Raw genomic sequence first — 144,179 nt, forward strand, 5'->3', positions numbered from 1 at the left:
TTTGTTTGTGTACTTCTACTTTTTAATGTAGTTTTTAAAATATGTCATTTTACTTTTAATTAAATAACACACCTCTAAAACTACTGCACTGATTGATCGATTGGCAGAGAACAAATGTGGTAAACTCACAAGAAAGACAGAAGATGGACAAGACAGACACCAGTGATGCAGACACAGCTGAAAGAGAAATGCCGTAACAAGTTGTTTAATGCCTGCGCTCACTGTCTGAATTCAGAATCTGCATTTACGATTTCTCTCATTATCATAATTGACATTATAACAAGAGATTGTTTTTGTGCCACATTTGTGTAGATAATAATCAATAACAAAAGATTTTTCCTGTACAGTGTGTATTTACTCATTTGTATTACATTATTTTATAATTTCATTACAGCATATAAATAAACAATATAAATAAAGACTGGACATATTAAAAAAGTCACACAGCTGAGTGGAAATACTGTATAATAAACGTGTGCGTGTGTGTGTGTGTGTGTGTGTGTGTGTGTGTGTGTGTGTGTGTGTGTGTGTGTGTGTGTATCTTCTAAGGAAGGCTCTGTTTGTATGATTAAAGTAAATCATAGTCAATCAAAAGAAAAGTAAATATATCTTTAAAAAATATTTATGTTTCTTCTTGTGGTTTCACCTTAGAAAAACTTGAAGCTCTTCAAAATAATTAGACAGAAGTAAAAGGAAATGACTAAAAGCAGCACACCATATCATTATACAGTATACAGTATAAAAATGCAAAGACAAATAGAATGTATCCAAAAAAATCTAGATAGTAACTACCAACCCGATTATTTTTATGTACAATATATACTTAAAAAACCTGTACAAATAACCTCATAAATCATAAAAAGCAGTATTTTTGGTCATGGCTTGAGCACAAAAGTATTACATGGCTGAGAGAATCCATTTGTAAACCTGCATTACAGACCCTATCTCAGTCTGAAGCCAGCATAGCCAGATAATCTCTCTCTCTCTCTCTCTCTCTCTCTCTCTCTCTCTCTCTCTCTCTCTCTCTCTCTCAGGCTAAACATGCTCCTGAGATAACAGTGATCCACTTCCCATCTGCTTACTAGACCTGACTAGTCCATCCTGATACACTACATTTGATGGTGTCCTTTTTAATTAAAAAACCACTTGCTCCTGCTGAGGACGGTTCCATATAAACAACTATGAGGTCCATGAGGTGAATTTGAGGAGTAAAACTCAATTCCCATGAAGATGCATTTGACTTGCAATAATATAAACAGTTTGCCACAATGGTGTAGAACAACAGTTGGCATGAACAGTTTTAATTGAATAGCATTGATTAGCAGCACTGAAATAGTCAGCAAGTCAAAATTTTCAAAGTTGATGTGTTGGAAGCAGGAAAAATGGGCAAGTGTAAGGAATTGAATTTGAGAAGTGCCAAATTGTGATGGCTAGACGACTGGGTCAGAGTATCTCCAAAACTGCAGTTGTTGTGGGGTATTCCCAGTGTGATTGCTGAAGAAGTTGATGTTGTAATCCTCAAAAGGTCAGGACTGTTTTGGCAGCAAAAGGGGGACAACAGAATATTAGGCAAGTGGTCATAATGTTATTTAGTCATAAAACAATTCTGACTTGAAAGTGTACTGCACAAAACATAAGTTCCAAATCATGTGATTAAGTAAAATTAGGTGCAATTTATTAATTTTATAACTTTTTTGAAATATACTTGACAAAAAACCAACAGACATCAACCTTTTTACTGAGCATTACACAGTTTCATAAAATACGTGTTCAAAAAAGGTTGTGGTTTAAAATCCCACATAAACAAAGTGATTCTTTATTTATCAGATTCTACCATGTTTGCCCCAAGCCTGATCTTGTAGAATAGCACGGCTTACTTGTTTGGATAAATTGATTTTTACAAAGAATGAAACTCTTTCCAGATTTTAATCTTCCTTCCTATATAGTGATCAGCCCTGCTCTGCCCTCTAGTGGATAATTCAGGTACTCTTTATGAAGCAGTAAACAGGTCTTACCTGTAAATACTTCTAATGAAATGTAATGCTTCTTAAATTACAAGGTAATGTCCTTTTCTAAAGAGAGAATGTAGTGGGTGGGAGATAAAAAAATGCCATGGGGTAAATTAATTTTTTACAAAAGGAAATACCAAGCATTACCTCATCTCAGTTTTCAGCAATGCAAATAATAACAGGTGTTTGTACACAAGGAAACAGATGTTGGTAAAGTGAACACACATGATAACATACACTAGTCAGTTAAACACATCAAGCGTTTTAAATATATAAAAATAATAATATTACATTTATAATAATATTACATTTAATAAATGTTACCATAGAGGTGGAACTTTGTCTTTTAAGGAACCAAAACTCAATGCATTGCAACGTTCATTGCACTGTTCAGCTATAAAGTGCATTACATTAGTATTCAAACCCTTTTTCCACTTTTCCACATGTCGTAATATAAAAATTTAGGACTGAATGTAATTGTAGGTCAAGAATCTACACAAAATAGCTCATAATAAGGGTTTGGGCAATATAATCACATAACTAGCTTAAAAAAGTCCACACCTGACCAATTACCATGTCATAAGTATAATGAGATCCATGTCCAGGTGAAAGCATACTGTTTGGAAGTTGTTGTGCTATATGGATCATTGTGTAATGTATCACATTGTGAGCACACAGCAAAGACCCTTCACTTTGCATCCTTCTCACTATGAAATCTGCAGTGGCTCTGCAGAGCCAGATCATGTAATAACTGTCCTTGACATTGCTAAGAGTAGATAATATGCTAAGAGTAGTTGGACCACAGTACTTTCTGGATGCAATTTTAATACAAATAAATGCCATGGATAAATCCAGTGCTAGAACTAGTATGATAACCTCCATATATACATTTTCATCTGAACTTATAAAAGAATAAAATAAGAGAATGGATTTTTTTGTAAGAGTTCAATGCATACAGAAGAGTGGCAGACTGTTCTACTTTGAACTGCTTGATCATACACTTTTTTTTGTAAACGGAAGAAAACAATGGATGTGATGGACCATCATCATACTTCACACTAGTGTAGAGTGGCCTTAAATGTATTGCTTTTTAAAATGAATACTTGGCAATTAAAGGTAATAAGAAATGTAAAAAAAATAAAATAAATAAATAAATAAATATAACATTGCATAACAATGACTTTACATTGACGTGCCAGTCAAAGTCAGTGACCAGGTAAGGATACCCTTGGGCAATGAAGCAACTGGAGTTCAACGGTAACACAAAGCTACCGCCACCGTGCTTCTTTGTACATACTTGCTAGATTAACAATGCGATACATGTGATTCACACAGCTTTGAGTCAAGGTTCTAGCCATAGTTGGAAATAGTAAATCGCTCAGGATTTCTGTATCATAATAATGCTGTGCCTCCAGGTTTTCTTATCTGTCTTTGTTATATGTTTGGGGAGTGGTAGCTCAGTGGTTAAGGTGCTGGGTTACTGATCAGAAGGTCAGGGGTTTAAGCCCTGGCATCGCCAAGCTGCCACTTTTGGGCCCTAGAGCAAGGCCCTTAACCCTCTGTGCTCTAGGGGCGCTGTATCATGGCAGAACCTGTGCTCTGACCCCAGATTCCGAGCAAGCTGGGATATGCGAAGAACAAATTTCACTGTGCTGTAATGTATATGTGACTAATGAAGGCATTCTATCTCTACTACTTTTTTCGAGTTTCTCTGGTTGAGGCCGTACCATACAAAATAATGCTTTACTTTTTAAAGTTTATTGATGCTGACAGGTAATTTGATTTCTGCCTGTGGCACTCAGGTGGGTAAAGGTTTTTTAAATGGCGATAAGAAGGCACTGAGAAAGAGTAGGAGGGAGAGAGGGACGGGTAGCAGGAAAGAGAGTGAGTTCTTAGAGATCACAGACATGCTTTAACTACTCTGATGTATCTCTTTGTATTTGTAGCCTCTATAATCATTTTAGAAGATTTTAAGTGCCTTTGACTATTCCAGGTATTTCAGTTCAGGTCTAAGACATAACAATCCATGATAGTATCACATGCATTCACGTATTTCTTTATCATTTTCTAGGGAATACATATTCGAATTATGGATATCACGTATTTGTGTTTGTCTTTGTGGAGTCTATAGGGGAGAGCTGTTTTCGGTGTTAGAGGAGTGGTGGGTTTCAAGCTTCTTGAAAATACTATTAATTTCCCTTACACTATAAAACTTTTGCAAATGAACATACTGGCAGCGAGGTTACCAACCACTATCTGTATTTTCAGCCTTTACAGCAATGATGTTGCCACACACTTTATCATCACATTATTGTGCAGTATTACAGTGTTTTTCTACAGACTTACACGTTATTGTTACAGCAGAATAATATATTTACTGTTTTTTTTTTTTTTTTTACACTGTGTGCATCTGATTTTATTAAAGAATACAGGGTCAGCCATGATACAGTGCCCTTAGAGCACAGACGGTCAAGGGCCTTGCTCAAGGGCCCCAAGAATAGCCGCTTGGCAATACCAGGGCTTGAACCGCTAACCTTTTAATCATTAACTACGAGCCTTAACTACTGTGCTACCAGCTCAACCTATTATATATCATCAATAAATAAAAAATATTATAATTTAGATCATTTTCACAACAGTAAAAAGAAAGAACTGGGTAACAACATATACTGAGTGTCAAATAATCCCCTCTTCACTTCGTTTGTAGCAGTGCATAGCATGCTAGCCACAACGAAGCGTATGCTCTTTGCGTGCATTGTTTTTGCTTGATGTTCCATGTGCTTCTGTTTTATTCACGCTGTGTTTTGATTCATTCATATCATGTCTTCACCCCACCCTGTCATTTGTGTGCCCCGTTTCCGTGTTGATTAGAATGTTTGTATAAATACCCCTTTGTCTTCACTTCCCCTTCGCAAAGTAACTTGTTTATTTGTCTATCTGTTTTGACCCTTGCCTGTTGCACGAGCATGACTTTGCCTAATGTTTCAGATTATATGCTTGTATATTAAACACATTTACCTGCACCTGCATCCGCTCTCACTGGTTTTCTCTGCACGAACACACACACACACACACACACACACACACACACACACACACACACACACACACACACACACACACAGTACACGGTGTATTTACATGACACAAAGTTTTAAAACCTTCATATTCATATGGTACATTTTTGCAGTATAAGATGAAATATCAGAGTTACCGGGTGATGAGTTGAGAACAGTAAAAACTTCTGCTCGGGACTTAAAAGTTTATAAAAGTAAATTTTTTCCAAGTTCAAACTATCTGAAAAAAAACAAGTATAAACATGAATTCAAAAAAAGGCTGACTTTCCATATCAATGCTCAGACGAATATTCTAATAAACCCCCTTTTCTCTTGCTTCAAGGTCTTTTCATCCTTGTTACAGACAAACAATTGTTAGATTGTTTAGACGAAAATGATTACGTCATTGTCCATTAATCCTTCTTACATAGAAAAGCTCACCAAAGGTCACAAATATGTTTATATGTTCGCACTGATGAATCAGGTTTGGTGGCAGTACATGCAAAAACTTAAATCTTATAAATATTAAATCTTATAAATAAAATCATATAAATCAGAAAATCATCTATTCACAATAGTTTCTTACTGAACATCCTGTCAACACTTGTTTACAGGTGTAAACCTGTATACTGTACTGATGAGATATCCTGTTCCTAATAGTCTTTTGACAAGAGATTTATATAATTAGTTTTTATTTAGTGAAATAAACAAATCCAGATTATCCAGACATCCATTTAAAGGTCTTGTGTGATGTCTTTTGTAAAAAGTGTGATACTAAAATATATAATTGACTAGAATATAAAGTTGTAGCTAAGATTTGTTCATCGTGTTTACTATTAAAACATTTTTAGTTCCTTGAAATAGTCCAGTTACTTCAGTTGAATCGTAATATGTCGCAATACAGGATAACAATATACTTAAGACTTAAAACCCAGTGTTTTTCTTGATCATTTTCTAAGGAATACACACGTGTGGATCAACATGCTGTTAACCCTTCATTGCTTCCTGTATGATCATACACATTCTCCCGATAAGCTGAGGCATAGGTTATAAAACTCTAAAATCACATTGGTTGTGGTTTATTGTTTTTTTTAACAACTGCACAATAATTTGTGCAACATGACCCCTTCACCTGGGCGACTTTTCCTTTTTTTTGTCCTCTATTTTTCAATTCATCTAAAAAATTTAAAGAACTGGATACAAGACTCATATTAAATGTATTCATACTAAACAAACGAGGGAATACCTTGTCAATGCAGTATGGCAAAGAACAACAGCAACAACACCAACACACCGTGGGTGTAAATGCGTTGTTGATGAGAGAAGTCAGAACAGACATGAAGGCTACAGTTATACAAATAACTTCTCTTTACAACCATATTGAGCAGAAAAGCATCTCAGAATGCACTCTCAAAGAATCTCAAAGTGAATAGTAGGGTGGTAGCTTAGTGGTAAAGGCATTGGACATGAGTTCAAATACCAGCCACACCAAGCTGCCATTCCTGGCCCCCTGAGCAAGGCCCTTAACCCAATAGCTGCTCAGTTATATGAATAAAATTATTGTAAGTCACTCTGGATAAGGGTATCTGCCAAATGCCATAAATATGAATGGAGTACAGTAGCAGAAAAACAAATCAGGTTTCACTCTTCTCTGACAAGAACTGCACTGTGAGGCTGCAGATTGGCACGAAAACTATACAGCTGATGTCTGGAAAAAGGCCAGGATATATTTTTCCATGGCATGTTTAATTTAGCACTTCAAATTTAAATTTGATTACACTACAGAGGGAGACTGTGCACTCTTGTGATTTCCGGTGAAGGTCAAATTGCACATTTGCTGACAATTTTATTAAACTTTGGTCTAAAGAGTGATTGCATTTAAATCTAGTATTTTCAAGGACTCTATGTTGTTGCCGTTTGTACCTCTTTTGCGTTCATAAAGAACTGTACATGAATTTGTGCATGTATTTGCATGAATGATTTTAAATACATTCTTTTGTCAAAGGCTATTTGAAAAGAAATAAAAACCGATGACTTTTGTGTGGACGCTTTGGACAAGCTTCTGACAGGTTAAGCTGGTTTTCTTTTCAAAAGCATCAAATTGCATTGCACAAATATTTAACCTCCTTCTATTTTAAAGCCTTGTATTTTTTCACTAGATTTGTAGAAAATTTGGCATTCTGTTTTTATAATCGTTACTTTATAAATGTAAACCAAAATTGTCATTGATATGCTCTAGACCTTGGATCTATAAATACTTGACCTATTTACCTTTAGACATTTTTGTTTGTTTGTCTGTTTGTTTGCCACTAAAATACGAACTTAAAACTGTTTGCAGAAGACAGACAGTGGTCTCTGGTGTGAATCCAAAACCTGGGAAATTCTCCAGAAGTCAGTAGTGGAAAATGCGCATTTATCTTTTTATCTCAATCAACATCGACTGTTTCTGGCGAAGCCTGGCCCTATCAGGAAGAACGTTTCTTGAGAAATGCTCAGAAAGGGTTGGGGTAAAAAAAAATGCAAATTGCCCCTTATGTTAGCTTCGCATCAAGAAAGCACCCACATTAAATTACAGTATTTAAATACCTGTCAGATGTTCAGAGTCGGAGAGAGATAGAGAGGGAGAGAAAAAGACACACACAGAGAAAGAGAAAGAGAGAGAGAGAGAGCGAGAGAGAGAGAGAGAGAGAGAGAGAGAGAGAGAGAGAGAGAGAGAGAGTGGATTAAAGTTAGAGCTTAGTACTAAGGACGAATTTAAACTTGCTCAATGGCTTTGTGTCCAGTTCTTTTTGAGGATTATCTTCAGTGTCCTGTGTGCCGTGATGTCTTCAGGGATCCCGTGCTCCTGATGTGTTCTCACAGCTTTTGCCGGCTCTGTTTGGAACAGTTCTGGCAACACACTGAGTCTCCCACATGTCCTCTGTGCAGAACGAAGTCGTCAGTAAATTGTCCTCCATGTAATCTGGCTTTAAAGAACCTGTGTGATGCTGTTGTACAGGAGACCAACCAGCCAGCTTCAAGTGGAGCAGAGATCCTCTGTGCATTGCATAACAAGAAGCTTACACACTACTGCCTGGAGGATAAACAGCCTGTGTGCATGGAGTGTCAAAGCTTAAAAATACACCATAAACACTGCTTTCAACTGCTTGATGAAGTGGCAGGAGATCTAAAGGTATGGTGGTGGTCATAGTGTTTTACTTCTGTCACACTACACAAATACTTACATTAATTAAATAACTGGATTTTCTGTATCTGAGTTTTATGTGTAGCTGATGTTTACTAGACCCCCATGATCACAGCAGAAATTAGGATGTAATGAATGTGATGATATTCAAAAATTGCAAATATGTGGCACTTTTTAATGGTAGCATACAAATACTACTTAGCTAACTGAAGTAAATGAACATTGCATTTAATCCCATATAAATATATAGACGTTTAACTTTTAACCTTTTAATACTGTATGATAAAATATTTATTAATTAATAAGAAATAAAAATAAAACCGAGGAGTCTCTAAAGCTCATTTTAAGAACTGTGAACATAAATAACTACTATTTATTCACTTGATTTTCACAAAAATATTGAAACTGTGCTTTTATGAATCAATATATTGGTCGCTACCTATCTGGCAAACCAACTAATAAACGTACTAACTAGCATTGCTACTTTGTTTTGATTTTCATGACATGTAAATCACCATTAAAAAAAAAACGCTTAAGGGGGAAATGGCAGAAGATGTAAAGGTAAAATCCCTGCTTTACTGGATTGTTTACCTGTTTTGTTGTTTTTTTCCCAATTTCTAGTTGGATATGAAAAGAAAACTGGCACTACTGAAAGAGCGCCTGAAACTCTTCAGAAATGCAAAACGTGCCTGCGTTCAAACTGAGCATTATATTAAGGTAAAAAATTGAATTCATTCATCGCTGAAGTACAGAAACAGTGCTACACTCCTGGGCTAAAAAAAAATGCTCCAAATGGCAAAGCATTGAGCTTTTAATGGTTCTAGCATCTAATCACTGATCAGGAAATTAGCAAGAATTAAACAACTAAATAAAGTAACTTACTATGGAAGAGCTTTTTACAGAAACATGAGCCGGGGTGTTGTTCTATTTAATATTAATGAGCTTCATTCATTGAATTTCCCTGTTTCTATTGAACAGTTCAATGAAGCAAAAGTGAACGAGCAAATATTGGTACAGAAAGTTTCAGAAATGCATTTGTTTCATTCTTGCTCAATTTCTGATCAATGGTTTGTTGTTAAGACCACTAAAAGCATGATAATTTTGCCATTTGGAGCCTGGTCTATATTTTGGAGTCTAAATTTAAACATAATGTAAATACTTTATGGAGATACTGCATGTTGTAGTCATGTCTCTCGTCAATATTATTCCAGTGTCAGGCCCACTACACTGAGTCTCTGATCAGGGAGGAGTTTGAGAAGATTCACCAGTTTTTTTGGGATGAAGAAAGTGCAAGAGTGTCTGCTGTGAGGGAAGAAGAGAAGCAGAAAGTTTGTGCAGCCGTGATGAAGCTGACTCAACTCGACAGAGACATTTTAGTTCTCTCGGACAAAGTTACAACTATTGAGCAAGGAATAGGAGCCAATAATATTTCATTCCTGCAGGTGAAAAAGATTCACAAGACATTTTATGGTATTAAAAATGTGTCTTTAATTGAACATAAAGCTGATCATGTCTTATTTTTTGTTCTAGAACCATGAAACTACTCTGAAAAGGTATGTATATTTTATCTCAAGGTACTTTATTTTTATTTTGTCTGTGGTTTTGAGTCTAAGCCTCTAACAGCTCTGACCCATGAATGTTCCTCCAGGACTGAGAGTGAGGAGAATGATCCTGAGATCAACTCTGCATCACTGATTGATGTGGCAAAGCATCTGGGCAACCTGAGGTTCAGAGTCTGGGAGAAGATGCTGAGTATTATCAAATATAGTGAGTTCAGTTGTGCATGTTTGATTTCAGTACATGAAATTGTATATTGATATGGACTTCAGATTGCAGGAAAAGGTTACTTAAATCAGATGTTACATTGATTTGTTTTTCCTTGTCAGTGTAAACACTAAAATGTCATAGTCCAATCTGATCTGTTTTTAAAACCAGTGTAGTCCAATTTCAACCGTTGTGCTCAAATCTGGTGTTTCTAGAATGCCATGTCTAATATCTTCATGATTTCGAGCTGATAAAATACATTCAATCACAATTGAAAATGGCCCAAGCCCAAGCTAATAATGGTCTTAACAACAGATCAATGATCAAAAGATTAGCAAGAATTAAACAAATACACTCCTAAAACCTCTTGTGCCACCATTTACTTGTATGGTTTGGCTACACTGAACTGTTCTTGTACCAAATGTAAAGTCATTATTATGATTCAAATGTTTGACGTCAAATTCAGCATAAGTGGGTTCACAAAATATATCTGCTACTCCTCAATTCACCTCCTCAACAACTCACTCTCTGTGTTTAGTTCTTGTTCATTTCCTGACCAATGATTTCTAGTTAAGATCATTAAAAGCTAAATATTTTGCCAGCTAATGCTTGGCCCTTTTTTCAAACTTTTTAATTTAATTTTCTTTGACCAGGATATTATTTGTTTTTCCCTGAAAACCTAAGAACATTGTCATAGTTGTTCAATGATTCATTCAAGAACCTCCTTTTCTGTAATATTGGATTGGATGTATATTGGATTAAACCCAAAATAAGAATTTACACCCTTCTTTCAACGAGTTCTTTCTAAACCTAATTAATATAATTTTCTTCTATCCTCCAGGTCCAGTTATCCTTGACCCTAACACAGCTCACCCCTGCCTACACCTGACTGATAATTTGACCAGAATGGAACTTCATAACAGCAGTCAAGAGCTTATAGTCAACCCACTGAGATTCACTGACTATTCGAGTGCCCTCGGCTCTAAAGGATTTGATTCAGGTAGACACTGCTGGGACGTCGAGGTGGGAAACAACTCAGCCTGGGCGGTTGGTGTGATCTCCGAGACGGCACATAAGCGCAAAGAAATCTCAAAGCAGGGTTTATGGTATATAGGTTACTACAAGGGGAAATATGGCCAAGGCTTGTCAGATGAGATGTTGACTCCTATCAACCTAAAGGAAAAACTTCAGCGGGTCCGAGTGCTACTGGATTGGGACGAAGGTTGTGTCTCATTCTTCAACCCTGTCAATGATACTCATGTGCATACCTTTTTACACACATTCACTGAGCGTGTGTATCCATACTTCTGTAATGCCTGTCATGATAAAGCTATAAGAATTGTTCCAGTGGAACTGTCGTTTATTGAAGAGTAGGGTGGATATTGAACAATTTGCATAAAAGGAGCTGCACAAGTTAATCATACTGTGATCATACTGCTAGGCTTGGCTAAAGTATTGCTAATTACCTCCCAGTGAATATATTTTTGTGGGGTTTTTTTTTTTTTTTTGGTTTGGGTACATTACATAACAAGTTCTTTTTTTGTACATGTTAACCAACATGCTGTGACAATGTGAATAAAGAGCAATGTAAATACTGTATGCATACTGTGGGTTCCGAATTCAAAACCACTTAATAATTTTTAACCATTTTGACATGTAACGAACAAAACGAACACAATAAAACTAACCACAACATAAACAAAGAAACAAAGAGCAGCTTGGAACGATGTTACAAAAATGATCATGAACAAAAATCATGGAGAGACATACGAGAGACAAGTGGTACATCAAAAGTTTAGTATATATATATATATATATATATATATATATATATATATATATATATATATATATATATATATATATATATATATGTGTGTTACACTATATACAAGTGTTAAGTGCTAAGCAATCCTCCTGAATTAATTAGTTTGCATGGGTTATTCAAATCAAATGATGAGCCACTTCAGTAATCATGATATAATTGCAGAAGGAGCAGCACAGGCCGGAACCTCTTCAGTCTACATCAGGTAATCAAGTGTCTTGATCAGGATGACTAAAAAGGGAAGTGATTATTTCCTCAGTAAACACAGGTCTGTTTAGAAAGTCAGTGAAGCATTTAAAACAAAAGCCACTTTACAGGAACGATTCTATACCTTTTCACAGTTGTGCCTGTTTTACAGTTCTTCTGTTACACTGCTAAACCTTTTTTTATATTATTTTGTTATGAATAAACAATTCAATATGTCAGCCATATGGTCATGGTTTCACAAGTGTGACTAGTGTTTGTCATTTAGTATGTTTAAAAATGTAGGCTGAACTAACATGACCTGAATAATTTATCTAAGGTACATGGTCACCACACAACAATTGAGAGTTATACAGGTCCCTTTTGTTAATATGCAATGAACTTGGATGAATGAACTTGGATGATGTTAGACTGTATTTTCATTTTAAAATCCTCCTTTGGTGAGGTTCCTTTCGCTAAACATTCAGCTGAAAAGTGTTCTTTACTAGTTGCATATTTATGATCTAGTTAATCTCAGAGCAGGTAAATAGGTCTTGAATGTAGTGGCTGGTCAGGATCATCCATGCTAGATAACACTCCAAATGACTGTTTACTCTCTTAATAACATGGACTTATTCTGTTTTTTTTTTACCTAGTTTCTTCTTCTTCTTCTTTCGGCTTCTCCCATTAGGGGTCGCCACAGCAGATCATCCGTCTCCATACCCCCCTGTCTTCTACATCTGCCTCTTTCAAATAACTACCTGCATGTCTTCCTTCATCACATCCATAAATCTCCTTCTTGGCCTTCCTCTTTTCCTCCTTCCAGGTGGCTCCATCCTCAGCATTCTCCTACCGAGAAATCCCCAATGCACTCTTCAACAAGAAGCCACTATAGGTTTTCTGAAATGTACAAAATATAGTTAAACTCATTATGTGGCTTTTGCATTTTTTACATAAATACCCTGAATTAGGATTTTGTATAGTTATAATAAGCAAAACATAATTTTTTTTTTTATCTGATGAATCCGTTAATTGACACGTTATGACAATTGAAAAAAGTTATCTTTTGTACTTTCTGTGCATCTAACATAAATCTTGGGTCCTGAAGTGGCATAACAGCAATTTTTCGGTATTCGTCAGTCACGAGTTACCGACGACTTCCGAGCTATTACTGTAAAAAGTCACAATGCTATTACAGAGAGTATTTCAGAGCCACAAGAGGGCGCTCTTAGTGTAAGGAAAGAAAACACACACACACACACACACACACACACACACACACACACACACACACACACACATATATATATATGTATGTACAGACAGTACAGTATAGACCAAAAGTTTGGACACACCTTCTCATTCAAAGAGTTTTCTTTATTTTCATGAATATGAAAATTGTAGAGTCACACTGAAGGCATCAAAACTATGAATTAACACGTGGAATTATATACATAAAAAAGTGTGAAACAACTGAAAATATGTCATATTGTAGGTTCTTCAAAGTAGCCACCTTTTGCTTAGATTACTGCTTTGCACACTCTTGGCATTCTCTTGATGCCTACTTTGAAGAACCTACAATATGACATATTTTCAGTTCAATTTTTTGTTATGTATATAATTCCACGTGTTAATTCATAGTTTTGATGCCTTCAGTGTGACTCTACAATTTTCATAGTCAAGAAAATAAAGAAAACTCTTTGAATGAGAAGGTGTCCAAACTTTTGGTCTGTACTGTATATATATATATATATATATATATATATATATATATATATATATATATATATATATACACACACACACACACACACACACACACACACACACACACACACACACACACACACATAGAGGGAGTAAATGTTGTAACATTGAACATGTTAGAAGGCAGTAAAACAAATATTACTGTAATAATAAATAATATTTGTGCATTATAAAACTGAAATTCTAGTTACACCAAAATACTGCTTCAGTAACTATTATTAGATTGACACCAGCAGATACCAGCATTTATACTCAACTGATCACTAAATTCATATAAAATTATTATAAACACACCTGTATCTAAGTATATCAGAGTTTCTCAACAGAAATTTGGTAAAAAAAAACAAAAAAAACCAACAACAACAACAAAATAAAACATTTGATAATCCGTTTAGTTTTTATCTGTTATTTATGTTCGTTTTGAATTACAAGGTCATGCATTTGCTTTGGGTTTCACACAAGCAACACACACACACACACACACACACACACACACACACACACACACACACACACACACACACACACAAATGGCTGCTGTTAAAGTAAAGACAGGAAATTAGTCAATGAACTCCTGAACTGTTGTGAATTGATAAGTAAACAAATGAATGAATGAATAAATTTAACTCAGTAAGAGCAAATACACCACAATGCAACAGGTTGCAACTGTGAAAAGTGTCATGAAGCCCTGCTCTCCATGTTGTCTGAAAGCTCACGGCTCAGCTGTAACCTTGCTTTGTCTCTATGGCAGTGGGCCATGCAGGCAGTGGCTAAGAGGCTTTCCTTTCCCAATCCCTCTACAACTGTCACAAGCACTCTGTCACCTGCAAATGAAGCCATTCAGAGGAACCTTAAAAACACAGCGTCCTACTTGTGTCCGTTCGTGTCTTTGTGTTTGAATGAGTGGCAGAGCATGATTTAATTAATGTAATCATAGCACTATTGGTAATTATGGTCACGAGCAATACAAAACAAAATTGGGTTAATTCTTACATAAAGCAAAATCTCCATCATTTTCCCCCTCCGTTTATGTAACGCTCTTAATCCATCCTAATTAGCCAAAGGAAGTCATCAGGGGGATTGAAATACGACAAGATGGAGACAATTATCTTTGTTGCTATACACTCACAGAGGCATACACACATCCATGTGTATTTACAAGATCAACCAATCCCTCTGATGTAAATAGTTTTAGCTGATTAATATTGGATTAAGAGATAAGGCCCGGTGAAATGTACTGTTCTTATAAAATATGAAGTAAAGCTATTTACTTGTTGCTTAATTTTCTATATTTTTTTGTATATTAATTCTGTTATGATTGGCACACTTGATTGTTTTTCTTATGTTTTCCTCATGTTCACATGAGTTTCATCTTTGGTTTCCTTATTCACCATGCAAAAAAACATGCAGGTGCGTGAAAGGTACCCTGAGATGCACTGGTGTCCTATTCTGGGTTGAACTCTTAAACTTAAACTCTTAAACAGATTGTCTCTGTTATACCATGGTCACATACCATGGTTTAATAAACAAAACTGTGTATATGATTATTCATATACACAATGTGGACAAAGAAATTGGGACACCTGACCTTTCCAACCGTATGTGGTTTTCCCCAAACTGTTACGATAAAGTTGAAGGCACACAATTGTAAAAGATGTCTTTGGTTGCAGTAGCATCACATTTTTTTCTTCACTTGAACTAGGAGAGCAAATTGTTACAAGCATGTCAATGCTGCTGTGCACAAAACAAGCTCCATGAAGATATGGTTTAAATTATTTGGAGTGAAAGTTGTTAAGTGGCCTCAGTGGGCCTCAGGCTTTCTCACCTTGCATCAGTACCTGACTTTATTAACACGCTTGTGGCTGAATGAGTACAAATCTCCACAAGCACACTCCAAAATCTAGTGGAACTCGAAATATCTTCTCAGAAGTGAGAAACAGCATATGGGAGTTATAATAACAAATGGGGACAAGCTCACTGCTAAGTGCTGTGCTAGCTCAGATGTTAGGATGTTGGACTTGTGATCAGAAAGTCATGGGTTCAAATTTCAGCACCACTAAGAAACCACTACAGGCTACTCAACTGCTCATTGTATAAATTAGAAAATTGTGAGACACTCTGTGGTTAAGGTTATGGGTTACTAAACTGGAGGTCAGGGGTTTGAGCTTTAGCATGCTACTTTATTGCTAAATTTGCTGTAAGCGATAGGTGACAAATAAAGGCCTTTTTTGATTACAGACTCCTTCCAAATGTTAAATAAATGTTTTTGCTATGTCAATAACTACACATAATATTTATTCCATTAATGCAAGGCGTCATTTTCACTAAAGCAACGTAATGTAATGGGACATGTGCAATAATATTAAATGGTAATTTGTATAATAGCTGACACTTCTGTTAGATCTGCTGTTAAAGGAAATTAATCCACCAGCCAACCAATCAGAGATTATAAATCAACATCATAGTGGTATACATCGACTGTACAGGTAACAGTATTTTTTTTGCCTAGAATACGTCTAGGAAGAAACAATAAATCTTACTTTTTAAACTGGAATGGTGCCAGGCACTTCATGTCTGTGATGGATGGCCAGTGGGAATATTATCTTACTGTTATATGTATTACTGTTTTTTTTTTGTTTTTTTTTTTTTAAGATGTCATTGTGGTAGACATTACATCAAGTGTCAACTACTATCAGTGTTGTTATAGTTATTATTTAAGTATTAAAGTTATATTCACTGATCACTCAAACTGAAAGGGCTCGATGATAAATATTAGTATAAATATTACCAGCCTGAATTGAGGAAACCGGGAGACATCTTGCTAATGTGATACAAAATGTTTGGCTTGGGATTGTGGGTATAAAAATTCAGAAATGAAAAGCTCTGATGGCTCCAGTAAACAAACGTGATGGTTCGCATTTGCCTATTGTGCCTTATATTTGAATGGCTGGGTGATGTGCAGAGGAAGTAAATCTCTGCTGTAATGGGGAGATAGAGGTAGTAGAGGTCCTGGGCTGCACAAGAAAAGCTTTGAAATCCACTGATGTAACTTGAAAAAAGCACAGTTTAAAAATAAGTCCCACGCTATGGCAGCTGTGTACAGTATTTGCCACATATTGTACCAATGTGCATGTTTATACTAACAGTGCATCTGAGTCTTGTGCTGCTGCACAACCTGGCAGTCTCATGGGTTAAATCCCTCACAACCATCACACACTTTGGGATTTGACTTTGTTTGTCTTTGTGGAAGAAACCTGTTTCCATGACCTGCTCACATATTGCACAGCATACACACGCTCACATTTTCAAAAGTGTATGCAACCACAAACCTGCATGTACAGTACCTGAGTCACTCACTCACACACACGTTCATGCATGCACATGCACAAAAAAGATTTGCATTTACTCCTGACACAAACTCCATTACCCAGCATGCACTCTAGTTTCTCCTCCGAACTAGAGCGCGCACACATAAATACACACACACACACACACACACACACACACACACACACACACACACACACACACTCTTAATGCTGCAATCCTCTTTGTGAAAGTGACGTGTTTCTGTCAGAAACAGAGCTAAGAGAAAGAGAGAGAGAGAGAGAGAGAGAGAGAGAGAGAGAGAGAGAGAGAGAGAGAGAGAGAGAGAGAGAGAGAGATACACACACATCGTCCTGCAGCCTAAACAAATTAGGTTTTTTTTTTTTGTCCAAGCCCTATGTTCTGCTTTTCCATTGGTTCCTTGCTGTAACTTGCCACTCTCTGTGGTGAAGTGCCGACTTCACCTCCTCTCGTCCCTGAGGAAAGATTTGTTTAAGAACAGTCTGTCTAAGCCAACAGGAGTCATCAGCAGTAACACCAGACAAGCAGGACGGAAGCTTACTTGCTATAGACTTGTTTAATGTGGGAGGAACCCACAGTTTTAGAGCAAAGCCTAATTGGCTATTTGCATGATGTGTATCAGATGAAACTCAGACTGCTCTCCTGCAAGGAGGACTTCAGCTCCTGACGATCAAACTTTTGATCCATGTGTGTGAGTGTGTGTTAATGTTGCTCCAGCGTGACCACCGGTGAATGTGCACTCAAAAGTGCATTAGTTGTTAGCTGAGTCGTTGGGCATCAGGTCGGCTGGCAAAGGGGCCACAGCAGAAGAAAACACTTTGCTTTTTGCCTCAATGGAGGGACAAAGTTTTGAGCGGTACACCGATGGAGAACATGACAGCTACCAAATCGACTACCGACGCATCGTAGGAGACACTGAGCCGGCCAGGCCATGGCTTTCCCTAAAAGATTCAGAACACCACTTACATGGGCCGTTCATCCACAACACATCACATGGCCATGGGCATGGGCATGAGACAGCGGCCCAGCGCTACAGCGCCACCCGCATCCAGGCTGGGTACGAGCCAGAGAGGTGAGACCATGCTACTTTATTTTTTAAACGAACCCAAACACACGCCTATGTGGTAGAATACCTTGCAACCAAATGTTTACTTCATATTAGAGTAACAAATGGATGCCAGGTTAAAGGTGTTTAGTGGGAAAGACCTTCAAATCAATTCACACACATTTTCAATGGTGGGGCTGTGGAAGCAATCTTTATATTATTATACTGTATCTTTCCTACAGTAATCTTTCACAAGAGAGTTGGAGAAAACAGGTGCAAGTGAGAGATAGGAGAACAAAAATATGGTTAAGTCGCTGACATGTTAACTGATTTTGTTAAATTGTTTCTTGAAGAATCAAACAATCATAGCTTAACAATTTATACAAAAAGCAAGTGCAATACTGTCTTTAAACATTTCTCTGTAAATAATCCTTGATTTTTGGTGACCAAGTTTTTTCTCACTCCTCTGTTTTCCAAATTTCAACTTGCTTATTTTTGTGTCAAATATGTAACAATTTTGGGCTGTTAACATGATTGCATTTTTACTGCAACACTAACAGTGTCCTCTACACACACTCACACACATCACCTATATGTTCCTGTACACTTTAGTAGGTCAGTATTCTCTCAAATATTCCGCATCAATTTAATGTCATTACAAATGTATAATGAAAGATAGGTTGACCACTCAGGCATTATGGTAGCATTAATTACAGTCTTACCAAAGATTCGTTTTGAAAAAGTTGTCAGGGTACACTGGAAAGTGGTGTTGACCCTTTGTAAAAGCTGGCCTTTAAAAAGCACAGTGAATCTGTACCTGGAACTGACGTACTACAATCCTCTTAGCCACTGAGATCTTGGGCCGAGCTGTAGGCTGGGCACGGTGTTACAGATACACTTGATTTAGTCCTACTTTAATCTTACTGAAAGAAAATACGTGTCAAATTTGACTTGAAATCCCTACAAGGATTACTGTAGAGTAGTACCAGAAACACAACTACAGAAACAAGAAATATAATATGTGAACATTAATACTTCCTTGATTTAGTTTTCTTGCATAACTCTGACATACTTCAGCACTATTCAAATGTGACCACTTGTTTTTTAATCTGTCAACAGAGTTAAAATGTGCATGAGGATTACATTAGTATATTCAATCTGTGGTTTAGAGCAAAATCCTTGCTAGCGGCTGCTAAATAAAGGTGCGCACATGCAGCAATGCATTATTTTTACCAATAAAAAGTATTAAATAACATTTTACTCATAAGTAAATGCTTTACAGCGATGCATCACGCACAATGGAACTTTACATAGCAAAGTCTGCGGTTCAATGTTGACTAATTTAGACTTGCTTTCAGCGTGATTAGTTAATCTGCTTCACAACGTTTCTCATTTATAGCAGTGCTAAAGCCACATTTGAGAAGTGTTTCCGAATATTTCTTCCCACATATTGAGTATGCATTGGGTCTTAATTTAGGTTTTGCTGACACAGAAGACAGTCCCACAAAGCATCTGGACAAAAGTGAGTTAAATATACATTGCATGGGTAATTACAGATATTCTACCAAGGGCTTATATCATGATTAGTATGGTTATCTGTGGTATTTCACAGTTATCTGTAAAGAGACTATATCAAAACAGAGTAGAAATGCATGTAAAATGTTCTCATTGTTGCCAGTTAAGTTACTGTAGTGCAGAATTGTGCTCATTTTGAACTATGATGTGGATTAAAGTCTTGATGTGCTGGTTGGAGGTGTGACATTTTTCACACTTGCATTAATTACACATACATAATAATAGTTTAATATTTAGTCAGCATGCAGGATAATGTCTTTACTAGTGATGGGAATACTGGTTCCTTTCTCAGAATAAGCTTTATTGCAAAGTAATAACTAAAAAATGGTATTGCCCAAAAATAAAAATACAAATAAAAAAGGCAGATAATTTGTCTCAGCTCACCATTTTGTCCCCAATATTTTGACACTGACCAATTCCAAACCAGTATTTTTTGTTGTTGTTGTTGTTGTTGTTTTGTAAATATATACTCTGACTGTTTCTTTATCCTAAATATGGCCTATATTTTTACACCGTGTCTTATTCTGCATTTATATGAGCACAGTTAATCTGTATTGTATGTTATAAACTCTATTTAAAATAATTGCTCAAACAGAAATACAGCAAAAGTTTGTTTATTTCTGTAGGTTTGGCTCTACTGCTCAGTATGTACCTCTTTACGATATATGCTGAGTTTATGCGAATTGACTCTTCCGTAAGAGTCGGTTCAAAGAACCGATTCGCCACGCCTCTTCCTATACACGAGGCTGTTGAGCGTAAAGATAAAATGCATAATAATAATGTGCAGCAGGGGAACATTAACCGGGTTATGTTATGCTGTTGTTATTAAGAGGAATGTGTAGCAGACATAATAATAATAATAATAATAATAATAATAATAATAATAATAATACAAATAATAATAAAAATAATAATGAAAGTTTTTTGTCTTTTAAAATAAGTGCATGACGTCACGTTTTCAATTTGCAGTGATATGCATGAAGCATGACAGTGTAGAGATTTGCTGGAGTTTTTTTTTTCGTTCTGCTGCTTCTCTCCGCGTGATTCCGTACCGAATGAACACACACACACACACACACACACACACACACACACACTTCCGTGTCGGAGGGAGACGAAATCGGATGTTTGCAATACGAGCAAGGCCGTGTTAAACAAATTATAGTAATTATAAATATATATAAATTATATATAAAATTATTATTATTATTATTATTATAGTATTAGGATTCAACAGCGCCCACTACAGGCGACGTGACGTCATCGCGGCACCATTCGCTTTTTTTTTCTCTGTTCTTCAAACGTGGAACGAGAGATTCGAAAATTGGAGCCTCGCGCAGATGGAGCACGCGCTGCTGCAGCCATTACACATGCGCGACTGACGAACAGCGGGCTTCACTGTTTCAGGGGGGGATATTTAATTCGTTTTATTTATTATTTCTTTTTTTTATCTTATTAAGGCTTCATAAGCGGCCGTCATGTGAGTAAAACCCGAGAGGAGGGCCTTTATTTTCCCTCTTTTCATCGCCATCTCGGTATAGTTCATCTCAGGAAGCGTGTTTTACACTCTTTAGCTTTGTTCAGGCTGCTGAAATCCTCCACGCCGAATCGCCTTATGTGAGTTTATTAGAGCGGTTTTCATGCTCAGTTTTTGCGTGTGAACAAGGGAAAGAGAAAGCGAACGGTTGTTGTATATTAGAATGTGTATACTAATATACATATAACATCGAGAACAAAGCGCGTAGACGAAAGAAAAAATCCGTGGCTGAATCCCAGACGGCTGTAAGTCAGTACGTAAGACGCTACGTAAAATCCGTCCGTGAGCCGCTACGTAAAATCCGTCCGTGGTTCATTTCTTGCTACGTTACACGCATTGTGCACTTTTGTTGGGGTGTGGAAGCAATACTTTCCACAGCATGTGGTGCGCTTATATAAGGAGATATTTTAGAGATCCGCTGGGGATTCAGCTCATAGTTGCTTAATTGCAATCGTGTGTATTGAGTGATAAGGATACCACTGTGCATTAGTTTATTGTTAAGCCTTTTCTAGTACAAATCTTTCAAACCCACAATAAAATCACAAAACTGGGATCCCAACTCGCATGTCTAGATCAAGGTTTTCTATCAAAACTGACCCAGAATGAGAAGTTGATCTTTGTGTTGTTGTCATATGTGTTTGTGTTTCTACAGCATGGCTGATTATCTGATCAGTGGAGGGACTGGTTATGTACCAGAAGACGGACTCACTGCCCAGCAGCTCTTTTCTATAGGAGACGGCCTTACGTACAAGTAAGTCCTCGCTCGGCGGACGACGCGGTTAAGAAGTTCAGCCTTGACCTAGAACACAACAGATTACCTATCAGAAATTCTTTGAGTGAGAAAAATCCCAAAAATGTCAAGATCCAAGGTTGGGAACTTGAGTTAGATTCCTGCTTAAGTTCTAATTTTATTTGTGACGTATACAACCATACACAGTATGACATGCAAGGAAATGTATTGTAGTATGCAAGTAAAATGGTTTTATTTCTACTGGTCTGTAATATAAAATACTATTTCTGCTAAGTGGTGAAGGCTCTGGGTTACTGATGGGAAGGTCGTGGGTTCAAGCCATGGGATTGCCAAGTTGCCACTCTTGGGGCTCTTGAGCAAGGCCCTTAAAACTTTACCTTGACGTTCAAAGGTAGAATTTCATTTTGCTGTAATGTACATGTGACAAGTATACAGCACTAAAAATGCTATAAATGTGTGTGTGTGCGTAATATATATATATATATATATATATATATATATATATATATATATATATATATATATATATATTACATTCTAGAGCTGAAATGATTCCTCGAGTAATTCGAATACAAAATTGCATCGAGGAAAATTATTTGTTTAGTTTATTTATGCTTTGTTTAGTTCATTCAACTACACACAGAGCACTGTGTTTCTCTACGGACCATTAAAACCGACGCACCACCCACTAAACTCGCCCTGGACAGGTAATCACTATGGAATCCCAATAAAATTAAAAAATGATTTAGGAAAAAAAGAAAAACGGAGGATCGATGAGAAAACAGCAAGGGGCGAGGGGAAGATTCAGGCCAAATAATTCTTCTGATTGTTTACAAAGTTTGGGATAATTTGAAACTAAAACATAAAGAAAACACAATACAGTGTGCTTATCTTTTGAAAAAGATTTTTAATAATTGTATTTGCATTTTGATGTAATATGGGAGTTAAATGCATTAAACCGGGTTTAGTTTTCACAGATATTCTTGTTTCAGCAATAAAAATGTAAATTTTTCTTGAAAGAAAAACGACTTGTTCCTTTACAGAGACCCACCTTATTGTCTTTTTATATGTTTAGTATTCCTCTTTAATAAAGAAAAAGCACATTTTTATCAGATTCATTGATGGAACAACATATACACTATGGTATTTTAGGTGCTTTATACTTGTCACATGTATTTATAATTTTATATACATATATAAAATAAGAATATAAATAAAATAGAATTGACAATGTAATGGCAGAAGGAAAAGGGGTTTACAATGTAATTAAAAAAAAGAATATAAACTAATAAAATATACATAGGGATATGAATAAAATTTAGTTGCATGATATGCAAATATGTCCCAGCATTTGCATCTGTGGAAATTGAGTAACATGATGTACAGGTGCAAAACCTAGGATGAGGTAGTGGCTGTTGTGCACTTGTCTCCAGGCATCAGTCCTTGGTGTTCTTCAGGTTTAGTGCCCAAATCTGTTAGGCATTTAGAGAAGAGAGATGTTTCCCTGACCGCACCTGAGAGATCAGGCTGTCTTACCACACTGTATCCAGCTACAGAACACATTTGTAAAGGCTTCTGAGTAGGTGGAGCTAATGGGGTTGGAGCAGGACAAACTTGAAACACCTGTCTTAAATAACACTTAAATAGAAAATGCATATTGCATTTACTTAATTCCAGTGCTGACTATGACATTAACATTTTGTATTTTTTTTTTTTTGCACATCTAACATGCCTTTCATGTATTTTTCAAAACCCTGAATAAAATCGAGCATCATGCTTTTATCTCGACTGAGGATCAAACCCGGGTTCATGCTTCCTGCAACAGCCTGTGCTGCTGTTCTACTCTGAGTGAGAATTCATCACTCCATATAAACTTTGATATAAGCAGTGAACTCGCACTAGGAGCGTAATATGCCTTCTTAAACTATACAGTCTTAAATTTTTGCCTCACTGTATTTGAAGCCATTTCTATGGAAGACTCACACTGTGCATATAGCTCAGATGAAAGCTTATAAATAAGAGCACAATGCTTATAAGGTTACAGGATCAGTCTGACTTTGAGGCAGTATTTCTTCACGACTGAATGTCACTCGATACAGAAAGATTTTTTTGTCCGTGTGCTTGAGGTCGTGCGTTAACTAGACTGGATCGTTAACAATTTCACATGGTAATGATTCTCTTCTAACCTGACCGTTAAACTCTGACATGTTGAGGAGCAGGCTTGTTCAACAAGAACTCAAGATAGAACTCATGCACATAAAGTATTACTAAGCACATCAGATGATTCTTCAGTCTGGGTCTTACAATTGCTATTTTGAGGCCTCAAACAAATAAAATCAGGTCTAATTGGTTATAATTTGATATAGGTAAATATTAAAGTATTATCATGGGGCTGTGGGAAATATTTCTCTTGCACTTCATAATGTAACCAGGAAGACTGGTGCTCATATGGGTCTGTTTTTAAGACGAATTGAACCACGGCCATTTAAATGAAGTTATACATCCAGTTTGTTTAGCCGAGCAGGCTTCCGTACCATTTGCATTACCTGCATATTAAGACTCAAAACCATGATTCTCTATTCATGGTTTCATGTCTTAACATATACATATGCTGTTTCCAGACAAAACAGGAGAGCACAGTATTCTCAAATGCCTAAATTTGGCAAAACGAATTAAGTTCTCACATGTCCAAAGAATCAAATTAGTTTATTTGGATCATAATTAGTAAATCCAGCATACTCAATTTTTATTTTAAGTGTGTTTGGAGACCCTGCGTTTCACGTTATAGTGCTTCGTTTTTCTCTAAAGCATTTTTTCTGAACTGTTTACTTTTTATCTCATTAAATATGTTGACTTCAGGGTGTTAAAACAGGGTTTAAAATCAGATGTCGTTTTAATTTTAGTTTTTTCTGTTAAATCTCATTACATTCCAGTACCTATTAATAAATCTGCTGTGAAATGAAGCTCCAGTATCTGTGTTGGCTCAGAGTGTGTAAACCGAAGGGATGAAAATCATGATGTAATTAAAAACGAAAGAACATGGAGGTGCCTGTACATGCCAATCAGCTGTGTCTGAGAGGTTTCAGAGTTGAGTTCAAGCAAGAACACTGTTATGAGTTTCACACATTTAGGTTCCATCAGAATCACCAATCACACCTCTGACTGATGATACTCTCCCAAATACACATACTTTATTTTCTCTTGTTGAGAAGACTTTTTAACTATAGATGTACGTAAGAGGGAGGTGATGAGTAGTTTTAAAAAGAAGAGTGTAAATGCCTTTTTATTTATTTATTTATTGTACTATTTTTTTTTTTAAATAGACCACTACTTCTTAGGACATCTGTCAGGGAGATGGCTTTGAGCTCTATAGCAACCTTGAGACTGTATCCATAGAAACAAAGTAACAGAGAGGTGAGATCAAAGAGGGGTGTAAAAAGAAGGAAAGAAGGTCGTTGCTCTTTCTTGTTTTCCTGAACAGCACAGCACCTTTTTTTTTTTTTTTTTTTTTTTTTCTTCTTCAATGATCCCAACTGTGGTGAACTTTATTAGTAAGACATAAGTTTTTGTTTATGTCCACAATCTGGACACCGTCTCTAATGCTCTCTAATGGAGGCCGTATCTCAGACTCTTAACTATAACACTGAAAGAGAATGTAGAAGCGTACTTACACTCCTTTATATATAGTTTGTAATCAGGGCCATGTGGTTACTAATGGCGACCTTTAGCTGCCTCTGTGTCCATCTCATCCTCTTAGAGACTGCTGTGTACTCATGAAAAAGTTCACATTCATTAGGGTTAGAGAAACAGTCACTTGAACTTAACCATTATATACTTCATACAACTTTGGGATGTATCCAGTTTGTCCTAGACCACCAAAGTGTGATATTTACTACCAGTAATAAACCGACCAGGCATAACATTATGACTAGTCAAGTGAATAACACTGATTCTCTCTTCATCATGGTACCTGTGGGTGGGTGGGATATATTATGCAGCAAGTGAACATTTTGTCCCCAAAGTTGACGTGTAAGAAGCAGGAAAAATTGGCAAGCATAAGGATTTGAACTAGTTTGACAAGTGTCAAATTGTGCTAGCTAGACAACTGGCTCATAGAGTTTCCAAAACAAGGAAAACGTGAAAGTGAAGGCAGTGACAGTTGTACATACTGTATGTTTGCCGTGTGATTGATTGATAAGACCTTGGCTTCCATTCAAAAATAAATTACACACACCCTCATATAGCAATGCTTGAGACAGTAGGCCATGTGTAGGCCAGCATGGCTTACATAAAAACAAGTAGGACTGGAATAAAGAGTTCATTGTCCCTTTTATCTTATTACAGAACATTGCAACTGTTGAGAATTTGTTTGTTATTACTGATTGTTAATTTGATTTTGGGTGGTGGCTTGATGAAATACCTGTTTTAAATGTCAGTACCAAACCGAGACCAGTTTGCAAGCAAGGCCTGATTTGAAATAGATTTTTGAGTTCAAGTTCTTAAACATAGGTGCGTTTGCTTATGCTGGCAAACACACACGCACACTGTTTATTTATTCATGTAAAGATAATAGTGCATGTTCCACATGCCTGTCTGTTTGCCATCTCCTCTAATTAACTTCTCCTTGTCTGATGTCTTTGGCTCAGTGATTTCCTCATCCTGCCCGGTTTCATCGACTTCACATCAGACGAAGTGGTGAGTATCTCTGCATGCAAACAGCAGTCAGCGTCAGACATCGATCCTTCCCTAGAGCATGTGTCCTCGTTTAACATGCCACATTTAATAGCGATTTACAGGGCGACATTTTTTTCTAATCAAATTGTGATGCTGAATGGCTCCACCACACGCGCTGAGACGGAGCAGCTGAGTCAGTTGTCGGTGCACTTTTGAAAGCAAATTGAAGTGGAGCGTAAGATAAACATCTGATTAAGGGACAGTCGATAGGGGTGAAGAAGAGCAAATGAGATGTGCAAATGAGAGGCTCAGGTGGAGCCAGCATCCCAGGTGCATAAGGCATGTTCTCACACGCAGGGTAGCTTGTGTGTGTATATGTGTATATTTGTACACAAGGTTGTGTGAGAGGAAAATAACCAAGCTGAGGGAGAGAATGCTTTATATTCGGTACATATTTGGATTTAAATGGATTCACGTTCTTAACGCATATTCAATAAGATTATATAACGTAACACTGGCAGGGTTGGTACTGCTTTTGATTGTTCAGTAATAATTAGATTGACTTACTTGGGAATATACATTTGTTTCTGTGTGTTGTACTCTCTGAAGTGAGGAACTGGAGGGAGCGAAAAGTGTTTTTATTATTATTTTTTGTCTCTCACCACAAGGAAATTAAATGAGTGCATGTTGATATAGATTGTGAAAAACACCTGTGTTTGTGTTTTTGAGCACTTTACAGCTGGCGGTATGCTAGCAACAAGACAAAACTTTGACTCTATGTATATGCAATCTGAAGCAAGATCTCAGCCAAAAATAGAGGTCTATAACACTTTTCCATGGCCAGTGCAATATAATGCAATTATATTATCAGTATATCTTGATGCTTTGCATGTTAAGCTGAAAATGTCATCACACTGAGACAGTGCACTTGTCACAGAAACCCAGAACATGTATTTTTAAAGCCATAAAAAAAAAACAGTTACTAAATAATAAATTGCTTAATACTTCGTCACTTGGCAAAATGTAAGTTAAGAGTTTGAGGCTTTCAAGAAAATGCAAATTGTGCAATTAAGACTTTAGAGAAAGGAAGGCCTACGTTTTACTGCAGATAAATGACTTAAAATAAAATATATAGAAATTACTTTTATTACAATTGTACAATGTTTTTTAGTTTGTTGAAGTTAATGACAGCTCAAGGTTAATAACCAGCTAGTTAATCGCTAGTAAGAACGTTTATATTCAGAACAGGTATTCATATTGCCCCTGTAGGATGCCACCATTTATATAATGTTTTGAATTTATTTAACAGTAATCAGCACTACCAAAATTTGCCATTATTTTGTTTATTTAAATTTTTTAAAAGTTTTAATTTGCACGTACAATTGATCTAAAATCCCTTTGTGACAAACTGAGTACATGCACATTGACACTACTTAGAAAACTACCCCGCTTTAGAATCTTGACATTTCAAGAGGAATGTGTGGTGAAATTATCTGTACTGATAAATATGTCACGTCATACCAATATGTCATTAAAACCTGTTTGAAATCATTGCTATTCAATTGTGTTCCATGCGAAATGTACGGTCAGGGCAGCCACATTCATATGAACATTACACAGAAGAATGTATTAGAAAAATTATGGTGTCAGTGTCTGATGCTCATGTTCGGTTTGATGTCACCAATTAAGGACCTGACCTCGGCCCTGACCCGCAAGATAACGCTGAAGACACCACTTATTTCATCTCCCATGGACACTGTGACTGAGTCGTCCATGGCCATCGCTATGGCTGTGAGTATCCCACATGATCGCAAACAATCACGCTGTTCCAAGTGATAAAACCCACGTGGGTTCATTTTTATGCTCGAAATAAAAAGTGGCCAGTAACTTGCATTACAGTACATTTTAGAAATATCAATTTGTGACTCATTGCTTTATATAGATTGTATTTGATTGTTCTTCTAAATTTACAAACTCTTAAGTTAACAGAAAGTGAAATTGGAAATGTTTTGCTACTTAGTTCACCTTTTTATTGTCAGCAATAAAAATTTCCTTCCTAATGCTTTTCACTGTGAGAGTTATAGCCTTTTAAGAAAGTAGGACTTAGAGATGGTCACTTCAGAATGAATTGCCAGCCAAGATATAATACGGCTTTTGGCCTTGAACTGTTTTCTTATTCGTCTGTTAGCTCATGGGTGGAATCGGCATCATCCATCACAACTGCACACCGGAGTTCCAAGCGAATGAAGTTCGGAAAGTCAAGGTGAATCTCTGACTTTTGATTCCTTTTGAATTGCCTCCCACGCTTCCTGTTGTGGTGTCTAATCATTAAAATGTCGAATGTGATCACGGCAGAAATTCGAGCAGGGCTTTATCACGGATCCGGTAGTGATGAGCCCTCGCCACACGGTCGGCGATGTGTTTGAGGCTAAGGTGCGGCACGGCTTCTCCGGCATTCCTGTAACCGAAACTGGTAAAATGGGCAGCAAGCTGGTGGGAATCGTCACATCACGGGATATTGATTTTCTGTCTGAGAAAGACTACGACAGACCATTGGAGGAGGTTTGTAAATGGATAACAATAATACCAGTAAAGTGCTGTACAAGCACTATATTAATTTTTTTTAGACTACTTTTGTATTGTGAGTTCAGTGTGTTAAAGCTACAATGGATTGTGATGTGAATCTGACAGGCGATGACTAAAAGAGACGATTTAGTGGTTGCACCAGCAGGAGTCACTCTGAAAGAGGCCAATGACATACTGCAGCGCAGCAAGAAAGGTCTGGTTCCTTGTGTTTTCTTTTAAATTGTTTACAGTGGCGGTGTTTGATTTTTGATCCTGATTGATGCTGTTATGTTGTTGATAGGTAAACTGCCCATAGTGAATGACAGTGATCAACTGGTGGCCATAATTGCTCGTACTGACCTGAAGAAGAACAGAGAGTACCCTCTGGCCTCTAAAGACTCGCGTAAACAGTTGCTCTGTGGTGCTGCTATCGGCACTCGCGAGGACGACAAATACAGGCTGGACCTGCTCGTTCAGGCTGGAGTGGACGTAGTGGTGCTGGTACGTCTCTGAGAGGCAGGGTTAGACTTTATAGACTTTTTAATTGATTGTGTTCAAGTTTAACATAATATACATTTAATATATTTTAAAAAGCTGCTATATTTCATTTGTAATCCCATTTTTTTGTATTATATAATATAAATATACTATTATATATTTACCATATATTCATGCCCTATATAATTTTTTTTCATCATATGGCTTGTGTGATAAAAAGCTTTTATCCTTGAATTAGCCTGAAATATTTAACCTGCATTGTATAAATTCTTTCCCTTGTTTTTTTGCAAAGTTGTTCGCTCGATGTCTGATGTCCCTGTGTTTGTTTTTCAGGACTCATCTCAGGGAAACTCCGTGTTTCAGATCAGCATGATCAACTACATTAAACAGAAGTGCCCTGAGCTACAGGTGGTGGGAGGAAATGGTGAGCTAGGTTTTTTGATTGCTTTTCTCTCTTCATTAGAATCTAGTTAAAAATATCTTGTCTGAAGGCTTTAAGATTAAAACAAATTATAATGACTGTCCATGTGCTCCCATTATATTCACAGCAAAGGAAATTATTAAAAAAATGTCATCCAGTTATTTAACTATTGGCCGAATTCTCAATGACATTGTCTTATTATTTGTGGGATGCAAATAATTAAAGCAAATAATAAATTTTTTCAATTCTTTTAATTTGTTTTATTTGGTAAAAGTGGTCGCTCATTGATTATGGCTTGGGTTACCGTTTGGGGTCGGAGTGGAGGGGGGGTTCCCCAGCACTGTTAAGTCCCTTAAGCCTCTCTGTGCTGTATGGCTGACCCTGAACTTTGACCCCAGCTTCCTAACAGTTTGCAAAAAAAGAAAGAAAATGATCCTTGTTTCTCTCTTTTTTTTATTTTTATTTTTATTTATTAGTTCATTCATGTTCCTTTCTCTGTAGTTGTGACAGCTGCACAGGCAAAGAATCTGATCGATGCAGGTGTGGATGCTCTCAGAGTGGGCATGGGTTGTGGATCCATCTGCATCACACAGGAAGGTGTGTGAGATCATCATATACTTGAAGAATGTGTGCGTTAATATATCTATGATCTGTGATAGACCAATTGAAATGAGCTTGTTCCTGCAGTGATGGCGTGCGGCCGACCCCAAGGCACCTCTGTGTATAAAGTGGCAGAGTACGCCCGCCGCTTCGGAGTGCCAGTAATCGCAGACGGTGGCATTCAGACTGTTGGACATGTGGTGAAGGCTCTTGCTTTGGGAGCATCCACAGGTAGCCACTGCAGGCTGATGAGACCTGTACTGTAAGTTCTCTGCTTATGCCATATTTCTGTACTTTGCCACATTTTTTTTTTTACCTGTTCTGCTTTGTTGTAGTGATGATGGGCTCCTTGCTTGCGGCAACCACAGAAGCTCCTGGTGAGTATTTTTTCTCTGATGGCGTAAGACTGAAGAAGTACCGTGGTATGGGCTCTCTGGATGCCATGGAGAAAAACAGCAGCAGCCAAAAACGCTATTTCAGGTATGCGTCTTAATTTGTAGAAAAAAATAATTTGCTTACAATTTAATTCTTAAATTGTTAAATATTTTACATTATACAATAGTGTCGGTTCAATTTTAAAATAGTTAGAGGATAGAAATGCAAAACATTAAATAGCTATTTTTTAAATTTAAGTTGTTTTATTAACGTGTTAACATCAACCGTTTACATGCTTGAAACAATAAAATGCCTGTTTAAATAGCAAATGTAAAAATAAATCAAATTATATACTTTGTATTGGTTAAATTGAGTAATTGATGAAATAGGAACAAATGAGTGAAATGAATAAATGGAAAAAATGTCATTAAATAGTTTACATTTGTTAGACCCTATTTAGTAATGTAGTACACGTCTGTTCCGATTTAAAATGTCATTTTCTGAAGACATGTTCTCCTTGAATGTTCTCGGTATTTCAGCATATTTAAACAAATGTCTGCATTTATGAAACACAAGATATTTATTTGTTTATTTAGCCCCTTCTTTCTTTTAATCTACATTATTAGCAATATGCACACTGTTTCTATGCCTTAGTTTCTTTTTGACTTGATGTAATAAATTAGTCATCCATTCACATTCTGTTCATTACATCCATTTTTTTTTTTTTTTTTTATTTTGTTACTTGATGATCCAAACTGTTATATTGGTACATAATGTAAGTTTGGCATATAATGCAAAATTAATAATGGCACATAATGCAAAAAAAAAAAAGAGAAAAGGCTTTTAATCCTTTGCAGGATTTTATTACAAATATAACCTGTCATTGTAACCTGTTGTACCTTGTGCTGTCCGCACGGCATAGCTGAATGTTTGCCTTTCTGTGATTTGTGTTACAGTGAAGGTGATAAGGTGAAGGTAGCTCAGGGAGTATCAGGCTCGGTTCAAGATAAAGGCTCCATCCATAAATTTGTGCCATACCTCATTGCTGGAATCCAGCATGGCTGCCAAGATATTGGTGCAAAGAGCCTGTCCATCCTACGGTAAGACCACAGCTCATGTAATCTTTTATTTATTTATTTATTTTAGAGCGCTGGATAGGCTAATGGTGGGTTAACCTTGTGGCAATGGGCAGGAAACATTCTTCCTTTATTTTAACCCATTTTCTCTTCATGTATAGTGAGTATGCCATGGTTGATTTCGTTTTATTATTTAATAAAAAAAATAAAGTCCAGATTGATTTTATGAACATAATCCAACTATTCAAATAGGATGCTTTTCATTTCAATTTCTTTATTACTATTCTGACAGTTTATTTAAGCCAAATAAAAAATAACCAAACAAACCACACACACTGCCCCCTAGCTTAGAGAATCATGGTTTTATAGATTTTGCCTCAAATTTTGTATCTAATGCTTATTTTTGTGTTATTTGTAGCTCTATGATGTACTCTGGAGAGCTGAAGTTCGAGAAGAGAACCATGTCTGCTCAGGTGGAGGGTGGCGTTCATGGCCTGCACTCGTAAGTCTCTGCCCACTCTGCTCACTTCCACTAGGTTGCCTGAACAGTCAGTCTTCCCTGTTTCTGTGGCTCTTTCTCTGTGCCCTTTACCCAATGTTGACGTGCTAAGTGACTGCTCCAGCAGCTGCCAGGCAGAGCCTCACAGAGTGCTCAGAACACACAGGTGCTGAGACCGACAAATAGCCTGTATCGCTTGTTTCTCACGCTTTGTGGACCGCTTTCACATACCCAGCGATAAGTCACACCGCTGGCTCCCACTGACACCAAACCTTTTTTTTGTCATGTTTATCTTTGGCTTTGGCAAATGAAACTCAAAACAGTTCTCTGTGTCATGTGTGTGACCTTTTAATATATTCCTTATTATTATTATTATTATTATCAGAATATTTTGACAAAAACACTATCATTGTAATGCAGCTAACCAGAACAGCTTGTCTTTGCTGATGTCTTTACTATCTTATCCTTAACCATTTAAAAATGATTTTATCCCAGGTTAAAAGCCATGTAGCCAGGTTCATGTGGTTGATTGTACCTGCCCCTTCTTTTAGAAACTAAACTAGCATTAATCAAACTATTAAACTAAAATCTAAGCAGCAAATTGTCCAATATTTCACTTTCTCATTTTATGTGTGTAATAAAAAACATAAATTATATAATATATATAATATGTATATATGTATGTGTATATATATATATATATATATATATTTTTTTTTTTTTTCTTTTTATAAACGTGTAGGCATTAAATAATTTTCCATGCACACTTTCCAGCATGTAAACTTTTTGTTCAATGTCTACATCGTTAATAAAATGGATGAGCGTCAGCTTCCTCACCTCAAAGCATCTCAATGTCCTTACAAAAAGACTGTACGTTATTTCTGAGGTTGACAGGTCGGTTTGCAGTTCCAGTTTTGTCTGGGAAAAGCCTTTGCTTAGATGTCAGACACTCCGCAATCCCCTCTTAGTTTATAAAGTCCTCCCCCAAAAAAAACACATTTATCTTTTCCCCTCATATCTTCTTATGGAATGATGTGAAATTCTCTTCTTCTCCTCTCTTTTATGCATTCATCGTAGATATTCTTTTGTGCCATGTAAGTACTCAGTCCTCATGTCTGTGTTTTTAATTTTTTTTAATGTAAATCATGGTGGAGGGGATTGTGAGTTGTAGGATTTTTAGTAAAATCATAAGTTTACTTTTTCTCCTTCGATGATGACACTTTCTCTGCTTAATACCTAGATGCTTCTAACATCCTTTTGCAGTTCAGAAGCCCTGAACACTACACTATATGCAAACTATAAGAAAATAAAAGCATAGTGGGTCGAAAAATGCTACATATGCTGACACGGAGTATGTTCATTTATTGATGATCGTGTTAGCATTTTTGGCCGATCTATACTTTTAATTTTCACATAGAAATGGGGGTGAATGAGGATACTGGGGAAAATATTTGTGATTATTTTCTAGAGGTTAATAGTGTTGTGGTTAAGGTCAATGGTGTTAGGGTTAATGAAGTGGAATCTGGTCTGTCGCTTCACCCAGGTCACATGTTTCTGGAACTCGCAATGCCACTTTAAAGGTTCAGCTGCATTTCTTACTGTTGTAATTTTAGAAATGTAATATTGCTGGGTTTACTATTTTTGCATAAATCTATCGAAGGCATTCATCTTTTGTTATACATTTCTAAATCAAGGCATCTGATTAAAGCAGATTTGAATTAATTCAAACAATTTAAACCCATTTTACCAGGAGGCAGAGCTTCCTTTGCACTGAAGTACACAGATCTCCCAATCATTATATAATCGACATGAAATCCCAAATATAAACATGTTCCAATTCAAAAATTTAATTTTATAGTCAAGAGTAATAAAAATTACAAATGTATCTGCATTATAGGCCGCAACAAAGCGAGTTGTGAGAGGCTCCTTGCTAAACACATAAACAAAGGTGAGTTATAAATAGTCTGATGAAGCTGAAAGAAAATTCCTTCAAACTTTCATCTCTAATGAATAGCAGCAAAAAAACATTTTCTGTTGGTGGCATTCAGAGTGAACTAAGTGGGTTATTCGGTGTGTTTGAATGGGACGCGAAATGCGTAATACACTAAATAAATGCAGCAGTTGTCAACCATTAGTCACTCAGTACATCAGTTTATATAGTGTAAGCAATACAATATTCCAGTGTTCTCTTCATTGGTTGTAATTGGTCATTTCGTTTTCTGCTATAGTTGCAGAACGTGTGTAGATGATCCCCCAAACTTATATGGAAATCATTGTATAAGAGAAGCTTTATCAGATCTAATCAATTCATGGATCTCAATAGTCTGTGTTGCTACTTTTGTCCCCCTTTATCATTGCTCACCCTGATTCAAGACATTAAAAAATAATTTTAAAATGGGATTACTATTCCTGGCTCCACCTACGTGTCTGAAGCACTGACTGAGCTCCAGATCATCTGTAATAAGATCTAACATATAAATACAGCATTCAACAGAAGTCCTAAGAGGGCATACTTTAGAATATATTTTTCTTTTGTGTTTTTTGCGATCACAACAATTTTCTCGCCATATCAAAGGTTTCTTTCGTTATTTTTTGTGATCTCAACGTAACATGTTTTCTTGTTATCTTGATGTGAAAACCTGTTTTATTGTAATCGCAAGAAAATCTTGCGCCTCGTGAACGTTCCTGGTGTGTTGGCGTCTGAAATCTGTCAAAAAAAAGATTTCCTGTAGCAAATATGAACTTTATCTCCAGTTCGAGTGCGTTGCTGATCAAAGTAAAAGCGAATGCAATCATCCATGATGCTGCCTCTACAACAGGGGTGTCCAATCTTCTCCACAAAGGGCTGGGGTGAGTGCAGATTTTCATTCCAAACAATTAAGGGCCACACCTGACAGTCATTGAAAATGAAAATCATGAAATTTAAACAGGTAGAATTTGGTGTGGATCTGCCTGCACCCACACCGGCCCTTTGTGGAAAATATTGAAGACCCCTGCTCTAGAACGTGCCGAATACAACTAAGTACTGATCACAAGGAAACAGTTTTCTCCGTTTTTTTATCTTGACAGAAAACATTGTTTCCTCGTGATCAGTATTATTTTTTCTTTGGATTCGGCCAGAATGCTCTTGCCATAATAAAAGTTGTTTTCTTGCGACCTCGACACAAAAGTTTTCCCGTTATGACTCTTGATCTTGACATAAACATTGTGATAACGGGAACAATTTTGTTGTGTCTAGATCACAAGAAAATGAAGTCATGATCACAAGAAAACCTGAAAGAAAGAAATATCTATAATGCATGGCCTCTTATGACTTCCATAGCCTTCTCTTATTCCTATGAAGAAAATCAGTTTAAATACACGGTTGCCGTCACCCACGATCAGTCAAACTCCAGTCAGATGTATGGTTATGTGTGGAAACCAGCTGATCCAGAGCCACGGTTGAGCTGTGTGGTAGCTGGGTAGCGGTTTTTGACGTGTCGTCCTGTTTGGCCACTTCTGATTGATCAAACGACTTTACAGGCATTTGGTTTTAAAGCTTGTGATGGGAACAATGTTTAAAACTGATATCAGTGAAGAAAAAGTTTAGCCATAGCTAAAATTACAATATAGAAATAAAGTTTGTTTTGCTATTACAGGCAGCAGGACAATGGTGGATGCTTTAATGTTAATGACATTTTATCTCTCACGTAGTTACGAGAAGCGGTTATACTGAGGGTGGCAGCAGAAGCCATACGACCCTAGCTGTGACCAAACACAACTGATTCATCCGAACTCTCCTACATTCCTTCACTCCTTCCTTCCTTCCTCCCGGGCATCCTCCTCTGACGAAACAATGGTGTGTTTTTCCCGACCAGGTGTGCTCAGCAGCAGACCTGCAGGTATCCTGCGCTCTACCTTCGCAACACAGACATGGACATTGCTGTGCACTTTTGTCTTTTTTTTTTTTTTTTTTTTTTTTTCTTTTCATTTTCTCCTCATATGACAATCTGTGTAAATCCTACAGTATTGTACTGAAGTACTTTGTCTTCACAGGATAGTTTAACTTCTACTGCTTTTCAACTTGTGGTCCGTGTAACCAAAATTCTGTCTTCTCTGTGGGCCTACTAGCAATAAGCTTTAATATTGTGTATCTGGCTGGTCACTGAAAGAGTAGTTGGCAGAATGGCATGTAAAAGATAATGAAGTTTGTATATGAAGCCTAAAGTACACGTTTCACAAACTTGATTCAATCTGCTTTTTAGGTTCTTAAGATAGCAGGCTTAGACTATGGAACCAAAAGCTAAGGGATAGCCTTAAGTTCAAATCCGAGCTCTTTTCCACCTGCACGCCTTACAAATGAAAGCGAAGTCTAGAATTACCCTGAGACGCCAGTGATGATCTAAGGCTGGGAAATTTAAGTCTTTTGAATTCAACACACCTACTTTTTGGCCCGATGCAAGATGACATACGGGGACAACAGTACGATAACGATTTTCAGTGGTTGCACTAATGCTAGCGCTGCCATGGAACGGAAACTCTAAAGCGCTAAAACTTTCCAGCGTAGGCGGATTTGGTCCGAGTAGAGCAACACTTGTCATCCGTGTGTTCAAATTTTGTGATATAATGCTACATCACTGCACAGTTTCTCTTTTGAATAATAATGTCAGAAAAAAAGTTAATTGTGTACACTTTCCACTATATGAGTGTAATACCAAAATGTGATCGTGTGTATGCTATACAATGAATATTAGACTTAATTCATTCCCAGGAAAAAAAAAAAAAAGTTTGACTGTCTCACTTCCATTTGTGTGGATGTGTGTTGTCTCTTGTTTGTTTGTTTTTTTTTTTTTTTCTTTTTTCAATGCCCGAGTCATTGTTCGAATTTAGAGTGTATAAAATAGGTTTACTTAACAACAGGTCCTCTTATTTTGTCTGCGATTGCTGGCAAGTCAGGCAGTTCCCCAAATTTGTACAGAGTCTTTTAGAGAAAAGAAAATCTGTTCAAAGAAATCTATTTTATTATAGTCCTTTATTATGTTTAATGTTACTATCTTATTTTTTTGACAATATTCTTCTGTAAAACTGCTCAATACAGCGAGAACCTAAAGATCTCGCGTAGAACAAAATGGGTGACTACAGGACTACGGTTTATCTGAAAACAGAGTGACGTCAAAGCATCTCAAACAGTTAAACGTTTGTGCTACAGCAGTGCAAAGCACAATTAGAGCTACAAAACGGTGCAGTTTTTGGGGTGTATGACCTCTAAGCAGAGTTAATGGATAATGGCTTTGACAGGCTTTTGCTGCTCATGTATTACTGTTGTACAGAAGTACCACCCAAAGCTGTGCACTCAGCCATGATGTGCAAAAGGGTCACATTAATAAAGATGGCTATAATCCAAGAGACTCGCTCATTATTTTTTATTCACATGTTACCACTAGATGGCGCTTTGGGCTCTTAGTGTAATGATTCTGTACAGTGTGCGCTTGGTACAGGGAAAAGTTAGTTTTTCTCATTTGCTTTGGAGCGTTTCTGGAATCATCCTTAATATTTGCAAATCAGTAAGTAAATTCTTAAAGCAATTTGTACAAACAGCACAATACATTTAATTTCTCGCAAAAGTCTGTACTTTTCTTAAAATCTTTAGTTCATCTGTTTAAAGTAAGTATTTGTCAATGAACATCTCATTGCCTTTATAATAAGTCCTTTTGTCATTGTTCACAAACAAGATCGTCAAAATGTTGTGATGTCAGTATGACGGTGCACAGTTTCAGGATTTCTTGATATAAACTACAATGATTAATTGAAAATCCACAAAGTTTCTACTGTATGGCAGATGAATTTCAACAGCACAAATATATTTATGATCATATATTTGATTTATATTGATTTGAAAGAGACCAAACAGGATTCACACTTTTACTGTACTGTAATAGTTTACACTGTTTCTTGTTCGTCCATTTTCAAAAAGACTATTCAGGTGAAACCAATATAATATATTTTGATCAAAATGACAAACTAATAATGTAGGAAACAGCAGGCAATTGTCCAAAATCCGTTAATGAATGTACCAAAGCATTTTTTAAAGGAACAAAAATTGCTTTTATGATGTGCACTAGTGACTAAATGAAGTGTTTTGAGTAGTCCATATCTGAGAAATGCTCTAAAGCAACTGAGGAAAAAAAATAAATAAATACATAATGCATCAGAGAATGTGATGAATCATGACATTTATGGTCTCGAATCCTAAAAGTAAAGATTTGTTTATTAATTTGTACATTCATCCACTTTTTCACTATTCGTTTATCCACAAACAGCCAAGCTTATCATTTTCATAGACCTGTTACTTATATAACCCAGATGCATCGGTGACTTGTGCTACTCTACCCAGTACAGAAAGAATTGGAATGGAAGGTAAAGTGAGGATAAAATTCTCTCATATATGTCTTGTGTAATTCCTGAAACCCTGAAAAACTATCTCCCACCCATACATGCACTGACCGGTGCTGCTATATTAGTATTACAAACTTGACGAACATACTCACTTGAAAAGCTTTTTCTTGCAAGTAATTATGACAAGTAAAGCCACACCTGAGCACACTTCACTCTCAGTGATGCCTCATCTTTTCCACAAATACATAAAGTGCTAAATGTAGACATATTGCTGCTGGAGGAAAAGCCCTTCTGTATTTAATTCAATGACAGTTAAATGTTGCCAAAATATATACTGTATGTACAAATGTATTCTGATTCGTTCCCATTTGTGCAGTAAAGTTGCAAATTAGCTGTTTATATTTGCATGTGCAACGCAATAGGAAGGTACACTGTTGGAGCAAAACCCATACAGCCTTCGAAAAAATTGTTTTTTTTTTTTTTTTTTAAAGGAGAGAGAGAGAGAGAGAAAGCTTTTCTTTTCTGTGCTGAATAATAAATTGCTTGAAATGTTGCTTCCAGAAAAATGAAGAAAACAGACAACTGAAAAAAGGCACAGAAGCTTTTTTCCTCTCATCAAGAAATCCAGATTCTGTGAAATATGGAAATTAAATCCCTCCACCAATTTCCTTTCTCCTCGTACATTTTATGGTGCCATAAAACTGTAACGTGTCCAGGACTAACTCAGATTTTATATTTTCTCTTCACCCATTTTCCTAAAGGTATGCAGCAAAACCACTGCAGTGACATTTTCCAAACAGTCTGCAAACTTGATTTAAGTTATTTAGCTCATACAAACTGAAGTAGATAAGTGTTCCATCTCCAACAGATTCCTCAAAGGATTAGGTCTCATGCACTGACATAGGCTCTAGATGATCTTCAGAGCCACTCCACTTGATCCTGATGTGTCCCATTAACCTACAGTTCGATGGTGTCACTGCAGACACTCAGTGCATCTATCTGTCTGCAGACGTTCATGAATTCGGCTTGCACAGCCAGTTCGTCAGCTTGTGTGCGAATGTGTTGCTGATCATACAAAGACTCTCTGGAAGAAAGTGAGCCCAGAGCCTGGTATTGCTTCTGACTGTGGCGCCCAGAGCCAAAGCCAGTATAAAAAGCTGCCTGACCTCCATGACTTCTAGTTCCTCCACGTAAGGAGCTGAAGTTCGAGGCCTTCCATGCTGCACTGCTTCGTAGTACAGGTGGTGATGGTGCAGAAGGTAAATCCACATCCCCACATGATGCAGTGCGGTACAGGGTGGTTCTGCAGGCATTCCTCTGCATGGCTGGCCATCTGGAGGTCCCCGTGTGCTGAGAGACAGCCTGGACGAGCTAAACAAGCTTCGATGGAACAAAGCCTCGCTGTTCAGAGCCTCATCGATGCTTCGTCCTAAGTCTATTGGAGATGGAGGCCTCAGATCTACTGTTGAATCACAGTCCAGGCTCACAAAAGAAGGCTGAGATAGCAAAAGTCCATTTTTAGGAAGTTGAGCAGAGGCAAGCTGAGGGCTGCGGGGATAGTTAAGGTCCAGGCCTTCTGGTTCTCCGATGGGCAGCTCTACTAGGGTATAAAGTGGCACACTTTCACTCTCATGCTGTGACATGCTTTCATGCAGTGCTTCTCCAGTCTTCTTGGTCCAGCCACTTGACAGAATTTGGGGTTTGGTGATCATCGTGTTTCTAGTGGACGACCTGTTGAACCATGAGCTCCAGTGATTTAGTTTGGGATGAGCTACTCCGCAGCAGAGGAGAGGATGTGTGAGGATGAGAGCTAGAGTGAGACAAACACATGCCTCACATACTCTGCAGCTCAGCTGAAAGACCCACCAGTGCCAGGGCGTGAGCCCTAACGTGCTACCAGTCAGTCCCAGCACATGCAGAATGGCAAAGAGCCGGAGTCCTGCACATGCCAGGAGGAAAAGTGCTGAGAACAGTCCCATTCCGGCTGCTCGCTCCCACACACCTGCCTCACTGAGGGGCCATTGGCTGGCCTGGCAGGCAAGGCGATCGGGGGAGTTCTCCCTCAGCCTGTAGATGTGCTTGGCTTCTATGCGGGCACAGCAGTAAAGCAGCAGGTATGAAGTTGAGAGGAGACATGAGAGAACCAGAAAAGCTGCAGGGGGCAGCAAAGAAATGACAGGGAAGGAAGGGAAAATCCATAATATGCCCACTGTGCCCATAACTGTGGCCATATGAAGCAGCATGAGTGCGGCCAGGCAGCAAATACTCCGCCGCAGTGCATTCTGTGAGAGGAGCTGAGGAGAAAGCAGCAGAAGTAGCATGCCAAAGGCTCCAGTTAAACATGGGTAACCCGCCTCATGGAGGACCCGTGCCCAGGCCACAGGAAGGCGTTCTTTCTGCCCGTAGGGGTCATAAATGAGCCAGAAAGCCCGACTCGAGCCAATAAGCAGCTGGAGGAGATGCAGAAGGGTAAAATTAGCACAGCCAGAAGGCTGACACAGAGGGAGGCACAATAAGCTTAGCGCAGACAACACGGCCACTAGAGAGAACACACAGCCCAGGCCGTATACCTGGAGCTCCCATGCCAGGCCCCATGTTGCCATTGCAGCATTCCAGTCTGAAAATAATGGCACCAAAAAAGGTTGGGTCGTTACTATAGAAGGAGGTGGGGTCATATTCAGAGGAGGGAGCATCGGGGAAGCAGGAGTCAGGGTATTGGAAAGGTTGTCAGGGAGACCAAGGCTCCAGAGAGGGTTCGAGGAGTTGCAGACCCCTGTGGTGTCGATATTGCAGTCAGGTTGGGACGAGGATTCAGCGAAATCTTCATTCCATTCATCAAGTGAAAGCACGCCTGAAAATACAGGAAAGGTATATAATTAGAAACTTTTGCACTTTTCACATCACTATGAATTGTTCGCATAAAAGATTTCTAATATGAGCATTGCACTCATTGCCGAATTAATTCCCACATTTATAAATCATATGTTGGCCGTACCACTTGGGAACCCCATCACGAAATAAAAAAACGGTTCAAATCCAAAAGGAAAATACAAAATAAAATGTCCTAAAACAATTGTCAGCTTCGTGATAAAAACAGGCCCATGAGCTGGAAGGCAAAAAACTTCGGCTTGGTAATTAGCTGGCCTATTTTACAGTGAGGATGTGGAAGTAGGACTGAAAAAAAAAATGGGTCATGCAGTCTTCCACACACAGTGAAGATTAGGAGTCATTGACCTTAGTGCTGCTCTCATTCGTGTAACTATTTAAAAACCAGGATGTGGCACACTAAGCAGGTGCATCGCTTATCTGAGATATTTAACAGGCAAATGCAAATTGACTAGAAACCAGCTTTATCCTAATTGATTGTCCATACTTTGTAAAATGGGGGTCACTGGCTGAAAAAACTAAGTATAATAAATAGTGTAAATAATGTATAATCAATAATGCATATTGACAATTTGCTTATTGATCGAAGGTTCTGCATCAAATGCATTACTTGGTGTTTCAAAGCCAATCTTTTGTTTCAGCATCAGTGTAATTAGAGTGAGTGCTAAGAATCACCTGGAAGAAGAGCGCGTGCTGTCAATCCTGGAGTCGGCCTGGACGTCTCTTCTTTCAAGGAACCCAGACTGTCATTTTTCTCGTATGGACCTTCATGCACTTTGTCCAAGCTGTCTGTCCGACTGGGCATAGAGTCTAATTTCAAAGGCGGCACCAGATTAGAGACTTCGACTAATCTATAGCTTGATATGGAATATAACATTCTATCTGAATTAAATATGAACCAAGAAAAAAATCTACAACAAAATTGTGCTCACAAACATAATGAAATCGTGTTGTTATTGTATCGGTTTATTAAGTCAATTCAAAAAACAGCAATCTGTTTGTTCTAAATAGCAACTGAGATCAAACGGAAATTAAAATGAGTCAAGAGAGAAAAGTGTGTCTTCATGAAGCATGGTCTGCCCCTCCCTCGCTGAGACGAATTTCCCTTGTGCGCTTCTGGAATACTGATTGTACACTGCAGCGCATAAGACCATAACACACCACTACAGTGTACTGACAGCTTATTGACCAAGCAGGCAAATCAGTGTCCTCAATCAATAGATTATTTGTAATTGATATATTTGCCATTTTCTTGCACATTTCCAACTCCAGGAGTTGGTTGTAAAAACACTTATTTTCTATAAGTGTATAGTGTTTCAGATTCTGTGTACTTTTATGCTTGCTTTGTGTCCTTTCTTTATTGTGAGTCATTATATTTAATCATATCTGTTATATTGAATACATTAGAATTTTTACCTTTGGGAGAAATAGTACCAACGTGAGGTGGCCTCCTAGAGAACTCTTCCATCAATTCTCTGGTGTTCTGTAGAGTTGTCAGTGCGTCTGTTTGCTTCTGTTTCAGCCCTGTTTTATCTGATCTTTGAGCAACAGCTATAGACTCCCCGAATACCCAAGTATCACTTAGCCTCATTTCAGTTCTCCTTTGGTCAGGCGATGTTGTATACTCTGGAGCGTTGAATACATTGTTCTGGATCTCTGAGTCGAGATAGGGAGATGAGTCCAGTGCTGTTAATAAAGTGGTTAGTGATGAATGGCTAATGTCATTATGAGTAGCTGACCAAGAGCTCTGTGTGACTGCTGGAGTAGTGGTGTCTGTATTGGCTTTTGATGTCTTCCTGCTCCATGGTAAGATGCCAGCTGGATAGACTTGCTTGTGCTTTTTAACAGGGCTTGGCTGTGTCCATGCTTGCTCTCTTCCATCCCCAGACAGATATGCAGCATGTAGACTGCAAAACAAAGTCAGGCTGAGAATAACTATGAATCTTGTACTGTGAAGGATCATGCTTGCAACCTCTTGAAGAGATCACAGCTTACAGCTGTGTCCTATTGTGCTCCATCTCAGGTCTCCAATACTTCTCTGGCACTAAACCTGATATGAAAAAAAGAAGAAAAGAATGAGCTTAAAGAAAGTATGAAAAAATCTCAATCTACTGTATCTGGAGTGATTAGGCAGTTACAAGCAGGACTAAAGACTATTCTCTGAGCTGAGAAAATAGCAGAAAACTTGTTCAATCAGAACTCATTTATAATCAAGGGCAGCTGTCGGGGTGCTTAAAATGCATGCAATTTTTTTTATTTGGAAGACACAATTTGCTCCCTTTTTTCACCTGCATTGCTCTAGTTCCCACCATGTTCTCAGACAATGCCTAAACCTGCATGTTTTCCCTGCTCCAACACTCATTTCAACTAAGGAACTCACTAGCTAATTTATTAATTAGGTAATTCGATTAATTACCAGAAAAAAAATATAGAAAAAAAGCACAGGACCAAACCTGGGTTGTGTCCTTTTTAAATAGATAAAATTACATTGTGAAATAACGTCTATGGCTGGAGATATAGAATTATTATATAATAGTGCATATAAAAGAATATTCTGTATAGTGAGTATACTCGCTTATTTTTCTATTCTCAGAACAGAGAAACTGCATAGCACATACTCTAGAGATGCTGAATGTAGAGATTCATTTTAAAAAATGCTGCTGTATTCCTTGAAATTACTCTTCACATAGCTGTCTGCTCTGTTCCGTTTATATTCGGGTCAGTTTATATTCCTCCTGGCAACGTTCGCTTGCAGCTTGCCCCAGTTTGCAGTACTGTTTTGTCGTAATAGAGATGTCCTTCAGAGCTCTAAATCACTGGATCAGTCCTGAAGTTCCAACCCGAAGTCCTATCAATCCTCATCAGTCTTTTTTTATAAGCATTGATTTGTCATGTGAATTAGGTTTTCCACTCCATCCCAATCAGGACTATTGATTGATCCTCAACAAGAGATGCACATAAAAGCAAAGCTACCATATCTGGTCCTCTAGATATTGTATCAAAATATCTACATTATAGATATGTCGATATTAAAAATGAAATACCAGGTATCCTATCGGAGAAAAGAAGCTCTGCATTGAGCCATCTGCAGTAGAAACCTCAAACCTGGGTTTCTCCTTATCTCCTTCAAAGTGTCATTTCCCATTTTCTGGTCATCTTCTCTTCATTCAGCACTCATTCTCTGAATGATATATGGTTAGGTTTATATGATCCACATGACCAAGCTCTGGACCTATTTCTCAACAGCTGGATCCAGTGCTATAGATTTTAAACCCAGCAGCAATTAAAGACACATGCGCATTAAAGATTTGTTAAAGTTAAAGGAGAGGGCCTCACCCCAGGAAGGATGGAGATGAAAGGAGTAATCTCTTAGCTGCTGCTGAAAAGCTGTCTCCGTCTCTGTCGGTTCCTGCGCATGTGTGCGAGTTTTAGTGCACTGGCTCGTGCTCTGCTCCCCACACACACTCGCACACACCCCATCCCTGCCTCAGCTTCTCTCTCAGAAACACACACTGCCTGACACACCCCCTATCTGACTGCACTTCCCCCAACGCTCTTACGCTGTACGTGTCTGATCTCTCTCCAATTGTGTTGATCCGAGCTCCACTGTCTGTCTCTCTCTCTGCCAAGAGTGGATTAGCTCCTCTAGGTGTTTGACTTCCTCTCGTCCTACTTCACTGAACAAACTGCAGAATAGAAAGGCAAGACCTCTCGCTGCACAAAAGAGCTCTATCACAAGGGAATTTTCTTTTTCCTACTCATATGCATGCAAATGAAATCTTTCTTCTGTTATTGTTCAATTTGTCAGTTTAAGAAAGCACACAGAGCACAAGATCAGTTATACATTAGGTAAAAAAAAAAATAGATGGGTCACACAGTTGCCTCAAAGGTTCAAGGTGCCAGGATCAAACCTAAATTTGGGTCTGCATGCTCTCCTCAGGTCAATATGGGTTTCCTCTAGGCTCCTCGGTTTCCTCCCTTCTCCCAGTTGGTGGTTATGCTAAATTATTTTGCCCATGTGTATGTGAATATGTGCATGTATGGAGCCCTTTAAAGGAATGGTATCTTCGTTATATGAACAAAGGTATGTGGTTCTATAGGTGGTTCTTCCCCAAACAGTTACCTCAATATTGGAAGCACACGGTTGTATAGAATGTCTTTGGATGTGGTCACATTAAATTTTCTTTGATTTGAACTAGGAAAAACAAACCCCCGTGCACAAAGCCAGTTTCATGAAGATATAGTTTACATGGGTTGGAGTGCAAGATCTTGTGTGGTCTGCTATAAAGCTCTCAACCCTATTGAACACCTTTAGGAAGAATTGGAATGCTGATTGCACCCCAGGCTGCCTCACCTCACCTATATCAAAAGGAGACTTTACTAATGCTCTTGTTGCTGAATGAGCACAATTTTCCAACAGCACACTTCACAATCTAGTGGAACATCTTCCCAGGAGAGTAGAGGTTATTACAACAGCAAATTCGGACTAATGTGAAATGGGATGTTTAAAAAGCACGTAGGAATCTTATGGCCAGGCGTCCACAAACTTTTGTCCAAATAATGGATAATCCTGGTTCTTGCTCAGTGCTCCTGCCCAGGATAGAGTAGATACTGTGTGGCTGTCAGTGTTTTAGCCTCGGCCAATAACAACTAGCACTTGCACTTTTATCACACCCTGTTATTCTTAAGGCATCAGCATAGTGGAGAGATAATCACTGCACATTATGCTCAGAGTTTCCTCCAGGCTTAAACGTATGCAGGCTTATATGAGGAGCTTTCCGAGGTTGAACATTGAAATTATGAATGAAGAAACAGTAGTATAAAAAAAAAGAATCTGCCTTCGTCCCATCTAAACAACTGACCCACTTTTAAATAAAAGGGTTACTGCAGGGGGGTTTTTTTGTCTGGGGGAAAAACCAAGGAACATTTTAAGTTTGATATCTGATCTACACTCCACCACAAATAGATGCAGTCACGGATTTCCCCTTTGCATTGGGGTTTCCATGGCAACTCCACGGCATGAGCTAATGCTTGGTGGAGGCATTATATTTTTGGTTCATCCATGTATTTCTTAGTAAAAAAAAATGAGTTTGAAACGAAATGTTCGATGTCTTTGGAATTGCTATTGTAATCAACAGATGAACTGATTAGAACTTATTCAAAAGGAGTCAAGGTCACAGCAAGGTTAAATGTATGAATTATTTTCTTCAAAAGCTTCATTCTTGTTTGAAGTATATTGGAAAGGTATTTCAGTGATAGGGATTAGTAGTGAGAAGGACTAGCCCTGCTGTGGACAGTTTTACTTGTCTAGTTTTTGTCTCCATCCTGTGTCCTGTTATCGATTTGTTTCCCAAATGCTGGATTTTTGTTTTAAAGCCTTATTCTTTTTAGCCTTTTAGCTTTCGTGTACTTTTTGGTTTTGACTTTGGACTGATTTTCAATTTTGTGTATGTATTCCTGTTGCCTACCTGTGCATTGAAACACACCCAATCCTGGGCATTTTAATGCTCATTGGTTGGCTCTATGGCTCTAAATAGGTCACACATGAAGCACATGCTCTTGCAACATGCCTCATATGTTACATACATTACAGATACACTCTTTTTTTCATAAAATATTTTTTTATGAGTCCCTTAAAGATTCTGGTTTGAACTGAATGCCTAATGATTTTGGAAATGATTCAAAGTCTTTTTATGAAGCTCCACAGTGTCCACAGTCGTTATAAGAGTAATGGATGTGAAGATGGATTTGGTCATTGTATGTGGTCAGACAGAGCAGTCAGGATTTAGATCAATTAAAGACTAAACCTGAGACAAAACAATTTAAAAAATAATAAATAAGACCTACTTTGGAAAGATACAAGAAGCACAAATGTTACCTAACATGAGGAATAAACTTTTTCACATTTCTATTTATTATATACACTATTTTATTGTTTAGTCTACATATACAGTTGGTAAATAAATGTATACATATCTACATTTTCTTAATTAGATATACCAATTTAATAAACAATAAATAAATTGTGGTATTGTATATTAACATATTACAGAATTGTATTTGACCACTGTTATATAATTAGACATGTTATGCATTGCACTGTGGTTCATGGCATCGGTGTATCTGGTTTTCCACTGTTTAAAAGCACAGGAAGACAGCAAATGAGCCAGAACTAAAAGGGGCTTTGGGATAGGGCAATGACGAGCTGGTTAAACATATGACATCACCGTGATCCGCCACCTGACTCCCGGCCAGGCCAATGGCTCCTCTTCTGCTAATCATCTGCATGAGTGACCTTAAGCAAGCGATTAGCAGAGACCTGCTGAAGTGGGATTTTGCAAACAGACCCATGACTGATAACATAAACATGCCCTGTAGTGGTTATTTATCCAGGACATTATGTGCTACCCTGCAGAGACAAAATATAATACCTAAGTTTTGTCTGGAAGAAGACGTTTGGGCATCTGTTCTAAAAATAAATAAATAAAATTAAATAAAAAAACCTGACAGAGTTTAAACCTGCTCAGGTGTACAAATCGACCAAGATTAGAGACATACAGAAAAGACTTGGGTTATTTTAGCCCTTGTATGGTGTTTGGGTTTGTGAAACTGTTAATGGAAGAAAAATTAAAGTCATTTATTTGAACATGATATTCATCTGTCTTGGCTCAATTACTTTGATAAAGGTCATTCTTTTTGTCCCCATGTGCACCTCCTTACACATTTATATTACATCCATGGTGTTTGGGACTAAGCAGCAAATGAGTAATGAGTGTGGAAGCTGTGGGGGTTGGGGGTATTGATGAATGTGCCCAAGACATTTCGAATCCTGACCTTTTCCCTGTCTTTATTGTTCTTATATTTTCTTCTTGTGTGTCTTTTCCCACAACCTCTTTCTTTCTTGTGCATTTAATTAGAAAAGCTTTGTAAACCCCCACACACACACACTTTAAATGGATAAGCAAAGTTACAAACGTTCAAGTATAGAGAACTTTATCTTTTTTTTTTTGTATTTATTCTAATCTTACTGTGTAATGTTTAATTACTTGATGTTTTTATTTGTAAAAACAGTTGTCACAGGAACTTGTAGGAGGGAAGAACTATATACACCTGTATGAACATAATCAATCGATATAACAAAAAATAATCTCATTTCAGAAGGCTTTAGAGCATGAAACAAATGTAGAAGGAGTTCCCTTTTTGGAAGATATCATGAAGGTCACGTCTTCACGATCATTTCCATTTCAGGCAGAATGTTTAGAGATAGAGATGATCATTGACCATCAAACCTTCCTAACACCATCTCATCTGCAGCCTTTTAGAGAAGAATGTGATCGGAATAAACCACTAAAAGAGGCTGCAGACATGATTAATGGCTATTTCAAAAGTACAGGAGGTAAAGTCTTCCAGTTTGAGGACACAATACAGGTGTATATCTACAGCATGCACAGTGAAAATCTTTGCACCCTTCATGTGGTGTGTAAAACTCAGATTCATGTATTCAGTAGGGCTTTGTTATGTTTCACATAAAATGTTTTCCATGACGTCGCACCATTCTGTGTAAACTCTGGAGTCTGTTACGTGTGAAAATCCCAGGAGATCAGCGGTTCCTGAAATTCTCAAACGAGCCCATCTGGTACCAACAAACTCACCACAATTAAATGATCAAATATCCCAATCTTTTCTCTATTCTGATGTTTGATGTGATCATTACTAAAAAATCTTGTCCTGTATCTGCATGATTTTATGCACATCAAATGTATAAGTGTATAAATGACCAGGCGTCCAGTTGTTCTGATTAAAATAATTATTATTTTTATTATTTTTCAATAGGACTGAAATTTAACATCTATTTAATCAAAGCAACTATAAATCGTAAGGTGGAATCTTGATGGTTTGGGGTTGTTTTGGAACAGCAAAGGTTGGAGACTTATTCTGTGTAAAATAAATACTGAACCAACATGGCTACCATTCCATACTTCAACTCATTTCAACAAGCAATTCTGTCTGGACTGTGGCTAAGTGGAACTGACTTCACCATACAACAAACTGCATAAATTATTAAAATATAATTCTCACAGATCTGTACTTGGACTTTTCATATTTATGCAAAATGCAAGTACTTTTGTAATCAAGTAGGAATGTAAAAGGAGGTTTGAAAATTTCTGCAGTAAAGTAATGGATGGATGGATTAAAGGTAGGTAGGTAAGTAGGAAGGTAGGAAGGTATGTAGGTAGGCATCTATCCATCCATCATCCATGAATTGATTCCACTTATTTATGTGGGTTAGTGATGGGTCGTTCATGAAAGTTTTGTTCGTTTTGAAGTGTGACAGAAGAACAAATGGTCTAAAAGAGTGATTTTTAATTTTATGCTGGACACGCATGAGCAAAGCATCGCAAATTCTCTGTAGGTTAAGAACAGGAAACAGAACTCAGTACAGGGAGTCGTCGACATACGGCCTATAAAACTTACGATCATTCGAATTTACGACCACAATCGCTACGACAGTAAGAAACAAAATGGTGTAGAGATGATACAAATGGCATAAAATGAACAAAGAAATTGATGATATATATACACTTTAACAATAATGAAAGAAAATTATGATAAAATACTACTTAAAGATTTTTATAACATCATGTCACAGTACTGTACATATAGCCTACTCTACCAAATCGTGTTACGACCGGTCTGTCGGAACCAATCATGGTCATAAGTCAACGACTACCTGTAGTTCATCTCATAAATCCTCTTGTTCGAGTGTCCTCGAGTTGTCACATTACTCCCATATATATATATATATATATATATATATATATATATATATATATATATATATATATATATATATAAATATAGTCATGTGCAACATTGAGTAACATTAGTGTCTTTTCAAATATACTGAGTTGATAAATTATTATTGTAGTTTATTGTTGATACAATAAATTATTGTAAATAATCTTGTTATAAAAATTATAATAGGAACATTATAGCCAGAATAAATCATAATACTTTGGATTCTTATGTACATGTAAAAGCAAATACGTTTGTACTTTTACTTAAGTGAAAGTTGAAATGAAGCACTTTTACTAAAGTAATATTGTACCTACTCGACGAAATCTCCATTTCGTAGATTTAAATGGAGAGCTATCCAGGCTAATGCAAGTAAATTATGGCGTGCCGCAAGGTTCAGTTCTAGGACCCCTGCTCTTCACAATATACATGCTTCCGTTAGGAAATATTATTAGAAGGCATGGAATTAGCTTCCATTGTTATGCTGATGATACTCAGCTATATATCTCATCTAAACCAGGCGATATAGCTCAATTAACTCGGATAACTGAGTGTGTTAAGGAAATAAGAGATTGGATGACCCATAACTTTCTACTTTTAAATTCCGATAAGACTGAGATTTTGCTCATCGGCCCAAAAACTAGTATACAGAAGCTCCAGCATCTCAACCTGCGTTTAGACGGATGTTCTGTAACCACTAGTTCAACGGTAAAAGACCTGGGAGTTATTTTAGACAGCAACTTGTCTTTCAAATATCATATCAACCAAGTTACAAAAACAGCCTTCTTTCACCTTAGAAATATTTCTAAGTTAAGAAACATGTTGTCTATATCCGATGCAGAGAAGCTCGTCCATGCGTTTATGACCTCCAGAATAGACTACTGTAATGCATTACTAGGTGGATGTCCTGCGTCATTAATAAACAAGCTTCAGTTAGTCCAGAATGCAGCAGCCAGAGTTCTTACAAGGTCAAGAAAATATGATCACATAACCCCGATCTTATCGTCCCTACATTGGCTTCCTGTTAAGTTTCGAATAGACTACAAACTACTGCTACTCACTTATAAAGCACTAAATGGTTTGGCTCCCATGTATCTATCCAGTCTTTTAACTCGCTACAATCCATCATGCTCCCTGAGATCTCAAAACTCTGGGCTTCTAGTAGTTCGTAGAATAGCAAAGTCCACTAAAGGCGGTAGAGCATTTTCACATTTAGCTCCTAAACTCTGGAATAGTCTTCCTGACAGTGTTCGGGGCTCAGACACACTCACCCAGTTTAAGTGTAGATTAAAAACATATCTTTTTAGCAAAGCCTATACATAACACACATCACATATCATAACCTCCAGAACATCTGATCACATCACATTATCAACTTGTGCTGTTAATATTATGAACAGCAGCTACGCTAATTCCTCTCCACTGCTTCTCTTTCTCTCCCCATCCCGAGACACCCTGAGGTTTGGCCAGCTCCAGTCACCTCCCACCATCTTGATGATTACGGACCTTTGAAGGAGTAGATGCCAAACTCGCAAACATCCCGAACCATCTAGAGACGTACCAGTGCCATTTGGATCCCGCTACATGTGTGGAGTTTGACATTGGACCTCCTGGAGTGTTTAAAGGCTCTGGCATGGAGAAGCTGATGCTGGATCTGTGATGATCACAAATGCTGAGCTTATAAAACTAGGAGCTACTAACCATATAGACTGTATAAGACTGCAGAAAGAACATCACTTATAATCTTATACTCCAGTAATCATGTTAGTTCTCACTCTCCAGTGTTCTGTATTGTTGAAAGATTTATGATCAAACTCTTGATGTCACACAAATGAGGATGGGTTCCCCTTTTGAGTCTGGTTCCTCTCAAGGTTTCTTCCTCATAACATCTAAGGGAGTTTTTCCTTGCCACAGTCGCCACGGCTGCTCATCAGGCACAAATACACACCATTCACTTTAACTGTTGATTTCTGTAAAGCTGCTTTGAGACAATGTCTGTTGTGAAAAGCGTTATACAAATAAACCTGACTTGACTTGACTTGACCTACTGTATCTCTACTTTAACTCAAGTACATTTGATGTACTTCGTCCACCACTGCCATTTCACCATGACCAGAGATGGCAAAAGTACACACATCCTTCTCTTAAGTAGAAGTACAGGTACTCATGTTTTAAAATACTCACTACACTTTTTTACTCAAGTAACAGTAAAGAAGTTTGGGCTCTGACATGTACTTAAGTAAAAATAGCCATTACTACTACCTGTTTTAGTGTCACGCTAACTGAACTTCACATCATAATAATATATTAGTATTAAATTCTGCCTTGCTCGTTGTTAGCTTTGTAAACTAGTCTACGTCTGTGGTGGAAATGATTGATGCACCAGTGGCAGATTGAAAAAGCTGTGCAATGAAAAGAAATAGGTTGATGGGCTGAAAACGGAGCGCAATGAGAAGATACTGATCATGTCACCAAATAGATAGAAAGTAACAAGCCTGGTTTGAAAATGTAAGAGCTAAAAAAAAAGTACAGATATTTGTGTACAAAAGTTAATGAGTAAAAGTACTGATACCTTCTTAAGTACAGTAAAGTACTTTGCATCTCTGAACATGACTGATGATCATTTGGAAGTCTGCTTGTGCCTACTGTCTGGACCAGGGGTCACCAACGTGGTCCCTGCGGGCACCAGGTAGCCCACAAGGACCACATAAGTAGCCGGCTGGCCTTTTCTAAAAATAACTGTTTCCTACTTTGTTAAATCATTGTTGATACTTATTATGAGAAATCATTAACATGATCAGTGTCTTCACATAGATGAATATCATTAATTATTATTAATAACATAATAAATGGTAATTTGAGCAAATTTGTTATTTCAGATTAAACTGAAAACTGTGTGTATCAAAGCTGGTAGCCCTTCACATTAATGGTACCCAAGAAGTAGCTTTCAGTTTCAAAAAGGTTGTTGACCCCTGATCTGGACTATGCAACCCTGACTGACTCCATTCAGTGCAGGTCATCAGAGTATCTTCGTAATAATAAATGTATTGAATAAGTGAAAAAGTGTGAGCACCTCTGCTGTACATTATAATGCACAGATGGAATGACATAATGGCATGACCTCCGGGTTCGTGGGCGTGGCTGTGTTGTGGGCGTGGCCTCGGGCTGGAATTGTAAAGCTTTAACATGGCTGCAGTAGTTCGCTGTGAACTTTCCTCCAGACTAAAACCTGGTTTTCTCCAGCCTTATTATAAACATGGTGTCTCCCGGATTTTGTGCACGTCTGCCTCAAACCACAGGTATTTAATAAAGTATAACACAATCTAGCATGTGTGTTTATTATATAGATATAATTTAAATAATGTTAAACCTTGCAGTTCTGCAGTGAGTCATATAACTCGCACATCTGGACTCCGGTCTCTGATCATATAACTCGCACATCTGGACTCAGGCCTCTGATCTCTGAGTTTATCTACAGTGTTATCTTCGCTCTATACACTGACCTCTAATCCTCAGTACTGCTCTGTCATATGGGTGTGTGTGTGTGTGTGTGTGTGTGTGTGTGTGTGTGTGTGTGTGTGTGTATGTAGGCGGAGCACACACACACACTTCCACCATATAGCTAGCATATAACATATCCTCTGTCCTATGTTTGGTGTTTAAATATATATATTTTTTTAACATTACACGCAGGTAAGAATATTTCTGTTGCTTGCATTAAATACAATTTAAATATTAAAAATGTATATAAGTGTTTGAAGGTTGAAATGAACGTTTTTATTGTACATCTCGATGCTAGCACAGCTCCTGGAGAACTTTTACGATATACAAGATGGCCACAAAATGATTCCCTCGACAACCTAAATTATATTTCCAGCAGTAAAAATGTTTAAAAAGTGAATAATTTCTGTTTATTACCCCTTTTGACTCGGTTATAATCCGTATTATTGGTAGAAAAGCGACACATTTGACTGTGTTCCGTGAAGCTGATAGTGAAAGTGGAGCAAAATAATACATTATCATACACAAATTAACTATATATATCTGTGCTTTCATTAAGTATGAAAGATTGTTAGTTTGTGTTTATTATTATGTTTCAAATGGCTTTATTTGATGTATTTTCAGTAAGATTTTTTACCGATTTAATATAACAATAACAATAATAATAATAATAATAATAATAATAATAGAAGATCCCACTCATAATTCATATAAAGAGTCTGCTACAATGTTACTGCTGTCAAAAGTTGAATAGATGCCCACTGTAAAGATTGATTTTTTTTAATACATTAAATGCTACATTATAATAACAACAACAGAATAACTAAGAGGTTTTGAGAACATCTGCAGTAGATGGAGGATGGATGGATTGATGGATAGGCTCAAAGGTTTGGAAACACCCAGTTTTATCATTCTTGGACACATGCAGGTCCCTTTTATTTATATGCAACATACAAGATAAAAGAAGAAAAAACACAAGAATTGGACACCGAATAACTGGACAAAAGTTCTTTGGACAGATGATATATTTGTCTCTAACAGAAGAAGACAAAGAACAGGAGAGGAGATGTCCCACATTCAAACATAAAGGTGGAAGCTTAATGGTTTGGGATTGTTTTGGAGCAGGGAAAGTCGGAGACTTATTCCAGGTGAAAGGAATACTGAACCGACATGGCTACATTCCATACTTCAACTCGACAATGACCTGAAGCATACGTGCATGCTCTGTAAGCATTATTTAGAGAGCAAATAGTCAGTTGGTGTGTTATCTATTATGGAATGGCCTGGCCAGTCACTGCACTTTCATCCTATTGAACTGCTCTGAGATGATCTGGATCACAAGGTAGGAAAGGCTAATGCAACTAGTGAAGAACGCCTTTGGCAAGATTTTGATAAGGGCATGGCAAAATATTTCTGCTGAAGGAAATTTTTTTTTCTTAAAATGTAATTTAGCTTCTTCATATTTACATATTTGCTTGGACAAAGTAACTTTTCATATTGGTAAATTATGTTGTTTGTTGCATAGAAAGAAAAGGACCATGCATCGGTCTCTAAGACAATTAAAAAAGGTGTTTTTAGACTTTTGACTGTAGATAGAAAGACTGATTGATGGATCGATCTACCTGTTTTTACCTGTTTCTGTCTGTCTGTCTGTCTGTCTGTCTGTCTGTTTGTCTATTGATCGATCAGGGACCCCTTAAAAAAAATTCACAACCCTAGTTAAACAAATTGGTTTATTATTTATATGTAAAACATTTTATTTATCCTGGTTATTGGAGCTTGTTATTTATTAGAGTCCTCTTTTTGATGATGATGATAATAAAAAATGTAGAGATAAATATATATAAAAAAAAGCTAATAATAATAAAAGTTATTTATTTTATCTGTAAGTGGTTTCAATATGAAGAGTGCATATCGAGAATATTGATTTTGAGTTCAATGTTTCCTTCTCTTTAGATCTCCAAGTGTGATGCCTCTCGGTGACGGGCCCTTGAAGACCGTAACAACTCACCATCTCAGGAAGGGCATCACCTTCTATTCAAATGAGAGTACAGTGACCCCTGCAGTCAGTAGCCAGGTGAAGCCGCTGCTGTTGTTGCTGCCGTGGCTTGGCTCGAGGCCTCAGGCTCAGGCCAAGTACTGCGAGATCTACTTTAGAAGAGGTTTTGACGTGCTGGTGGTGGAGAGCAAGGTGGCTCATTTCCTGTGGCCTCGCTGGGGTCTGGAGCACAGTGCGGAAGTGCTGCAGCTGCTGGAGAGCAAGCGCTTCTCAAATCGGCCTCTGCTGGTCCATGCCTTCTCCATCGGAGGATACACATTCGCTCAGCTGCTCGTTCACGTAGCCAAAAACAGTCAGCGGTATCATGGCCTGATTGAACGAGTCAGAGGACAGATCTACGATAGCCTGGTTATCGGCTCACTGGAGCACATGGCTGTAGGTGAGTAAAGAGTAAACAGAATGATGGTTTATATTAGATATAATTAAGTTTGATCCCAATACTGTATTTACACAAAATGGAAATGAGACTTTCTGATAGTAAAAAACTTGAATTGGAAAATTTGGTACAGCTATAGATGAGAAGATTTGGGGATGAAAAGGTTATGGGAAATATGTTTGTATTTTTATATATATATTTTATATATTATATATTATATATTTAGATATTCATATTTCTTACAGTGGTCAATGTAAGATCTCCTCATTTTAATTCAGTTTTCCACTTTTTTATTCCCTTGGCACACTGTTGGGCTGAACCTCACATGGGGTGTTTATATACTGTGTTTACTCGCTGTGTTTGGTATAACATAGTCTTTCTAGAGCTTAATGCACTTTAGAAATAATAAAGAGGCATTTAATGCTTTAGACTCAATAGAGCAGTGGTTCTCAATTGAATAAAAGACAGGAGGTGGAGCTGGAGGTAGCAGAGCTGAAGATGTTGAGATTTTCATTGGGAGTGATGAGGATGGACAGGATTAGAAACGAGTTTATTAGAGGGACAGCGGATGTAGGCGGTTTTGGGGACGATGTGAGGGAGGTGAGATTGAGAAGGTTTGGACATGTTCAGAAGGAGGGAGACATGGGATATATCAGTAGGAGAATGCTGAGGATGGAACCACCAGGAAGGAGGAAAAGAGGAAGACCAAGGCTCATGGATGTGGTGAAGGAAGACATGCAGGTAGTGGGGTTGAAAGAGGCAGATGTAGTGGACAAGGGGGTATGGAGATGGATGATCTGCTGTGGCGACCCCTAATGGGAGCAGCCGAAAGAAGAAGAAGAAGAGCAGTGGTTCTCAAACCTTTTTTTGCCATTCCCCGCTTTAGAGACGGTTGATTTTCAAGCCTCACCTGTCCTCCATCACACCAAAAAATTGCAATGAAATACTTCAAGTTTAAAAATGTTGAATTTACTGAAATATCAAGTTATAAATCAAGAACATCAATTAGCATTAAAAATAAAGAGAGCCATATCTTTGTTCCCACTAGAAGGGCACGCCTCACACTTTGAGGACCACTGTAATAGATAGACATTCAGCCATAGACAAAAATACCCACATTATCCGTTACTAGTTTTTCCTTTAACTTTAATATTTGATAACCCTATTTGATGTTGATAATTTTTGCACTTCTTATATACTCCAGGTGTAAGTAAGCACTTGTTCCCTCGTTTGGAGCCCGTGGTGAAGCGCACCAGCCTCCTTTACTTCCAAGTGTTCAAACGTCAGACGGTGGACTACTTCAACAAGAGCATCGAGGTGTTCTGGAACACACCTCTGACCTCACCTGCGCTTTACTACTTCTGTTGCAACGATGCCCTGTGTGACCCTGAGACCATACAAGAGCTGCTGGAGCACTGGAAAAAGCAGGGGATCACCGTGACCAGTAAGAAGTGGAAGGAGTCTATCCATGCTGGGCATCTACGTGCCCATCCCCAGGAATACCTCTCCACCTTGGAACACTTCCTCTGTTCTATCAACATGGTACCTCTAAAAGCCAAAATGTGAATATTTGGTAGGAAGGACACAGTAATTGATCACTATAACGCACAATACAATAACTGTTTTCACATTGTCGCATCATTTTAAGGGGAATTTCTTTTTCAGAGTCATAAACAAATGGCTTTGTGGAAAAGCAGCATTTTAATATCACTGATATTGAGCTGTTTCTTTTTCCCCCTGAAATGTTTAAATGTTATTTGAAGTTGCCTTTACTTTATAACAAAGAATATATAGTACACTAACCCAGTGTAATATTTTATTGATAAATGTTTGTATTTGTCTGTCCATTGTTTGACATATAGTCTTTTAGCTCGGTGTTAATATACTGTACCAGCTTTGTTGTATAGCTTGATAGCACTATCAGGTCCTGACCTGTTTACACTATCATTTATATATATGTATATGTATATGTATGTATATATAATCAATAGTGTCCACAAATGTAGATGATGATACAGTTCTGAACTTATATACTCACCATTACAGAGGTATTTTTCAGTTTTAGGGTTTGATTTAGACTGGCCTCTTTGTCTGCTCACTTTAATTGAGCAATATCTAGTAAAATATAAACTACCTGTACAGTGTCCTGCATTATAGTGCATTCATGTCTCATGAAGGAATTATAGTAATTAAAAGGTTTTGACTTGTAAAAAGCATTTAGACAAATGCCTTGTGATAAATCTAGTGTCTTTTAGATGTTACTGACCTTCCAGCTCACATCACAGCTGCTGATTGAGCCCGGATTCTGACGACTCGCCACCAGTGTGTGAAACTTTGCACTTGCACAAAGTTTCCCATTTAAGAATCGCTGATCACTGGGATTAATCACTGATCATTGTTTCCCATGACCAAGGTGCTACCTAAAGCAACAGAGTTACATGAGACAACACAGAACTCAGAAACATAAGCTGACCAACACAGGGCTATATAAAAAAAAAATAGCATAAAATAGCACCATAATCACCATTGTTTTCAGTGACCAATCACTAATCACCACTGTAGCCAACACAGAAACCAATCACTGACCACTATTAATTCCAGTGACACATCCAGTAAACACTTATTGATACCACTGTGGCCAATCCAGTTACAAATCATTGATCACAACTGTGACCAAACACAGACGACCAATGTGGCCATTGTTTCCAGAGACCAATCACTGACCACAATTTTCTCCAGAGACCAATCATGGATCACCGCTGTGGCCAAACCAGTAACAAATCATTGATCACAACTGTGACCAATCACAGATCACCAAAGTGGCTATTATTTCCAGTGACCAATCACTAATCACCATAGTTTCCTGTGACCAATAATTGATCATTATTGTTTCCAGTGACCGATCTTTGATCACCATTCATTACAGAGACCAATCACTGATAACATAACAAAGCTAGATTGATTGCTGGCGTGTTTCCGGTGATCTCTAACTTCCTGTTAAAGGTTATTATCACCAAATCAAATTTTATAATGTTTTTCTTGTCCGCATGTGATGCCACTAACTTCACTGTAGTTAAATCCCTCAGGACTTTTGGAGGCGTTCTTATATTATATGGGGAAACACGGTCCAGTGGAGTGATACCTATACACAGTGATCCGTCCTCGGACAAACATGTCCGAGCCACTATGCGGCGCTGCTGTTCTTCATTTCCATTCCCTTGCCTCTGAAAACCGGAAGAAAAACCTTTTCCGTTTTGACATACCAACATGACGGCCTTTTTTTCCTACCCGCATTGAAGAAACCCGCCTCCTGTACTTCAATTGGCTGCAAGTTCAAAGCAGGTTTCTAATTGGATGATTTTAGTGTCCACAATCAAAACCGGTCGCTACTAACCAATCACAGTAAAGGAGGCGGGTCTTGTAATGTCCGGGTGGGAAAAACATCCAAGATGTCTGCCTTGTAGAAAACGTGTGCTTTCCTAGTCGTGTGTGAACGGAGAGTAAAACAAAATCTAGAGATTATATTCCAAAAGCGAGGCAGTGTGGACAGCTGCCTGATCCGTCTAGTGATCGTTTACATTCTGTTCCTTTTTTTTATCAGAGTGAACTGATCACACATCTAATCCAGGAATCAGGTTTAATGAGAAGATCAGGAGTACAAACAGAATGGCAGGTTTGACTTTATTTGTGCGGAATTTACCTGCATCAGCATCCAGTGATCACCTGGAGGAGATCTTCTCTGAAGTAGGACCGGTGAAGCGATGCTTTGTAGTCAGAGATAAAGGTAACGAGCAAAACTGCACCTTCAAGGTGTAGCCTTCAGACTTTTTTCAGACAGCATAGACTTTATAAAGAAATGTTTACATTGAGGAGTTACTGAATTGTTCGTGCAATCTTAGAATTGCAGTAGATTTTTATTTTCAGCATTCAAAAGTGGAGTGTCATGCACTGGAATCAGTCTGGTACATCATAATGTCATAATCTTACTCTGTGAATCCTCCAAGCAGCATTTAATATAAATTATAGGTCAAGAGATAGTACATTTTTCCAATAGCTATGTTGGATCGTGTTTGCTGACAACCGATTAAGGAACTTATAGTTTTTAAATTGGATCCTGTATAAATATGGATGAATAAAAATTATTCGCCTCTAGAGGCCGCTCTCGTACTATAAAACACAACCCGGAAAAACTATTGGTATGGATTTTTTTAAGATAGTTCTAGCAATCAACTATCGATGCCGATTAATCGCCCAAACTGATGAATGACTTCTAATATAAATTATAAGGATTAAACAAAAAAATTCAAAAGATGTAAATTACAAATGTACAAACTTATGATGATGCATATGCAATAAACTCAATTGTGTGCATGTTTAATGTGAACATTGTGAAATCTAAACATTGAAGATATGCCTGTGCAAAATCCTGCAGTTTTAGATTGATTCATTGTGCAGTGGTATTGCGATGTTGAAAAAGGTTTGGACCTTGGAAGCAAAATTGTAATGCTACCAAACCCAAAGATATTATAGACAATTCTGTACTTTTTCATGGCAACAGTTTGGGTAGGGAACCATATACAGGCTTTAATGGTCACATTTTTTTGTTGTATAGATTATCATTAAATTAGTTAAAAAAACCCACACATGAGCCATTTTCTTTCGGCTTCTCCCATTAGGGGAGTCCTCTACCCCACAGTCCTCTACCTCTGCCTCTTTTAAATTAACCACCTGCATATCTTCTCACCACATCCATAAACCTCCTCCTTGGCCGTCCTATTTCTTTCCTTCTGCCTGGCAGCTCCATCCTCAGCATTCTTCTACCAATATATCCCATGTCCCTCCTCTGAACTTGACCAAACCATCGAAATCGTGCCTCTCACCTTGTCTCCGAAACGTCCTACATGCGCTGTCCCTCTAATAAACTTATTTCTACATACGTTTCTTTTCATTTAAATTTTTACAATATTTAGAATAATTAATTAAATTTCCTGTTATTTAACTGGTCACTTATCGCTCTCAGTAGCAGTGTCCCTGTTTAACTTATAGGAGGAAGTATAACTCTTTCTCAATTTAAGGGGCACAATGCATAGTACAGTAATACATAGAATTACAATTGAAACGAATGGGTTACTGATCGAAAGGTTGGTGGTTTAAACCAAGTATTGCCAAACTGCCACTGTTGGGCCCTTGAGCAAGGCCCTTAACTGTATGCCTGACCCTGCACTTTTACTCCAGCTTCCTAACATCACCTGTGCTGTAAAATACATGTAAAAAGCCGCTCATCCCCTTATCCCCTTATTTGTCTTGCATGTGAGTAAGATTTAATCTCAGTGTCTGGTGGGTCTTCTTCCGTCCAGGCTCAGAGAAATGCCGTGGTATCGGCTACGTCACGTACTCCATGGCAGAAGACGCTGAGCGAGCTCTCCGAGAAATAAAGGACTACGATGGGCAAAAGATTTCTGTAGTTCAGGCAAAGAAAAAAGTTTTTGAAAAGAAGCAGGGAAAGAAGAACAAAGGTATGTGTCCTGTTTAGTATTATCTTGATTTCACTTATCTGTATTAACTTTTGGCATTTTCTGTTCTTTAATTTTTTTCTTTTTTTTTTAAATGCACAGCTGAGCAAAAAACAGAGAGTCCACCAACCAACTCTGAACCAACAGAGGAGAAAAGTCAGCAAAAGTCACAAGGCATGAGGAAGAACAAGATGAAGGCCAGGCTTATTATCCGAAATCTCAGTTTTAAGGTAATTGTCAATTACATGCTCAAATTTACATTCATGTCAATTGGCGGCTGCCCTTATCCAGAGTGACTTTACAAAATCGGCGATATTTGTCAATAAGTACATTCTGATGCTGGTTCATTTGAACACAGACTAAAAATATCAGTCTATAACTCAGGCAGGTGGGTATTTGTTTGAAGACTAAGCAGTTCATACTTCAAGTGGAACTTCATGCCCACCTTGATCCTAGAACATAGGATATATAGAGTCTTATAATCTCTTTCTTGTACCCTGAGAGATGTTGCAGCCAGATGAGCAGTGGTTGGGAGAACAAAGATTGAAAAAGCGCATTCTGAATCAGTGGCAGCAATCAAATGTCTTTCAGAGGCAGACCTGCCCGGAGTGAGTTGCAGTTTTAAGATAATTAGGTTCAAAACAAGTATCTAAGTGGCCTATATGAACAGAACTGGACAAATTCTCCTGATGTTGTAAAAGAGAAATCGCCATGTTAGATTAGCAGTGGTAGAAGAAAAGGACAGTTGATTGTCGATCCTAACCCCAAGGATTTGTGCAGAGAGTTGTTGATCGAGATCACAAGATTTTAATGTGGAGATAAATGACCTGGAATGAACAGCAGTTCAGTTGTACTTTAATAGGAAGTTTGAAAAGTCATACTGTTTCTTCCTTATGGGATGTATATTCTGCTAATGTATATTAATTCTACTTTCAGTTGTAAATTAATTTACTCTCTTTCTTTCTTTCTTTCTTTCTTTCTTTCTTTCTTTCTTTCTTTCTTTCTTTCTTTCTTTCTTTCTTTCTTTTTCATCCATCCATCCGTTTTATTGAATTTTATTACGTTTTATTCAAATTTATGTCCTTGGCCTGTTCTTAATGTCATTCCACCGCACCTTGTACTGTGTATGGTTGATGTTCAAACTGTATACACCACATGGCGTATATAATTTGAATGAATTAATTACCCGAATTCCTGAAAAGTTTGTATCCAGTGAAATAAAGCTACATCCATTTTATTTTCTATTTATTATTGGCAAGATTTTATGTAATGTATTTTCTTCAGCTTCCTTATCAGGCATATTTGAAATCACATATAATGCACTAATGATGTATTACTGTAATCCTTTCTGTATTCAATAAGTAGATTACTCTTTAGTGAAACTGATTGTGTTTAGATTTAAACACATACCTTTGAAATAAAAAATAATTTATTTGCTTTTTTAGTGCTCTGAAGCAGATCTGAACGACGTCTTTTCAAAATATGGGACAGTGCTGGAAGTGAAGATCCCTCTGAAACCAGGTAATGCTCACTAAATGAGTTAGTTAAAAGTGGATTGGAAGAAGAAAAATAATAATAACATGATAAATACCTTGTATTTGTTTGTATTTTTGTTGATGGAATCAGGCTTGCTACATGGCAAACAGTGGAATATTTTGCACAAATGTGTTTGCTGTAATTATATATTTTTTGTGAAGTATATATCGATTATATACAACACATAGGCTGTTTCAGCCTGTAGGTGTTTATTTACTGTGTGCTGCCAATTAAAAGCAACTATTTTATTTATATATATATATATATATATATATATATATATATATATATATATATATATATATATATATATATATATATATATATAAATAAAATTGCATTTTTATGCGAGTTTAAACTTGTAAATCATGTCGTTTATGATGTAGGTTAATAATATGTTAACAGTCTAAAAATAAAATCAGATTTCTTGTCATGGAAATGTTTAATTTAAACGAATATTGAGTGATACAATAAATGTTACACTTGTGTTACCATAAGTGATTGGTATGCACCAAAGTCAGATGTTTTAACAATCAGTCTGTCAGTAGGCTGGTAGTCTGGCAAAATATCAAAGATGTATATTATAAATATAAGAAGAAATTGATAATATATTTAGTATGTATGTATGTATGTGTATATATATTTAAGCAAACGAGTTGTAAGGTGTATTATTTCCAATGAAAAAATCTTACAAATAATTACAAAAGTGATTAAACATATATTTTTCACTAAAATATTAGTGATTTCATGATGTTAAGGGATCACTCAGGCCACTACACACATCTACATGTGAAATGAAATAAATGCTCCGATTCATGAGAATAATATGAGCTGTTACAGGTGTAAAGTGAGCCTTATTCTGCTGTTGTGTTAATGCATTGTTACTCTAGTGATCCTCTTACTTAAATTAGTGCTAAAACACAATGTTTCATTTTTATGCTTGTGTGTAGATGGAAAGAAACGAGGATTTGCTTTCGTTCAGTTTAAGAACATGCTGGAAGCCGGAAAAGCCCTCGCAGCAACCAACCTGAAAGAAATTAAAGGTGAGATTCTCTCTTTTCCACCTGGAACAAAATATTTCTTCTCTCCCACATGTCATAACATTCAAAAATGCCATGGGCAAACTTTGGTCTGCCTCTCTTTTCGCAGACAGACGGGTTGCTGTAGACTGGGCCGTGTCGAAAGACAAGTTTATGGCAAAGCAGTCCGGCATTGCCCCAGGTACGAGTTCGTTTTCTGTTTCTGCTGCTTGACTAAATGTTTCATCTGATGTATAACCGACTGCATTTTTATCATAGGAGGTAAAAAAGAGGATGAAAAAAAAGTGACTGAGAGTGAGGAGGAAAATGAGGATGAGGAGGAAAATGAGGATGAGAAAGAGGATGATCAGGCTGCAGAGAAAGAGTAAGAGCTGAACCTGTTGTTTTGCATCTGTAATGTATAAAAGTACAGTGTTAATAGTTTGAATAGCAGAATATGATAATTAGCCTAATGTTACACATACAGACTGATATAATAGATCGATCTATCAGTAGATTGATTGAGCCCTTTATTCATTCCTGGGGGAAATTTATGTTACAGTAGCACAGTGAGTTAGAAATATACTTATAGTAATTTACAGGTAAAGCAAAGAAAAAATAATTAGATAGCTTGCTTGCATTTGCTTTATTTACATATATTCTTGGCATGACATCAGGTAGCTAGCTAGATGGATAAATAGATGAATGGATATTGGTAGCAGTTGTGCAAATTAACAAATGCAGATAAATGTGCAAATATATTTGCAGTAACATATAATAGCAAAGTACAGAAAAAAAGTCGATAAACTGTTGATTAAGAACAGCAAATAAAGTCTCTGGGGAGTGTAAACATTTTAGGAGCTGCTGAGCAAGTCCACTTATACTGTAAATAAACATGTATATGAATATAAATTAGCGAAGGGTGTGATGGGATAGTGTGTATTAATGGTGTGAATAGCAATACCGTGTTCAGATATCTAGCATTATGCCATTCCTTAGAATAAATAAATAAAGAAAACTTCGACTTATTTTAAGGTCAATAACACAACAAGAGGACGACTCTGAGGCAGAATCGCCATCTGATGATGATGATGATGATGACGAGGATGATGATGATGAGGAGGAGGATCAAAGCAAAAACAGTGAGGACGAAGAGGATAATGATTCTGACTCTCTCGATGCATCAGATGATGAATATGGTGATGAGGATGATGAGGAAAATGGTATGATTCATTCATAACAATTGTTGAGATTGTTATTATTGAACTCTCTGCGCTCAGGGTGGTTGATCCTTTTCTATCTTTCCAGTTAAGAAGAAGAAGAAACAGAAGAATGCTCTTCCTTCAGATGTGAACGAAGGAAAAACAGTATTTATAAGGTAAACATCATTGATAGCTAGAAGGGCTGAGCAATACCAGTCTTATGATGCATTAGTGTCTGATTTCACCCTGAGTGTACCTGAAAAGAATAGAGTTGTGCATTATAAAGACCTAAATGTTATTACAGAATTTTCTGATGCCAATTGACATGGCGATCTTTTACTCAACGTGTGTGGACTCTTCGGCTGTGTAATATCTGAGCAAGCTAGAAGATTTAAAAATCACATTAAATAATCAGTGTTATTTATTTATTTCATCTTAAATGCTAATAATGATTTAATCACCATATGATTCAGCAAAATGCATCATGAACTAACTTCTTGAGAATTAACTGGATAAGCTGATAATGGATAAGTAACCAGTCAGACTCAACTCCTGATTTAGTGTTTAATTGTGCAGTTAAATAGTTCAAACGTGTAGGTCCCCTGGTGGTCTAGTGGTTAGGATGCGGTGCTCTCACCGCTGCGGCCCGGGTTTGATCCCCGGTCAGGGAACCAACCCCAGCCACTCTCAGTGCCGGTCCCAAGCCTGGATAAATGGGGAGGGTTGCGTTAGGAAGAGCATCCAGCGTAAAAACATGTGCCAAATCAAACATGCGGACGATCCGCTGTGGCGACCCCTAATGGGAGAAGCCAAAAGAAAGTTTAAATAGTTAAAACGTGTGTTAAAAAAAAGTTGCAGAAAAACAAATTCTTAATGGTCTTTTTTAGAAACCTGTCTTTTGACACAGAGGAAGAGGGTTTAGAGGAAGTTCTTCTGCAGTTTGGTGAACTCAGATATGTGCGTGTTGTGGTGCATGCTGAAACAGGACATTCAAAAGGTTGGTGCTTTTTTTTTATTCAACATAAACGTTTGTTGTATTTTTGAATTGCCCACTATGTAGAGGGCCATGAAAATCTATTGGAAATTACTTTTGACATCAGTAATTAGGTTTTATAACCTACTTGTTACTGTCTTATAATTATGCCTAAGGTACACTTCAATAAAATACTACAACCTATAATTTTTTGTTCTCACTGATATTAGAATGATAAAGAATAATTTAGCCTTTTTTTAAAAACTTGCTGTTGATTTAGTTCTGGGATTCATTAGGGCATTAAAGATTTTCAGCACTTTTCATAAATTGGTGCTAAATTTTTTTTCTGCGTAGAGATCGCCTAGGTGCAATTTGTGTATGAAAACAACTGCTTAGTAACAACTTAAGCGACCACCGGTGGGCCATAAAAAGTTGGAACCAATGGAACTAGAGTTTTATCATTGTTATATGGAGTGCGTCTGTCTGTCTGTCCGTCTGTCCGTCCATCCATCTCATTTTTATAATATCAAAATTGTTCCATTCTCCTGCATGCTATACTTTTATAAGGGGATAGTTTTCTGTGGTCTTGTGATTGGTTCTAATTTTTTAAAGTAAGCACAATTTATGTGTTTACTTTAAAGTAGTAAGGTAAAACATGCTTTCAGAAATCTAGCAGTGTAATAAGTAAGATATTGTGCTTTAATATGGAGTAATTGTTTTCTCCCCAAAAGCTCACATAAAGAACAGATACTTGAAAAATGTACTTTCCTCTGGGCCTTCATTTTATTATTAATACCATTAATAATAATAATTATGATAATCATAATAATTGCAAATATATTTGAATAATACTATTTTTGCACTTATTTAAAAGTATATTGATGACCATGTATAAGAACAGCACAGTCCATACTATCAGACAAGCACTGCTTACTCTGTTTTTTTTTTTCTCTTTTCCTCCAGGTTGTGCTTTTGCTCAGTTCAAAACAAACCAAGCAACAGAGAAATGTCTAGCAGTAGCACAGACAGAATCTGAAGTGAGTCCAAATGAGCGTTTGTGTGCGAGGGTTTTCTCTGAGCCTTTGTTTTGGCTCTGTGTCTAAATCTTGCTCTGTGTATTGCAGGCTGGTGGTGTGAGGGTGGATGGGAGGAAGCTGAACATTGTGCTGGCCGTGAGCAGGGAAGACGCTTCCAAACTGAAGAGCAAGAAAGTGAAAACACACACAGGATCCAGAAACCTGTACCTCGCCCGAGAGGGCTGTAAGTGCAGCCAGTAACATTCCTTTGGGAAAGTGGGTTTAACGTGGTTTGAAAGACGAGAGCGTGCTGCAATTTCTTACACTCTTACACCAGATGATTAGTCTCTATCTATCTATCTATCTATCTATCTATCTATCTATCTATCTATCTATCTATCTATCTATCTATCTATCTATCTATCATCTATCTATCTATCTATCTATCTATCTATCTATCTATCTATCTATCTATCTATCTATCTATCTATCTATCTATCTATCTATCTATCTATCTTCAAACCAGTATGCAATATAGTATAGCATATAATTGACATCACAGTTCTTCTTTCAGAATGTCATCCAGAATGTTATGGAATTAGGGTTTTATTAGATCATTTATAATAGATATTAGATAATATAAATAAAAAATCTTATCAAAGATAATCTTAAAATAACCTATTTCCAGTCAAATAAGTGTAGTAAAGGAAAGGCGGATGTATCCCGAATAGTTCTGAATAGTTTTTTCTCACTTCCCTTCTACATCTTAATTGTCCTCCACTTCTCTTTTACCTCTTTCTGTATTCAGTGATCCGTCCTGGAACCAAAACAGCAGAAGGAGTTTCTGAATCTGATATGGCGAAGAGGTTGAGGGTAGGTGAGCTGGCACAAATGTGTCATTATCTCAAAGTTTCCTTGTGATTTCCTGGATATTTTTATTTGGAATTTAAAAGCTTTAGCCATAAAGCTGTATCATGTCAAAAGCTGTGTAATGTCTTTTGTTATTCATTGACATGTTTGTGTGTTTGTTTAGTTTGCAGAGCTGAAGAAGGCAAAGCTGAAGGACGTGAACATATTTGTGTCTCGAACGCGACTTTGTGTTCACAACCTTCCCAAAAGTGTGGACCGAAAGCGCCTGTTCAAAATCTGCCTGTCTGCCGCAGGGGGAGGAAGAGGTGTCCGGATCAAGGAGGTAACAAGTCCCAACACGCACATTCACATATGTACCTTATTCAAAATAAGAGCCTTTTAATAGGTGGTAATTATTGAATGATTCATGGGGCCTTCCTGATTGTTCAGAGAAGGTCATTATACTGATTAAATATTGAACGCTAGTATAGGTGAGGCCAATAAAGTTCTGAGGTAATAAAATTTTTTTTCAATAAATACCAGACTAAGTAATATATTGATCGAAGCGGTAGTAGTAGTCCGTTAAACTGGACACAACGTGATCTTGGAAAAGAAGAACACCACAGCATGATTTTAAAAAAGTATAGAATTAATAGAAAACATTTTCACATTGTCTAGATTAATTGAATTCATGGTTTTTATTTTATTTTTTATTTTGTTGCGTATTCAATCTATGTAGTGTGTGGAGAATAAACATCCTTTTAATTAATACTCAAAAACATTCTACACATGCTGTTTCTCCATCATTGAACACTTGAAAGCTGTTACTGCTAAGGAGCGCCTGGTTCTGCATCTCCAACTGACTGTATAAAACTGTAGAAAGGACGCTACTCATAATCACACACTCCAGTGCTCATGATATTTCTTCCTCTAGTGTTTGTAATGTTTTAATGATTTGTAATCGCACTCTTGGTGTCACCCAAATGATGATGGGTTCCCCTTTTGCTTCTTGCAGCTGTTGCAGAGAAATTGCCTGCACTTTACTGTACATCACAATAATTCTGCTAACATTTGAGCTTTATTTGTCTAATCCTGTGACAAAATTCACTGTAACACTTCATGATTAATTCACTCAGAGGAACAGAGATGTGCAGGAGACAGTTGGTGATGCCTGGCGTCTTGGTAAACGTTTTAAAGTCTAGCCTGTATGGGCCTGTGGGAATAAAGAACTGACGCCACAACTGTAGCATGCTTACTGTTTATAGTGCTGGGAAGTGTTTAATTATAGTGAGCTTTATATTACAGACTACACATCAGTGACTCAGCATGACCTAAAGTCAAATTAGAAACAGTTCACATAGTGGTGTACGGCTTTATAGTTGAGGAAGTGGGATAAGTTACCTGGGCCTTTTTCTTTTTCTTTTTTTGTTTCTTTTTTAATTTTGATGCCAGTTAAAATAAACTGATTCTTTTTCTTGCATTGTATATTATTGTTAAAATTGCTACGAAAATACGTGTATATGATTTCCTCATTTAATGCATCGCTAAAATATGAAACAGAATATTTAAAAAAAAATAGAAAAGAATATGCATATGTGGTACGTACCGTTTTATCATAGCAACATTTTTTGCTTTTTTTGGTTCAAGGCTTAAACCAAAAGTGAATGAGATCTGTCTATCGGAAAATACATTCAGTGAAGGGAAAATGATGTGAAAGACGTGTCTTTAATTTTCATTTTGCGCTCACTTTTTTTAGATGATTCATTGCCTACTGTCACATCCGGTTAATGAATCTTGTGTGATGCTGTGCTGCCCCTCAAAAATCAGTGTCTTGTGTGTTTTGTGGTGCTTTTTTGTTTGCCATGATTGTTTGAGCTACATGAACTTTCCTGCTAGTTTCAGCCAGTCTGAGTTTTTCACTGACCTGCTAGATAGATGTTTTCTTTTTATTTGCACCATTCTCTGTAAATTCTACATAAGTTATTCAGGAGATCAGCAGCTTTGAAAAGGCTCAAAATGCCCCATCTGGCAGCAAAAACCATGCTGTGGTTAAATTAATCGTGATTACCGTACTTTTTTTACCCTTATACTTGATGTTAGCATTAATTGAACATAAACTGAAGTCCTGTGTATTGTGTTGCTAAGATGAAGAATTGAAGAATTAGATCATTTTTATGTTAACAACTGATACCAGGTTTTATACCATTAACAAAGTGTTTCCTCTGGCTTATAAATTATTAATCTACATCTACTGCAGAATGGGAAAACATTCAAATATATGTAGATTTCACTGTTGCTTCACATTAACAATAGATGGCAGTATTGTACTAGAAGCATGGCATGAATTCGATCAGGTCTGTGCCACTGCAAAAAAATAATTGCTGCATACTTGTGCATTATTATCAAAAAACACTTCTTACTGTTTTTCTGCCCAGTGCCACGTGATGTACGACAGGAAGCCGGTGCGTGGTGAGCCAATGGGTCAGTCACTAGGCTACGGCTTTGTGGAGTTTCAGGAGCATGATCACGCCCTCCAAGCCCTGCGTCATCTTAACAACAACCCCAACATCTTCACACCTGTCAAGGTCAGTTCAATGTCAGTGATTACAGAAGGGATTGAGGTTAAGCCCCATCCTTTTCCATACAGCTGAGGAAAATAATTTTTCCAGGATTTTTAAATGCACCTATAGATTGCATTTTATCTGTAATAGAGATTGAAGAAATTTCGAAGTGCAGTCTGAAACGGCAAAAAAGAAAAGGAGAAATTGTCAGAAAAAATTTTAAGGACAGCAGAATATGGCATCAAAGATATCATAGGATTTTTTGTTTTTAATATAGAAGGAACTTTAGTGAAACTTTATATTAGTAATGTATTAGTTTCATGGTTCACAGTCAGGATTCATTCTTACCAATGACATTAGAAAGTGTTTATATGATCTTCCTAATCATATTAATGAAGAAGATAAATGATTTATTTGTTCTGAGACAATGCAGAGGCTCTGTTAGTTAAAGATGTATGAAATATGACATTCAGGAGGTAGATGATGGAGATATAAGGATTAAAAATGAAGCATTGGGAGTTATTTTGTATGCTGGATCGTTCAATTACATTGTACATAATGCCCAAATGTTAACCCAAAGTCATGTTATTTCAGAAGAATAATACACAATATGTGTATTCCTCCATTTTATTTCCTTCCCTGCTCTGGCCTGGGGTGCACAAACATTTGCACCGGTTTTTGCGCCGCGTCGAATGCGTTATGTGCCGAACTAGCAGGCGGAAATATAGTCTTATTGTGTGCAGTGGGAGGAAGTTAATTTGTCCTAATGAAGGCTGTTTTCTTCAGTGCTGCAGTTGTGTATAGAGTATTATCCATTTGCTTGATGATCTGTAACCACTTTTCTGAATAGACAGCAGCTTCCTAGAAGTACGTTTATTTATCTCCTTTTTAGCTAGAGCCTCATGCGGCACGAACACACACATTTCCCTGTCGAACATTTATTTTTTCCTGAAAATAAGCTGAATAATTACTTTTGATATTTCCTGAACCTGTCTTTCAGCTGCCCTGAAATTACGTTGAGGAATTTTTTTGCTCTAAACCACAGCGTCTGTCGCAACAGCGTTCTTAAAGTGTGTGCGCGTGTTTGCGTGTCTGCTTGTGTGTGTGTGTGATTTGTTTCCTTTGTTGTGTTCTGCTCAGAGGCCTATTGTGGAGTTTTCGCTGGAGGACTCGAGGAAGTTAAAATTGAAGGCTATGAGGGAGCAGAAGAGTAAAATGACAGCTGCCTCTGACTCTGGGGCCAAAAAGGTGAGGATCATTATGTAAATCGCATCCAATTTAACCCCACTATGCTCCCCTAATCATATAAGTCCCGAGTGAATAAACTCCGTTCGAAAATCTGGATGAAGGAAATTAATCAAAGACAGCTCGGTGTCTGCTGTGAGAGATGTGCTGGATCATGAACATCTGTTCCTCAACAATCTGTTCCTCAGTAATCTCTTCTTCAGAACCAGTCAGTCTGAATGTAATGATGTTTAGGGGGCTATTTGTTACCATTAGAAGAAAAGCAGTACACTTGCTTTATTTTAATTATGGTTTGAGCGCATTGAATGGTTTATTTATTTTTTTAATGCTAAACGTGTTTTGGAAAAAACGTCTGCTATAGCGGGTCTTGACTGTTGTGTTTTTTTTTTATTTCTTTTTCACCAGAAAAAAAAAAGCATGCGAGTATTTTGTCTGGTTATAAATAGCAGACAAATTACATTTACATATTTCTACTCGAATGTTAAAAACTAGACCTGTGTATATGTGTGTATAAAATAATTGGTACGTTATTTATTAAGCCAGACGCAAATCTTACAATCTGGAAAGTTTAACACGTTTTGTCAACCATTGACTGTAGTGTATCAAGATAGACGTCAGATGGATAATATTCAAGGGTGTATCTAGAAAATCATTTAGAATGATTTCTCCTCATTCGCAGTATGTCAAGCTCTACCAAAAACTTGGTATATCATATTTCCACACATGCATGCACAGAAAAAAATAAATCCTTATAATAAATTTAAATTTAGTTATTTTTGCATGGCATCTGTAACCAAAATATATAACCAACCTGTAGACACAACATGAATACAAGGAGTTCATATACAATGATAGTCCTTGTAATAAACTGATTCATTGTTTAACCATTTTCTGGGATTTTTCTGAAATATCCTGGTATTTAACAGAATTCATAATGCCAAAAACATCCACTAGGTGGCCACCAGCCTTAAAACAACCCAATTTATTTAACCACCAGATTTATCACTGGATAACCTGCTTTTCCCGACATGCAGTCCTCATAAATTTTGAAACATGCTGACAATGTCGTTGACCGAAAAAGTAGATTTTTGTCTCATCTTAGCACAATTCACTAATGCCACTTGGTATATGTCAGGTGCTGCATTTTTAGAGACAATTTCAGAAAACGCTTCTTTCTCACAAACAACTTGTACTGAAAGTGGCAGGTAACATTTTAAAACTTGACAAGCCCAAGAAGCAGCTAAGCTGTGCAATTAATAATTCTAGAGTCAGGATTTCTGGCTGTTAATGAATTTCAACTGTATTAGACATTTACGACTTTTTGTTGTGGCAAATTTTGCTCAGTGATATTTTTAAGTATTTTATATCCATGACCTGACAGCCTATTAATTCTGAATCATAATGACCGACATGCTGCATAATACAACTACTCAAACCTAGCTTTTAAAAGACACCAGTCCCACTTCTCCTAGTTATTAAGTGCCAAAAAGAGAGGCTACAGGAGTCAGCCAGTTTAACTGACCTTGGAGCTCTTTTTCTTTCTTCTTTACTTATTATGTATATAGTATATTCTAGGTGATGTACTTTTATTTAATTAGTCAAACTATTGAAGAAACACTCCATGGGTGCCAGGCCACGGGTCAGAATGGTACACTCTCTTGGGCTTTATCTTTAATTGGAAACAAATTCTCATAGACCAGCTCTCAGCAGTAGCTGAGTAAAAGATAAGATGAAGTAAACTTGATATCAATGGTAAACTCCCAGAAAACTGTGAAGGAAGTTAAATGTAAGCAGAAATCTCCTAAAAAGTCTTCATCATTTCAGCAGTCAACAGGAGCTCAGAAAGGAAGTGAGAAGAACCAGGAATCTCTGAGCAACCATTACTCTGGCTTCAGAACCACACCAGAAGTAGAGCACGTGGAGCTGGGAGATGGCAAAAAACGCCAGAAGATTCTTCCCATGCCTTCACATATGGGTCCAAAGATCAGGTGCTGATTTGGTCATTGTGATATTTTTATTATCTTGTTAAACATACTGGTTGAGCAATGCTGATACGTTTACATGATCTGATGATCTTACTGGAAGTGTTCTTTGAATGGAATAGGAAACGGGATAAAGGTAAACAGACTGCCAATGTTAAGAAAGTGAAGACGGTTCCCAGCAGGAAAGAGAGGAAGTTACTTCCTTCAATGGAGAAACCCAGTGAAAACAAGAAACAGGTGAACATGTTCTACTGTCTATATTACATAACTGTTAGAGATACAGAATAATGTATAATATTAGGGCAGGGGTGGTCTATGCATATATTTGAAGTCCCGGTCAAATCAAAATGGCTTTTATTATGAATGTTAGCTTTAAGGTTTTTTTTTATATATATATATATATATATATATATATATATATATATATATATATATATATATATATATATATATAAGTGTGTCTATATACACACACATACATACACAAAAATAAGCTAATGTGCTCCAAAACAGTGTCAGAATTTCACATTTAAAAGATATCTGCGTATAGAATGCCTTTTTTTCCACCAAATCAAATTTTATTCATCACATACACATACATACAGGGTACGACATGCAGTGAAATGCTTTACACGGCATGAGGTGAATAGGATGGGGAAAAAGAAAAGAAGCAGATAAATAAAGTATAAAAAAAAACTATATAAAATAAAATATAAGATATAAAGGATATATAAAAATATGTATGTGGAACAAAGAGAAAAATGTATATATAAAAAATTCTTATGGCAATAAGAATGCCAATGCGGATCAACCGTTCTGATGAAATCATTCTGCACTTCATCAGTTTTTTTTTGTCTGATCGAATTTTCCTTAGTGTCTTGGGAAGTGTCCCAGCCTTCAATCTAAAAAAAAAAGAAAAAAGAAACCTATCCTCTATTACATAAAATCCTAAAACTTGATTTAGAGAATACAGATGCATCCATACATCCCTCCCTCTCTCCAAATAGTCACTCTCCTGGAGGTGTGTGCACGTGGTTGAGTAGGGCCATGCTGAAACCAGAAATGCTTTTGGTTTTTAAAATATAAAAATTAAAGACCCAATAAAAACCAATTAAGTTTTGTCTGTTAGAATACTAACCATAATGAGGTATCAGAAAGTTTCCCAAAATGTACCAGTTTGTCTCTAAGAATACCTGAAGGAAACAATGGAAGCATGTATAAAATTGCCCTCAAATCAAAGCTCCTTTAAATTTCGCAGTCTTGCAGCCCCTTTGCTCTTTTCGTTCCATGAAAATTAGCACGAAAAAAAAAAAAACCCGCAGTGAAATTGAGGACTTGTGCCTCAGACTGTAATGTGCATGCTTTCTTAGGTAAAACAATTCTGCAAAATTGTGCAAAAGTTCCAGTAACGCTGACTTTGTACTTGTCTGCTAATAAATACCGATTTCCTGTAATTTACCAGTCACATTCACAGCACAGATTTTACTGACGCCCGCAAAACTTTATAAAAGCCAAAGCTCACAGAGATCTGAAAGTGACAATATGATGACTAAATGAATGAGTGACTCGTAAACGTGCTATGTGGCATTTTCATTTGTCCTCTTTTTTTATTGCTTTCTTTCAGGTAAGTAATATGAGATGATTCATTTTCACAAGATTTTGACTAAAATCCTCTGTGGCATTTGTGTGAAACGTATAAAACCTGAGGTAATCGGTGTTACAAAAAAAATTAAATAAGGCACTAGTGTAAATCATAGAGATTCTCTCCCAAGCACCCTGGTACACACAGTCTTCAGGAATTATCTGAGAGAGTTGGCAAAATATATATTTAATATTATATTATATTATATTATATTATATAAAATAATTCCAAATAGGAGGAGGCTGATTCCACTACCAATCCCACAGTTGAACCTTCGCAGAGGGGTTATGAACCAAGGATCATGCCATTTTGGTTATATGGTTTTCCAATAAGTTCATATGCAGCCTATTTTGATAATGTTGTAAACAAAAATGTGAAGATTTTAATAAATATTTTTAACGTGCGTAAATAAATCCAGCCCCCAGTTAGTTATGTTTCACTTTTCGTGATCCGTGATTGACACAGGACACATTGGCGGCAAGGATTTTAATATTTAAAAATGTCTGGGAGATTCTTTAAAGGTGTTTTCAGTTAATTGAATTCTGTAAACAAGTTTTTGAAATTGCACACAGACAATTTAGCCGATTTGATTTGATTACACCTGAAATGCAAATCCTGCCTGCTGTGTGGCCCCTCATACAGTTTGTGTGTGTGTATATATATATATATATATATATATATATATATATATATATATATATATATATATATATATATATTAGGGATGCACCGAAATGAAAATTCTTCGCCAAAACCGAAAAATGAGGAAAGCAAGGCCGAAAACCGAAACACCGAAAGAAATTATGGCAATTATTATTACCATTGCATTTATGTCTATGACTGTGTAAATTCAAGGCATTTCAATTGCATAAATTGATATTTTAGTTTCAAAGAATTTATCAATTACAAATTATGAAAATATTTATTTATAGCACATTGCAGCAATGCACAGGATAAAATAAATTAAAATTTAGTCTTAAATGTTTAACTTAAATGCACTCATGTGTACATTAAATAATAATGTACAGGCCCTCTGTCCTGCTAAAATGTTGTACAATTAAATATGTTCTTTCATAAAAACAAAGTGCATTTAGAACAAGTGCAACTGCTTAAAGATACAACAATACAACACTATCACTGGGAAACTTCCTGCCTTTTCAAAAACGTCCACCACAGACGGAGTGCGCATGCTCAGAGGGGTTTTGCTTTTCTGTGCGTTTGCGTTCCTCTGATATTCAGCATAGCGATCGGATGTTTGGATTTCAGGTGATAAATTAAACCTGACGTAGAGAAAGTTTTTGCAGACGAAATTTCGGCATTACATGTTTTGCATATCGCTATCCGTGGGTCTTTCTCAGATATACTGAAATACGTCTACACCGCAGACATGTTGTTTTAGACAAGCACGTGCAGGCCGCGGTTTCTGTTTGCGTCATCACAACAAACTGTTTCGACCGTGTTTTTTCGGTGATCAAAGTCTTTCGGCTGAAAACCGAAAATGCACTTTTGGGCCATTTTCAGCCGAAAAGTTTCGGTGGCCGAATATTCGGTGCATCCCTAATATATATATATATATATATATATATATATATATATATATATATATATATATATATATATATATATATATATATGAAAGTGAAGGAACAACTCCTTAAAACAAGACGGAACATGAGAACAAGATGAAAGTTACTGTATAGCTGCAGAATTTTACTTATATCTTATATACGACTTATATCTGTCGTACTGGTTTTAGAGGATGATCTGAAATAATCCATCACTAGTGCAATGATCATGTGCATCTTTGTGTTTTACCTGATTTCAGAACGCTAAGCCAGCGAAGAGGAAGTTCCAATCCAGAGAGGATGATCGATTTGACCGTCTGGTCGAACAGTACAAGAAAAAACTCACAGGCACATCGAAGGACTCTCTCATCAAGAAGAGCAAATGGTTTAGTTGAGAGTGTTTGTAAATTGTGGTGCGTGTACCTGAGTGAGAACATGCCAAGAAAAAGACTGAATTTTACTCAGTTTGTCTGGAGCGCGATACGTTTTATATTAAAGATTGGGGGAAAAAATTGGACTGATAATATAATGCTTCATGTTCCAGCATTTTTTATTGTGTGACTATTAGTTGTAGGAGAATATTACCATAAAATGTTTGTGCGAGTGCAAAAGCTTTGATTCTCTGCTTTGCATTCTTAAAGAATTTCTTTTGATCTATAATCAGCAGTCTGGAGGTGACAGGAGCAGTACATTTCCATCTACTAATGAGAAGACATGGTCACTGTGTTGAATCTTTTAGGTACAGCCAATAGTGTAATCCCTGAAACAGAAAGTAACACGACTAGAGATACAGGACCAGTCACATAATGCAGTGCATAATGTGGAATGTTAATAACTTCCACATGTAATATGGACCACACCAGGGTTCAGCTAATGTGAGGCCCTGACTACTGTCAAGAATTCATGCTCAGTCAGCCACAGTTCCAAGAAATTGCCTCATTTGTGCAAATCTTTTATGTTCCTTGATAGGTAAAAGAAACATAATTCCGAACGCAGTGGAAAACCATCAGAATAATACTTTCATAGTGATCTCAGGATGTTTCGAATAAAGTATTGTGCAACTTCTTGCAGAGTTACAGTAAAGGTTTTGGGAATAATATGCACAATATTACATCTGATAGTGTCCAGTCTGAGCTGGACATTGAGGTCAGGGTTGAGTTACGTGCACACTTCGAAAGGATGTGCTCCTTTTCTTTACCAGTGTTGTGTAATTTTGCCCCAGATGTATTCACAAACATTGCCTTTCCAGGGAATTTGATGAAGGATAAAAGGTAATTGGGTGGGTGAGAGTCAATATTTATTATGCCGGAGGTACACACGCATGATTTTTGGTGCGTCATTCTTTTACTCGTGTCGTTTTTCTGGAGAAGAATGGCTGCTCTTTTTCTTCATGTTGGCTCTGATAACTAACAAATGACTTTTTAAGTGTCCTAAAGCACAGTAAATAGCAATCTATGGAGATTTTAGGAGAGTCTTGTGCTCTACTTTATACAACCCTGTCCTGCCTTTAAATCCACAAACTGCATGTCTCATTAAGCCCCAGTACACAGGGCTTTTAGCTGGCAGGACAATTTTGCTGCAACATCAAGCAGCCAGATGGCCGTACAATATAAATGATTGCTAATAAACTGGGATTTTGTTGTGTTGGTTCTTTGTGTTCCTGCAAAAATCCCGGAAACAAACACAACGATTTAGAGAACTGTGCTTTTTATTTTTATTTTTTGCTGAGCTCGTGAATATAAAAGAAATAATATCTTGCATCTCCATCAGTTTACAGATAACCTCAAATGAAGCTCTTGACAGTATATACATAATATCTTGCACTATATAATAATATAGTGCATTCCGATCCATAGTGATTGTCTGCTGGTGGTCAGAAAAGGGAAAGAGGATTTGTGCTTCCCAGCACGTTCAGTCAGGAGTCTTCCGGTAATCCTATGACATCACTTAGGATCCTTGGCTGGTGGTGATGTCAGCATGTATAAGATTTGTGTCTGTGTGCATGCATATGTGAACGTGAAGCCTGATGGGAATGTCTGGTCTGATTCCCAAACGCATTCATTAAAAAATAATAATAATAAAATAGAAAATAATAGTTGTTAGGTTCATAAATACATTTATATAAATAAATAGAACAAAAAATATCATTAAAAAGAGCAGCACACGATTCTTTGGCTTCAGCATGTTCTCAGCTGATCTAGATTGTGGTTAAGTCTCTGTAAGTACTTCTGCAGTCTGTCCAGAGCAACATGACCCAGGGTGATGTAGTACGTGCTATGGTTTTTCAGGAAGGCCTCCAGGATCTTCTCTGTGCCTTCTCTTTTCCTGTGTTCGCACTGCAGTGAGTTCATCCTGTCTTCCAGGTAGTGCTGCAGTGTGCTTACCTCACTGTGCAGTTGGCTCATGTGACCCTTGGGCAGGCTGTGAAGAACTCGCTGGAAGTTGTTCAGCATCTCCACCATGGAGCTCAGACCCTCGATGGGCTTGTCAGACTGCAGCTCGGGCAGGAGCTCGGGACTATCCAGGATCATCTTATGAAGTATTTGGAACTGTGAGAGTACAATGGAGCTCAGGTCAGGTTTAAGAGAAAGAGCTGGGTTTCTGTGTAGTATGCTTGAGACTAAACCTACATTCGAGACTATAACGATAGCATAGTTTACTATATTTATTAAGGAATAAAATAGTATAGACAGAATGATGTGATGCAACCTGATGCAACACGTAGTTACTTTTACCGTTACAAACAAAGCATGAAGAAATAACCAACTGCGGTGTTATGGATGATTAATACAGTGTTTACTCTTCCCAAGTTCAACTGCCGCAGTTTAGTGTTTCATTTTGCCACAAATCAGTTTGGCTTCAAGTAAAGAGCTATTGCATAATTCCTGTGTAACTTTGTATTAAAAAAAACACACACAAAATGGGTTTCCCCAGTACTGTTGAAATAATGGAATTGCACTCCAGATTGTAATTAAAAAAAATATATAAATGATAAATATTTTCAACACGGTGTTTAAATCTTAAAGTATTTTATTCCTCTTATACCAATTATAACTATTGAATTGTTTTTTTTTTTTTTATCATATCAGCTATCAATCTTTCCATCACCAGGATCTAACAGTAATTTGACTAAATGTAGAACTTTTTCTGTTTTTCATGAAAAGCTTGTAAAGATTGTAGTCTCTTTCAAAGTGTAGAAATCTTTTACAAAATTTACAGAACATTTTCAGAAAAAACTTTAACAAATCATCACTTTTCTATTTACACTTTATTTGTACTCACAATACACTAACAATACAATTGCTGTTCAACTTGCATGGTTGCAATAAAATTATTAGGCTTATAATGTGTTCCTCATAGAAGATAAACCTATGATTTGCTTTTGTAGCCTGTCAGAGCTGTTGCTGAAGATTAATCAACCCTAATTAGAATAAAAAATGTAACAGCACAATAAAAACTTGGAGCAAAGAAAAAAGCAGAAGGAGTAATTTTGTTCTCTTGACATTTACCTCATCTTTGTGTTTCTGTATTCTGGAGATGATGTTCTCGACTTGTAGTTTGACGGAGTTTTTCATACTGTCTGTCGGAAGACCACGGCCGTAAGCTAGTGTGAGCACAGTCACTACACTGGAGCAAAAAAGTGCAGGGTACACAGCCATAACCTTTTCTTTGAGTGTGAGTGGTTTTGTGCCTTCAGAGTAGAACAACACCTACCTACAGGGAAGCAATCAATTAATAAATAATAATATTTCCATCACATTTATTAAATACTCCAGCAATATTAAAAGTAATCTTAATCAACCATATATAGTATGTATATAGTATGCATGATTACAATGAACTACTAATCAAACACAGTCTGAGAGCTGAAAAAAGTTTTTTTTTCCTAAATAGGGTTTCTAATGGAAATCTCAAGGAAATGAAAGCAAAGATAAGTTGTTGTTCTATCAGTATATAGAAACCACATGGTAATCACACATACATGGCAGATGAAATGGATCAGAATATTCCATAAAAATAGCAAAAGTGATTCAGAAAGATATTAGATTTTAAATTACTGTAATTTATTATATAATTTCTAAATAATAAAAAATAATTTACAAGTAGACTACCTAGTGTCAATGTGTTGGTCTTGTAATTACTGAAATTTTTTTACTTTGAAAATTCTTCACTATTGGAACAATGTTTTCATCCACGAAGATCAGCGTTCATTTGAACAAACTGCAATGTTATTAAACTATTAACGTTAAAATTCAGCTTCGACTGAAACAGTTTAAACTTTGGTATTGTCTCAATTTAACATTTTTTTTCTTCCCAAATAACCTCAAAGCATTGTGTTGCTGTGTTTAAACAGTTATTACATAACTTTTGTGTAACTTTTTGTTTTAAAATACTACAAATTGATTTTTTTTTTCTGGTCCAAATAATGGACCTTCATTTGAAGAAGTAAAAAGATTAGAGTATAATATAAAAACTGTTTTTTTTTTTCAAGTAAAACAACCACTAATAGGTGTATTTAGTCAGTAAACAGTCAAGAGATGCAGAGGAAAAAGACTTGGGGTCTTACCTTTAGGTGAGCGAGCTGTGTCATGCTTAGACTCCATCAGTGCTGTGGCTTTATAGCTCATAGCTGTTGACTCATCAATGAATCACTTCAGGCTTTCCTGATGTGATGTCCCAGAGCAGAGATGTGGAAGGGGACAATATACCCCCCCCAACCCTAACCTCACCTCAAACACAACAGACCTAGCACACACTATCACAACATAACATCACAACATTACACACTTAAACTTGGTATGCTCTAATTGCATGTTTAAGTTTTTGTTTTACAAAAACAAAAGTGATTTTCTTTATCAATTAACTCTCAGAAAATTCCTTCCATTATAGCAATTTTGCAAGAACATATTACTGTGTACACAGTGGCATGTCATTAAGTTCTTGTACCTTAAAAAAAAAAAAAAGTGGAAGACTGAAATCTGATGACGTGCGTTGTGCTCTTAAAATCCAACATCATGTCCCCAGGATGAATTTTTGCCAGATATATCATGAATAGAAACAGTTCATAGTCGCACGATCGTTTTGTGAAATTGTGAAAGACCATCTGTTTCTCTCTCCTTCTTTCTTTTTACACAATAATATGTAGTTTCTCATAGTGTGTCACTCTGAGGAACAATCCTAGTGTAAACATGGTCCCGACATGTTGATTTACTCATTCTCTTTTTTTTTGTTACTGTTACTGTTACTGTGAGTGAGAGAGTTAGATTCTACATTAAGAAGACTAAAGTTCCTTATTGGAGTAACCTTTCTGAGTCAAAAATATTCCATAATATTCCAGAACATGCTATTTGCATGTATGACTGCATTTGACTTCATGTTAAAACATTCCTTTCCATGAATCATACATTATAGATGATGAAAAATGCATTTTAGTCATGTCTCACAACATTCGCTTATAAATATTTAGAACATTACCACAAATCACAGCAGGAAGTTACATTATAAATTCCTGGAAAAAAATGTTTTCATTCCATTTTTCTTTGATTTTGTACGTGATGATATATTCACTGAGATGGTCGAATTAATAGTATTTCCTTATGAGACAACATTAATTAAGAAATCGATAAATTAATTAAAAGGACATAACAAGAAGGTCATAATGTCCTTATGGTATTTGTATGGATGCTAATTGATCACAGCTTGTAGCGTGTACTTTCTTTAGTAATAATGCTAGCTGATTTCATTCTGTAGTACATGGTTTGTTATTGTGGATGCAAGTAGATCTATGTAGTATGGAGTTTTTAAAATTGTATACTAGCTGATAACATTTAGTTGTATCTGGTTTAATAAGTATGTATGCTAGCTGATCACATTTTGTAGTATGTAGTTTATTTTTGTATTAATGCTAGCTGATCACATTTTGTAGCATTTAGTTTATGTAGTATGTATGCTATCTGATCACATTATGTATTATGTAGTTTTTTTTAGCATTAGTGCTAGCTGATCACATGTAGTCGAATATGAAGTTTTTTAGTTTGTGTGCTAGCTGATTTTGTAACATGTGGTTTGTTAGTATGTATGCCAGTCGATCACTAGTTTGCTAGCATGTATGCTAGTCGATCATATTTTGTAGTCTGTAGTAACACTTAACACTTTATAGTTTTTGCTAGTATGAATTCTAGTTGATCAAATCTAATTCTGGGCATACATCCAAAAACCTGTTACAAATTATAGCCAGTATCAGCAGTATTTTTGTTGGTCCCTCAAGTATGAATTTGCTCACAAATAGCTTTAGTATAGTATTAGAACAGAATAGTTTATCAGAATTATTTATCAAGAAAGGTAGGACAGTAGTGCAGCTGACATCTCACAGCTCCAGTGTAACAAAGGACACGCGAAAGCATTGCCACTAAAAAGCCAGTGTGCGTGCAAGTTTTACTTCCAGCCAAGTAGAAGCTGCAGATGACCAAACTATGGCTCTGAATTTACTACAATAGTAATTGTACGACTTAGCATTGAGCACATCCATGTGGCCTGACTTAGCAGCTAACAGGAAGTGAAAAATGCCACACTACAACTAATTTGAAGTTGCCCTCTGGTGGCGGTGAGATGAATTGTCCATAAACGATGAGACATCCAGGTTCCCCATGTTCTCACTGTCTTTTGGACTTCCTCTGGGTTCTTCAGTTTCTTTTCATTTCACAAAAACCTGCCACTTAAAGGCTTTGGTATTTGAACAATTCAATGACAAATGCTTAACTGTCTTGTTTTTATTATTACATAATTTCCCCCAATTTCTATTCCATAGTTCTGTGTCAGTGTAAATTTATTTCTCAATTGCTGTCATTATTTTGACTCACAATATTGACCTGATAAATCATTATTTCATCTAATTTCAAAATAATGCTAAGATACTAAGTCAAAATATTTAAATAATTTACAAAATCATTAAAAATTGAAATAAAAAATTAAATCATTTACAAAATCACAAACAATTAGACGATATTAAGCCCAACTTATGACATGGTAAGTCAACATAAATAAGTGTCAAACTCATGAAACACAAATTCAAACTAATAACTTAAAACAGCAAAATAATGAGATACTAATGACTTAACAATTCATAACAACACAGTAAGGCAAAATAACAACTGAGTCAAAAAGTAACTACTAATTATTACATGATAATGTATGTGATGTTTTAGGTATAGGTTTTAGAGCACTGGCTGAACTCCACTGGCTCTAAATTCCAAATTTTTTGTCTGTATTTCAGAATTAGTCACCATTAGAACAGACAAGTTCAAACTAGAATTAGACAAGTACAAACTAATTTGTCATTCCAGTTTTGTTGTTTCTCTGGATCAGCAGACACCAAGCTCAGGGTGTAAACCAAAACTTTTTCTCTGCGTGCTTTCAGTGTGCTCGTCAGGAGGCTACCGAGAACACAGAACAGAACTGCACAGTACATCGACAATGGCATCCAGCGTCCGGTAATATGCTCTCAACCTCACCAGTGTAAGCAATGTGATATCTCCACTGGGAGATTAGTGCTATGTCAGGGATCTGTCTGCACATGTGTGAGCTAAACCAGCGTGATCCAGATCCAGGTGTGGTATGCACACATTGTTACTGGAACCGTAAAAGAGCCTTTCGTATGCCACAGGCACGTGGCTGTGTGTGTGTGTGTGTGTGTGTGTGTGTGTATGTGTGAGTGTGAGTGTGTGGGGTGCCAAAAAATATTACGGGAAAAAGTGAAAAGGCACAGGAAATGTTACTATTCCTGTAGTCACATTGCTATTTTTGGATGCATGAGGCTGTTTTTTGGATGAAGAGAACAGAAGTGCTCATGTGTGGGTATATGTATGTGTGTATGTGTGTGTATGTGTGTGTGAGAGAGAGAGAAAGAGAGAGAGAGAGAGAGAGAGAGATTGCCCAATGGAAAAGGTTTAATTGGCTCCCCTGGGATCAAGAAAGAGTGAAAAGGAATGTGTGCAGCCATGTGTTTATCATCGAACACGTATTATTAGCAGCATTTTTTTTCTTAACAAAATAATAAAAATAACAGGATTGGGAAATCTATTAATTATTTCAAGTAAACAGAACCCCCTCAACAATTTTGCAATGTGTATATGTGTGTAAGACACTGTGCCAGAAAGTGGAGCTTCACCTGTACAAACACTGACATCACTGCTTCCTAATCAATATGGCAGCCTTAAATAACAGATGTGTGCATGGGCTACAATGTGGGATATCTAGAATAGTCGGACTCAGAATCCTGAGTCTGTGCCCAACAAATGTTGACACTGGACGAGGAATGTGTGTTTCAGCCTTCATGCAGCATTTCTGAGAACTCCTCCTGAAACACACACACAGAGGATGTTGGGACAGACGTGTGGCAAGAAAAACTGAGGAATCATGTTTTGCAAAAAAGAAATGCATTTGTCAGTCCTTTACACAATACATGTTTACTTGTAATGCAAGTAGCCTCAATTAGCTCAGACAGTAGATACTATTTATGGTAATGTATACGCCAATTAAGCTGATGTTACAAAGCTTAGGGAAAAACATCATACTGTAATTTAAGACGTCACAAGCTCAACATTTAGCGTGTGTGTGTGTGTGTCATGAAATTCCCCAGAGGGAATTCTCTGTTTGGCTGCTGCAGCGTCACACTGAGAAATCTCTCACCCATTAGTCTCACTTTCCTGTATATGTCAGTGCCGGCATTCTGCACATAGCTTTATGCAACTCATCTGTATTTTCCTTAGTTTTATGTTTATTTTATATACATCATAAAAAAGACATATACATGTAATTTGGACCACAACAACACCATGTCTATTAAACTGGCCACACAGTACAGGTATGTTTAGCATTAAACATACACACACACACACACACTCACACACACACTCACGGATAAGTACTGTACTGTGTCAGCACAACAGAATAGCACAATGACGCTGCAAAAATTTTGCTAGCTAAATGTTTAGCTCATGTGATCTCTACAGCACTAGGAACTCAGCCATGTTTTTCATCAGCTTAGAAACAGTAGCTAATATATTATTCAGCCAAGCATTAGCATGCTAGCTAACATTTGGCTATGTATTACCAGTCACCTTATATTGCACTCTATATGAACTAATCAAGGCTGCCTGTATGTTTTATATATATATATATATATATATATATATATATATATATATATATATATATATATATATATATATATATATATTCAGATAGTCCAAGAATTACGATGTTACGATGATTTTTCAATCTTACGATGACGATAGCGATACAACAAAATTGTAAAAATATTTACAATTTCACGCAACAGGCACAGGCAGCAGCGTATGATGTACGATTTGTTGGATGCGCAGCTGGTAAGAGCGTATCTCTAACCCTGAAAGACGCTCTTAGTGGGTTGTCTTATTGTTAGTGTGTATATTTCTTTCTGTTTCAAACGGTTTCAAACAGCAATTTTAGTTATAAAAGCAGGTATGCCTCCTGCTTGTAGTGAAAAAAAAAAGACGAGGAAAGCTTTCAGTTTGGAGCAGAAAATGAAAATTATGAATCAGCATGAAGCATGAAAGTTTGTCACAGTCATTGCACCATCTTCAACTTGACTTACGATGGGGTCATCGTAACGTATCTACATTGTAAGTAGAGGACTACCTGTATATATATATATATATATATATATATATATATATATATATATATATATATATATATATATATATATATATATATATATGCTAATGCAGTTTTTACATATATTTACATCCCTTGAACATGATTACATCACTTTTTTCAGTAATGAAGATAAAAAGTTTATGATTCTGGTCTGACTGCGGTACAGACGATGACATAATGCAGACAGGAGTGTACTGAAGTCAATATCAAACATTAGTCTCAAGAGATAATAAAACTGGGTTAGAAGCAGATGTGTACAATCCGGAAAACACTAGCAGACACATTCTGAAAAACAAGAATAAACAAAATATTCGAATATATTGAGATTTATAATAATTTTATTATTCATGCTTTTTCATTATTATTATTTTTTTTTTTTACAGAAATATGATTTGGACATTTCTTCCTTTTCCCTTTCTCACAGTGCACTGTTTGACACAGAAATGAAATGGACTTATTGGACATTTTCAAACAGTAAAAAAATAAATGAACTATTTTATCTCTGTTATAAGATTAGTCAGGCCACTGTTGGGTTTCTGTATGTATTGTAGTATTATTTAGCTGCTGGTGAACAAGGCAATGGGAAATTGGTAGGTTGTTCTCTTCACAATTATTTTGGTACATATATAAAATGTAGCAAATCCAAAGCATTTTTGGTAGTAAAATACTGTATTTATCTGCATAAAAAATGTATTAACAATTAAATCTAGCAGGCTATGTAATAATGCAGTTTGTAATGCCCTGTTTGTCTACTTTCCTGCAGGCCAGTAACCACAATTGCGAAGTGTGACATCACACATACATTTCCTGAGGAAACTGTCAGGGATCCACCAGCCACACCTCCACCTATCACTCCAAGCAGCTCTCCCACATACTAATCAGCTACACCTGGCCCTTATCAGTTTGCACGCTACTTAAACCCCGTTCCTCCACCAGTTCTTTGTCCGTTCTACAGCTTAGGCTAAGGAACACTGGCGGACTATCCTAGCACTCTGTTTAAGCTTATCTTTGGTTGCAGGACTCTGTGTTTTGTCTAACCATAGTTTTCACCAGGGTTATTGAAACTGGAGTTTTTTTGCGGTTTTGCTGTTTTCTGCCGTGCTCTTTATTTTTTCATTAAAAACCTTTGTGGACTTCACTTCGGTTTTCCGGCATGTTCTTTCGCCTGACATAAACGCAGAGAGCCCCAAAATAAATCAAATTTCTCACTTCTGGCAAAAAAAGAATTATAAACATAATATCATAAAACACATTTTATGCTTTAAATCAATCAGACTACCTAAAGATGTCTAAAGCTTTGCCCTTTATATATCACAGTGAAACAGACCTAAGCCTAATAAGTTCAGTCTGTAATGTGATGATGACTGTCAATGTTACTGACATCATCAAAACAAAGAAGAGCACTCACACTCTCTATTCACATACTGTATGATAGTAAAATGTTTAAATGACCTAATAAAATGTTAAACAAAACTGCCTGAATAAATCACAGTGATTATTTCCTCACTGATGCAAGTGTGAACAGAGGTCCGTGGAGTGAAGAGGTAATGATGAGGCTTGTTTTCTAAATAACACAAATGATTTTTACCTCAGGTGATGATGTCAGAGATAATAAATGATGCTCATAAGCAAAGTGTTAACACATTTCTTATTATAAACATAGACAATTCTTCTTCTTTTACTTTTTTGGGGTAACCAGAGTTTAGATGCTAGAACCCCACTTAGATACTTCAAAGTATTTCTGTAAAATATATCAATACATACATTCTGGCACCAAACACTCAAAACAGGACTAGTCAAAACAATTTGGGGGGGGGGAATATATTTGGAAAGCAAATTTTTAAAGTGTTTATTTAAGTACTGCTGGAAGAAGCAAGTCTGCAGAACAGCTGCTAGTGAAACAGCTGTTTAGATATGAATTTGGAAGTTTGTTCCACCACCTCATTGAAGCATGCCTTCTTTGTATCCTGAGAGATGGTGTAACCAATCGACAGAGGTGGGAAGTAACAAAGTACAAATACAGTGTAAATTTTTATGGTATTAGTACTTTACTTCACTATCTATTTATTGGAACTTTTTACTTTGACTTGAAATTATTACACAAATATCTGTACTTTCCTTCTTCTTTTGGCTACTCCCATTAGGGGTCGCCACAGCGGATCATCTGTCTCCATACCCCCTGTCCTCTACATCTGCCTCTTTCAAACCCACTACCTGCATGTCTTCTCTCACCACATCCATAAACCTCATCCTTGGCCTGCCTCTTTTCCTCCTCCCTGGCGGCTCCATCCTCAGCATTCTCCTACCGATATACCCCATGTCCCTCCTCTGGACATTTCCAATCCATCTCAATCACACCTTCCTCACCTTGTATCCAAAACGTCCTACATGCGCTGTTCTTCTAATATACTCATTTCTAATCCTGTCCATCCTCGTTAATCCCAATGAAAATCTCAGCATCTTTAGCTCTGCTACCTCTAGCTTCACCTCCTGTCTTTTAGTTGATGCCACTGTCTCTAAACCATACAACATAACAGGTCTCAGAACAGTCCTATAAACTTTCTCATTTACTCTTTCAGATACCCTTCTATTACAAATCACTCCTGCTACTCTTCTCCACCCACTTCACCCTGCCTGCACTCTTATCTTCACTTCTCTAACACACTCACTCACACTTTTACTTTGCAGTGTTGACCCCAGATACCTCATCCACCTTCTCTACTTATTCTTCCTGCAACCGCACCACTCCACTGTCCTCCCTCTCATTCACACACATGTACTCTGTCTTATTCCTACTGACTTTCATTTCACTTCTCTCCAGGCTCTTTTTAACCTGCTCCCTACTCTCAACACAAATCACAAAATTATCTTAACATTATAGTCCACAGAGACTTCTGTCTGACCTTGTCTGTCAACCTGTCCATCACAATGCAAACAGAAAAGGGCTCAGAGCCGATCCTTGATGCAGTCCAACCTCCACATTAAACCAGTCTGTTGTTCCTACTGCACACTTCACTGCTGTCATACTGTCCTCATACAGGTCCTCACAACTACTCTCTCGGCACCCTGTTGTACACTTTCTCCAAATTCACAAACACACATTGCAACTCCTTCTGACCTTCTCTATACTTTTCCATCAACGTTCTCAAAGCAACTAATCTGTTTGTATTGCTCTTCCTCAGCATGAAACTATTTTGTTGCACACAGATGGTCACCTCTTTTTTTTAGCTTGGTTTCCACTACTCTTTCCCATAACTTCATAATGTGACTGATTAACTTAATTCCCCTGTAGTTACTGCAGTAATCTTATCACCTCTGCAGTGGTTGCCCAATCATACAACACCTTTTCACCACCACCGAGCCCCTGTCTGACCTCTTCCCTGAATCTCACACTAGTCTTCCTCCCTCAGTTTCCACCATCTAATTTTTCTTTCAGTCCTTACTCTCCTCCTCTTCTTCTTTACCTCTTAAGCCATCCTACAGACCACCATCTGATGCTGTCTAGCTACACTGTCCCCTGCCAACAACTTACAGTCTCCAATCTCCTTTAAGTTGCATCTCCTCCATAGAGCGTAGTCCACCTGTGTGCACCATCCTCCGCTCTTATATGTTATATGTTATTTTACCTAATCAAATAAATTCTGAGGGCAGAAAGGAAAATGAAAAGAAAATTATAGGTTTAAAGATTCAACTAATTAAATTGAAAGAGAGGTCAGAGCGTTTGAATATGTGGAGGGAATCCTTCAAACAGCTATATTAGCATTGCATTCGCAGAGAGTTAAAAAATTAAAAAAGTAAGTAAAATTGTAAAAGTTTTCTTCAAATCCAAAATATCTGATATTTACAGAGATAATTGCAGAACATTACAAACGTAAGGAGCTAACAATCATTGTCTAAATAGCCTATTATATGCATTTGATTTGACTCCTTCATTGATCTCCCTGTTTATCTTGTTACTGGGATAAAACATGCACTTTTCCAATGTTAGTCTGCTGTTTATGAAGCTGATATGAGCGACAATAACTGGTTCAGATCTCTGTGATATTTGGTCATCCAAAATTCCACGCTAGTGCTGCTACTATTATTAGTGTATGTGCGCTGCTCTAAGAGCAGCAGTACTCAATATGCTCATATTACTACTTCAATTATTGGTGTGTATGTGCTGCTCTCAGAGCAGCAGTACTCAATATGTTCATAATACTGCACTATTATTAGAGTATATGTGCTGCTCTCAGAGCAGCAGTATGCAATATGCTTATATTACTGCTTCTATTAATAGTGTATTTGTACTACTTTTAGAGCAGCAGTACTCAATATGCTAATATTACTGCTTCTATTATAAATGTATATGTGCTGCTCTAAGAGCAGCAGTACTCAATATGTTCATGTTACTGCACTATTATTAGTGTATATGTGCTGCTCTAAGAGCAGCAGTACTCAATATGTTCATATTACTGCACTATTATTAGTGTATCTGTGCTGCTCTCAGAGCAGGAGTACTCAATATGTTCAACAACACGTAATTCAGTCTAGACTGCAGCTAATTGGAACCAACTTCACCACAACCTGTGCTATAAAGACTTCTTGACAAGTCAACTTGTAAAAGTATTGATACCTTACTGCAAAACTTACTCCATTACAAGTTACCAATTCCAGTATGACTTGAGTAGAATGGCGATGTTGGAACCTATGACCTTCTGATCAGTAACCTATCACTTTAACCACTAAGCTATCTATATCTGCCTGTGCAAAACTTACTCCATTACAGGTTATAAGTCACCAATTCAAATATGACTTGATTGAAAAGTTGATGCTGTGGATTGAATCAACGACCTTCTGTTGGGTAACCAAACACCATAACCACTGAGCTACCACTAGCCCCCTGTGTAAGCAGTCACTGGACCTAATGAACCAATATGGCTTCCTTTCCATACTTCAACACCATGTAATTCTGTCTGGACCAACTTCACCATAATTTTCTTTCATATCATTAATTACCAAATAAATGTAGTTTAATGTTACAGTGAAGACAAACCATTAGTATTCAATGAACAAATAAAAATAAAGTAAAATGTTAGATAAAGTAAAACCAATTTTTTTAGAGCTGACTAATTCGAAACCAGAAGTGATAGTGTTGGGGTAATGATCTTGTCAGGTATTTTAGATAAGTGGGTGATTTCAGAGGTGAGGTTTACGGTACTGACCAACGGACATGGTGGTTGGACAGGGCACTGGCGAATAAATTGACCGGGATCACCACAATACAGGCATGCCTCTCTCTTCTCTATACTGTAGCGTTGGGAATCGATCTGCATGGGTTCTGCTTCTGGGATGGAAGGGACGATGGGGAGGAGTGATGGTTCGGTGGGACGGAGTGGGACGGAGTGAGGGATTGACAGGCATGGGAGATGTGTATAGTTCTTTGGATGAATGCCTCTAGACCCAGCATATCATCACATCATATATTGCCATAGCCATTTTGATGTCTTGGTTAAGCTCCTGACGATATGTGCTGAGCAGGGCGGTTTCATTCTAAACGCTGGTGGCGGCCAGAGTGCGGAAGTGGAGGCTATACTCCGTGAGCGAGGAAGACCCTTGGAGAAGTCTAAAGAGCTGGTCTGCCATGGAGATGCTGAACACATCAGCGAAGTGGCTGGTAAAATAGCAAATACGAGGTGGTAAGGGCACTTTTGGTGTTCCATATAGCTCTTGCCCATGACAGAGCCTTCCCAGTTAGCGAGATGAGAAAATCCAACTTGGAACGATCAGTGGGGAATTTGGTAGGTTGCATTTCGATGTATAGATTGACTTGCAGAAGGAAGCCGCTGCGGCTGCTTCCCTGGAGTATGAAGCCAGAAGAGCCATTGGGCTGCCGGAGATGGGCAGTGAAGCCACGCTGGTAGGAACCGGAGCAAAGGCCTCCCGGAGAGCGGCGAAGAGTTCCTTGACTGGATCGGTGATTGGAGCTGGTTGGGGATCCATCAAGGTTAGTTCTTTTCGGTCTGATATTCTGTCACGGATAGACCACGCGTTGGGAACCTGGGGTAAAACAAGGTGTCATTTATTGATCTTAGACAGACAAAACACAAGAGAGTAGGAAACGGGAGTGCAGGAAATAATAACCTGAGGCGTGCTTCACAAGAAGCGTAGCGAGGAGCATAGGCAACTCAGGAGTTCATAGGCGCGGTAGGTAGTCCGGATGATCTATGGTAAGTTAACGGTAGATCTGACATCGAGTGAAGGGGAAAAGGGACCTTTTAAAGGGGACTGGTAAATGGAAAACAGGTGATGGTGATTAGTAGTAGGGAGAGGCTGAGTGAGAAGGTTGAGCGTTAGAGGGAGGCATGACTGGTGGTGCTCTGACACTTTCCTAAGGTCTTGAATTACAAGTCCTTGTTTCTATGCAATGTTCTGTGAGATAATTAGATGTTTGCACATAGATCCACATTGGAATCGTTTGCAATTATATTTATGCATCACCAAGTCAACTCTGTGAGATTGTGTGCTTGTATCGGGTGGAACCAAACATTCTCCATTTTTATACACTTCCATTTTTGCATCCAGTTCCTTTTATGCGTCCAGTTTCTGTCAGGTCATCGAGGTAACTAAAAAATGAAATAAAAGAACAAGAGAGGAATTGTCAACTAATGTAACAAAGAAATAATTAAAAAAAATTAATTACCATATGATTTTTAATAGATTTCAAGGTAAAAAAAATTACAGTGAAAAACTATACTATATAGAACAAAGAGGGGAGCTCTGGAATACTGGGGATCAACAATGCCCTGGCAGCTGGCAGACCTGTTGGCTAAATGATTTCAGGAGTAATATGTGCTGTTTAAGGGAATTAATCTAAAAACTATTACATGTACACCGATCAGGCATAACATTTTGACCACTAACTGTTGAAGTCAAAAACACTGATTATCTCATCATGGCACCTGTTAATGGGTGGGAATTATTTCTTAGGCAGCAAGTGGGTAACAAAAATGGGTAAGAATAAGAATTTGAGTGAGTTTGGAAAGGGCCAAATTGTGACGTCTATACCAGCGGTCCTTTTTTGCACCACAGACCGGTTTAATGTCAGACAATATTTTCACGGACCGGCCCTCTAAGGTGTGGCGGATATACACAACAAAATAAAATGATACGACCGGCATTAAAAACTGTATTTTCTAAATATAATAATAAACGTGAATTTAGCAGTAATGTATTATTGTTTCCCGGCCGGAGCAGCCCCTTTAAGAAGGTTGCGGATGTAGGTAAGACATGAGACCGAGGCAAGCATCTACAGTAGACATGCATCAAGAGTGAGTCATAGACATACTGTATGTGGCTGAGAGAATCCAGTAATTTGCCAAAATAAAACATCGTTCAGAATCAGATAATAAATAAAATGAAAATTATGTAAGTTATGTATTCTTTCTGTGTCGTTCGGTACCAACTGACCCACGGACCGGTGCTGGTCCGCTGCCTGGGGTTTGTGGACCACTGGTCAAGATAACTGGGTCAGAGCATCTCCAGAACTGCAGCTCTTGTGGGATGTAGTGGTCAGTATCTATCAAAAGTGGTCTAAGAAAGGAACATTGGTGAACCGGTAACAGGGTCATGGGCGGCCAATGCATGTTGGGAGCAAAGGCTGATACGTGTGGTCTGATCCAACAGATGAGCTCCTGTAGCTCAAACTGCTGAAGAAGTTAATGCTGGTTCTAATAGAAAGGTGTGTGAATACACAGTGCATCGCAATTCGTTGTGTATGGGGCTATGTAGCCACGGACCAGTCAGGTTGCCTGTGCTGACTCCTCTCCACTACCAAAAGCTCCAACAATGTGCACTAGAGCATCAAAACTGGACCACGAAGCAATGAGAGAAGGTGTCAGGTCTGATGAATCGCCTTTTCTTTTACATTACGTGAACACATGGCACCAGGATGAACTATGGGAAGAAGGCAAGCCGGCAGAGATATTTTGGGCAATGTTCTGCTGGGCCATCCATGTGGATGTTTTTTTGACATGTACAGACTACCTAAGCATTGTTGCAGACCATGTACACCCTTTCATTTGAATGGTATTCCCTGATGGCTATGGCCTTTGTCAGCAGTATAATGCACCCTACCACAAAGCATAAATGGTTCAGGAATGGTTTTAGCACAACAATAGGTATTGAGGTATTGACTTGGACTCCAAATTCCCCATATATCAATCTAATCAAGCATCTGTGAGATATACTGGACAAACAAGGTCGATCCATGGAAGCCCCACCTCGCAACTTACAGGACTTAAAAGATCTGCTGCTAATATCTTGGTGTCACAGACCACAGCACATCTTCAGGGATTTAATTATGTTATGTTTTGGCAAAAAAAGGGGGACCAACACAATATTAGACCGCTGGCCATAATGTTATGCCTGATTGATGTATCTATGCTATATAATAACAGTATCACAGTTTGGCCAAATGATTTGTGCAGCTTTTAATTACAATTTTCCACCATAACAAAAGATATACAATGAACATAAATTTACCTGTAATATTTCTGGACATCGCCACACAACAAGCGAAGAAGCTGATCACTTTTGCTATTCACCCTTTCCTTCAGAAACTGGTACTGCATTGTAAAAAAAAAAAACCTGTGTAAAAAAGAAAAGGAAGGTAGAACATTCATAATTGTATTGACAATTATATAATATTTTTCCTGTATATTATATTAATTACACTATATTTTTAAATAAAATGAAAGCATGGTGTTATAATTTTAATAGATGACCTCTCTGCCTTGTTGTTGGTTTTCGGTGTTATGGTGATAGAATGACCTGCCAAAACTGGACCACAAATCTCTCAATCAAATCCAATGATATTTGAGGTAGGAAGATACATGTGAACTGCCCAGACAAGAATCAAGCTCTTTGCACTTCCTAGCTGACATGCTATTAAACTCCTCTTTTTTTAAAAGAAAAACAACATTGTAAATTTAGAGCAGATTAAATTAACACACATTTCAGGGGTACTTCACCTAAAGTGGAAAATTGTCATTTTGTGGTAAAACTTATTTGCGATCTCTGTGATAATTTTTTCCCCTTATGTCAATTAAAACAAAACAAAATTATTCAACCCCCAATGCTGTAAATGGTTTTAGGGAATTTAGTGTACATTTGTAATTGTATTCAGAATGAAATCCTACAAGGACTTCTTAAAGAACCATATGCAACTAAAATGACATCAATTAGTTTTGTAATACAGTAGTAAATGTTTCTTCTGTGAATTCTTCATTGACATAATTATTCAACCCCTTAAAGACTACCACTCTGAAGAACAGAGGTTCAATGAAGTGTTTTCAATCAGGTATTGAAAACACCTGTGGATATCAGGGAGCAGCAATAAAGCCTAATAAGCACCAATTAGGCAGCTTTAAAATGACTGTGATACTCAGCTCCTTCTAGACATTTACTGGTGTGGTTACAAACATGGTGAGGTCAAGAGAATGGTCCAGGAAGACAAGAGAACAGGTGATTACTCTTCACAGGAAGGGCAATGGCTATAAGAAGATTGCAAAGATGTTAAACATACCAAGAGACACCATAGGAAGCATCATTCGCAAATTCAAGGCAAAGGGCACTGTTGAAACGCTACCTGGTCGTGGCAGAAAGAAGATGCTGACTTCGACTGCTGTGCGCTACCTGAAGCGTAGAGTGGAGAAAAGTCCCCGTGTGACTGCTGAGGAACTGAGAAAAGATTTGTCAGATGTGGGTACTGAAGTTTCTGCTCAGACAATACGGCGCACCCTGCGTAATGAAGGCCTCCATGCCAGAACTCCCAGGCGCACCCCCTTGCTGTCCCCAAAGAATAAGAAGAGTCGACTGCAGTATGCCAAAAGTCAGGACTGATGAAACAAAATTAGAACTGTTTGGGCCCATGGATCAACGCTATGTTTGGAGGAGGAAGAACAAGGCCTATGAAGAAAAGAACACCTTGCCTACTGTGAAGCATGGCGGGGGGTCAATCATGCTTTGGGGCTGTTTTGCTTCTGCAGGTACTGGGAAGCTTCAGCGTGTGCAAGGTACCATGAATTCTCTTCAGTACCAGGAGATATTGGATGACAATGTGATGCAGTCCGTCACAAACCTGAGGCTTGGAAGACGTTGGAAGTTTCAACAGGACAATGATCCCAAGCATACCTCCAAGTCCACTAGAGCATGGTTGCAGATTAAAGGCTGGAACATTTTGAAGTGGCCATCGCAGTCACCAGACTTAAATCCGAATGAGAACCTCTGGTGGGACTTAAAGAAAGCAGTTGCAGTGCGCAAGCCTAAGAATGTGACTGAACTGGAGGCTTTTGCCCATGATGAATGGGCGAAGATACCCGTAGATCGCTGCAAGACACTTGTGTCAAGCTATGCTTCACGTTTAAAAGCTGTTATAACTGTAAAAGGATGTTGTACTAAGTACTAAGATTGAATGTCACTTGGGGGTTGAATAAAACTGATAATGATGTGAGCTCAGAAAAGACATTTGTGGTTATTTCATTATAAATGTTATGTTATATTTGTCTGACCTACAAGTGCCTCTTTGATTTAATTGTAAGCAGGATGACTGAATGATCATAATCAATGTCAAACCGACCAAAACAATCAATTTCAGTGGGGGTTGAATAATTTTGAACACAACTGTATATGACTTTATTTCTTCAGTAGACTGGCTTTTAGATTCTATTGTCTACTGGCTTTTAGATTCTCTGTTTAAAATAATTATAACATTCATTTCACACACAACAACATTAAACAATATATAAACTTAAACAATCCTATAAAATTCATAGTTTGCATCTAATAAACTTATTTCTAAAGAATAAAGTGGTTTATGGTATGGTATTAAAAAATATTACCGTTAAACAGGATTAAATTGGTACCATTGCTTGAATCACAATGATTCTTTCATTCACTGGAAAGTTCCCCTTCTTCTTTTCGAACCATCAACCTATGCATGGCCTACAAAAACATTTAAATGATCAAAAGCTAGTCATTATGTTAGAATTTTTATATGACCTTTGTAAATTTAATCTAAATTAATATTTTTTTTAATTTAAGTACTAAAGATGTAATAAACCTACCTGGAGTACATGAAACCAGCAAAGAAGAACTTTGGTTGTTGGAAAAACTCTTCTTATTGCACTAAGTTCCTTAAGGTCAATGTCAAACATTATTGACCTACATGATGAAGAATTGAGAAGGAATTTAGATACATCAAGTTCTAAGCATATTCATCTAGTGTTGGGTGAAACGATTCGCTTGTGTACAAACATAGTTTACATCAGTACATTAGCAAACATTGTTGCCAAAAATTGACTTCCCTATACTTTTAACTTCTGACCTAGGAAGAAATCCAGGGTTGTGTATTGCAAGCTTTTTCAAGCAAAGAGCAAGTATTTCTGCTGATTCCTGACTGACAATAAAGTAAGCAAATGGGACTGCTCTCCCAATACTGTTTATCAAAAGAAGTGCATAAAATGCGTAGCCATATGATGCCATGGCTTTGTAAGTAGCATCCATGAATACCATGGCATGTGGATGTTCCCTTACCATATTTTTTTGCCAAGATGTTTGCACTACAATTATTAATGGCTTTTGGTTAATGGCTGGTAGTAACAAATGTTTTCCTGCAACTCTGATGTGACTAACTTGTCCACACTAACACAGTTATTCACATCAGCAAACCTAAGAGTACTGACTGTCTTCTTGATTATTCGTATATCTTCCGGTGTAACATAATATCGACGATTGTATTTGTCCATATGTCCATGCCGTTCTGCCCAGTCCACACATTTTAAAAATGTTTCAGAAATTGACAGTCCTTGATTAATCAGCATTTTAATGAAGCTTAATAACTTTGTCAATGTGATTTTTTATTACCTCTTCTTTCATGCAAACATCATGTGCCGTGTTTTGAAGCATTTTGTTTACCACAGCACCTGTGAAACTACCATCTTTGAGGATTTTGAATGACACATACGCTTTGCAAGAATTAGGTTTTGTCTTTGTTGGTTCTCCCTTGCTTTTTCCACTTGCTTTGGTTGATCTTTCCCATAAAGAGTAAAAATATTCTTTATGAGTTGACATAGGGGACCTAAAAATGCCTTTTGCTTATTCTGCATGAAATCAGTCTCCTCTCCAGAAAAACATATGACCTGGCGTCTGACTCTAACATCCTTTAATTTCTTTAATTTTCGTCTAATCCCTTCAAGCCAAATATTCTCCATTGACCTGGAAAATTCTAAGAAACAAAATTGTAGGAGCCAAATACAAATTAAACATATAGGCCTACATGTCCTGAATAAATTGTACAGAACGATATCACTAAGAAATATGACCTAATATTGAGTACTCCTGCTCTAAGAGCAGCGTACATACACTAAAAATAGTACAGTAATATAAGCATATTGAGTACTGCTGCACTGAGAGCAGCACATATACACTAATAATAGTGCAGTAATATGAGCATGCAAACTCTCTTCACCTCCACTACACTCTTACTGTACTCTTCCCTCAGGATCATCCCTACACCATTGTTTTTTCCATTCACACCATGGTAGAACAGTTTAAACCCCCCTTCAAGGTTCCTGACTTTACTTCCTATATCTGTACTTTCTACTTCTTACATTTTCAAACTAGGCTTGTTACTTTAGTTTGAATCTAACTGGTGACATGATCAATATTTTTTCTTCTCACTGCGCACCGTTTTGATCATTGTGTCATAGATATAGTGTACATAAAATGGGTCAATTTGATTAATTCTGGAGAATCCAGCAGTGCCTTTTCTAATGTCCTCTAATTGATCATTTCCAATTCTTGCTCATGCCAGTAGAAGAGTTTTTCTAGACAATAATTGATCAAAACACTACATTTACAGTCCTCTTCAGTGTTTTGGATTACAAGAAAAGACAAAATAACTAAAAGTACCATGTGGATCTGAGCAAGCAAATGGAGAACATCATATGACTGACATAGTCAGTTGTCAACAAACTTTTGATCATTCAGTGTACATCCTTTTGAGTGCTACAGGAACGGAATAAAATGGCTTGAAGTGTAATTACGATATAGTTAATGCTTTTGGTTTTCAGGGAAACGAAACTCTGCTGTGTATGATTTCCATTTCCACAAATTAGAAGTAAATAAATTGGTTAAAAAAAAATGTTTTTGAACACAAGCTATTAGTTTCACAGAAATTCATGAACAAACACAATCCATATTAACACATCTTTGTGATTTGAGTCATACATTGAGAATTCCAAGAACAGACATATCAAAAGAATTCTTGTGAATGGTTTGGCTTTTAACTCTTTTAAGTATTTATGAAATGAAATGAAGTACAGCTGTTTGTTTAAAAATGACATCAAGGAGGAGCCATATGTACAAGCCAGTTTATAGGAGTATAAATACTTTACACCTTCATCTGCATGATGGGTTTAATTAGTTCCACAGATCAGCTCATCCGTATGTTTGTGTTGAGTGTATGATAGGCAGGTTTAGAAAATATTAAACACATGATGACTTAATTACATTATTCTGTTGTTTTTGGGTTTTTTTTACTTGAGAGCAGCTGGATTACAGGAAGCTTTATGAAAACTTTTATAACTCAGACTTGGTCATGTAATTGTTTGGAAAATAACAAATTGAACACATCTGTTTCTCCTTTAGATTAACATGGCTGCCAAGGCTTTACCAGTTGTCTTGTGATCAACTTCGAGGAGACGGATCATGTTTCCAAACTGATTCCGAATAAAAAAACACGACTACACAATTGTTTTGAATGAAATTGACTAAAAAACTCCATTTCACCATTCTTCAATTAGTTAAAACTAACAGTGTATCATTAACTTTGCTAGATAGATATTCTTGTTCATGACACAAAAACCTCCTATACTGAATAGAGAAAAATAGTATTGCCCTAATGAGTTGAACAAAACATGCATTGTAAAATAAGTAGATTCAACTGAATTAATAAATGTGTACTGTAAATAAAACTAGAGACAGATCAATGCACTGGTTGACCTTTCAATAGCGACGCTCTGTGTGTAGCAAAGAAGATGAACTCCATCTGCTGGATTTTATGTGACATAGCAGAGGAATAAGCTCTGTGAATTAAAGCAAAGTGCATAGTTTTCTTTATGACATCATATGCAATATAAAACCAATTTATATATGTAAATATTATGTTTTGAACTGCAGTTGACAGAGATACTATATTTATAAGCTATACAGTAAATATATAAACACTGCATGGGCAAAAGCTTTTGGACACTGTAAGATCGATATTTGCTTTTAGAGCTCATTTCACATCTACTTGCCATTTGATGTTTTAATAAGCTTCACTCTTCTGAGGTAAAGTTGCACTAGATTTTGGAATGTTCTTGTGGTGATTTGTGTTAATTCAGCTATAAGGGCGTTAGTAAAGTCAGGTACGGATTGTGAGGAGTTGTGGAGGCCTGGGGGACAGTCAGTTTTTCAATTCATGTGTCAAAGGTGTTCAGCAAGGGTGAGATTAGAGCTTTATTGCGGCCCACTCAAGATCTTTCACTCCAACCAATGAAAACTATATATTCTTGGAGCTTTTTTTGTGCACAGAGACATTGTTATGCTGGAAGCTGGAACCGGTTTGGGTTTCCCAGGTCAAGTGAAGGGAAAATGTAAGGCCACCGCATCCAAAGACATTCTATATAATTGTGTGCCTCCAACGATGCTTTGTTTTTGCAGTTTGGGGAAGGAGCACATATATAATCATATATAATTTCTTACACATCAAGGAGAAATTCTTGTGTATGATACATAGATCATGACAGAACGTTGACAGAAGGCCCAAAATTACTTAGAAATGATAGTATTAAGCAATTCAGGTTCCCTGGTGGTCTAGTGGTTAGGATGCGGCGCTCTCACCGCTGCGGCACGGGTTCGATCTCCGGTCAGGGAATCAACCCCAGCCATTAGGGTTCAACGAGCCAGTGCACTCTTAGTGCCGGTCCCAAGCCTGGATAAATGGGGAGGATTGCGTTAGGAAGGGCATCCAGCGTAAAACATGTGCCAAATCGAACATGCGAATCATGAATACGGATAATCTGCTGTGTCGACTCCTAATCGTAGAATCCGAAAGAAGAAGTATAACTGGTAAATAAATGAAAAATAGACATTTCATAAACCAATGGCTGGATGTTTTATGTATTTTTGCTTTGGTAATTGCAGAAATAGATCCTGAAGAAGCCACACTCACATTATTGCATGTCATCTACCTGTCTAACTGGCTCACGTTGATTTGTACATTCCCATTAAAGGTGCCACTGGGGAAATTGGTGCTTATTTTTACTTTTCATCTTTATCTGATGAGTTTACTTATTTTAAAACCAAAATAATATTTCTAAAAAATGTTTTGCCATATTTCTAAAAATGCTGAAGAACTTTACTGTAGTAATGATTTTAAAATTTGTGTAGAGAACATTGTAGTGATACACACACACACACACCTTTCGGATTTTCTTGAACATTGCTCAACTAATTAAAATAGTGGCTTGGAATTAACTGTTTTTAAACTAAATTATACTAAAACTTCTAAACTCTTGAATCTGACTGGTCAGAATGCATGGTAAATGCATAGCTCTGGCAGTAAAATAATTATGGATGACTTCTATAAATTGTAATGTATGATGGCTTTGATAGTAACAACTTATTTACAAAGTGAATGAGCTTCATACTGGAGTAACATGAAAACAATAACCCTTATTTAGCAAGGAAATGAATGATATGGTTAAGCTTTCTGTTTAACATTTTATGAAGGGAGTCTCAGATGTCAACACTTTGTGACAATAAGCTTTTCATCATGCACAGTTCTTTTTTTATACAACTAAAGACTTTCCAGATTACTGGGAACACAGACACAAGCTTTATTCTTGTTTTATTAACAAAAACAAACAGACACTGTTGAGTGATCAACTTATGTTTATGATTTTAGCTGCTATAAGTGTTAACAGAAACTAACTTGTCTCACACTGAAAGTTTACCAACATTAAACCAACTGTAAATACTTAAAGAGCGATTTATCTGTCTGTCTGTCTGTCTGTCTGTCTGTCTGTCTGTCTGTCTGCCTGTCTGTCTGTCTGTCTGCCTGCCTGCCTACTTATCACGCTCTTCAAGTATTTATAGTTACTTGTACATACACTTTATTGCCAAAAGTTTCCGGACACCTTGTCATATGTGTGCTATGTGCTTTTTGAGCATCGCATTCTACATTTAATGCCAATTTGCTAATATTTCCCTTACTTCCCTGGGATGATGTTTCACTAGATTTTGAAATGTGCTTGTGGACATTTGTGTTCATCAGCCACAAGAGTCTTATAGAGGTACTGATGTAGGTGAGGTGAGGAGACCTTGGGTGCTGTCAGTTTTCCAATTCGTCCCAAAGCTGTTCAGTAGGGTTTATATCAGAGCTCAATAGCAGGCCACTTAAGATCTTCCTTTCCAAACCATATACACCATATCTATATAGAGCTTACTTTGTGCACAAGGGCATTGCCGTGCTGGAACAGGTTTCCAAGTTTAAGTAAATGCACAATTTTATTAAACTGCATCCAAAGAAATCCTTTACATTTGCGTGCCTCCAGCTTTGTGGAAACAGTTTGCAGTTTGGAGAAGAACCACATATGGCAGTAAAGGTCATGTGTCCCAATACTTTTTTCCATATATGAATATGAATAAATATATATATAATTATATAAATAATAAATATATATTAGAGATGGTTCTTTATTATCACAAGTAACAATACAGTAAATACTCAAATTTTAGGTAAGATTATTTATTTGGATTGCAAGGTACACACATTTTATTTTTTAACCTTTAACATTTTTACAATAATGATAAAACAGACAAAAAAAACCCACCAAGATGCAGTTATTTGTATGCATAATGTAAAATAGGCAAAAGATGTATTTAATTACAAACAGTGTGACACCACAGAAGGGGTTCGTTGTTGTGAATCTGAGAGATGAGTGTGTGCTGTTTGGACCTCTCCACACATACTTTTTGGGGTAAGGGCTTCCTGGCTACTCAGTTACAGAACAGCAAGCCCAGACCGCAAAAAGATACGTGAAGGGCATGAGCAGAGGAAATATGTGAACACATCCACATCGGATCTGAAAAAAACGAAAAAACAAAGCATGCTTACAGTTACTTTATCTTTTTATGTGTTATATACAGTAGGTATAGCAATATAATAATATGTAACAATATAATATAAAACATTGTTGCCATATTGAACATCTAGAGTAGTTTGGGTTAGTTTGGATATCCAATCAAATAGCAATAAACAAGATCTCATGAGAATGAGAATTAGTATGATCATGAGCAACAGGAATAAATAAATATGACAGCTGTCTTCATGGGTCTCAGAGGAAACACATGCTTGCCCTCACCCTTTTTGATTGATAGCTATTGTGTAGGAAGTGATCTTTGCACAGATATCTTTGGACCTCTTTATAAGCTGAAATGGGTGCTAGCAGAGCCTCTATTATGATATGAATTAAGTTCATAGATATTGAATGTATGAAACTATTTGAAAACGCTTGTGTTCAAACAAAATCTTCGAAACCATAGAGGTTTAAAATAAAAATGTGTTTATGTTTTATGAAAGGTAGCAGACTAGCATTCATCAACAGCAATCGAACATTTAAATTGAAAATGAATTGTATAAATTGATTGCATAAATACTTATTTTTATTCCACTAATATTTCATGAACAAAATGTCAGGATGCTCTTAAAACATGCATAAAACCTATATGAATGTGGATGTGAATATGACTTAAAACTGCTCGATGTAAGGTTTTAAAAAGGTTTTGGAAAAAAATAAATCTATGGAAATCAGAATAGTGATATGAATTTCTGCAAAATATGATGCAGACAAAAGGTTGGTTGTGATGTAACAGTAGATAAAAGTGGGCAACAAAAAAGTACCAGGTATGTCGTAGAAAACGAAAATTTAAACCCAATCCTTACAGGTTCCCATGGAACCAGGAAGAATTTCAAACTTAATGACTTCATTTCACAACTTTTTAATTTTATTTTTTATCAGTTTTTAATGCAGTGTTTCTTTAGTATAATTATTCAAAAATGTGATGTATGCTGTAAAATGGGTGCTGAGTGGTACAGATGTACTAGGTATTGACATAACAATGAAAACAAGCAATCATAAACAGACAAATAAATAATCAACACCCAAATAAAAAGTAAGAAAACCAGAGCATTTGTTTGTCTCATACAGCAGACAGGTAGCATTTCAACCACTTCTCTGACGAACCTAAAACATGTCCTTTTGCACGTATTCCACTACAACCACTGGGGTGTTCCTTCTAGAGGTGACTGATTGATTGCAGACAATGTAATATAAGTCATACTTTTCTTGCGCACTTACGTTTTCAGCCTGCTTGCTCTCAGAAGAATCTGTCCAGTTCATTACCTTTTAATACACATAAAAAAAAAACCTAGTGTATGATTAATGATGAATGTATACACTTACTTATCTACTGTAATTATTTTTAGCCAATCTGCAGAAAGAGTTTTGGTCAAGAATCTAAACTGACATAATTTTAGAAAAGTTTGATGTAAAATGCCTTTTTGAGTTTTTATGTCAACTCCACAAACAAGAAGGATCTAAAAAAACCCTTATAGGATAAGCAAAAGACTGATCTTATTTAGTTAACAAATTAAATACTCAGTGTTGGAACAGAAACAGTATTAAAACTAAATAAAGAACAGATTTCTCAATAAAAGAACAAACTACTTCACCACTTCCATTCAGTAAAATTGATCCTACGTCTACGTCATACATGTTGTAAATCTTACCGAAAATCTCATTCAAATAATTTAAATAATAATAAAAAAAAAAAAGCAATCCGGAAGAGACTATACTGTAGAGAACAGTTGACGGATCAGTGTTATTCTGTCATTAAATGTAACAGCCAATCATGTTTCAGTATGCAAATACAGGCCATGAATCACTGGTTTACTGCTGGTTGTGGACATTTCTAATATGCATTTTAATGAAAGCTGAATGACTTTCACACATTTTTCTTTGCTGTGCATTATTGTAAATGGACTCCACATTTACTTTGTTCTTATCTTCACATCTACTTTTCTAAAATGAGTTAAAAAAATATATTCTCAAATGATTTACATGTAAATAATAAAAATAAAACTTTGTTCACTGCCAAGTATCTAAGCGAGATTAATTTGTGTGTATTTTTACTAATAATGCAGAATTTAAAATTGAAAAATTAACTTGAAGATATTAGAAAATAAGATGAATATATAGGCCAAGTTTATTCTATTACCATTAATGTTTTGTTGGTCTTCTCTTGTTCAGGAGATTAAGGTGACAATTAGAAACTCTTTTGTCAGGTAAATCTTAAGGATCTCTCTTTTTTTAGTGTGCATAATTCAGATAAAGATTTGTTTACAGCAATCTGCATACTTTTAGCTAAACAACACAACAAATATTATGTGCAGGTTTATTTAGACTTTCCAGACACAAAAATAATGCATTCTTTAATTTGTTTTTTCATTATTTAGGACAGTTAACAGAGCTTAATTCTCTCTTTGAGGTGTTAGTGAGAAGATTATAGAAATTATAATAATAGTAAGATCAGATAGAGTGGATACAATCAATATCTAACTTGGTCCAGGGTTGATGATGAACCATTTTCGAAATGGTGGCCCTAGTTTAGATACATAAAAAAAAAAAAATGATCACACATCCATTGGTGTAAAATATAAATCATTTCTAATTAACGAAATTTGAAGAGCATTCATTTGCTTTTAAAAATGTTTGTTTCTTTTGGTTTAGGCATCCTTATTTGGTGTGAGGATCATTGTCAGAATCAGAGTTTGACAATATTAGATGGTTTAATTACAACAGGTTTCACTCTGACAGGTGCAGTGCATGAAGAAAGACATGATGATTCTGTATTGAAGGAGACTGTAGGCCCGTAGTAATGCAATTAATGCATGGATAACGCTCATTTAAAAAGGTTTCCCAGACGTGATTAGGCCTGTATGAGGTTCAGTAATTCATTTAGGGATTACTCTGACTTTTACTGAATGTAAATCTATAAAAACTATAAGAAAAATAAGCAACACAGCTAATGGGGTAGTGATCAATCTGTGAATATATATGATTTGTGTGTGTGTGTGTGTGTGTGTGTGTGTGTGTGTGTGTGTGTGTGTGTGTGTGTGTGTGTGTGTGTTTGTGTGTGTGTGTGTGTGTGTGTGTGTGTGTGTGTGTGTGTGTGTGTGTGGGTGTCTGTGCGTGTGTGTGCGTGTGTGTGTGGGGCATGGCGCGGGGAACTGTCCATGGTGCTGAACCCTCACGCGCCTCGGTAACGCCCTACACCTCCAAGCATGGAGGGGGAAAAAAATCATGAAACTTGTCTATTTGAAAAACACAAACAAATCACAACTAAATGAAACAGACAACATGACATCAGTGGCCATTTATGACATATGCACACCAGTAAATGTGACCTATTTTGTGCACACATTTTCACAACATTTAGGGTTATGGGTGCATTTGAAGTCTCGCCCTGAAATCCTGATGTGCATTTGCGCATTTGTGCATCTTATGCACACACACACACACACACACACACACACACACACACACACACACGAAAAGGAATCAAGGTTTAATGAAAGTGTGCACAGTATTGCCCAGCAACAGATATCTTCAGGATGCACCGGTGAGAGAGAAGAAAAAACATAAATCAAGCATCATATTATGTTATGCAATTTAGATAATTTTATATGAATGCCCCAGTCTTTAAAATGGCTCACATATTTATTAAGTGAAGCCAAGACATGGTCCATTTCACCTTTCAGTCACTGAGCTGGACGCTCATAATGCCCGTCACGTGCACAGTCCACTTTCAAACACTCAAATGGCATTTTATTACACACATAGTCCATTACACTGCTGATTTACTGCTTGACAAAATTAAGGACACATGCACACACATGCTCATATATATATATATATATATATATATATATATATATATATATATATATATATATATATATGCAAAGTGCATACAAACTTTACCATGTTTAGCACAGAAAATATGAAAATAGTAACAATAACAAGATGTGTCAGGTCAGGATTCAGGTGTGTGTGTATGTGTTTTACCTTTGACATTGTGAAGACGGTCGCCCGAGTGTATCTCGGCAGAAAAGCACGAGCCCTCAAACGTGAATCAATCTCGATGGCGCGAGCCGCATCTCCGCATCTCATCAGCGCTCATCACCGGGCGTCACGTAAATGAACAGGTCGAAAAGGGGGCAAAAAAAAGGAAGGAAGAAAGAGAGGAACAAGATCCCGTTCACACCCCATTACTCCCTGTCGGTGAGGTTGCACACAGCTTTGCGAAAGCGAGAGAGAGAGAGAGAGAGAGAGAGAGAGAGAGAGAGAGGAAGAAGAAAAAATAAGGGGGAAAGCACACGTTCCCTCCTGGACGTGCTTTAGCTACTACAGCTCCCACTGACGCGCCTCGGGTGGCGGGGCGTCGCCGTGACGGCGCGCGCGCGGCTTCAAAAAACAAGATCCTTGCAAAAAAAAAAAAAATCTTTTTTTTCTTTTTTTTTTCTTAGTCTCATTCTTTTTTCCTCCTTCTCCTTCTCCTCGTTCTTCCGTTTCTTCATCTAATATTTCCTCCGGGCGCCTTACTTCGTTTCTTTAGTTTCACCTTGTCATTGTTTTAGAAAGGAAATATGAAAAAAATAGATCTCTATATTATTATGATAATAATGGAAGCGAGAGCGCGCCATTCCTCCAGTCAGCTGTTGACCCGCATTGACGTCATTGCGTCATTAGGTTTCCCCTGGAAACGCGGGCGCTTCTAAAAATAGCAGAGCGTTAATTCAGCACGCGCGGAGGGAGCGAGGGGGCGGAGCGCGCGTGCGTACCCGTGTGTGTGTGTGTGTGTGAGTATTTACGTGTAAGTGTACGCGTTTGTCTGGGCGTGTGCATGTGTGTGTGTGTGTGTGTGTGTGTGTGTGTGTGTGTGTGTGTGTGTGTCTGTGTGTCTGTATGTTTGAGTGTGTATGTGCGTTCATATGCGCGCGTGTGTGTGTATGTGTGCGTGCGTAAGTGTTTGCGTTTGTCTGGGCGTATGTGTGTGTGTGTGTGTGTGTGTGTGTGTGTGAATAAAGGGTGTGTGAGGGGTCTTGTTCGGATCAGACCATATTCCATAATCTTTTTTCGCTCCTCTCAACGCAAGGCTTTCTCAAGGGCAAGCTGATCACGACTCTCCTGTTTATTTTAAGAAACAGAGAAAGAGAGAGAGAGAGAGAGAGAGAGAGCTCTTGGTGTGTTTGAGATATAAATAGTCCCCCCCCTCGGCTACTGGACTGCACGAGCTGGGATTCCGTGCATGGCCAGCATGAGCCAGTGCATCTCTCCATGCGCAAGAACAAGTGCATCCACAATGACCCCATAAAGCAGCGTCTCCTGTGTTTTGAGAAGCAGGCTGCCAATATACAGGAATGAAATATTTCATGTTTTCATGCTCGGGTTTTCTCTGATACAATGACAGAATTAAATAGATGCCTGTTGAAATTGATCCTCAGAAAGCATGTTATCCAGGCGAGGGTTGTTGTAGATCCTGAAAGCACTGAGCAGAAGGTGAGACTCCACTCTGAATGGGAAGCCTGTGCATTGTAGGTCACCATGCACACACTCACCATGCACACACACATACAGGCAATGTAGAGACACCAAGAATCAGAGCTTTGAATCAAACCTGGGATTTAAGACATGAGAGATATCAATGTGTGGAAAAAAAATGATCTAAAATAGAATATTTTTGAGTTGTATGGCCCTCCTCTAATAGTAAAAGACTGTCAGTGCTGTCAGGTCCGAACCTTCAGAAAATTTAAACATACAGTGTACACCAGCTCAGATATGTCAAACATCACCGTCCCCAATTTTATGCACGAAAGGATTCTGACTACTCAGCGGCAGACAAGAGTTGGCAGCCAGTCAGTGAATAGAGAAGTCTGATGTATAGTGTATTATCCTGTATTTGATATGTATATATATATATATACACATTCAAAAGCTTTTCTTTTCTTTGCATTGTATTTATTTGTGCATTAGTTCTTTGGAAGCTTTAAATAATGACCATCTGATTTATCCTCATCGTGAAGATTGCACTGCTACTCAGTTGGTGAGCTTGAGAACTCGTGATTAACTGTTGCTGTTTGTATGTTTCTCTGAGTTCTTGCATTTGAAACTTGGTTATATTGGGAGGGAGGGAGTGATCTTACAGGCAAATCTGATGTAACTAAAAGCAACAAGATGTAAAATCAGTAAAATGTGCTTGTGTTTGCAGCCAATTGTATTAATCCAGAGGGACTATCAAACACATCCTTAGTGATTTTCACTCTCAAAATCATTTGTTTTTCGTAAACAATCAATCCAGGCAAGGGTCACAGTATATCTAAAGCTAATAGGCAGGAATACACATTGTATAGGATACCAGTCTTTTACAGGGCATCATACACTCCTTCACACCTGAACTAGGCAAATCAGTTAGACGTGGAATTAGATCCCTAGACACGAGCTATGAGTCTTGTGTGTCTAACATGAATCAATGCTATTCTTCATTTCCTCAATGAATTATAGCTTTTTTAGGATGTGTTAGATCAGTGTTTAGGATACTAGACTTTTGATTAGAAGGTTGAGAGTTCAATCTCAGCACTACCAAGTTGCATTTGCTGGGTTCTTGAGCGAGATCCTTAATCCTCAGATGTATAAATGAGAGAATTGTAATTGGAAAAGGCATCTGTAAATAGATAGTCATAGTCATGAATATTCGTATGCACTGACCTGATGTTAATAATATTGATATTATTATTTATTAGTATTGATAGTAATAAGTCCTAAAATGTGATCATGTATTCATGAGTAGACATATTTTTTATAATCACTTCCTTTGAAAAATGGAAGTAATCCATACACAATTTAAACAGCTTTGATGTTTGTAAGGTGCCATTGATGGTAGAGTTATTATCTAAGAGCTTTGTGGCTCTATGTGGGATGCCTCCAAGTGATCCAGTTTCCTCCCACCTTCCAAAGTCACAGGCTCATTTGCTTTAGTTGTAAATAATTGTGTGTACAGATGCAACAAATAAAACATGATAAATTGCTCTTTAGGGTAAGCGTACAGAAGAGAAAACTTCACATGCCCTTTACATGGGCAAAAAAAATCATGAAATGTGTTTTAGGTTCCCATCACATATTATAAAGCATAATGAAGTGCCCTCATTTTTTGCCCTGCCTTACAACCTTACAGTAGAGAAAATGCAGCAATCTATAGGCTTCCCTACATGCTACAGAATATCTTGGTGCTACTATGTGCAAGAATTTGTGCTCCAAAAGAATACCTTTATAGACAGAAGCACAAGTTAATTCATCATGATTCCAGTATTTTAAAAAAAGATTTTATTCAAACATTTACATTTAGTGTGACCTGTTAATCTATCAGTTACAAGTCGAACAGCATGAGTGGACTAGGAAGAAAATTTAGCCGAGAAACATTTAAATCAATCAGTTTAAACAGTTTTGTTTTTTCATTCTTCAAAGCTACTGCATATTATTGTTTAGTTTGTTTAAGGTAACTAGGCAATGGCACTGAGTATCTGCTTTCACTGCTTAATCACTGTCAAACTCCAGCAGTTGAAATAAAAAACATTTAATTTATTTTTTGTCACTGTTAAAACAACTTTTTTCTTCAGCATTGTCTAGTTGACATGCATCCACATCAACAAAATATAAATACATTCCGACCGGCGACTCTCATTCAGATCGGCTCGTGAGCAACCGCGAGCTGCTCAAAACGCTAGTTTTAACATTTCTAATTAAGGTTTATCTCATTAAAACACACTTCAGCATACTATATAAATTGAGTACCCATTACTGTATTTTCTGTACTTCTCTACTGCATACTTTACTGTACCTGTACTTTATTTTTTTTAATTAAGCATTGTAATTGCTGTTAATTTACATAAAGTATTGTTAAAATAGTCTAATAATTAAGTGTTATGGAGTGAAATAGTGTTCTTTACTCATTTAAATCAATTTCGTATAGTGTTCTTTGGGTTTTCACTGGGTTGGAAGGGGCGTATCAAAAGGTCGCGAAAATTCGGAACTTGCGACCGGTCTTGGTCCCTAACCCTCGCGAGCTCCGAGGTTCCACTGTAATTTGAAATAAGTAGGTACACAGAGACTATGAGTAGAAGCATCATGGATAGCCCACTGGTAAATTTCCTTATGGTAAAAGTCCTTATGGAACATACACTCATCGGCCACTTTATTAGGTACACCTGTCCAACTGTTTGTTAACGAAAATTTCTAATCAGCCAATCACATGGCAGCAACTCAATGCATTTAGGCATGTAGACATGGTCAAGACGATCTGCTGCTGTTCAAACCGAGCGTCAGAATGGGGAAGAAAGGTGATTTAAGTGACTTTGAACGTGGCGTGGTTTTTGGTGCCAGACGGGCTGGTCTGAGTATTTCAGAAACTGCTGATCAACTGGGATTTTCACGCACAACCATCTCTAGCGTTTACAGAGAATGGTCCAAAAAAGAGAAAATATCCAGTGAGCGACAGTTCTGTGGGCGCAAATGCCTTGTTGATGCCAGAGGTCAGAGTAAAATAGCCAGACTGGTCCGAGCTGATAGAAAGGCAACAGTAACTCAAATAAACACTCGTTACAACCGAGGTATGCAGAAAAGCATCTCTGAACGCACAAACAAATCTGCAGCAACTGCATGATGCTATCATGTCAATATGGACCAAAATCTCTGAGGAATGTTTCCAGTACCTTGTTGAATCTATGCCACGAAGGTTTAAGGCAGTTCTGAAGGCAAAAGGGAGTCCAACCCAGTACTAGGAAGGTGTTCCTAATAAAGTGGCCGGTGAGCGTAGTATACAGCTGGCAGGTTGGGAGCCAGACATTAAATTGCAATGCCTGTACTATAGGTGTTGTGTGTCTATGCATGTGCGTATTATTCCACAGTGATTAATTAACTCTTACACTGCTCAGATATGTTCATTTGGATATAAATAAACACTCGGTTAAATGAACCCTGACCAAGTTATTTCAGGCTGTGTGGGGACAACACACTTCTCATCTCTTGCTGCAAATTCGTTTACACAATAACACAACCCTTAATTAGTCCTTAAGTCATTAATCTATTCAAGGTCATGTAGGATACACAGGGAAATATCACGTGTTGAATGAACATGTGCATTCTTAAATAAACACACACACATTATAACAAGCACATTCAACACAAATCACCCTGTGTGTTAATTCAGAACATAGTAAGAATCAATTCAAAACTGGGGATGATGGTGTGTTTAGCACATGCATTCAGCTGTAGAAAGCACTATGTAAAGTCTATTTGATTATACAGGTATACTTATGATGTAGACAGGCACCGAAAAAACGGTCCATCGGGTCGTAAGTTGAGAAGAGTGACTATTCTATGATGCCTTCTGATGCAGACATAAAGAGGCACTGTAAACACATTCACTTTTTTTTACATAGTACAAGTAAAGCAAATATAATTTTATTTATTACTTTTTTTTCGTCTAAGGTGACCGTCGTATCTCCGAATTGTCCTAAGTCGAGTGGTTGCAGGTCGGTCAAATGCGGCAATTTAATGATCCAATGTTATAAAGGGCAACACACCACCACAGGACATTACACCTCACTGCAACAAGAGATCTGACTGGTTGTCTTTTTTAGAGATAGATTTTCCTCTCATCCATGTGCACTGACCCCCTTAGCACCCATGCTTTACATGGTAAATCAATTTGCTATTTGAAAAGTAGTAAAAAGCACCATATTCCTAAATCCATAACTGCTTTATATCAAATATATCTCTATGTCTGCAATACTTAAAGCAAGCCTGTTGTTCTGGGTTTTCCTGGCTGGCCAAGCACATCCCTTGATCTCAAGGAAAAACAGAACCCTTTGATCCAAGAATAAAGAAGTGCACATTTCCGCATCCTATTTTGACCTTGTAATAGACCTTTTACATTCAGACCAAGAATCAAGCTGTAAAAGATTATTTATAGATAGCTCAGGGCTACATTCGCCCCTCTGACTCTGATTTTTTAAGAAAGAGTAGGGGAAGTGAAATACAGATTTGCCTTATCCTTGGTGCCTTCAGTGCTAGATCATGTAAATACTGTACATGCACACAATACTGTTATTTTGGATTAGGGTCTAAGAGGCCAATGGGTCAAAAATTGCTAATTACCGTATGAATACTTGGTTGTTCCTATGGTCTAGCGAATGAACCCTGTTTATGAACTCCATGAATTTTTTAAATTATAATAAATTCATGGGCGTTCATAAACAGGGTTCATTCGCTAGACCATAGGAACAATCAATGTAATTAGCAATTTTTGACCCATTGGCCTCTTAGACCCTAATCCAAAATAACAGTATTGTGTTCATTCATTCATTCATTCATTCATTCATTCATTCATTCATCCATTCATCCATTTTTCTCAATTGCTGTTTTATTAATGAGTCTGTCATGGGAACATTGCAAGGCAAAAATACACCCTGAATTGAATAACAGTGTATCACAGACATCATGTACTACAATAACTCACTCCTACATGCAATTTAGCATGGCCAAACCACCTACTGGCATGTTTTTGGGAAGTGGAGGAAAATTAAAGAGCCTGTTGGAAGCCAAAGGAGACCACCACAGAGACAATTTGCGGAGCTATGACAGTAACCCTAACTCAGGATCAAACGGGAAACCTTAGAGCTGTAAGGTGGCAGAAGAACATGAGGCTCCAGGACTGCAATCCTAAATTCACAAACGAGCTCCTTCAACCAATGACTAAACATCAATCAATCCTACCTTGTGCATTACTGTATATGGAATCAAGAAAGACATAATAAAGGAAAAGAGAGAAGCTAGTGCACCACCTGAATGCCCACCAAAGAAAACTTTTACTTATCATTCAGCTTTGGAAATTCATGTGTACAGAGATGAGCAGTATTAATGATACTGTTAATGTATTTCAGATATATTTTCGAATATTAAAATAAGATTTTGTCATATATGATAGGCTTGATAAAAATAGCTTCATATTTTGTATCAAAATACTTTAGTGTCTTATGTTTTTTGTAGTTAGAAAATACTGTAAAATACTATGTAAGAAGTCTACATGATGACATCATAAAAATGCAGTCTCTGATTGGTGCTTACTCAGTATTTTACCCAGACAAGGTAAGAAATGTGCAGGCTGCAAGGTTTCAAATAGCTAAATAAACATTTGATTGCCAAATTGAACCCTGAATAAAGTAGCTGTTTAGTAAGATCATGATTTTGCATACCGTTGCATGAATGAGTGATGACACATAATATATTATTATATCTATGATTAACAATGTAATGATTAATTATTTAGATACTATTTTCTATGAAAACAGGTGCAATCAGTTGTCTTCTTATGAATGACTTGTTTGTCATTGAGTCAGTGTTGCTGATGCAAAGTAATCATTTGTTACTAAAAACACCAAGTACTAAACTAGGACACAATTATGAGCCATTCACAAACTATTAAACATTGAACTGTCGGTTACTTTAAAACCAACCTTCATCTGGGAGATCACAGGGATTATGTATGTGAATATTTGATCTGGAATATCCTACTGTACATAAGCATACCCTGTATCCATAAACATACCCTGTATATACAATTTTTCATATATATATATATATATATATATATATATATATATATATATATATATATATATATATATATATCTTTATATATTTTAATATTTTACATAGTATTGTTTTTATTTATGTGCCTTCTTCTTACCCTAACCACCCCCCATTCTGTTCCCTCATGCGGACAATCATACAAAGCATTTCACTGCATGTCTTACTCTGTATGTATGTGTATGTGACAAATAAAATTTGATTTGATTTGATTTTGATTTGATTTGATATGTTTGATGGCAACAGCTTTTCTATGGCTGCAATAAATCTATATCTATTTTAACATATGCAGCCAGAAAAAAGCTGTTACTATCAAATATTGTTAAATTAATCAAATAAATCAGTGTAATGGTGAAGGAACAGATGAAATCGGCCAATTGATGGAAGGTTAGCGAATAAATTCCCTGCTCCCTTGTGTAAAAGTATTTTTTTAGCATTTTTAAAAATACAAAAATACAATTTTTATTGTATATACAGGTAGTCGTCGACTTACGACCACAATTGGGACCGACAAATCAGTCGTAACACCACTTATTTGGTCGTAAGTAGAGTAGGCTATATGTACAGTACAGTGAAATGATGCTGGAAGCTAGTACGCACTGTCGTACGCTGCGGCTAGCGGCGTAGCTGCGGCGTACAAAACCCGTAACACGATTTGGTCATAAGTAGAGTAGGCTATATGTACAGTACTGTGAAATTATGCCGGAAGCTGGTAAAAAAAATAACGTACGCCGCGGCTAGCGATTGTGGTTGTATGGTCGAATGGTCGTAAGTTAGGTTGTAAGTCAACGACTACCTGTATATGGTGTGGCAGCTGTATTCTGTAGTTTATTTTGATACACTTAAAGTTAAGGAATTTGGTATTTTATTAAAAAAAATAAATTTTGATGTATCTTTGTCCAACCCTGTGTGTGTACATAAGGAACTCCTTGGTGAATAAGTGATTCTGGTGTCACTAAGAAATGTCCAATCAGGCACAGTCATAAATCACTGTCATTACCTACAAGTAAGGGCTATATTTTTTATGACTGAAATACAGACTGTAGTACAGACAGATGTTATATTACAATTCTAGTAGTCATAGGCAATTTTTTAAATGCATGTTATCTCACTACCTCACGCCAAATGTCCCACTCCTATAGAAATACCAGTTTTAATTCCTGAAAATATATATTCAAACAGCTCATGTATACAACGTTTGTACAAGAGAAATTACAAGAGAAAATTCATTCTAGTATCTGCACTGCTTATCATTTCCAGTAATGGACAAGTCGAATGGTTAAACCATGAAATACAGAGTTTTCTCAGATCTTTACTCTGCATTAGTAAACAAGATAGCCCTTTGTGCTAAATATGTGCAAAACACTTTTCCCTGATTCCCAGTGTGTCCTAGGCAATCCGTGTTTACTCTTTTTAGGAGCTGCCAGAAGTTCTTGTAGTCAATTAGCAGATAAGAGTAGCAAGGATATTTTAGAAGGGGTACATAAGTGATTACAGTGAGCTGTACAAGAAAAGATCCAGGTAGACAAACAATAGCATCTATACTTACATGTATGTCCGAGGCAGAACTCTTGGCAACCTACTAAAGACCACTATCTAAAAATCCTAAAAAAAAAGTCCTGTAACAGCTGTTCAGGACATTCTCCATCCACTACAACTCTAGGAGACTATGTCCTCTGATCCCAATTGACCTGTTCATATCCATTTTTGACATACATTGATCAGCATAACATTATGACCACCTGCCTAATATTGTGTTGGTCCCCCTTTTGCTGCCAAAACAGTTCTAACCCGTTAACAGCATTAACTTCTTTAGCAATTTGTGCTACAGGAGCTCTTCTGATGGATCGGACCACAGAGACCAGCCTTCGCTTCCCATGTGCATCGGTGAGCCTCGGCCGCCCACGACATTGTCACCAGTTCACCACAGTTCCTTCCTTAGACTTCTTTTGATAGATACTGACCACTGCAGACAAGAGCTGCAGTTTTGGAGATGCTCTGACCCAATCATCTAGCCATCACAATTTGGCGCTTGTGAAACTCTCAGAATTCCTTACACGTGCCCATTTTTCCTGCTGCTAACAAATCAACTTTGAAAATAAAATGTTTATTTGCTGCCTTATACATCAAACCAACTGACAGGTGCCATGATGAAGAGATAATCAGTGTTATTCACTCACCGTTTATAATGTTATAATGTCATAATGTTCTATGTAAAAGTATAAGCTCACTGCTTTCTTAGTAACTCTTGCCTAGTTTATCCATCATAGCATTGCATGTTTCCATAACCTTTGCCTTTTTGGTCCATATGTTTAAGCATTATAACACCATATGCTCAATCATTATATTGAGACTGTTTATTGTTGAATGCTTTCTAATCTCATTTTCGGTTATGGATAAACTGTTGATAAAAACCTTCCTGCATATGGATCCTAAACCTTCTTCTAAACCTCGTGAGTTACACAGTGGCTGGTTTTAAAATGAGAAATAATGAAATAAACACTATCACAAAACCAAGAGAAAAGCATGTGATGTAAGCAGTCATTGCAGTTGATTTATAATCCAAAAATGTTTCGGATTTAGGAAATCAAGAAAGGCTGCTTTATAAGTTCTGTGCCTTCAAAAGATTAGAGTGATTTGTTAGACCTTTTATGTACACACACACACACACACACACACACACACACACACACACACACACACACACACACACACACACACACACACACACACACATTGCCTTTTTGCTATTGCTGCCATCTTCTGGTACAATTACTAAATAGCAGCGTTTTAGGGGTAGTAACACAAATTGTTTGGTATCTTAGTTAATTAGGGAATAATAGATTTTATTATGTTTAATAGAATAATACCTTGGATATGTGTTTTATATTTAATTATATTTTCTTAGATTAGGGGGAGTTGGTTTCTTGTACTTTTTACATTTTCATGACATTTGGTAGATGCCCTTAGCAGGAGCCACTTACAATGATTTCATTTAAACATATGAGCATTTGAACATTAAGGGCCTTGCTCAAGGGCCCAGCAGTGGCAGCTTGGTGTTAGTGGGATTTAAACTCATGACCTTCCGATCAAAAGTCCACCCTCTTAATCACCGAGTCACACTTCTTGCTCTCTGCTGTAGGACTACAATCAGGGAAACCTGGATTGAAAATACCATGCTTGCTTGTTGTCCTTTTTACGTGAAATTACATTTTATTAATTACCTAAAAATATGAGAATGAAGGTACTAAATGTAAAACACAAACACTAAACAGTTGTACTCTCACAGACTGTAGGTAAAACATATTTCACACTCTTATTATTTGTGCCTTCCGTATGGAATATTATTATGTCTTATCATTATTACACTTTAATGAACACTCCTCTTACTTGTATCTTTCAAATATAAAACTCAGTCTAGCTTCCTGTTTTCCTTTAAAGTGAATTTTTCTATTCACATATGACCTTCTTGAAAATATTAAAAGCATTTAATTTTTTATTTGCTTTTAACACTGATGTCTCCTGGTGACTTGTGTTTTTCCTATTACTGTTTTTACTGTCATTACTGTACTTACGTAGCTTTTTTGCGTATCTGTATTTTACTGACGTATTTCCATTCCGGGAGACTTTTGCTTTAACTTCATTTCCTTCATTTCGAAGTTAAATATCGTACTTTTTCCTCGACTAGATTTTGCAAAATCAGTCGTTCATTTTTATTTATGAGTGGATAAAAACTTAACTGGTCAATCTACCAAATAGGGTAGAGCATGTGCTTTATTTTGAAGTCGTTTTAATAAGGACTTAGTTGTATCTACTGAGCACAAACATACAGTCCAGTGTCATGCAAGCATGCAGCATCCCAGGGCAGAAAAGCTCTCTGTCCTGTTCTGTATACTAAATACCAGTAGTGGACAAAGTACACAAACCACACACTTGAGTTAAAGTAAAACTAACTTACTAACTTAGGTACATCTAACTTTCACTTAGGTAAAAGTACAAAAGTATTTGTCTTCAAATGTACTTAAGTATCCAAAGTACTATGATTTATTATCTTTATAAAGTTCCTATTATAATTTTTGTCACAAGACTTTTTGCTTAATCAACTCACTTTATATGAAAATACTCTAATGTAACGCTTAGCAACAAATCTATTAATATAATAATATTAATGAATCAAACACTGATTGATATGAAAAAGCGACTAAAGTACAGTAAATGCATTGACTTTATTATTGTTCACCTCTGCAAAATACACTTTGATTGACAGGAGAGAGAGTATTATCATTTCTCACACACAGACAGCACAGACAGTTTTGCTCTCTTGGATCTCCTGAATGGATGTCTGTGGCATCATCAGGATTTAACCTCATGATTGCTTTTCCTTTGCACCGTTTGAGAGGTAGATGCTGATCTTTACAAATCCTGACAGTTAATGTGTCAACGTTTTTAATACAGGACGTCTCTGGGCACATTTGAACAGCAAACACTGATAATGCAAACAAGTGTAGGGCTGTAGTGCTGTGAAGCCCAATTGTCTGTGTTTTTTTCTTCTTTTTCAGAGAGCTGTGATTCTGTATGAGAGCAGCGTACTGAGTTTTTCATTAGGTGCGAGACAGCCACTAATGGGTGTGTAATGGAGGAGTGCTACTGTTGCGGCCTCTGTCCACCTGCACAGAGCTCTCTGTACGGACATTTCATAAATCTGCTGTTTAGCCAGGCAGAGAGAACCTTCCCCTCTTGGTTAGCCCACACACCCCGTCTCCACCTCCCCTAATCAGAATAGGTTAGCCTCTTTGCTTAGAAATATGAGAATCGTTTCCACAATCAAAACCCGAGGTCCTGAGGGCTAACTGTTATTTTACCTCAGAGATCAAGCCACCGTCAGTGGAGTTTAAAGAGATAATTCATCACTGTGTAATGAACTTTTATTTAATGCATCGCAGCAGAAAATGCACTCTGTCTCTAAAAAAGTTAGGAACTGATGAAAGACAGGTCATAAATATATTAATTCATAAAGGAAAAATTATGTGCACTATTTATATGAGCACAATATTACTTCATATTAAATATATTACATATATTAAACTACACTATATCAACAAATGTACTGGAATACCTGACCTTAGATGCGGAATTTGGATTGGATTTTTTTTCCTCCTTTTCCTCTAGGAGACCCAAACCTGTTCCAGGATCACCATTCCCCAGTGCAGAAAGTGAGCTTCATGAAGATATGGTTTACATTAGTTGGAGTGGAAGACCTTGAGTGGCCTGCAATAGAGCTCTGACCTCAACCCTACTGAACACCTTTGGGATGAACTAAAATGCTGACTGCACCCCAGGTCTCCTCACATTACATCAGTACCTGACATTACTCTCTTTAACACTCTAGTGGCTGAATGATCACAAAGCACAATGATCTCCACAAGCACACTCCAAATATGCTCAGGTGTCCGAAAACTTTTTTTTACATACTGTGTATTTTAAAATCATAAGAAATCAGACATCCTGATAATGATAAATTGGGTTTTTAGAACATACAGTATATATAATGTTTAAGGTCCCTGGTGGTCTAGTGGTTAGGATGCGGTGCTCTCACCGCTGCGGCCTGGGTTTGATCCCCGGTCAGGAAACCAACCCCAGCCACTCTTAGTGCCGGTCCCAAGCCTGGATAAATGGGGAGGGTTGCGTTAGGAAGGGCATCCAGCGTAAAAACATGTGCCAAATCAAACATGCGGATGATCCGCTGTGGCGACCCCTAACGGGAGAAGCCAAAAGAAGTAGTAGTAGTATATATAATGTTTGAATCAGATTTTTATAAAGCTTATAAAACACCACAGAATTGATGAGGCTTGTTGAAAAACCCAAGAACTGACAACGTTTTCTGGTCAATAAAAACCCCAAAAAACTAAACCAAAATCCCCCTTACATGGTCAGTCTTATTATTTGCAGAACATAAACCTTCATTTAGAGTCAGTTACTGCTTAATAACATGTTATGAGTTAATAAGTTTATTACCAATTACCAATTAATTATGATTACATTTACTTTTATTGTATAATATAATAGTATAATGGTAATTTATATAAATCTTAAATGAATCTTTGTCTCACATGATCATATTTACTGCATAATTTTGTTATAATGATACTCAATGTAACAACATAATTTGTTTTTGTAAATAATTTAAACTTTATTATTTCATAGCTATGTTGGAAAACAAGTTGTACATTTTCATAGCCAATTCCATTTTTCCTTTTTTCTTTTTCCGCCTTTGTGTGCACGTGTACGTGTGTCTGTGTGCGTGAATGTCCTTATCAATACAAGTACAGCTGCTGGGTCTAACAGCTTTCCAAAGAATTTTATTTTATTATGTGTACATACAGAACATTCAAAAAAAAGAAAAAAAAAAAGATTGGACTGGACTTTTATACGTTTCGTTTTGTTCTGACGTGTATAGGAACATTGTGTTATGTTAAGGTTGGAATGCATGAATGAAAAAATATTTGTTCTGCTCAAACGATCGATCTTTTATATTTTGAGTTCTCAGCTCCCAGTGTTTTTAGCAGTTTTGTTACTTTGTCTTTTCATGTAGTGTGAATAGAGAAAAGAGAATAATGTTAAATTATTATTAGGGTGCAATTTTTCCGCTTCATGCCTAATGCGTTTCTGGGATAGACTGTGGATCCACTGGGACTTTTATGAGGATAAAATGCTTAGTGAAGATAACGGAATAAATATTGTTATGATTTGTTTGTAAAAAATCTGCAAGCAGCACATTCTCGGTCAAGGAAGTCACTTTTTTTACAGTGTATATTGTGTGTGTATAAATCAGAGGTGGAAAGTAACGAAGTACAAAAAAACGTAATTGTACTTTACTTTACTTTCAACTTTTTACTTTTACTCATTACATTTGAACACATATATGTATGCTAACAATTAGCAAGGCAGAAGGAAAGAAATAAGGGTTAATGTTGATGAGACCGATGGAGTCAGGGATTAGATTAGATTAGATTAGATTAGATTAGATTCAACTTTATTGTCATAACACATGTACAAGTATAAGGCAACGAAATGCAGTTTGGGTCTAACCAGAGTGCAATAACAGCAAGTGCAGGATATACAGTTTTTACATGATTTACATGACTGATGTAAACATGACTGAGAACATTCCTGATCACCTGATCATCATCATCATCTTTTCTCTGCTTGTGTTTTATATGCTGGATGTTCAGCCTGGATACATTCATTAGAAAACAAATTATTTAATTTGTTTTGTATAATATATTAATTAGCGCGGTCAAAATTAACGACATAAAAACACATTAAAACAAATTTTAATGGCATTAATTTGATTAACACGCGCATTTATGTTTAACCATTTTTTCATATTTGAAATATAAATCAATACAAATTGAAAAATAATTCAACGCGACTCGTTTATTCATGACGTCCTTTCTTTATTCAGATATACAAAAATAAATGAATAAACTCCACCGAAAATACATTTTTAATCAGTAAACATTTGTTTTACTGATGAAGTCTCACATCAGCACTAAAATCCGCCATGATGCACACAATGAACCCTCCGGGGTTGACAAACGCGCCAACGCGTTTTGTGGAATTTTTCCTCATAACGCTAAAATAAACTTAAATTACACTGTATTTTTTGATTGTACAGATGACAGCAATACATCATTTAAATCTGTAAAGGGTCTACTTTAATTTGTACACACTTGTTATAACAACAAAACACTGTGCTTTTGTAAAATAAAGAAAACAGACAGGATGTGCACTTTTACGACAGTGTATTGGGGCCACTGTGGGATAAAAAAAAAAATCGAAGAAGAAGGGCAGGGAATTTGTTTTTTCACAAAACTTTCAAGTTTAAAACTTTGAATTTTCAGATGTGGCAGACGTCACTTGTTTTGCATTACACCTTGCATTTTCCCTTGGATTTAGCAACAAGGAAATACTTGTTATTTTATCCCAGAATCACCAGATCATCATAGTGGAAATTTCAAAGTTTTAAACTTGAAGATTCCGACTTCGACTTGACTTTTTTTCTAGAAAGTTTTGAGTTTAAAACTAATACGCCCTAATACACCATCATACTCTCTGCCCTTGGCAAATTTAGGTCTGGTTCTTCCTCAAACAATTTCCACAACATATAGCAATTGGTAGCAATTACTTTTTACATACACTTGAACTAGAAGATTCAAACCTGTCTCAGCATGACAAAATCCCTGGGGACAAATTCAGCTCCATATAGATATGGATTCCATGGATTTGGGATGAATTGAAACACTTACCTCCTCATTCTACATCAGTACCTGATTTTACTAATGCCCTTGTGGTAGAATGAGTGCAAATTTCCACATCTGGAACATCTTAAATGTTTCAGCTAATACTACTAATAATACTTCCTAATCTTTGCAGGTTAATAATGCATGCTAGAAAGAATGTAGATTCGATTTGAAAATGAATTTTCAGAGTGCAGTCACTTGAGTCCAGATTGAGTCCCTCGATTTAGACAACAGCATGTATCCTGGATTGCACAATCAGCAAAAATCATTAACATACTTCCTACAGCACATCTGTGCCAGCTGTTCCAGAGTTGAACAACAGAATATGATTATAGCTTCAGGATGGAAAATTAAGCTGGATATATCTTTCAGCATTTCTAATTCGCATAATACAACCACATGCAATATTTTACGATGTCTTGTACAAAAGCAATAACGACATGGAAGAGATCATTTGTCAACATGGCCTACATTTGTGCTTGCTCCATCTTGGTGTAATTGCACCATGGGGGTGTGGGAAGGATGCGAATGATGCTTCATTTTCATTTATCCACTTGCCTTACATTAAGTGAAGGAATTAAGAGGCTGTAATTGCGTTCCCATCGCTAACTGCCTGTGAACGCAGAGTTGCAGAAGCAGCAAAATCCAACCGCAGCTGACCCGAGAAAACACAATCCCTGAAGAGCGATCACGAGAACTTAAAGCGATAGCTCAGTATTTTCTGATTTGAACTCATGTAGCTTTTGCAAGGTTAGTCAGTTTTATCTGGAGGACAGAAATTGTAAAACCAGAGTCTATGATCATCTCAATTAATAGTTCTACAGTTTTTAGGTGCAATAAAAAGAAATAAAAATCAATAAATGATGCAGGAAGTGGTAGGAAGTGACAGGGAGATAGACCGAAAGAAAGAAAGAAAGAAAGAAAGAAAGAAAGAAAGAAAGAAAAGAAAGAAAGAAAGAAAGAAAGAAAGAAAGAAAGAAAAAAAAGAAAGAAGGAAAGAAGGAAAAAGAAAGAAAGAAAGAAGAAAGAAAGAAAGAAAAAGAAAGAAATAAAGAAAGAAAGAAAGAATGAAAGAAAGATGTGAAGGATACGGAGAGAATGATAATTTAAGTTGTTTGTTTTTGTTAAGGAAGAAAGATTGTGTATATATATATATACAGAGAGAGAGAGAGAGAGAGAGAGAGAGAGAGAGAGTGAGAGAGAGAGAGAGAGAGAGAGAGAGAGAGAGAGAGAGAGAGAGAGAGCAAGAGAGAGATATAAAGCAAGCAATAAAAGTGACAGAGACCGAGAAAATTGCCTTTAAGAAAGCAAAACTGAGAGAGAATGCATGTGTGAGAGAGAAAGGTAAAGACAAACAGACAAACAGACAGAGGAAGAACATTATTTCAGTAATACAAGAGGAGAAATTGCAAAGTTAAAAAGCAAGTAAAAGAGAACAAAAGATTTAAAAAATGGGGACATATAAGAGAGACAGAGAGAAATAAAGCTAGTAAGTTGACAAAAGGGAGATAGGAAGAGAAAGCAAACAAGATAATGTCAGACAGATGAAAATAATAATTTTAATTTTCTAAAATCATGAGAAAGGGAGAGCTAGAGACACAGAGGAGCAAGAGATTGAAAGAGAAGAAGAGAAATAGAGGGACAGAAAAGAGATGCAAGGGATTAAAAGAGAATAAGAGAAATGGAGGGTGGAGAAAAAGAGGATCAAGTATTGAAAGAGAGAAACATAAATAGATGAGCGGAGAGGAAGAGGAACAAGGGATTGAAATAGAAGAAGAGAATTAGAGAGACAGAAAATGAGAAGCAAGGTAATAAATGAGAGGAAGAGAAATAAAAGAGAAAAAGAGGAGCAAGGGATTGAAAGAGAAGAAGAGAAAAAATAGTGAGAAAGCAAAGGTAGGAATTGAAAGAGGGAAAAAACATAGAGGGGCAGAGAGAAATAGGAGCAAGGGATTGAAAGAGAGGAAAATAAATAGAGAGACAGAGAGAAACAGGAGCAAGGGATTGAAAAATGAATATCTTTTAAACAATACCCTAACCTCTCAGAAAGAGAGAGAGAGAGAGAGAGAGAGAGAGAGAGAGAGAGAGAGAGAGAGAAAATGTCTTCCTTTTTTTACTTTGTTGTTATTAACAGCTAAGGCATTGCTGATACTGTGTGTAATGGAAGAGTTTACATTAATCCTGCTTGGTGTATTTGCTTGTGCCGTCTCAGGCACTCATACATACAAATGAATGAAATCAACATAATGAGCTTTTTTATACACGACTCAATTCACATTTACTCTGCCAAATGTCTGTCAATTTCACTGCTGCCACAAAGTGACAAAATGCCCTGAAAAAGGCTAAACACTAGGCTTCAATCAAATTTATTCTGGATGAAGAAAATTACTAGACAAAATACACAACAAAAACAACAGCAAAACATTTTTTTTTTTTGCTAAAGGTAGTCATTTTGTGATGATTACAAAGCCATGAATGTATTAGTCACCAGCACATTGTTCATCTGAGGGACTAAATGAGAATTGACTTGTGGACAGGAGTGTGGAAATGGCCTTGGAGTTATTTACTTGCGTGCTCGATGCTTTTAACACAACATTTCCAGTCCCAAAAGATAATGTGCAAGAAAGAAAGAATGCATTTTCCTAAGTAATTTTCTTTTTTTTTTACTTTGTGCAGCAAATGCTCTGTCAATGGTTCTTTATTTGATTTGGAGCGGAAGAGCTTGAGTGGCCTGCTATAGAGTTTTGATCTCAACCCTACTGAAGACCTTTGGGATGAACTGGAACACTGACTGCACCCCTGACCTCTTCATCTCACCTACATCAGTACCTGACTTTACTAACACCCTTGTGGCTGATCAATAAAATGTCCACAACCACCCTCCAAAATCTAGTGGAATATCTTCCCAAAAGAGTGGAGGGCATAAGAGCAAATTGGGACTAAATGTGAAATGCAATGCTCAAAAAGCACATAGAGAGACTGGGTGTTTGGAAGACATGCTTTTTTCATTAAAATTGGGCTTTTTTATTAAAATTACTGGCCCGGAAGATGCATACAGTACAGACCAAAAGTTTGGACACACCTTCTCATTCAAAGAGTTTTCTTTATTTTCATGACTATGAAAATTGTAGAGTCACACTGAAGGCATCAAAACTATGAATTAACACATGTGGAATTATATATGGAATTATATACATAACAAAAAAGTGTGAAACAACTGAAAAATGTCATATTCTAGGTTCTTCAAAGTAGCCACCTTTTGCTTAGATTACTGCTTTGCACACTCTTGGCATTCTCTTGATGAGCTTCAAGCGGTAGTCACCTGAAATGGTCTTCCAACAGTCTTGAAGGAGTTCCCCGAGAGATGCTTGGCACTTGTTGGCCCTTTTGCCTTCACTCTGCGGTCCAGCTCACCCCTAAACCATCTCGATTGGGTTCAGGTCCGGTGACTGTGGAGGCCAGGTCATCTGGCGCAGCACCCCATCACTCTCCTTCTTGGTCAAATAGCCCTTGATGCCTTCAGTGTGACTCTACAATTTTCATAGTCATGAAAATAAAGAAAACTCTTTGAATGAGAAGGTGTGTCCAAACCTTTGGTCTGTACTGTACATCCTGACAGAGTCCCAGTGTATCATACTGCATACACTGCTATGCTGCTATTATAAAATATTTTTTAAAATAAAATAAAATTTTGTTGTATCAATATCGTAAAAAAAATGATGAGGACAGTTTATAACAGCGTAGCAGTTACAAAATACAAGAAGTACTTTGGGCTCATCGGAGTCAAAAAGAAAACACAGAACAAACTCTGCCCAGACATTTTATACTGTTCTTCCCTTTGAAGTGTATAGAGGATTTAGCTTTCAAATATAAATTAATTGTAGGAAATGAGTAAAGGAACACGCGCCTGGGTGATATCACTATCTAGCCGGGGGTCAGCAGGTGTCAGTCACTGGTATTTACACCTTTGCTGGTGCTGGCCCCCCCAGCAGGTCGGGTTAGGGTATTGTTTAAAAGATAATGATGGTCTCGGACTCCTTTTGGTTAGAGATAGTCCTTGATGGCTTGCTGCCTCTCCCAGACTGATTAAATGAAGACTATGATTAGGATTGACGCAACTGAAATTCCAAACAAACTCCATAATTACTTTTGTAATATTTAAACTATTTTGTGGATAAGCTCATTTTGATATAACATGGGGTGGAATCTGTGTTGAGGCAGTCTGTAGATTCTTACAATATCATCATTGTAACATCGAAAATCGTAACTCAGAGACCATCTGTTCACTCTTTGCTACTTCATTAGGAACACTTGCACTTTTAGGCAATTATTTAGGTAACACAATAAATAAATTCATATACATACAGTAATAGGGAATAATGTTTTCTCAGTAACCTCTGACATGGTCTTTGGTGTTAGACAGTCTGGTTTGAGCATTTCAGAAACTTCTGGTCTTCTGGAAGGCCTAAATAAAAGTCAGCGAAAGTTTGCTGGACTGCAAGTGGAAATGCCCTGATGATTGAGAGTCAGAGAAAAATGGACGATTGGCCACTTTTTAAAATCGTGGTGAGCAGAAAAGCATCTTAGAACAAATAAAACATCAAATTTTGAGGCAAAGAGAACTATGACAGCAGAAGACCATATCGGGTTCTACTCCTGTCAGCCAAGAACACTTTCAAAGTATTTCATGTCCCCTGTATTTATGATTGAGATACATCTAAAGGAGAAAGGGGTTTCAGTTCAGGAAAGGATAACGCATTAAATTTTGTAGAAAATATATTGTAGAAAATATGAATTTTTTTTCTCTTTTAGGCTTTCGTACGCCTTTACATTTTATAATTTCTTCCTAAATTACTGAAACGTTAAATAGCTTCGCAACAGCTGTTCTTTAGCCGTGTGTGTGTGTGTGTGTGTGTGCATGCTTTTTCTATCATTCTTTCTATAAATCCAAGTCATCAAAAGCCAACTTCATGGTGAATTCAATCTGGCCAACTTTTGTGCACGCACGTGATTTCCACAGGCGTTCAGAAGGTACTGGGAGATTCTCTTGGCAGGCCATTAGGATTCATGCGGTCTGTTTTGTGTGCGGCTGGCGTAGATAGCGTGCGCCTGTCAGCAGAATCATTTCAATGCTAATTTCCATGACATTCCAGATAACTTGTAGCAAACTCCCTGTCAGTGAGGGGGGGGGAAGGGAGGAGGAGGGATCATTTTCTGCTGCTGCATCAGAATCACAGAGAGTCGTCTGACATGAGGTTGATTTATAATCGCATGGGGATTTGTGTGTGTACACAAACACACGCACACACTCGGTCTTGCTCGCACAGTCACACTGAGACAAATATACACCGCTTTAGACAGAGGTAGAAGAAATAAGATCCCAGTTTTATTATGCAAAGAGACAACTTATTAAATATTCAGTGGCAATGTATTTAGATCTTATCCACTAGCTAAGTCACTTTTGCATATGCATGAGTGGAGAATGATAGGGAGTGTTTTCCAACAATAGATGTATGAGTAGTCAAGCTCGTTCATTCTTCTTTTTTTTTTTTTGTGAGCTTGTGTGGCTTTGAGTGTAAAAAATATTGAGGCAGAGGAATCCATTCATGCATCCATCCATCCATCCATCCATCCATCCATCCATCCATCCATCCATCCATCCATCCATTCATTTATTCCACAATCCATCCATCTAACAATCCATCTAACAATCCATCTAACAATCCATCCATCCATCCATCCATCCATCCATCCATCCATCCATCCATCCATCCATCCATCCATCCATCCATCCATCCATTAATTCATTCTGTAGCATTGTGTGTTTTTTATCCCTTTCACTAATTCCATTCAAACTGCTATTTTAATGCCTTTCTATTTTGGCATTATAGAGAATCCAATGTACTGTAGTTCATTAAATAATATGATATTACCTATTTTTAAGCGAACACATTATACTGTTTATTGGACCTTCATCTGACAATCATAAACATAAACATTGCTGGATGGTAAAACTTATGAGGTGACATGAGATTTGTGAGAAGAAGTAGAAGATGACTATTAAAACTAGATTATTACTGCAAAAAGTTTGAAGGCACACAATTATATAGGATACCTTCGGATGAGTTGCATCAACTTTTCCTTTCGCTTTAAGTAGCAGAGCCAAACCTGTGACAATGCCTTTGTACACAAAGAGAGCTTAATGAATATTTTTGCTTTATAAAGACCTTACATAAATCTTAACAATGTTATCATCTGTTTTCTTTTTGTTTATGTGTTTACTAAATTAGTTTGGATTCGTTTCTAATTACAAGTGAATTAGTGTTATTACCAAAACTTTAAATGTATAAGAACACTAATATAAACTTAAATTTGAATTACAAAGATGCAATCAAAGAAAATGAATTATACCTATTGACCAATCAGATGCAGAATTCAGAAACACTGTGATATGACTGGTTGGCTAAAAGTGCATTCATGCAGTCAGTTTTATGAAGTATCCATTCTCTTTTTGTTTATTTAACTCCCAGATGGTTGTAGAGGTGATGCATGCATTATAGCAGTATTCCAAATGCAAAATTGACTGGAAAGTATTAACATATAATTTATTTAAATATAATTTATTTAGTTGCCATATGGACTTTTTAAATTGGACACATTTCCTTACTGAACATAAGCTTTTTAGATTTCAAATTTCAAAAACATATTGACTGTTTAACAATTGTGTAAAATAGTATACAAACTGGAAAAGATTTATATAGAGAGATAATTATACCTGAATTAACATATAAATATGATTCAGTTTAATTAATAGTGATGCTCAGATGTGTGGGAATGGTTGAGTGCAGATTAGTGAATAGGGGCCAGAATTGGGGGAGGTAAGTAGTAAGAATCACACACCTGTGCTGAATTTGCCTAATGAGTGCTCTCTTCAATGAGGGATTAAAATTAGGAGAGCGAGGAGAGCCAAGGTAGAGAGACAGAACTGGAGGTGCGTTTTTGTATGCATAAACACTGAAAAGTGCATGTAAACCATGACGAAATAAATGATCTCTTTTTGAGTTTTCCTAGGCCCGCCTTTGGTTTCCTATTTCACAAACCCTCCGAAAACTCTACATGGCAGTAAAATGACATCTTTAACAATAAAGGTGTTTTAATGATCACATTTATAAGCCACTAAAGGTTAATTGTGTGAAAGATAAATGATCATGTGTGCAAAACTCGTCTGAGCATTATTTCACAAACAAATGCACAAGAAGTTTCCTCGCCTGAAGTTTTACATAAAAACAACAGGAAACATATGGCATCGTATTAGTAATATGTTGAAATAAGAATGATGAATTATTCATTTTAAACAAAAGAAAAAATAAAACAACCAAAAAAAAACAAAAAACAAGGCACTACATGTAAAACAAATGCATAGAGCATAACATGATTATTCATTATATTGGATCCAGGTCCATAACTATATACAGTTCAAACTATGTGTAGTAAAATCTACTGTTTTAATGACTACAAGCTGGAATAAAGAGTAAATAGGATAAGAAATAAACAATAGAATAATAAAAAACAAATAGAATTGCAATAATCTTAGAAAAAGAATTTACATAATTCAAATAAATAAGCAGCATGTACATATCCCAGAAGGCAGAAAAACTATGACTTATCCGGAAAATTCCTAATACAGTGAAGCTTTGTGCAAGATGTGCAATTGTTACGTGAGATGTTCATGTGCACAAAAAGAAAAGCTCTCTTGGTGTTCTCCTGTTTCAGCACCTCATACTGTGTGTGGAAAGAAGCTCTTCCTCATTATCTCTGTGTTGGAGTACTGTACATAAAGCTGAAGCACTACCTTGATGGCAACAAAGAGAATAGTCCATTGTTTGAATAGCTGAGGTCCTTCATTGTCTTTCTGGAATTGGTCCAGCACTGCTTGCTGTAGATAGACTGTAGGTCAGGGAGCTCACTGCAGATTGTATGCTCAGCTGATCGCACCACGCTATGGTCTACAAATAGACCACAAATTCGAGTGAAGAGCATTTATGTTCCTATAAAAAGTAGACACAGTTAGCACATCTTTTTAAACGTAAGATAATACTAAGGTAAGGTAAGTCAGATACATCATAGATAAAACTCTCAAAAGTCTAAAAAAAAAAAAAAAACACAGGTAATATAAATATTCATAATCAATTTCCAGCAGGACTGAACATGAAATAAAATAATTCCGTTTAAGACAAATATATCAAATCATTATTGACTAATAAACCTTACATAAGTTAAGACTCATGGTTGATTATTTCTAATATTAATATTAATACTAATTAATATTGAATAATATATATATGTGATGTAATGCATTATTATTGGCGCCGGTGAGGTTGAATTTTTTTAATAAACCAAAATATATATAACAAGCTCTACAGTATATACAGAAAATATACAGTGTGAAATGTTTTTGCTGCAACTTTTTGGTTTTCAAGGTTATGCAACACTTACAGTATGAATGTGTTTTGAAATCCCAAAGTAGAGACACTTTATATACATGTACATATACATATGCATACCGCATTGTGCAAAAACTCTTGGGCACCTGCAAAGAAATGCTACAAAGAAAGTATGACTTTATAATAATGACATTTGTACATAGAAAATACAACCCCAATTTGAAAAAAGTTTGGAAGTTGTATAAACTGTAAATAAAAACAGAATGCAAAGAATTGCAAATATCATAAACCCAAATTTTATTCACAGTAAAATATAGAAAGCATATCAAATGTAATATAAACCGAGGGGAAAAAGAAATAGGGCAAAAAAAAGGCTTAAAAAGTAAGTGTTATAGAAAGAAAAAACTAAATAGGGTTATTGGCAACAGGTCAGTTAAATGATTGAGAACAAATAATATAAAAGATGGGCAGAAGTTCATCAATCTGAACTTCAAAATGATGTTCACTACAAGTATAACAACTCTTTTGTTAACAACTTTAGTATAATGTTCACTACAAGTGTAACAATTTTGTTTTGGTCTTAAAATAACTGTAATTTCAGGTACATTTTCATGATGTTTTATGTGAATCCCTATATGCCCAAAGAACACCTAACTTTTTCCAGCTATATGTAGTTTTTCCACAAACTGCACCCACTATGTTGGAGGCACACAAGTGTCACAAATATGGTGTCTTCGGATGCAGTAACATTAGAATTCTTTTAATCCCTTTATTTGATCTAGGAGACCCAAATCTGTTTCAGCATACACCAAGCCAGCTTTATGAAGATATGGTTTATATAGGTTGAGTTGAGGAACTTGAGTGAATAAGAACTCTGAGCTTAACCCTATTGAACACCTTTGATAAGAAATGGAATGTGTATTGCATCCCAGGCCTCCTCACCCACCATCAGTACCTGACTTTACTAACACCTTTGTAGTTGAATGAGCAAAAAATCTCCACATGCACACTTCAAAATCTAGTGAAACATCTTCCAAGAAGAGCGGAAGCTATTATAACAGCAACTGGGGACTAAATGTGGAATGAGATACGAAACCTTATGGTCAGGGGTCCACAAACATTTGTCCATATATTGTACATTCAGTTGTAACCTTTATTTAATCAATATAAAATAGTGACCTGAATTTAAGTGGATTTGGATTTAATAGAAATAGATTTTAAATATGAATAATGTATTTGTACACAATATAATAAAATCAGTCCATCTAAATGGGATACAAATTTAGATGGGAGATGATTTTTTAAATGATTTATTTAAAAATAGTTGGCTTGCATCCTCTTGCTTTCTTGTACAAACTGAGCCCTGGAAAAAAGAAAAGGGTAAAAAAGAGAGATGCAGTTTAATTCTTTGTCCTTGAAACCACTGCTATTATAAATGTGCACATCTAGTATTTGAACAAAATGAAGGTGCCTTCAAGCCTTTCACAGTTTTTTCTTACAGTAGTAGAAATAACAACCTGCTATTATTAAAATTATTGTGCATATAAATATTGCCAGCTGAAATCTAATGACATATTGATAAAAATGTTTTCTATACTACACATTCAGCTGACGAATTTTAAGTCAAACTGAGCTGTGAATTCCATTACAGGCCCTTTGTATTGACTGCTGTTATTGTTAGACTGCAGAATTGTTAGAATTCTGTTCGCACTGTTGTGCATATTAAGTATTTTTGCACTTACTGTGACCCAGAATGTGTTAAGTAATGTAAGGAGACAACGGGGTATGTCGTTAAGCCCCTCAAAAACAGCCCTGCGTTTTTCTTTTATATTGGAACAAGAGTGCGATGTAGGCTGAATTCGGTAATGGCATAACAAGCATAAAGAGCTCATTTTCTGCTCTGTATCAAGTAAGCCGTCACATCCAGTTAAGAAATAAAGAGCTTATTACATTAATATTTAAAGAGATTAAAACATGAATATTTATCATTTAGCATCTGCAGATCAACTGGATGAGCCCGGGGCAGGATTCAGTCATGTGCCGTGCAGCACTGATGGCAACCCCAGGCACTTCAGACCATGTGTGTAGTTTAATGAACATTTTTATAATTATATGTTTCTATGAATGTATATGAATGTCTAATGAACACTTTTATAACATGTTATAACACATGCATAAGGTATTATATACACTAACATACAGGCAGTATATATGTATGTATGTATATATATATATATATATATATATATATATATATATATATATATATATATATATATATATATATAAAATGTATTTCAGTTTTCATTATTTATAATGCGTGTAGAAATAAATGTATTAAATGTATTAAATAATGTAGTGAAGTAATGCTTATAACATATTACATCACTGTTATTACATCTTATAATGACTTATGCAATTGCAGCTTGGTGATGCAATGTGTTACAATGGATTATTTTCTCAATACCTAAATATTTAAATTACAAGCATTGCCATTAACTGAATTTAATTTATGAATTATTTAAACAATATGTATAAAGCTTTATGAATGCATTGAATAACATGCTATGAATTTGTAGGTAATTATGCATGTAACTTTCATAAAACAGTGTTTGAACACTGATATATAGGATATTTATCTTTTCACCATTTTTTTATTTATGTTTTTATTATTTATTCATTCATCGATTAATGTTTTATTTAAAAACTTTTATTTATATACAGTGTATATATATTTTTTATAGTATTTTACTTTTAATTTCATTTAAGTTTTAGTTTAGTTGTATATTATATATGTTTCCATGTATTTTTAATGTTTTTCACATACTTTGTATTATATATACTTTTTGGATAGAGATTAATGTAAGCATATACACAATCACCAGAGTAACCATGCTACCAGGAAGCATTGACCATATAAGTAGAGTGAGAACTAAATAAATAGTGCAAATGATCACCAGAGAGGAGGAGGAGGAAACAAAACAGGAAAACAAGTGACCAAATAAGGAAAATGGATACCAAAAAGGGTCAGAAATAGGTGTTGTGATGTGTGTGGGAAGCAATAAAGCTCCAAATGTATAAAGGATCATGATAATCCTGCTAAGCTGCATCTGCTTTTGGTATAGTTGCAGAAAATCAGTAATGTAAATGACGGACATTATGTCCTATCCATGCATATTGTTTTGTGTGTGCAAGAGTGTGAAGTGTAATGAGGTCAGAACAAGGTGAACACTGAGGATCTATAGGTTGCTGAGATGTATTGGATTCTGAGAACATCATCTTGCATCAGAGTACAAGTATTTAAAATCCCTGTCTATTTCCTTTTGTCTTTGTATTACACGTTTTTTTTGGAAATGGAACAAAGGCATGTGTGTGTGAGTGTGTGTATTTCTGTGTGTGAAAGAGAAAGAGAGAGAAAGAGAGAGAGAGAGAAAGAGAGAGGGAGGGAATGTATGTTGTAGTTAGTAGCAGTCTCCTGAGAGGGGCAGCAGAGGAGCTCATGCTTTTACTTTCTTCATTTCTTCTATAGGCACTTGGCATGTTGAGAGCATCATTTCATTTCTGCTTTCCTATTTGGCCTGCAAATATTCAGGTAATTTAGTTGAAGCTCATGCCCTTAGCAAATTTGAATTTCAAAAACTGTGACTATATGTACACACTTTATTGCAGAAAAAGATTTAATATATTTAATGAGTTACAGAGTTGTTCTCATAGAGAGCATGAAAAGGTCATGGTAGATGTTTCTCATTCAAACCATTTATTAGAAAAAAGTGTGTGTGTGTGTGTGTGTGTGTGTGTGTGTTTGTGCATATGAAGGGGTAAAGGATTACTGAATTGCTTAAGACCAGATTGTCCACATATGGATAGGGATATCTGAAATTTTAGACCTTAAGGGGTCATTTGGCTGGTCCCCACAAAGAAAGCTGCTTTATAAAACACCCATCCAACCAACCGTCCAACCGTCCAACCGTCCAACAACAAACCAACCAACCGACTAACCAACCAACCAACCAACCAACCAACCAACCAACCAACCATCCAACCAACCAACAACCAACCAAACAAACAAACAAACAAACAAACAAACAAGAAAAACCCTGTTTATATAAAAGCTGACCTAAAGAACTAAAATAATTTTATGTAAGTGTAGGTATTGTACTAATGAGCATTCCTGTGTGTGCATGTATGCACATTTGTCAGTTCAAATCCTTGCATTACAAGTTAAAACTATTTCTGTCTCAATATTTGGTCTAATTTGCAAGCTCAGAAACTATACTCTTAACCTCTAGGAGCATATGAAAGCTCAGTCTGAGACATCAAATTTTCATTTTCAGCTTTAGTAGAAATTAAAACGGGAGTTAACATACCAGCGTGAAATTCATATCAAATGCAAATTAGTAAATTAGTAAATGAGCCAGAAATCAAATCAGGCTGCAGAATTTAAAACAGTTTCCTGTCAAATATGTTTTACTGCAAGATATAATATAGAATCTAAATACATTAGGCCAATAAACCAGTTCCTAATGAAAACTTGTGACTGGTCAGCAGGTGATGAGTAGTTTTTTCTAACTGCAGTTCAGGTAATAGTTCAGCTCTATTTTGAGCAATGCACTTATTTTATTGCTATGGTTTTAGTATTAGCTTTAGTGTTTTGTTAGAAGTGGGAATTGGCTAAATTACATTTGTACAAAGCATGACCCACAGAACATTCAATGAACATGCAAGACGTTGTGAATTATAATCTTGTAACAAAATGTTGCTATTCATTGTATAAGAACTTGGTTGTGCAGATAAAATGCATATGAACGTTTTATTTATTTTTTCTGTGAAACTTGGTTGCCGCTCATCATTCGCCATTTTATTTCCAACAAAGCCTTAAAGAAAATGGGAAAACATAAATACTATTATAAAAAATAAAATGACTTACATTCTCCAGTTGAAAATAAGAAAGTGCAAAACCACGCAACAACAAATCCTCTAATTCATTCATGCAAAAACTTGGAAAAAGTTGCTTGTCAAAATGATTAACACGTACTCACCATGGGGAAAAAATAGATATACGATAACTTGCAGAAGTCAGGTAATGGATAAGCACACTCAGGGCTAAATAAAAAGTTTCAAAATTACCCATTAAAGTTTTCAAAATCAATCAGCTGTTTTTTTGTAATAGTAACCCAGAAAATTTCAGCTAAAATGAATTGAAGCTCGAATCAAACTATAAATTATATCATCATCTTAAGGTCAAATCAGTTGAAAATGAACTTTTTCCGGTAAACACCAGTGGCATGTTAATGCAAGTCCTTGTACTCTGTGTAAAATATGATAATAGAATACTGATAGTAATGTTGATGGGTTCATAATAGTAACAAGATAATTTATACCACTATACGAGGTGGTATCAAAAAGTTTCGAAACTAGTTCTGTTTACAGAAAAGTACATTATTTATGGATGTTTACACTATCACCTTCAAAATAGTCCCTTTGCACAGCGATACAGCGTTCCCTGTGTTCCTGCCACTTCTGGAATATGTCCTGGAAGTCTTCTTCTTCAAAGCGTATCAAGCACCAGCTAGAATTCGTGCTGAATCTCTGCAATGGTGTCAAAACAGCAACCTTTGACATCTTGGGAAATGATGTGCAAAGGGCAATGTATTTTGGCACACTGATTTATAAAGTTCGGTGCTCCCTGTGACTGTGCGTGCAGTGCGTGGTTTGCCATCAAACGCACCCAAATAAACACAAAATAACTTGATGAAATTCATAAGCCTTAAGTTAGAAATACAAAGAATTATGAGATGCTTTGCATGCAAAACAGCCCAAGTTTCCTCTTCAACAGACACAACGGAAAGAGTCTCAATGCTGTTAAATCCTCATTGAAGTCCAAAATACCACACATTTTATTTGTTATTCAATTGTGCATGTTTATTCATGGGCAGCACAGTGGAGCAGCCGGAAGTGTTGCAACCCCAGGTTCCATCCTGAGCACTGTTAACTGTAAGGTAGCTGCACTTACTCTCCCCATGAGCTCTAGGTTGGTTTCCTCAGGGTTCTAGTACACAGCAATGGCCTGGTGTCCATGTCCAAACCTGCCTCATGCCTAGTGTTTCAGGATTATCTCTGGATCCACAACAACCCTCTCTGGGATAAAGCTCTCGCCGAAAATGATGAATGTCTAAATAATTGTTTATTCAATTCTCTTAATTTACACAAAGAGTGCCAATCATTCAGGAGTTGCCTGCACTGTACAAAGTGAACATCTGTGTTTGAAAAATTGCAAAAATGTTTTTGTGAATGGAATGCAAATAAGTCATTAGTTTGCAAAGTCATGGCACAAATATGATATGATTGAAGCCTGCGCAGTCATTAGCGGTACTTGTTTCGGCTCATGAGTAAAGAGGTGCTTTGGTTACACTAAGTGCAGGCAAGACACATTCATTCATTAACACAACCCGTGCTCGAGCTCTCTCAGTGCCGCACTTCACACAAAGAGCAATAGTCTGATTAATGGTGTAGACATCATCCGACGCCATGGACAGTGAAGCCATTTATATAAATATTTCCCTTACCTTAATTGCCATAATTAATAAGATAGGAAAAGTGTTGACTGAGGCGGGCCATGGTTATATATTACTGTGGGCTAGCTGGTTTTTGACAGTCTGGTGGCCCATGGCTTTATGGGCCAGTTCACTCTCAGCTGCAGGTGACTCATTGAAACCATTATTAATGCCCAGCCCAGTGGAATAAATTATCCGCAATAGGACAGATAAAGATCATTATCAAGCAGGAGAATGGAAAATGTACTGATCCCATGAGAAACAGTGTAAGTCAAAAATATATAGATTTACTTCCTCTTATAAGTAAAAAATTGTAACAGCTATGAATACTTCTGCACATTTTTACAAGTAAGAATAAAATGTTAAAAGTACTTCGTTAAACTCCTTAATGGCATAAACCTGCATGTTATTTTAACCTTTTATGATATGTTTTTGTTTGGGCTTGACAGATCATATTTCAGCATTACTCATCTGCTGTCTTCCTCATTATTTTCTAATATGACAGGCTCATAGGAAAACGAACATAAAAAAAATGTTTGCTCTATAAACATTGGATAATGGAGCACTGTTCGAGAAAGAGTATGCACTGAGAATTAGTTCTAATCCAATCCACGGAGTTACTAATTAAAACTAGCTCATTATCCTTGAGCTGATTTGATTGGGCTGTAGCATTCCTCAGCTTGTTCATGTGGGATCTCTGTGGGAGGACTGGGACTGTGTTTAGCAGCTTGTTGGAAACATGAGAGGGCTGCAGAGTTTGGTGCCACAGCATGAGACAAGGGGGAAGGTGCTAAGTGGTGATTGGCCTGATGTTCTCTTCTCTCTCAACTTCTCCCAGTGTGCCTGCAGCAAGAGAGATGGAGAAAGGAGAAGAGAGATGGAAGGCTTTTATTTCAATCCCAGCTGGAATATTATTTTGGAGCTGACAGATGGAATCAAGGCGGTGCTGAAAGGGTCTTGGGGATTGTTCTGTCCTTTTAAATTTCTTTGTTTGAGATGCCTCTACACTCATTTTATAAAAGGATAGGACTCTTGAGTACTTCCTGCATTATGAATACAGTTCACCCACTGAATGGCCAGCTGACTATGTGTTTGCTTGATCAATGGATGAATAGTGTTGTTGTGTTGCCTTGCAAGGTCATTCAGAAAGAGCCCACCTCTGTTTCAAAAGAAGAAACATCTCAAGGTTATCTCAAGGTCCTAGTTTACAGTAACAGTGGGTATTGTTTGGTACATAACTTACATGTTGGAGGCACATAATACATACTACCTTATTGTTCAGATTAATGATATGTTAATAATATAATTAATATTATTTAACATGAAAAACTACCAGATACACAGCTGGCTCTCCGAAGCTAAATCCTATATTTGCACATTATCTTTGTTAAGGTTATATAAATGCCAAATCATTCTATAATTTTCTAAGAAATGTTAATTCTTTGTTAGCTAGACCCAGGGGTTATAATAAATTGGGATTCAGTAGATGCAGAAGCTACAGCTGTACCTTTTTTATGTCTATCAACATTAGGGGAGTTTGATTTAAAAATGTTAAAAATCTAAAATTTTAGATATTAATGTTTCTGTGAAAAACGATTTATTTTATTTAACAACAATTGGCCTGATAATATTTGATTGGTGTGTTCTACTGCTTTACATGTTCCTTTAGCAAAATAAACAATAGTATTTTCTTACCCCTTTTATCTTTTAAAACCCATCTCATTTTACTGAACTCTTGTCTTTATTACAGACTTATCTCATATCGCTACTATCTGTAATAGGACTTTTGCATGAAGATTTTTAATTTATCTAGCATATGGAGATCATTTTCTTTTGGTTAAGGAAAGAAAGTTAGCTGGAATATTTTGGAATTAATTTAGATATTGCTTATGTTTAAATAAGTGTCTATGGCTGTCTTTTAGTGTGTTTTACCTTACTGAATAGTTCATTTAATTTCAAACTGCAATCAAAATTATGTTCCTCTCTATCAATTTATGGGTTTATATTTTGTACATTATATCAGGCAAACCCAGTTATCAGAATCTGTCCCCAACACCCCATGGTCTACAAAAATGACCCTTTAACATGCACCCTTTAAAAGTGACATTCACACACCCGTAGTTTAAGTATATGCTCAGTTTGTTCCTTACCAATCCTGTGTTTGCTGATCTAATTTGACCTTGCTAGTATTTCTGCTGTTATGTTTGCTTTTGTCCAGTTTGTCCTTTTTGCTGATCGCCCAACCCATTGCCTGTTCTTGGTTTTGATTTTGTGTCGCAATTAAATTTGTTTGCTCTTCTCTCCTTCAAAATGATTCAATATTAGTCTTTATTTTTATGTCACATTAACATCCAATTTGTAACAAAAATAATTCCAATTACTCCAATAACTTTCAGTAATTCACTTTATACTCACAATGCTGTACAAATATAGTGCATATACCTCTTAGCTGCTTTAAACACATAATGCTAGAGAATAAGTAGCTTATGTTGTGCTTATAAAAAGTTGCTCAGTGACTGAAATCAGTGCTAATACTTAGCACTCCACTCTATGGAAGTTCTATTGCAGCAGCATTGAATGACAAGCTATACTTTCGTTTCTGGTTAAGGACTAGAAAGTGATTTGAATTTATTGTTAGTGATTTGTTTTTTGTTTTTTTGCTGTAAGAGATGTTGCTAACATCACCTCAGTGTTTCCTCTAGCAGATGTACTGTAACTATACAAATTGCCTCATCTAGCCTGTATATGTTGCAACAAATGCTGAAAGTCAGCATGATTTCTGCCTTACATGTCTTCCTTCATTGTCAGGTTTCATGCTTCTACTTTAGCAAACAACACAATAATCCTCAATGCCACAGTTAGAGCAGGAAGCTGCATTTCTGTTTCTTACACTGTGTCATCTAGAACTGACAAAGCTCCGAGTGTGTAGCAAATGCAGCCTGGATCAGCCATTTTTCCGAGAGAAAATCTCCTCAGTAGGGGTTCGTTTCTGCTGAGCTCGGCCAGGCTGCTGAAAAATGTTTTTGCGTCTGCCCACGCCGCAAAGTTCCCTGATGGTCTCTCTAGGACGTGGGCAGAGCTGAAGCAGCAGGACTCCACAAGCTCTTCACTTCAAAGCCACGTCCAACCGCAGCTGGGGTCCAGCTTATAGGGAGTCATATCATTTGTCTTGGTCCATTCACTCTGTGTGAGCAAGAAGGAGAGAGAAAAAAGATCGGAAAGATTGAGAGAAAAGAGAGAGGTTATTGTCTGTCTGACTCGTTGATATTGCGTACGGGTGTGATCTCTTCGTGAATTTTTTTTTCAAGTGAAAAGCTTTGTAAGTGTCAAGGTTGGTATATTTGGATCAGAATATAAATGTATATATATATGTGGGAGAGTTAGAGAGAGAGAGAGAGAGAGAGAGAGAGAGAGAGAGGGAGGAGTGCAGGCAGAAAGCTTGTTTGTTTAATAGATGATTTATGTATCTCCGAGGTCCAGTGATATGCAGCTTCTCCTGCATTTTAATAAATCGGATTGGGGGTCCTGCAGGGCGAGCTGCCTCAGCGCCTGCCTGCTTTTAATGCACTTTAAGGTGTTTCACTCCGGAGAGCATGAGCAAATAGCTTCAGGTTGCCTCAACTCTCCAAGGACTGCGCTGCTAACAGAGTCTAATTTACACAGTAATAAAATGAAGTGGAGTGCATTCCATTAAACAGAAATTAAAACAGGGAGCTTTCAGAATTAGCCAGTTGTGCACGTGATTCGTGAGGCCAAGATTTTATAGGCTGCACCGTTCAGACGTGATCTTATAGCCGGCCAGCATGCCAACTTGATTAAATTCATCCAACTGGCAACATTTTGCAACTGAATCTTTTGAAAATATATCAGTTATATGCACTTTCAATGCAGAATTAACTGCAAACAAATGCTGCCGAATGTGGAAATACCGTGTGCTGCCCTCCATTTTGCGGCACAGAGAATTCAATACTGTGTTTCAAACTGCATAATGCAAACAATTTCAAAGATGCCGATATCCATCCACAACTTTTTGTTCGTTTGTTTGTTTATATTTCACATTTTAAGCCATGTCCACACTAATACGTTTTCGTTTGGCCCCCCTATAAACACTGAGACAGCAGTCCACAAAAACGCAGCTTTTTGAAAACGCTCTTTATAGTGAATATAGAAGAAATGTTTTCATGTAACAATGTGGACTATGAAAGCGAAGGCTTTTAAAAACGATGACGCATGTTTAGGTATTGCTGTGACATAAAAAAAAGGAAAGTAAATAAACGGCATGTAGATATGAAGCAGTCATTTCAGTATGGCGTAACATCTTTTGGGAAACAATTGAAAATTATATTGTGAACGCATCATGTTTTTAACAACGTTTTCAAATGTATCCGGATTAGTGTGGACTTGGTCTTAAACTCTATTTACTATGGCTACAAATAGCTACTAAAAAACTCCCTATTCTTTTTGGTGTACAATTTAAT

At 36.9% G+C, this 144,179-nt stretch overlaps 6 protein-coding genes across 13 annotated transcripts; 4 read left to right on the forward strand and 2 right to left on the reverse strand.

The window, feature by feature from the left end:
* Nucleotides 1-7,595: 7,595 nt before the first annotated feature.
* LOC124395373 (E3 ubiquitin-protein ligase TRIM35-like) lies at nt 7,596-11,744 on the forward strand. Its single transcript, XM_046863810.1, has 6 exons — nt 7,596-8,237; nt 8,871-8,966; nt 9,461-9,691; nt 9,780-9,802; nt 9,898-10,016; nt 10,855-11,744. Exons 1-6 carry the CDS (start codon nt 7,833-7,835, stop codon nt 11,385-11,387), a joined length of 1,407 nt encoding a protein of 468 aa, XP_046719766.1. The 5' UTR covers nt 7,596-7,832; the 3' UTR covers nt 11,388-11,744.
* A 5,694-nt stretch (nt 11,745-17,438) lies between these two features.
* Nucleotides 17,439-38,135, forward strand: impdh1a (IMP (inosine 5'-monophosphate) dehydrogenase 1a). 5 transcript variants are annotated; one of them, XM_046864269.1, is made up of 17 exons: nt 17,439-18,208; nt 21,946-22,044; nt 26,691-26,739; nt 28,408-28,509; nt 28,907-28,981; nt 29,074-29,280; nt 29,410-29,497; nt 29,585-29,784; nt 30,115-30,205; nt 30,704-30,799; nt 30,890-31,033; nt 31,138-31,282; nt 32,134-32,277; nt 32,672-32,755; nt 33,830-33,846; nt 34,650-34,700; nt 36,446-38,135. In XM_046864269.1, the coding sequence occupies exons 1-17, from the start codon at nt 17,970-17,972 to the stop codon at nt 36,514-36,516; spliced, it is 1,902 nt and encodes a 633-aa protein (XP_046720225.1). In that variant the 5' UTR covers nt 17,439-17,969; the 3' UTR covers nt 36,517-38,135. The 5 variants fall into 5 exon arrangements, with proteins under 5 accessions (XP_046720225.1, XP_046720226.1, XP_046720227.1 ...); XM_046864273.1 differs by lacking the exon at nt 17,439-18,208 and adding an exon at nt 20,879-21,373; XM_046864272.1 differs by lacking the exon at nt 17,439-18,208 and adding an exon at nt 20,879-21,236.
* On the reverse strand, nt 37,911-45,619 carry prrt4a (proline rich transmembrane protein 4a). Of its 2 annotated transcripts, none has more exons than XM_046864266.1 (4): nt 45,350-45,619; nt 43,430-44,063; nt 42,689-42,823; nt 37,911-41,978 (listed from the first exon to the last, which is right to left on the reverse strand). In XM_046864266.1, exons 2-4 carry the CDS (start codon nt 43,974-43,976, stop codon nt 40,141-40,143), a joined length of 2,520 nt encoding a protein of 839 aa, XP_046720222.1. In that variant the 5' UTR covers nt 43,977-44,063; nt 45,350-45,619; the 3' UTR covers nt 37,911-40,140. The 2 variants fall into 2 exon arrangements, with proteins under 2 accessions (XP_046720222.1, XP_046720223.1); XM_046864267.1 differs by lacking the exon at nt 45,350-45,619 and adding an exon at nt 45,058-45,340.
* An 8,355-nt stretch (nt 45,620-53,974) lies between these two features.
* si:dkey-5i3.5 (uncharacterized protein LOC565091 homolog) lies at nt 53,975-58,958 on the forward strand. 2 transcript variants are annotated; one of them, XM_046863863.1, is made up of 3 exons: nt 53,975-54,108; nt 56,267-56,748; nt 57,950-58,958. In XM_046863863.1, exons 1-3 carry the CDS (start codon nt 53,996-53,998, stop codon nt 58,309-58,311), a joined length of 957 nt encoding a protein of 318 aa, XP_046719819.1. In that variant the 5' UTR covers nt 53,975-53,995; the 3' UTR covers nt 58,312-58,958. The 2 variants fall into 2 exon arrangements, with proteins under 2 accessions (XP_046719819.1, XP_046719820.1); XM_046863864.1 differs by lacking the exon at nt 53,975-54,108 and adding an exon at nt 54,379-54,502.
* Nucleotides 58,959-60,166: 1,208 nt separating this feature from the next.
* Nucleotides 60,167-78,372, forward strand: rbm28 (RNA binding motif protein 28). 2 transcript variants are annotated; one of them, XM_046865023.1, is made up of 19 exons: nt 60,167-60,529; nt 62,103-62,261; nt 62,361-62,488; nt 63,704-63,779; nt 64,745-64,837; nt 64,944-65,015; nt 65,093-65,198; nt 65,849-66,036; nt 66,122-66,191; nt 66,903-67,012; nt 67,952-68,025; nt 68,113-68,248; nt 68,813-68,877; nt 69,038-69,196; nt 71,289-71,438; nt 72,555-72,662; nt 74,487-74,647; nt 74,764-74,878; nt 78,109-78,372. In XM_046865023.1, exons 1-19 carry the CDS (start codon nt 60,412-60,414, stop codon nt 78,241-78,243), a joined length of 2,223 nt encoding a protein of 740 aa, XP_046720979.1. In that variant the 5' UTR covers nt 60,167-60,411; the 3' UTR covers nt 78,244-78,372. The 2 variants fall into 2 exon arrangements, with proteins under 2 accessions (XP_046720979.1, XP_046720978.1); XM_046865022.1 differs by having other exon boundaries at nt 60,168-60,529; nt 74,484-74,647.
* Nucleotides 78,373-78,596: 224 nt separating this feature from the next.
* lepa (leptin a) lies at nt 78,597-81,541 on the reverse strand. Its single transcript, XM_046865024.1, has 2 exons — nt 81,358-81,541; nt 78,597-80,397 (listed from the first exon to the last, which is right to left on the reverse strand). Exons 1-2 carry the CDS (start codon nt 81,505-81,507, stop codon nt 80,026-80,028), a joined length of 522 nt encoding a protein of 173 aa, XP_046720980.1. The 5' UTR covers nt 81,508-81,541; the 3' UTR covers nt 78,597-80,025.
* Between the last annotated feature and the right edge of the window lie 62,638 nt (nt 81,542-144,179).

This window comes from Silurus meridionalis, chromosome 13, assembly GCF_014805685.1.
Source record: "Silurus meridionalis isolate SWU-2019-XX chromosome 13, ASM1480568v1, whole genome shotgun sequence".
Taxonomy (NCBI): domain Eukaryota; kingdom Metazoa; phylum Chordata; class Actinopteri; order Siluriformes; family Siluridae; genus Silurus; species Silurus meridionalis.

Excerpts from the sequence above, each read along its gene's own strand:
- LOC124395373 (XM_046863810.1), top strand. The coding sequence starts at position 7,833 with ATGGCTTTGTGTCCAGTTCTTTTTGAGGATTATCTTCAGTGTCCTGTG. Across the intron at positions 9,803-9,897 it reads CATGAAACTACTCTGAAAAG|GACTGAGAGTGAGGAGAATG; the intron begins GTATGTATATTT and ends ATGTTCCTCCAG. Across the intron at positions 10,017-10,854 it reads GCTGAGTATTATCAAATATA|GTCCAGTTATCCTTGACCCT; the intron begins GTGAGTTCAGTT and ends TCTATCCTCCAG.
- impdh1a (XM_046864269.1), top strand. The coding sequence starts at position 17,970 with ATGGAGGGACAAAGTTTTGAGCGGTACACCGATGGAGAACATGACAGC. Across the intron at positions 29,281-29,409 it reads ACGACAGACCATTGGAGGAG|GCGATGACTAAAAGAGACGA; the intron begins GTTTGTAAATGG and ends TGAATCTGACAG. Across the intron at positions 29,498-29,584 it reads ACTGCAGCGCAGCAAGAAAG|GTAAACTGCCCATAGTGAAT; the intron begins GTCTGGTTCCTT and ends TGTTGTTGATAG.
- prrt4a (XM_046864266.1), bottom strand. The coding sequence starts at position 43,976 with ATGATCCTTCACAGTACAAGATTCATAGTTATTCTCAGCCTGACTTTG. Across the intron at positions 42,824-43,429 it reads TGGTACTATTTCTCCCAAAG|ACTCTATGCCCAGTCGGACA; the intron begins GTAAAAATTCTA and ends CTTTGAAATTAG. Across the intron at positions 41,979-42,688 it reads AGCACGCGCTCTTCTTCCAG|GCGTGCTTTCACTTGATGAA; the intron begins GTGATTCTTAGC and ends CTGTATTTTCAG.
- si:dkey-5i3.5 (XM_046863863.1), top strand. The coding sequence starts at position 53,996 with ATGGCTGCAGTAGTTCGCTGTGAACTTTCCTCCAGACTAAAACCTGGT. Across the intron at positions 54,109-56,266 it reads ACGTCTGCCTCAAACCACAG|ATCTCCAAGTGTGATGCCTC; the intron begins GTATTTAATAAA and ends CCTTCTCTTTAG. Across the intron at positions 56,749-57,949 it reads ACTGGAGCACATGGCTGTAG|GTGTAAGTAAGCACTTGTTC; the intron begins GTGAGTAAAGAG and ends TATATACTCCAG.
- lepa (XM_046865024.1), bottom strand. The coding sequence starts at position 81,507 with ATGGCTGTGTACCCTGCACTTTTTTGCTCCAGTGTAGTGACTGTGCTC. Across the intron at positions 80,398-81,357 it reads TACAGAAACACAAAGATGAG|TTCCAAATACTTCATAAGAT; the intron begins GTAAATGTCAAG and ends GTACTCTCACAG.
- rbm28 (XM_046865022.1), top strand. The coding sequence starts at position 60,412 with ATGGCAGGTTTGACTTTATTTGTGCGGAATTTACCTGCATCAGCATCC. Across the intron at positions 60,530-62,102 it reads CTTTGTAGTCAGAGATAAAG|GCTCAGAGAAATGCCGTGGT; the intron begins GTAACGAGCAAA and ends TCTTCCGTCCAG. Across the intron at positions 74,648-74,763 it reads CATATGGGTCCAAAGATCAG|GAAACGGGATAAAGGTAAAC; the intron begins GTGCTGATTTGG and ends TGAATGGAATAG.